Source organism: the organism of the source record quoted next, unplaced genomic scaffold (assembly GCF_019419815.1).
Source record: "Pyrus x bretschneideri cultivar Hongxiangsu unplaced genomic scaffold, Pyrus_bretschneideri_v1 Contig16, whole genome shotgun sequence".
Lineage (NCBI taxonomy): Eukaryota > Viridiplantae > Streptophyta > Magnoliopsida > Rosales > Rosaceae > Pyrus > Pyrus x bretschneideri.
The window spans coordinates 6019332-6163510 of NW_025999457.1; the positions used below are offsets into that span (position 1 = coordinate 6019332).

The 144179-nt window shown below is 37.2% G+C and overlaps 7 protein-coding genes and 1 pseudogene across 13 annotated transcripts; 3 read left to right on the forward strand and 5 right to left on the reverse strand.

Moving 5' to 3' along the window:
* Positions 1 to 593: 593 nt before the first annotated feature.
* LOC108868683 (cysteine-rich repeat secretory protein 38-like) lies at positions 594 to 1622 on the reverse strand. Its single transcript, XM_018652302.2, has one exon. The coding sequence runs from the start codon at positions 1583 to 1585 to the stop codon at positions 857 to 859; it is 729 nt and encodes a 242-aa protein (XP_018507818.1). The 5' UTR covers positions 1586 to 1622; the 3' UTR covers positions 594 to 856.
* A 16280-nt stretch (positions 1623 to 17902) lies between these two features.
* Positions 17903 to 22676, forward strand: LOC103966925 (SH3 domain-containing protein 2). Of its 4 annotated transcripts, none has more exons than XR_007257177.1 (11): positions 17903 to 18118; positions 19378 to 19500; positions 19583 to 19652; positions 19746 to 19897; positions 20831 to 20932; positions 21113 to 21313; positions 21465 to 21527; positions 21638 to 21790; positions 21893 to 21967; positions 22139 to 22246; positions 22401 to 22500. XR_007257177.1 is itself a non-coding variant. In XM_048581076.1 (11 exons), the coding sequence occupies exons 1-11, from the start codon at positions 18059 to 18061 to the stop codon at positions 22515 to 22517; spliced, it is 1164 nt and encodes a 387-aa protein (XP_048437033.1). In that variant the 5' UTR covers positions 17903 to 18058; the 3' UTR covers positions 22518 to 22676. The 4 variants fall into 4 exon arrangements, 3 of the variants coding, with proteins under 3 accessions (XP_048437033.1, XP_009378424.2, XP_018507829.2); XM_048581076.1 differs by having other exon boundaries at positions 22199 to 22246; positions 22401 to 22676; XM_009380149.2 differs by lacking the exon at positions 22139 to 22246 and having other exon boundaries at positions 22401 to 22676.
* Positions 22677 to 24798: 2122 nt separating this feature from the next.
* On the forward strand, positions 24799 to 27441 carry LOC103966924 (39S ribosomal protein L46, mitochondrial). The gene is made up of 6 exons (XM_009380148.3): positions 24799 to 25042; positions 25533 to 25598; positions 26183 to 26257; positions 26530 to 26656; positions 26767 to 26871; positions 26996 to 27441. The coding sequence occupies exons 1-6, from the start codon at positions 24876 to 24878 to the stop codon at positions 27137 to 27139; spliced, it is 684 nt and encodes a 227-aa protein (XP_009378423.2). The 5' UTR covers positions 24799 to 24875; the 3' UTR covers positions 27140 to 27441.
* Positions 27442 to 40582: 13141 nt separating this feature from the next.
* LOC108868684 lies at positions 40583 to 66377 on the reverse strand. 4 transcript variants are annotated; one of them, XR_007257178.1, is made up of 5 exons: positions 65872 to 66376; positions 64871 to 65235; positions 64232 to 64407; positions 62855 to 63054; positions 40583 to 41227 (listed from the first exon to the last, which is right to left on the reverse strand). XR_007257178.1 is itself a non-coding variant. In XM_048581078.1 (4 exons), the coding sequence occupies exons 2-4, from the start codon at positions 65193 to 65195 to the stop codon at positions 63007 to 63009; spliced, it is 549 nt and encodes a 182-aa protein (XP_048437035.1). In that variant the 5' UTR covers positions 65196 to 65235; positions 65872 to 66377; the 3' UTR covers positions 58812 to 63006. The 4 variants fall into 4 exon arrangements, 2 of the variants coding, with proteins under 2 accessions (XP_048437035.1, XP_048437036.1); XR_007257179.1 differs by having other exon boundaries at positions 62855 to 62988; positions 65872 to 66358; XM_048581078.1 differs by lacking the exon at positions 40583 to 41227 and having other exon boundaries at positions 58812 to 63054; positions 65872 to 66377.
* LOC125475768 lies at positions 50427 to 52437 on the reverse strand. Its single transcript, XM_048581077.1, has 2 exons — positions 52174 to 52437; positions 50427 to 52089 (listed from the first exon to the last, which is right to left on the reverse strand). Exon 2 carries the CDS (start codon positions 52030 to 52032, stop codon positions 51286 to 51288), a length of 747 nt encoding a protein of 248 aa, XP_048437034.1. The 5' UTR covers positions 52033 to 52089; positions 52174 to 52437; the 3' UTR covers positions 50427 to 51285.
* Positions 66378 to 70599: 4222 nt separating the features above from the next.
* LOC103966922 (squalene synthase 2) lies at positions 70600 to 77334 on the reverse strand. The gene is made up of 14 exons (XM_009380145.3): positions 77043 to 77334; positions 76636 to 76678; positions 76337 to 76426; positions 75985 to 76060; positions 74811 to 74880; positions 74028 to 74171; positions 73819 to 73923; positions 73483 to 73629; positions 72827 to 72902; positions 72193 to 72281; positions 71375 to 71466; positions 71237 to 71276; positions 71062 to 71128; positions 70600 to 70980 (listed from the first exon to the last, which is right to left on the reverse strand). The coding sequence occupies exons 1-13, from the start codon at positions 77235 to 77237 to the stop codon at positions 71063 to 71065; spliced, it is 1233 nt and encodes a 410-aa protein (XP_009378420.2). The 5' UTR covers positions 77238 to 77334; the 3' UTR covers positions 70600 to 70980; position 71062.
* Positions 77335 to 111991: 34657 nt separating this feature from the next.
* LOC125475769 lies at positions 111992 to 117772 on the reverse strand (annotated as a pseudogene).
* Positions 117773 to 129175: 11403 nt separating this feature from the next.
* On the forward strand, positions 129176 to 135257 carry LOC103962077 (protein DETOXIFICATION 46, chloroplastic). Its single transcript, XM_009374741.3, has 14 exons — positions 129176 to 129658; positions 129750 to 129844; positions 130623 to 130731; positions 130891 to 130946; positions 131105 to 131160; positions 131626 to 131764; positions 131904 to 132041; positions 132622 to 132690; positions 132781 to 132891; positions 133085 to 133213; positions 133788 to 133865; positions 134632 to 134703; positions 134796 to 134858; positions 134942 to 135257. Exons 1-14 carry the CDS (start codon positions 129202 to 129204, stop codon positions 135041 to 135043), a joined length of 1674 nt encoding a protein of 557 aa, XP_009373016.2. The 5' UTR covers positions 129176 to 129201; the 3' UTR covers positions 135044 to 135257.
* Positions 135258 to 144179: the final 8922 nt, after the last annotated feature.

A 144179-nucleotide genomic window follows, 5' to 3' on the forward strand; every position in this document is an offset into this window, starting at 1 on the left:
AAGAGATATTTGTTTTTTCGGATAGCTAAGAGTTTAATCCTTACATAAGATCCATTTTTCATCAAAACCTAGTGTAAGATTAAATATTGAATTTGGTCCTTTCACTTTAAATACAACTTAGCAATTTTTCTTATATTGCACAATTTTCCTTGTTTTATAGATAAAAAAACCTCTTTTTCCGATCCTTCTCTCTTTCCCTATGGCTTCCTCATCTTCTTCATCCTCTTCCAACCTCCGGCCTATATATTAAATTGGATCGCTCCAATCACCCCACATGCCTTGCTTAATTACATCCTTAAGGGGTAAGAGGTACAAATTAACCACAGAGGACGTTGGAGAGAAGATAGATGAAACATATGGACTGATGTGGCTTGTGAAAATGATTTTGCACAACCAGAAAATTGGTAGCAGCTGGTGTTCAAAAATAGAGTAATGCTAGGGAAACTAAATGAAATAGAAGTTGACTATTGAATTATTACTTAAGTGTTGATTAACGTGCTTATTTCTTATTAGTTACACATCATTTAGTTTGCAAATTTAGCCTTCCTAACATTACCCTCAAAATTATTTAAGGTTTTAGTACAAAATCAGAATAATCTCACAATATTCGTGTACTTTATTCTTCTTCATAGATAGATATTTGCAGGAGAACAAAATACAACGCTGACTCAAAACAGTAAATCAATAGTACGTAATTGTACAAGCAACCACAGAATTACATGGACAAGAAAACCTAGATCTTATTACAATATCATTTGGACCTTCTTATTACAATATCACTTGGACCTCATTTATTAGCAAACATAACAAGACGTCGATCATTTTATATAGTATGCATACTGTACAGATAATGCTCTTAAGTACTGACAATGGGATACAGTTCAAATCGAACATTACAGCTCCCACCTACAGCACGCCCACCTCGTTTTGCATTGCAGCAGTTTGGGAGTTCGCCTATTGCACTATCAAGACACTTCTTACAATCAACGCCAGAGAGGTCCCTTGTGCATTGAGCAAGACCGTATAAGGTTGTGAACGTATCGAGTTGTACCTCACCTGTAGCATAGAACTTTTGATTATCTTCAGAAGCTTCATTAGATAACCCACTTAACAATTCCTTGACTTTCTCATTGAATACTGTTCCATTCTCTACTTCTTGGACGTTATACAAATAGAACCTGTTGTTCGTATCAATTTGCCCAAAAAAGCTCACATCTGAGTACTTTAAAAGGCAGTGATCATACCAAATTATGGCTCCTTTACGAGAAGGGCAGCGCTCGCGTAAATCTTTGCTCGCATCAACCACGCAAGTATTGCAATCTTTGCTTGAGACGTCACCGCGACAAAGGGCCAAGCCATTCACTTTGTTTTTGGCATGGCCAGTTGAACCAAGGCCAAAGCCCGTAGGAGGAACTTTGGTGTATAAAAGATTGAACAATAAGTTCAAGTTGGCACCATATGGACTATTAGCAGGGTAGTTTTCTGGGCTGAAACAAATATAGTGAAGGGGGGAGGCACCAATTGCAGAATGGTGGAAAAGGCAAACCACTAAGAGCCCCAGAGGGATTGATTTGAAGAAGAACATGTTGAATTTATGAGATATATCCAAGAACACAGTCAGTATATACATATATAAGAAGTTTCTAAGATTTTGGTTGTCGGTGAAGTCGAAATTGTTGACACTTTTTATTTCAACCTAGTCAAAAGTCTTACCAGCCCAATATAATAAACCTTGATATTACTTGTGGGATATATAGTGACCTAGTTCTCGAGAAAATGAACTTCCACGAATGATGTTGAAAGACAAATTCAAGCTAGCTACAGGAAAAAGTCAAATGTCTAAAACATCGTATACATTTTCAAAGCATTCTACTGGTCGCTCTTTGAAAATTACAAATGGATTGTGAATTTTTATGTCCTGGTGCTACTTTTCAGTGGAAGATTAGGTCACATTGTACTCTATAATCTATATGATATGGTCATAAACCTTGGGATCAAGCTCACGATTAGACTTAATGGGACTCAGGAGTTTTTGGTAAACTACCTCCATATTCTTACCGCTGTTCTTTTTTGTTTTGGTCAGTCTACTAGTTATTTAAAGATTATATATAAGAGTAGACTGTCGATTTGGTTAAGTTCCTAATTTTTTTTTAAATAAGTTTTTAAACTTATTAAAAATTTGAAAGGGCTATTTGATAACTATTTCATTTTTAGTTTCACTTTTTTTAAATCTAAAAACTGAAATCTTGAGTTTACAAAATTTGGCCTCAAGTTTTCACTCTTTGGTTTTCAGTTTTCATATTTTTTGAAAGCTGAAAACTAAAAGTATATAGTTACTGAACAAAGATTTTAGTTTTCAGTTTTAAGAAAAGTGATAACTGAAACCAACAATTAAAAATTGAAAACGAAATTGTTATCTAATCACCCTGAAGTTATTCTGTCCAATCTCTCATCAATTTAAGTCACATAAATTGCACATGACAGATTTTAGGGATAATATTGTCATTCACTCACCCATAAACCCTTAATATCACATACAGTTATCGAATTTAACTGTCAATTTATTCTCTAAAATAAACTCAACCCACTTTTTTTTTACAGAAAAATAAGCTTTGAAACTCATTAAAAACTAGCAAATCTACCTTCTAAAGTGTATGAGATGCAAGTCAAGTAACTGAAAGCGATGGAAAATTGAATCATATAACTTCGAATCTTATAGCTGAGATGAAATTACTTGTTTTTTTTAATGATTTTAACAACTTATTTTTCTGAAAAAAATGGTTTATAGGGACTTTAACTTTAGAATCCATATACGTTAGCAAAGGAAATTCTTGAAGCTTTTTGCTTTCGTCAGAAGTGAAATGGTGAGTCAATTGTTCATATGCATCTTTAATTATTAATCGTTAGCATTGTCATATATGACTTCTTATATTTTTCATTGTTTTCCTTTTTATTTCTAGAATATGAGGATCTTCTACGACATGGGGCTTTATCGTTTATTTTTGCTATAATATAATATGATTTCTACTAAGACCTACTCTAACTTACATTTTAGATTCTAAACTTATCTCAATTTCTTTAACACTTGGGATAATATATGAGTTTAACCCAAAACTAATTTCTAGGACCAATTAGCTTAGAATTCTCCCTGGGTTAGTGGAGTTGGCTCACTATATATGTACATTTTTTTTAGTTTAATATTTATAAATTCATTGAATCCAACAACTAAAATCTAATATGATCAAATCTAATAGTAAAAAATAAAAATAAAAAAATTAAATTAAATTAAAAAATAAAAATCTAATGGTCCAAATTTAAATCTGACGGCTAAAGTAATTTAAAAAAAAAATTATTTTATGTGTTTTATATTCTTTCATAATGTTCCACGAGTTTTATGGTGTCGGTTTAGAAATTTTTCAATATTCATCGGAATCTAAATATTTTTAGGTTAAAATGATCATAAAATTAAATTAGGATAGTCTACGAATTTTTTTTTAAGGTTACTTTAAGAAAAAAAATTATCCTAAATTCATTTTTTAATATTCTCGGACTAGAAATTTAACCCATAAGGGTTGGAAGAGAAAAACTGTTTCTAGGATAAAACCTAAATTTTCAGGGTTAAAAATTTGTGCGATCAATATTGCACATCAAGTTCCTCAAATTATGTTGTGGTATAAATAAATAAATATTGCGACATGAGTAAATTGATAACATGAAAAATGCTATGGAGACATTGTTAAAGTGAGATTTTTATGGACTCTCTGTCATTCTACAATTTAACATTAATTCTTGTACCAATATTATAAAATATTGTGTCAAAAATATAAAGTGGCAAAGAGTTCCACTTCCAGAGAGTTTCATTAGCATTTCGCTTAATAACGAAACATGCAGTGTTAGATCCCACATCGCCCAGGGGGTGGATCCTCTATGCCTTATATGTATACGCCCACCTCCATACAGCACGAGGCCGTTTGGGAGCTCACTGGCTTTAGAGTTCATCAGAACTTCACAGTTAAGCGAGTTCGCACGAGAATATCGTGTTACGGCCGAATCAAGCTCGGAATATGGTGGAGTCCGAGTCGGAATGTCACATGCAGCCTTGCAGTATTAGAGTCAAACAGGGCTGAAATAATTATTGTGGTGGGATGTGTATGCTGGAATTAATTATTGTCTCAAATGGAAATATTATCTTAATGCTCGTTGGACAATTTGTTTATATAAATCCTTCATGGTTGACGATAAATTTCCACTTGTTCATTTGAAGAGAAGTATCCTTCAAAGACGTAATTGATTTTCCTTGACATCTACCGTAATGCACAAAAGGATCTTTGAAGAACATAGGATGGCGGTTGGAAAATCATTAACGAAGACTTCTTCTATTTTTATCGGATATTTTTTAGAAAATAATAAGCACATATCTTTTTTAGCCTCTTGTACATTCTTGTTTAATTTTGATAGTTGGTTCTATTTGATATATTTAATTCAATGGTTAGAAATAAAGAGAAATGTGTGAGAAACTACAACGGAATGTGACAATGACTTCCCTTTTTTCCATAGAAATGTCTTGGCTCAAAAGAAATACCAAAAGAGTTTAATCGAAAATGAGAAGATTGATTACAAAGAAAAAGAAAAATGGATTTGTACAAGTACAAGACAACCTTTCATCCTTGATTGCCAATTAAATCTAGTCATTAAGCTAGTGTTATCCAGAAATTGCTAACGCGCATATTTGAGTTTTAGTTAAAATAAATTCACTATTCATATCCAAATATACAATACACATGCATGATGCGTTAATAATTTCTGCAAAGTGATTGTACAGAAACAAAAATATTTATTTGAGTTGCCACTACAGATCAACTCAAGAATTTTGCAGAAATTTTATATTTCTTAGGATGAGATGGCAAAGCAATAAGACAACTGAGACAAGGGGTAAATACATATTGAAAAGTTAGCAATTTGATGTACTTCATGTTAGAGTATTTTTAGTATTTTATATAGTAGGATGTGTTAATAAGACATGAATATGTTTGGACCTAATTTTGCACCATCGTCCTATATAATGGAGACCGTTGAATTTTAATATTTTTCTTAGATATACATATATATATTTTAAGAAGAAGAAACGATAGCTGATTTTATTCATAATATCAAGAAAGAGTACAATCTTGTAAGAGTGCATCCCGGAGCAGATCCGGAGACTCATCAAACCAACAACTAGAAAAGTTAGAAATTAAGACCAATTTGACCATTCTATATATGTGCCAAACAATTAGCGGATCAACGAACATGTTGAACTCTAGTAGAGTCAAAACCCCAAAGACTACTTAATTTCCTCAAACAATAAACCATGGGCAGAGGAATCATAAGTGAGGCTTCCAATAGCCTGCACAACCTGCAATGCATCACATTCCACAATGATTTGGGTCCAACTAAATTGAGATGCCAGCCGAAGGCCGTCACGAGCAACATGAGAGACAGAAGAAACATAACCTGTGAAGAAACACAGTTCATCACAACATCAATCCAACTAGCAGCGAAGCCAAGTTTAACCATCATTGGGCGTAAAAAACTCCCCTTCACTTTGTCATAAGCCTTACTCATGTCTAACTTCAGGCAAGATATCCCCGCTTCCCTCGTCGTAGGTTATGAAGATAAGAGCCCACCTCGGAAGCAATCAACGAATTATCAGAGATCATTCGTCCCGGAACAAAAACCCCTTGTTGAGTGGAGAGATGAGCTGGTCCAAAATACCTTTCAAGCGGTTAACGATCAGCACCAATTTTGCAAATCACATTACACAACGCAATCGGCCTTAGTTGAGTCATATCCTGAGGCTCAGCCACTTTAGGCATCACAGAAATCAGAGTGTAATTGACCTGCTTTAAAATAATGGCCCACGACAGGCCAGAAGCGTTGGAAAAATAATGGGGACATTCCGTCTGGTCCCGGAGCCGTATGAGGATTCATTTGAAACACAGCATCCTTAATCTCAATATCAGAATAGTCTGCCAATAATAAATCATTCATCTTCGGTGTTACACGACTTTGGATAGAGTCCAGGATCTCCTGAGACGGACCACCACCAATAGTTTGGACCAACCAGCGGCAACAACCTGTTCACATCTCTCACGCTGAAGCCAAGATTCCTCGAAAAAAAATTGTTTATGTTTACGTTTTGGGGTTTCAGGGCTTTGACAAATTGTGAGGAGAATAGGCACATGATCGGAAGTGAAGGGGGTAAATGAGTGACTTTCGAATGGCTGAATAAAGCACACTATCCAGGATTAGCAACACAGCGATCAAGCCTGCACTTCGTAGTTGAGATAGCCCAAGTGAACTTGTCTCCATTAAAACCCAATTCTTTCAGCAAACATTGATCGAGAACATCTCGAAAGCCTTGCATTTACACTGTGCTGCGTATTCTGCCATTTTCGTTTTCGGAAACTAAAAGAACCTCATTAAAATCGCCAAACAAAACCCAAGGGTGTGAAGCATACCCATTAAGCGACTGAACGAGATCCCACGATTTGTTACGATCTGAAGTAGAAGCAAAGCCATAAAAGCCAGTGAAGACAATCACCAATACCACTAATTTCTGCATCAATGTGATGAGCAGAGGAGCTCAAAATTCGCAGGTGCACATCCTCCACCCAAAATAGAGCAAGACCTCCCGATCGACCATCACTCGAAACTGAAAAAGAATTAATAAATCCCAGTTCACGTTGAACAAATGAAACTTTCTTCCTATTACATTTGGTTTCACAAAGGAAGAGGATTTGGGGAACTTGTTGGAAATTAAGAATTTCCAAAGCTTGAACTACCTAGAGGTTCCCAAGCCCTGGCAGTTCTAAGCTACATAATTCATGGTGTTCGAAGGGGCTGCTCAATTGCAACAGCCACCAATACGTACAAATCAGAGGTGCAGGATGACGAAGAACGGGGGCATTTCGCCGAAGTGGAATTGATCTCCAGGGGGAGCCTCCATGTCGTTTCTTATTTAGCTCGACGTGAATAGGTGCCGAGCCGTCGAGAAAATGGCTCGGATTCAAAACGACCTGTGCGGGGTTCTTCAACGGGAACAGCTTCATTCATAACCTGACGAATAATGAACCAAGATCAAAAGGATCTGAGTCGGTTGATGGGCTGGTAGGCACACTCACAACCGGGCCCAATTGACAGATTGCAATGGAAAATTAGGCCGGGAAGGCCCACTAGAAGAGTGATCCAACTCCACGTCACACTCACCGGGAAGGACCGGGTCCGGCGAGTGCTCTGAAGTCAACACGAAGAGAGAGTAGGGTATTCCACACGAACGACCACCATCGGTTAACCATGCAGCGAAACCCTGGTGCAGTCTCGACAGCTACGAAAGAGAGAGAGAAAACTAGAGCCTCACACGAAAGGAATCAATATTTTTCTTAGATATTACTGTTAGATTATCGTAGTAATTATCTTGTGGAAATATTTTATGAACTTGAAGATGAGGATAAAACCGAAAGAGTTTGTCCAATAATAAGATAGACGTTGGCCTCATAATGATTTGTAGAGGAGGATAATGATATATCATTATCTAGTAGTCAGTAGAAAGAATTAATATCAAGAAAAAAAAAAAGGTGGAAATGATTGTTATGATATATTTTATATCCTAGAGTCCAATTGGATGAAAGGATTATCATGCATGCAAGTGGTCTCCATTAGCAAAGAGATTGGCTCACCAAGAGTCAGAACTTGGTGGTGATGCTAAATATTAGCTAGTGGTGGCAGTGGTAGAATTGTAATTGGACTCAACTAATGGATAAAAGATGGTACAATCCATTTGTGATATTATCATTTTGGCCAATTTCATAATATTATTCCTAATAGCACGTTTAGTGTTAATTAGGATGAAGATGGTTTTGGTTTATTATCAAAAGGTGATTAGTAGTCACGATATGGACTCTCAACATGTTCAAGAGTATTAGTCCTATAAATACAAAGAAATAGTGCAACGGAAAGGGACCTTTAACTCAACACACAAATGCTCTACGCAAATTCTCGCTCTACGCAAAGTCCCCTTAAAACACTAATTCTCTAACTTCATCAATACACCTTCAGTTTGGATTAACATCATTGTGTTGACAATCGGCGATATTTTCAATTTGGATTAACAACACTGGAGTTGCAGAATCAGGCGATTAAGGAGCATCTTTAGTTTGGAGTAACAACATTGCTTCAAGTTCAGCTAATTACTCATCCAAGTCTCTTCGGCGAGGAGTCTTCGGCCTTTTCACCAGAAGATGTCATCTTATTAGCCTTAGGTATTACCAAGTTACTCAGTGTTCAGGACATTGACAGTCAAGCCTTATTTGAACTTCGCAGAAACTAGCTACCTTATTTTTAGGCTCTAAACCTAGAGGTTGAGACATGTTCCTTACTTGGTTGTGATTGCTTAGATACAAAAGTTAGAAACGTATTCCAAAACACTACCACATTCATTCTACTCACCAACCGAGTTTGATGGCTAGTTGGCACACCCGCATTCACCAAAATGACAAGTTAGCTCATTAGCTATTCAGTCCGCGCGCCACATAGGCTAAGTAGTTTCTAGGGCCAAAATTTTGGCATGCTCAATAGGACTTAATGCTAAAATACAAAGTTAATATGATATTTCATATTCTAATCCAGCTCAATTCAGTTGATTGGACGAGATCTGAACGCAACTGGAGAAACCCATTCAACAATGTGAGAAAAATAAAAGAGCATGGAAATCAAAAAAAAATTCTTAATGCCCATAAAGAGATACGAAAATAAATTTCATTAAAAATATAGTTGGGGCAAAAGGCCGACAATTTTTCACTTCAACCTCAATCAAACATCGACCTAAGAGAATTATCAATTTGGCCAAGGAAAAAGTTAAACCACCTATTATTTCATTTGGAAAGGAAATATGGTCGGCCTAGAAGAAAAAGTTTAAATTCTTTTTAGCCAAATACTAAAATTGACTCAAAGAATGATTCGAGTTTTGCACCTGCAGCTCACTACACTTCCACCATTCATAGAGATGCCTATCAGCCAAGCTCTTCCACCCTAAATGGCGATCAACACCTGTTTCTCGGCAAGTCGCAGATTTGACGAGTGCCGTCACACAATAAATGACCTTGGTGATTGAACTCTTGGAACATATTGAGACACAGCAAGCCCAAAGTGAAGTGTCCTAAAGGAAGACAATGGCAGATGTTCATGACTCTTTCTAGCGACATCATGGCAAGTAGCCACTCGACCAGCCATAAACCATGGGTTTTGGCAGCTTATACTCCCGACTTAGCCCTCGAGTCAGCGTACATTCATGGTTGTGTCCACACTTCGACGAGCATTATAGACATTCCAGGTGAAACGTCCACTCACGGCTAGGCTCATAAGGAATTCCTCTTATTAAGCATCGGAGTAGGCAACACGACAGATAGAGGGAAACACAAGAGCAGTCCGGCTCAAGTTCATCTGGCAGACCAAAACATACATGATAGTGAGCAACACCGCTCACCAACAAGAAACAAATTACGTGCAACGCCACCACAACATAGACAAGCAGGACAAGCAAAAGGGCAGCAAAAACCATCAGGTTAATGTCAAGGGCAGTTGGAAATTCTACTGGAAAGGAAAATCCAAAATGAAGTACAAAGGCTCCTAGCCGAGTAGCCGCACAAATTTAGGTGCATCAAGACCATTGATAAAGCATTCTAAAAAAAGACACAACCCGTATGAGCAACTTACCTTTTATTAACAAGATCAAGCAAACAAAACCAACCCACACACACTGGCAAATGCAAAGATTACTTATGCTGCGACGAACGCAGCAACTCAGCCTAATGGCCCGTAGAGGGCAAACAAGTACCAGAAGAACACATCAGCCCAACCTATAGGACAATCTCTCTAACCATCAAGGACCAGGGGTAAGTCTTGCTCTCATCACACCAGACACTTCAACACTTAGGGAGAACATCGCTAATGGCAGAGCATCGCGGACCTAGTGCATAAACTCCTCTTACTGCGCATAACTTTACCTAAGCAAGTCCCATGTTCCACACTCTGCAGCTGCTGGCCATCCTTAGTCTTACACAACTTACTCCCAGCTATGCCAATCTTACCCTGTAGCTTCCCAGTCATGCCAACCTATTATAGGTGACTCTTAGTCGCATCAATCAGGCTCGTGACATTAAGCTTCAAAAGCATCCAACGATGAAGCTGAACACGAGGCTTTAACTAGTAGTCCCTTGCTAGTGAAAGATTTATCCGTGAAGAAGCTTGCAATCCATTCAGATTCTCAATTAATCACTAACCAAGGCTCAAGAAAGCACACAACAAAATATCCAATAAGTGCAGAATACTTGGAGAATGTCTGAGAGCAGCTTAATGTGATCCCCACTTACATTCTTATGCGGATTCCACAAGTAGTTCGAAGTCTAAGTAAATTGCCAAACAAGACCTTAGGGGCTGAGGATTATTTTAGTTGTCTAACAGTCCAACTTTCCTCACCTGCATTCACAACGACTTTCATGCTTTCCAGTGTCAGAGGGTAAACCAAACCCTGACACTTATCTGGGTATGTTGACACACCCCGACCCTAAAATATCCACTTGGACTCCGAATCAAGCTTGTACTGGCCGACACCTAGAAGGTGACGAAGCCATAAAGTGTAGTGTAGGAATATGTGAATAAGTCTAAACCTAAAAGTGCCTAATTTTAAGAGTGCGTTGGTGAGCAGGAATGAACCCATTTCACACGTGATGTTAGAGCAAAAGTAAAGTACAGTAAAGTAGAGTGAGAATTATACCATTGAAGGTAATCTCATATATCAATATTTGTCAAGAATCCTCATCGATACGAAAGCTCAGCTACTAAAACTTGGAGGGGCAAAAAATAAGGTGAGTGGGCCTCAAAATAAAGTTTTGTTAAACCATTTCAAAAACATAATAACCCTCACCGTAAAACAAGTATAGTTTCCAAAATATACATACTACGTATAGTAAGAAAATACCTACCGTAGTCTGCAAAATCTCAAGAGCTTAATACGGTACAATATTTCGTAAACAAGTGCATGACGTCCGTAATCGTATAATCTCACATAAGCAAACATATCGTAGCAAGTGCGCATCAACACATGCTGACACACAAGTTCATGAAGAGTTATTCTGACATGAACAGGATTAGGTGTAACGATGATATACGCTCTAGTACTACAACCACATGAAGATTGGCGCTATGCGCAGCACATACGAGTCCTAATTGCCTATAACAATCTAGGACATGACTGGCACTTACAATGGATCCAAAGTGTGCGTATGGTGCGATGTGCACATACACGTGCAAGATTGGCCCTGGCCCTGGCCCGGGCGAGTACTCACATTAGTGTAACAAACGATAAGTAGTTAACACAACTATAATCATGCCATAGTAATTTAGCAATTCTAGTCGATATAACATTATTCATGACCATAAATATAATTAAGGCATCATTATATAGTAAGTTTACATGTGCATCCCGTTGGATTATTTCATAATTTCCCAACAATAAAGCATTTCTTATAAATGTTAATTTAATCATGGTAATCACATAGAGGATTTATTAATATATATATATATATATGGAAACTAACCAATATATATATATATATTTATCAAAGAAAATACCCACTCATAAATCATGTCGTCGAGTCGAACCCGCCTCGTAGCGTTGAGAGTCCTTGCGATGCATTTCGCCTAGAAATGAAACCATTTATGTAAATACGTAACGTACTAACCATTTATGTAATCGAATTTCGGAAAACGAAGGGCAGATTCGGGTCCGACATGTCGAGGAACCTAAGGAAGGACCTTGGGTTCCCCCACGCGCCGCCACACACACCACCAATCTGTGGCTTCCCACATGCCTATAAGTACAACAGTACTCGCCTTCCTCATGAAGGCCTGCGTTTGCAGGTTCAACTTCCCGAGCTCCAAACAAGCTTATTTCTTAACCAAATTCGATGATACAAAAACTAACTTCAAGGTAGAAATGTAAGAAATCGACTATACCTATTGGAAGCCCAATCGTGGTCGAGATTGGCTGAGAATTTGGCCTAAAAGTGGTTAGATGGCCATGGTTCTTAGTTTTCCAGAAATTTGGGAAAATTTTCCCACGTTACTTCCTGCATTAAATCATCATCCAACCACCATTTTAAGATTAACAACACTATAAACACTTCGAAACAAGAAGGATTTATGGTTTTTGAGGTTCACCATGGTAGGAAAAGGGAATGAATAGCGATAGAACTGATGTACTACGCATGTTCCATGGCTGGTTTGAGTTCGCAGCTTCAAGTCCTAGTTCCTTGTCCGGAAGGATGATGAAATCCATTGATGTGGCTAGTTGGAGCAGTCATGGTGGTGGTCTCAGCTTCTTGGCCGTCCATAGTTGCAGAGAGAAAGAGAAAAAATGATTAAGGAAATGGAGTTGGTGAGGTTGCAAAGGTGAGGGAGTTCAAGCCCTCTTGAATTTGAGTTTTGGGAAGGATGACAGGTAGTGGCAACTAGGTAGCGATTCAATGAAGCTCGCCGGAGTTGTGGTGGTGATGGTAGGTCTCTATATTTACAGAGGGAAAAAGAAAGTGAAGAGAGAGTTAGATGGGAAAGAGTGATGAGTCTTTGACAAAAAATGATAGAGAAAGATCCGGGAGTTAGGGAAGAAAGGACACGGGGACAAGGGTGATAGGAGACCCATGTGGGTGGGTCCCATCATGCAAAAAATCCACACATAAAAATTAATAAAATAATGAAGGGTGTTTATCTTGAATAATGAATTTACCAAAATGCCCTTGAACTTTGTAAGTCCATAAAATCTTCGTGGTAGCTCCAAATTCAATTCCGTATGCACCCACACGTTCATAGTGATGAGCACTACGAGGATACACTAAAAGAATGTTTCATACGTCTCACGACTCGTTGGTCAACTAAAGTCAACATCCTCGCCTATAAAGGCATTTTCGTAAATTCACTTTTTTAAAATTAATAAAATTGTAAAACTAGGGACAGGTCGTCACATATGTTATCTAGTGCGAGAGGGTAAACCAATCCCTCAACACCCATCTAGGTTTACTCTTCAATGCGAGAGTGTAAACTAAGTCCCCAACACTTATCTAGTATGCTCTCCAACGCGAGAGGATAAACTAATTCCACGACACCCACTTGGGTCTGCTTTCCAATGTGACAAGATAAACTAATTCCCAACATCCATATGGGTCTACTCTCTAGCATAAGAGGATAAACTAATTCCCCCACACCCATATGCGTATGCTCTCCAACCGAGAGGATAAATTAATTCCCAACACCTATCTGGGTCAGTTCTCTAGCGCAAAAGGTTAAACTAATTTCCCGACACCCATCTGGTTTACTCTCTAATGCGAGATGATAAGCTAATCCCTAAACGCCCATCTGGGTTTGCTTTTCAGTGCGATTAGGTAAACTAATTCTCTGACACCCATATGGGTTTGCTCTCCAACACGAGAAGGTATACTAATTCTCCGACACCCATCTGGGTTTGCTCTCTAATGCGAGAGTGTAAACTAATTCCTCGACATCCATGAATTTTTACACAGCTACACACTTTTAATGTGATTAGTTAATGATTTTAATGTCCCACAGATTTTTATCATGTTGTGATGTAGGCTACTCAGCTTAAAGGAACGAAGATTCAAAAACAGATTAACCAACACGGCAATGGCCAATAAGTCATGACATGCTCAACAGCTCGACACCTCAAGAAGCCAAGGGTCACAGCCATAGTGACTACGTGGGATCGTCTATTTTTTCAAAGCAGTGTGCCCAACCGACGGTCCTATGGCTAAAAGTTTTGCAAGACGTGTCAAGTAAGCAAAGTTTCAAGAAAAACGATGATGGAGTAAAACAAAGAAAGCAGTCTATTAAATTTCTAGCAAGTCAATAAACTTGCACGAAGGTTGCCAAAATCTAACATAAGCTACACAAAGCAGATTGCTTATTCGCAGCTTGGATGATCTTTGGTTTTTAGTAGCCATCATGCCTTTAGCAGCCACTTTAACAGTTTGCTCATCCAACACTTCATATTCAGCAACTCTGATCTTGACAACTTCATCCTTAACTGCTTCATCTTTGGTAGCTGAGAAAACTTAAGCAATTCCTTCTTTTTGGCAACCAACATAGACGTGGCAACAGTAGAAGGAGTAGGCTTTGACGCATCTTTAACGGCCAATTCCACGTTTCCAAGTGAAAAACTTTCTCCCCACTTCTTGTAGCGGCTAGCCATTCAGAAACTGATCCACACTTAGCTAGAGATGGATACTTCACTCTATCTCTGGATTCGGACGTTGGAAACAGGTTAATGTCAAGCTTTCCAGAAGTAGCAAAACCTCACGAACAACAAAAAAACTTTTTCCCAACTGAAGATCCAACAAGAAGGCTAACGGCCGCGCTAGCTTAAGCTTCGCGCCCTAGCACGCCATTTTCCTCGGCCAGAGCTAAGGCGAGTTCTTGCTCCACGCCAGCCAGCCACGCCACACAATTTGCAATAGCTCCTTGTGCTGCCTACTTGCACAGCAGCCCTGTGGCTTTCCTGACACCATCCTTGGCCCCTTTGAGCCATTTCAACGAGCCCTAAGGCTCCAAAAAATCAATAAAAAAGAAAATTTAATTTTTCTTACCTTGGTACAAAGGCACGGAGAAGAAAAACAATGACGACGATCAATTCTTCGCAGGGCAAGCAAAGAAGAAAACAAAGGGAAATGTTTGCTATATCCTCTAGCCTTTTCTTTTTTTTATTTTTTTTATTTTTTATTTTTTATAGGGATGAAAATTTTCTCTCTTTCTTGTAGGGATAAATAAGTCTTGGTGGCTATTGGCTTCCCTTTTCCATGAAGACTCTGTTTTCAAAACGAAGTGGAAAATCTACATCAAATTGGGAAACAACTCTATGCATGCCTAAACAGCTTGGAAGCTCTACACCTACTGCCTTTTGCTGCTTATAGTCCAGCAGGTGTGCGGGCATTTGTGGAGCCAGAAATAATTCCAAAAATCTAGAAGACGACATGTTGACTTTTCCTTAAGACAAGATTGCCCTCACCAAATGGGCATGCTTCTCAGATACTTTTATGCACAACTCAACATCCTTGAAGGTCTAAGCAGTTGACTGCTCATGGCATGGAAAAGTCAAGGTATTAAAGATAAAGTTAATTACTGAATCATATCTTTAATACATTTTTAATTGAAGGTCAACTCAATCAAGTAATAAATCTCTATCACAATTAATTAGGGATACTCCCACCATTATCCCAAGATATTTTCTCCTAATTAATATCTTGGGGAATATTCTTTACTCATTATCCAACATATGACACACCTTGACCAATAGGATTCTGTCATGTGTACAGCGAAACTCTAACCCCATGGCCAGCCACCTCCTCCTCTATATACCTCATCTTCACCAAATTTTGGTAAGGTTTTTGCTATGCATATAGGCTCTAAACACTCACTCTTCTCAGAGAAACTAACTTAGGCATCGGAGATCCATTGGCCAACCCCTCTCCCCTACCCCACTCCACTTGAGTGTATGAGGCTTTAGACTTTGATCAAATGTGTTGATTGTTTTGTAGTTACATTTTCGTCAAGATCGAAGACACAGAAAATTAGCTACCATAACAATCACAATCTCAATGATCAAATGACGATCATGTTTTTTTTTTTTTTTTTTTCTTTGAACAAACGATGTTGATAGGTGCATTATTTATCATATTTTCATGTTAATTATCCCTAAATTTTGTTCAGGAATTGATTATAAAAAAGCCTTATTACTTTCCTTTCCTTAATTTTGGCCAATCTGCACACTTAGAACATTTTTGGTGATAATTCGACTTTCCAAAAGAGTTTTGGTGCAATGCCAATTGGAGAAGGAAGCTAAGAGGCTGAAGCTCGTTATATCCAAATTTCATAATTTGCCTATGGAGACATTCATTCCAGTTTTACAAATCAATCCCATAAAAGTTGTTTTTCCGTCAGAACTGCGCAGCTGTAGGAGAATGATGATTTAAAGGCTTTCCCGATTTTTCCTAGTGGCGTACGCTATACACTTGGAAAGTTAAGAGATAAAGATACGTTTCTCATATTTTTATGGAATTTTCCAGAAGATAAATTCACTTCAATGTGGCGCACAAGACATATGATGTATTCCCAAGCTAAGAAAGATTATTTCCTAGTTAGTGTCATTAATTGTTTAGGAGTTTGTTTTATTTAGGAGAGTTTTTCCCAGACCTTTTAGGGTTTTTCTAGTATAAATAAGGTGTCCTAAGCTCTCTCTAGAGCAACATCTCGACATCATCCCACATCCATACTACCGTTCACCATCTCTGCAATTTGTGAAGAAGTGCTTAGGGATGTACTTTGCCACGGACTCCTGATTCTATCTTTCTTTTATTTTTATTTCTATGTGTAATTAAGTTATTTTCTAAGGTTTATGATGAAACCATGATAAGAATATTTGCGAAGTACTTTGTTAATTATTATCCGAGTATATGCCATGTTATATTCTTAAACTTTGTGTGTAATTTATTCTAGATTCGGATTTCTAATGACTGATCAACTTTAGGAATTTTGCATCCAAATATTTAGATAAATCTATGCGGATGACCAATCAATTAGGTTTATTGCAATTAAGATTAAGAAGAGTAGACAAACTAATGAGGAAAACTAGTATCAAGCTAGTCCTACTTGGTTGACACGATTCTTCTATGGGTAATGGGTTTTTATGTGTTTAATTGTATGCCTAACTAATAGGATAGAATTATCGTGTAGAGATACATGAGTTGTTGTCTGATCACGGATTGATCCATACCTTAGAAAGAACAACCTTTTACATTGACATGGTAATTGGATAGTAGTTGACTCTAGGAAAAGTAAATAGGATTGTTATTGGTGAATTCATAACCTTATGTTATCTTGTGTCGTGTGTTTATTTTAATTAATTATTTTTCTTATTCTTGTTAAGTATAGTTTTTACTCAATTATTCAACTCAATTTATCCTTTGTTTGTTTAAGAAAGTGTAGCGTGATAAATCAGTTAAATTGGTATTAAAACAATTGGAATCGACCTCATATTTGCATATATTATTACAATTGATTCGTGAACTTGTGAGTTTGATTAGTTTAAATTAATCTATTATTTAGGTTAGTTCAAATACACATAAGATGTTATCTACATTGAGGGGACTAACCATAATGTGGTTCAAATTTATTTTTGACAAGAATCACACCTAAGACCTATTACTTACGAATAAAGAAAATTACCATCAGATCTAGTCCTAAATGGAAAAATGGCAAATGATGATCATGTTAATTACAAAGTTAATTTCATTCTATTTTTGTCATTTGGATTCCATCTATGTAAACAACACATTCAAAAGATTAAAAAACTAAGAGGGTGTATTCAATTGGGAATTTGAGAGATTTTATTGGAGTTTAACTGATTTCTAGAGTTTCCATGTAAAATTTTGATTCAATTATCTCGAAATCTTATGGGAAGATGTGAGATTTGCAGATGCTTAAAATACACTACAAAATCTCTATAATTCCCTTTAATTCTTCAACTCTTCCAAATTATTCAAATTCAAATTCTAATTGAATACACCTGAAATGTTATAAACTTCTTTAAAATTCTAATTGAATACATCATAATTTTTAAGGATTTTAATAAATTATCTTAAAATTCTGATTGAATACACATTGAATTTCAAAGTCACTTAAAATCCCAACTGAGTACCCCTAAATTCATTAAAAGAAGTAAAATTTCTCAAAATCCCGAATAAGCCCCTGAAATATAAAACAAATCTGAGTTCAAATAGGTGAAATGTCTGCAGGCACTCGACCAAAAGCTCAAACAGCTCCATCAAAGCAATTCCCTACCATTTTATTTGAAACCGAAGCCGGCCTGCCTGCCTTCATCTCTCTCTCTCTCTCTCTTACAAATTCAGTTGGTGGAGACCTCAAACACTCGCCAGATTTGGCCCTTCAGTTTTGAATGGAAGCTATCAGAAAGCAAGCCACCCGGCTTCGCGAACAGGTCGCCAGGCAGCAACAGGTACCCTCAACCCACAATCCTAATTCCCACCAGATCCATTTTTATTTCAATCTCTTTCAATCTCTAAATCCCTGTCCTGAATCCATATTTGATGCCTCATTTGTTACCAAATTTTAATTCCCCGCTGTGTTAGCTCAATTTTTCATTTTTCCAAGTCTTTTCTTTTTCTCTTTCTTCTTTCTTGGTGAAATTTGCAATCTTGTTCTGCTGGCAATGCTTTTATCTCAGTTGGGTTTGAGATTCTTGATTCACTTCGCATGGTGTGATGCAACGCAATGCATTTGCTTTTCAAAGTCTTGATCTTTTATGAATTTTGTTGATTGAGATTCGATATGCAACCGAAATTTAGTGTAATGTGTAATGAGAATAGGCGATGCATTGCTCCGATAACCTTCTTGGAATCTGATGGTTTATTTTGGGATTTTCATTTGGTGAATTGAGAAATGATGTGTGGAGGATTGCAAAAAGAAGATATGGGTAGAACAATTTACTGCAGTTCTTGGTCCATGCCCCTTAAAAAATTATAGCCTAGAGTTTGTGTTATGGGATGCAGGTCAAGCTTGTTCATCCAATGAAACGTAATGTTGTTAGTATGTTTTACGCCTCAATGTGTTGCTCCATTAACATCTTTGGAATCTGATGGTTGATCTTGGAAGCTTCATTGGTGAACTGAGAAATGTGTCTGTTGAGGATTGCAAGCAGAAGATTTCGGTAGAATATTTTAATACGTTTATTATTCCATATCTCGGATAATTGTAGCCTAGAAGTGTGTTTTATGGGATGCAGGTCATGATAAGTAAATGTGTTCTTCTTATGTTTTACATGGCAATGTGCCCTTAAAGAAATTGGGTGGCAATGTGTTTTAATCATGGGCACATTACAGATGGTCATGGCAACACACTGATTACCTTGGTGTCTAAAGTGCAGCTGAAAAACTATTAACCATTTAAGAAAGTTGTGCTAACGATGTGTTAAGGGATTTCAGTTTATGTTGTAATTTTATTTTTCATGTCACGTTTTCTGTTCATGTGGTCATATTCCTACACATGTACCAAAAAAGTACGTGGTGTATCTTCAACGACTATCTATCAATTTGAAGCTCCCGTATATTTCCATCCTTCTCTGTTATTAACGATGTTTTTAAGTGAACAAATAACGTGGCTAAACTTGAGTGTATGTTTGTTGTAACAAAGGTTTACTTACATTTCATTTTCATTTAAGTGTAACAGAAAATCTGATTACTTTTCGTTTTATTTTAGGCTGTCCTCAAGCAGTTTGGAGCTGGAGGATACGGAGGTTCAGATAATTTAGTAACTGATGAGGCAGAACTCGTGCAGCATCAGAAACTTGAAAAGCTTTACATATCAACACGTGCCGGCAAGGTGGCCTACTTCCTTTCTTGCCTCCTCTAATTTCAGTTAATGTTTTTACCTCTACTTATAGAAATTTTAATTCATGTTGTAGCATTATCAAAGGGATATTGTTCGTGGTGTGGAGGGATATATTGTCACCGGGTCCAAACAAGTTGAAATAGGTGAGTTCGTAACTTATGTCACTTGTCAAGCTCAAAGCTGATTTCACAAGGCCTAATATTCATATTAAAACCATAACCTTAATTATTGGATAGGAACGAAGTTGTCAGAAGATAGTAGGAAATATGGTGCTGAAAATACGTGTACTAGTGGAAGTACATTATCAAGAGCTTCCTTAAGCTATGGGCGAGCTCGTGCTCAAATGGAGAAGGAGAGGGGGAATCTGTTGAAAGCTCTTGGTACACAGGTGTGACAAAATTTTCTTCACTTAGATGCATAATTCTATAGATACGACTTTTGCATATGTTTCTGAAATGGTGGAATGAGTAATACATTTTCATACTGATTTTATAATTTATTTGCGTGATAATTGTAATGCATTATTTCTTTTTGGCCGTAGGGGGTTGGACTATACAGTTGCTCAGAAAACTTTAAATTTAATTATCCCAGGTTTAATGTTAGAATCCGTTTATTAGACAAGTGAAGAGGGTGTGGATTCAGATACAAAATTCTACCTCTTCTTCTGTATACAACTTTGTGACAATAGTGAACCCAAGTTGTTGCATCAAGAGCTTTCCATGCATAAACTTATGTAGAATGAAGCACTCAAATTGGCAGCTCTGTTATGTTTAGTTGTTTACTTTAGTTACACTAGATATGACAAAACAAGTTATTTTTCTCTTCTGAGATATTTTCTGACTAAATGTGCCAAGGAAATTCTTATGGCAACTTTGTACAGGGATACTGCATTAATAAATTGTTGCATTCCACCATGTTCCTGCCATTCACAATATTTCTGGTACAACTTCATGAGATGCAGTCTCTAGTATTTTCTTTTGGTTGTTGTGTTCCAATTTCTTTAACCTGAAAGCCATACCTTACTGGTGGGTAGAACAGAGGATGTTATTGACGTCGATATCTTGTTTAGATTCTGTTCTCCTAGTTTAATCTTTACCGCATTCCACCTCCAAAATTAAATTTCCAAAAGGCATCATCCAAGCTCATTTTGCACATCCAACATTGATTATATGCTTAAAGTACATTTTGTTCTTCTTGACATTTTATTTCGGTCATCCTTTACTTTGTAAATACCTTTGTATGATTTAATTTGAAATCGTTCATTCCTTATTACTGCTATCAGAGGTTAAGTTTGTGACACGGTGTTTAAAAATACTATTAGGTGGCAGAGCCATTAAGAGCAATGGTAATGGGGGCTCCATTGGAGGATGCTCGGCATCTTGCTCAACGTTATGATAGAATGCGACAAGAAGCTGAAGCTCAGGTATCTTTAATCTGTGTTTACCAGAGACTTTCTGCGTTTTCTTCCCACAACAATATTTTATACTGGAATCAGTGTGGGTCAACTGATGCACCTTCTATTCATGCAAATTGGTGAAAGCTAATTCATCTGGTGGATTTCTTGTACAAGTATGTCATTGTGCGTTCTTTTGAACCTAGACAGGCTATTGAAGTTTCCAAACGCCAAGCAAAAGTGCGGGAAACACCAGGAAATTCAGAAAATGTTATGAAACTGGAAGCTGCAGAGTCGAAGCTGCAAGATCTGAAGTCAAATATGGCAATATTAGGGAAGGAAGCTGCTGCAGCAATGGCAGCTGTTGAGGCTCAACAACAGAGGTTGACACTCCAGCGACTCATTGCCATGGTAGTACAAGTTTTGTGAATATATACTTTGAGTTAAATATGTTAAGCCTAAGTAAATGTTTACGTGTTATTTATTGGGAATTAATGTTTAAACTTTCTTCTTGTTCTTATCAAAATGTCTTTCTTCTTGTCAATTTTGTTCTGGAATGAAGGTTGAGGCAGAGCGTACTTATCATCAGAGGATCCTTCAGATACTTGATCAACTTGAAGGAGAGGTTGCACCCCCCTCCCTAATAAACTAATTTTCTCAACTATGCAAAATCCCATTTTTTATTTCTGTGTCAATTGATGATTTTCGGTAATGTTTTTTTTCTGATATTGATAGATGGTATCAGAACGACAACGGATTGAAGCACCTCCTAGCCCTACTGTTGAAACCACCATGCCTCCACCTCCATCTTATGAAGAAGTTAACGGCATGTATGCTTCTCAAACACATAATGGATCGTCGGACAGCATGGATTACTTCTTAGGGGAGGTTAGTAATCAATGAAATTTCTGAATTCTAATTGCTTGTATGATGCAACCGCTGCACTTGAAGGCTGTTCATTTGTGTTGTTTATTTGTCAATTTATTGCAGGTTATGTTTACATATCAAGCTGTGTCTGACATAGAGCTCAGTTTGTCAGTTGGTGATTATGTTGTTGTGCGAAAGGTTTACAACTTACTTAGATGTTATACTTCAACTACCTTGATCCTTAACTTCTGAATTCGGGTTGGCCCAGGGCTTGGATTGGACCAACCTAAGATAATCTAAATGGAAAAATGAGCACGATCTATCGTTTTAATTGTGATAACTAATACATACCAACTGGATCCACGTTAGGTTGGGTTGAGAACAATTAAACCTTGCAACAATAAGGCTTAATCCGGTTGGTTTTTGCTGATTTCAGATGCCTGTCATCTGAGGCAAGTCAGTGAATCCAGGTTGCAGGTTGCAGTTCTTGTTACTTTATTTGCACACGTGTCTGCTGCTTGTGTTGAATAAATAAAACAATCAAACGAGAAGGAAGGCGTATGCCTAAATTATGTAGTGCATTATTGTTGATGCGAGTTTCTGGGTTGATTATGTTTTGTTCTTTCTACAGGTGACAAACAACGGTTGGGCAGAAGGCGAATGCAAAGGCAGAGCAGGTTGGTTCCCGTTTGGATACATCGAAAGAAGGGAACGAGTTCTCGCAAGCAAGGTGGCCGAAGTGTTCTAGGGTTTGTGCATGGGACAGAGCGTTTTTCGATTCATTTTGTTTCCTCTAAATGTGTATTTTTGTTATTTAATGTACTTAATGATGGAGAATACGTTGGTTCAAATAGAATAACAGTGTATCGTAGTGATTGATACAAGTATCGTTTCTTTACTGATTTCATATCTGCCTCGCAACACTGAACAACTTGGTGCATTTGTATTTTTCCCTACTTTTGTCCGTTTTATATCCAACAGCTAGATTTCTCAGTTATCTTACATATTTTCTCTACTGCGCAATGGTTCGTGTGCGCATGGGTTGTGCATGACCCGGTTGGGTTTAATGATGTCATAGCGACACTCCAACAACAACCATGTACAACACCACAACGATGCTAGTGATACTTCAACAATCCAACGACATTGTTACGACAACGCCATTGGTTGTGCATGGCCGGATTTTGACCTGTTTCTGTTGTTGTTGGAGTGTCGTCATGGTGACATTAGACTCAATTGGGTCATGTGCAAGCCATACGCACAAAATCCGTATGCATGAGAGAAAATCTGTACAGAGTTATATTGACGTAGATTTGGTATTATTCTTGATTTGAGGTTTTACATGCAGCTTTTACTGAGCAAGATTTTAACAATGCCACATATACGCAACCCCATCATTGTTATCCTCTTTTTTGTCAATGAAAGAAGGTGCGGCTCTAAGAAGGGGGTGGAGGGTTTGAACTCGAGATGTAGTGGGTTGAAGAAGAAGGCACTAATCACCATGGGTGACAAAACAACAATTTGCAATGCAGGTTATTCCTTGATAAAAAGAAATGAGTAGTTATTTGTTAATTTTTAGGCTTTTTATCCAAAATGGTCATTAAGATTTGCATAACTCCTCACTTTGGTCCTTGAGATTTGAAATCAACAGAATTGGTCCCTGAGTTTGTCCATCATCAATTATTTTGGTGATTCATTGAAAAATTTCCATTAAATAAGAATAGAATGATCAAAATATCCTTAATTTTTGTCAAATTATTTTGGTTCATTGTTTATTAATTGAGGGTATATTTGTCGTTTTGATCATTATTTAACATAATTTTGCATGGAATGACCAAAATGATTGATGGTGGACAACCACGTCTATTGATTTCAAATCTTAGGGACCAAATGATGTGTTATGTGTTATGCAAATCTTAGTGACCATTTTGGTTAAAAGCCTAATTTTTATTTTAACTGTGTTAGTTTTTGCTAATCATAGAATTTGGTGAACAAATACAAATGTAGATGATGCTTTACCGTAGTGACGGAACGCAATTATGCCTATGTACTTTGGTACAAGTTCGATCAACACGAATGCTGTTGTTTGTCCCAAAAAATAAAATACAAATGAAAAGAAATGAGGTAAATTTTTACGAATATTTTTTGTTGATACTTATCCCCTTCAACGGAGACTGAAGGAGTCCGAATAACCTCACGAGTCCAAAAACCCTACGTAAGGTAAGAGAGAAACAAGTCCAATTACGCTAGCCCGCAAGGCAGCCCATATTTGTGGCACTTGGCCACAAATAGCCTTTCTAGTGTATATTTAAGTCGCACATTTGAACAAATATCGTTATTTTAAATTGTTTGACTTAACGAAATGAAAGTTGAATAGGCCTTACTCAAATGTGTAATTTAAATGTGCACTATGTGTGTCAGAAAAATTCACTTGGCCACGTACCGCAGTCAAAAGACCTATATGAGCATTAATCAAACAAAGAGTTTGTATATGATTTCCACATTCCACAATTATCGAATACTCCCAATTTTTTTAACTGTTAGATCTTTGCTAAAAAACACAAAAATCAAGATCTAATGGTTAAAAAGTTAAAATATCTTACACTCCATAGCAACATATATTTTTTGTTCCGAGATAGGGTAAAAGCGTATAACATAAGTGTTCGAAAGTACCTTCTTCTCTTGAAGGTGGAGGGTTTCAGGTCTTTATTATGGTGTTTGTGTTCATGAGTGCATGTTCGTTATTTACTAAGCATTTTAAAATGATTAAAAACGGTTTTAGTTAAAATAATTTTAGGTTCCAGAAACACTTAAAATGTTTTCTGCAACAAACATTAGTTAAAAGAAACACTTCAAATATTTTTTTTCAAGATTCCAAAAATATTTCATCAAAACAATTTTAAGTCATTTTAAAAGCACGAGCCCAACATCGCATGCAGTGCACTTTCGCCCCTAGTATATAAATTATTATTTATCTTTATAATGGCTATTTTTTGTAATTTTCAGCAGTAGCAGGCCCTTTTTCATTGTTTATTATGGCTACTGAGAATTTAGGGTTTTAGAAAGAGCTTTTCCTGAAAATCTCCGGTTGATATTCTGATTCAGGATGCAGCGGACGATCACAATATTGCGCGGTCCTCTGGGCAGAGGCCGAGCGTTTACATCCACCTCTTCGTCTTCCTCCGACAAAATCGTTGCGTCCGTGCTCTTCGAGAGGCTGCCCGTTGTTATTCCCAAAATTGACCCCGTCGTTTATGCGTATCAGGAATTCGCGTAAGTCTGCTTCTTAATCTCTCTCTTTTATGTTTTTCTTGTTTACTTTCTGTTTGGTTGCTCAGAAAATGCGAGAAAGTTAACTAGATAAAGAGGGTTGGTAGGGCTTAGTTGCTCAGAAAGTTGTGGAAAGGACTGAAAATGTTGATTAATTTACTGTACAAATAGGTGGCCTTGCTGAATTGAGCTGGATTGAGCTCAGCTTTACATTTACATAACATTGGGGACAATACATTCTTGTGTATGCATGTAAATCAGATTCAGTTTGCCTTTTGTCCTGAATTGCTCTGTTTGGGCGATTTTTACTTTTCTTAGCCGCGATGGTGGGTTCTGGGCAAGTGACTGAAGGCTTCAATATTGGTGTTTTGGGTGATGAATGTGATATGGTTATTGATATTGACTAGGGTACCTAAATTTGTAAAAATGTGGTTTATTCTGTTGATTATATATGTAAATTTGTGTTATGAGTGGCTCATGTTGGGCTTTTTAGGTTCCGGTGGCGACAGCAATATCGGCGCATATATCCTGATGAGCTTTTAGACAAGTCTAATGCTAGGTAAGGTTTGTTTCAAAGGTTATCGTTGTTCTCGTTTAATCGCAATATTGGCACATATATCTAGGTTTATGTTGTTATATACTCATTTAATCACAACTATATCACATGTTCGTATTTAAAGAACTAACTACATTCCGTATAAATGTCGGTGCTTCTTTTTCTTGTACTGTCTGTAGCAAACACATCATGGGCGTTCTGTTGTTCTAATCACTAAGCTCTAAACATTAGAACTTCTTAATTGAACTAATCATCCAAATATTAGGTCTGTTTGATTGGAATGTCTTTAGTTTTCAAAAGGTTATTATTGGTTGAAAGTTCTTTGAAATGACGATACATTCTGTAGTGGATTCTGTTTCATGGGTCTCAGAGTAATGAACAGGGATAATGTTGATATTAATTCCAGGAAATGTGTTTGGCATCACCATCCAATTCATTTATTCTGTTCTAATTTTATGGGTAGAACTGGAAGTATAGTTTATAAGCAACTTTTTGGTTTGTTGTGTAAGCATTACTCACACTTGATGCCCACAAGACATGCAAATACAAGTTTTCACTCTAGCATGACACTTACTATTGGTGAACAGGGGAAAAGGTGACTACCAGATAGATTATGAACCTGCTCCGCGGATCACTGAAGCTGACAAAAAGAATGATAAAAAGTATGCAGTACAATTTTGATGATGTTTTACACGAATCTGTTTTTCTTGCTTTTTTTTAAATTTATATTTTTCAGTTTTTGTTTGAAGTTAAGGAGCTCATAAAAAGTTCTTACTGCTTGTAATGTTGCGAGATCTTCTTGTAAAACCTTTTCTACACCCCTGTTGGGAGCTAGAAGACATACAATTGTCCTTTACTGCCAGCTTTAGGACATTTCAGTGATTTTTATTGGTAGTTAGGCCTTGAATGTTAAAAGTTGATTCTTTTTCTTTAGGTCATTGCAGAGAGCCCTTGACAGAAGACTATATCTTCTTCTCTACGGAACCACTGATGGATCTGCTGGAAAATCAGTCTGGCATTTTCCAGAAAAAGTTTACCAGTCTGAAGAGACACTGCGGAAGGTGATGGTTGCTATAAGATGCCATATACTTACCGTCTTCTTATCCTCCTAAAATCCCATGTAGTTTCTTCGTTTTTATTTCTCGGTTACATAAATCCAGTTTATTTTCAGTGCGCAGAATCTGCATTAAAATCAGTCTTGGGAGATCTGTCACACACGTACTTTGTTGGAAATGCTCCCATGGGCCATATGGAACAGACAGCAGAGAATATTAAGGTTTGTTGTTTTAAATTATGTCCGTTCTTACATGGGATTGGCTTCGGCCAATAAATGATAAAGTACATATTGGTGTTGCTGTCAATCCTGTATATTAATCAGAATTTCATTTTCCCCGATTCAGCAATTCTTTTTCAAGTCTCAAGTGATTGCAGCGAACAAGTTGAACATTGGGAAGTGCGAGGATTTTGTCTGGGTGACCAAGGATGAATTGATGGAGTACTTTCCTGAGCAGGCTGATTTCCTTAGCAAGATGATCATTAGCTGAATTCCAACAACTGTGTTCTGTTCTTGCATAAGGTTTTTGCAATTCAGTTGAAAAATGAGCATGGACTCTTGGCGGAAGATTAAAGCTGACATGGAATTGTAGGCTACAATGCCGAAATTGAAATTTGCCCGTGTTCATGCTTTTAGTAGCTGAAGCTAGCTCAGCGCTTGAATTTTTTGAATAGTTTCTTTTGAGTTATGTTGTTGAATCGGAGCTGTTCCGTGTGGCCTTCTCATTTGGATCAGTGCTGTTTGTCAATGTAATTTTCCCGCTTTCTTCTAATAATTTGTTGCTGCAATTCATGCCGTTGGGTTGTCGATTCACAACTAGTTTTCTTAGCAAAGCTTCATATGCAGATATATACTGTCAGTACTGTACCTTGAGGCCTTTGGATGTTCACAAGTAGTTTTCTTCATTTTTCCGGATATTTTTTCCCTTTTAACTGATGACACACCACCCAAATCCAAACCCCCGGACTAAGGTCTCTCTCTCCTTTCATCTTTTCCCTTTAATTGACAACTGGAGACGATCGACTGCGGTGAGTTTCTGGCGGCGACGGTGCACTTGAACAAGCTGGATAGGGAGGAAAATCTGTCGTCGTTCGACAACGACGGAAGCAGGTTCATCACCATTTATGAGCTAAGGCAATCCTGCAGAGACTTTGGATTGGCGAAGCTGCATATGAGAAACAATTAAGGAAAACTAATGGAAACACTCATACAAAACTTTCATTTAACCTTAAGGAGAAATAATTTCAAAAATGGCAATGTTGCCCTTGAAAACCTTCTGACAGAAAAAACCAAAATTATCCTAATCTCCAACATCTATCAGAAGTCACATGTTCTTCTTTAAAGCAAATATAAAAATTCCAGGAGACAAGCAAGTTCACATGCAATGCAAAAGGAGACAAGCAAATTCACATGCATTTTATCAAACAAAGCAAAAGTCAGACACATTTTCAGCAACAGTAGAAGCAAAGTGACAAATACCAAGGAGATGTCCACACCATCCATTTGTAAATTTTTGTACCGTTGTATTCTCATTCAGTATATATAAGTGGAGTTCTATTCATTGTAAAGATACCTCAGCATCTCAACACCTGAACACCCTACTCTCACCATATACTCACATCATCTTCATACTCTCAAGCATCTGTAGTCTTCATAGCATCCTTGTAAACACTTTATTGTAAACAACTATCTTTGTAAACATTTTATATATCAATAAAAGTTCAAGTGTACATATTCAAGCAATCTCCAAGTCTTAAGTAAGTTTCTTTTCTTTCTTTAGTGTGTTTGTTTAATTAGACTTCTAGTCCAAAACAGGGAAACACTATTGTAGTTATATTATTAACTTGCTAAATTGACGATCATACTTTGTTCGAGCACTCTGTTATAGTTGAATGTTTGCCATACAAATAACTGGACATTAACCAGGGTACCTCTGACTTCTTCGTACGTCTGACTTCAGCCGTTAAGGCCTTATACCTGTACTGTGAGTGGCCGTCATGCTGAAACATGTTGAGTTTCATATGCAAAGTTTTATGTCTAGTTGTTATAATGACCATCCGACTATTTAACTGGGCCTGCTGTGCAAATCTGGTATTAGAGCCAAGTTTAGCATTTTAATAGTATAATTATAATAGTAAAGTACCTTGAGGATGTCATTGATACAACTGATATCATACTTGTTTATTTGTATGAACAACAAATATTATTGTCCTTGTAGACCTTGTCAATCACAACCACCAGGTATTTATTATCCCAGACACCCCACTATAAATAGCATAAAGAGAAGATTAGCATATATATCCAAAAGAATTAGCAGTACTTTGAAAAAATAAAAGTTTTATCTTAGTTATCTTGAACATCCTTCATTTATTCGTAAACATAATAGCACAGAAGTGTAGCATAAAGTTTTAGAAGCAAAAAGAGCAACATATCAAACTTTAAGAAGGAGAGTTTCTAAGAAGCCAGTTAGCTGTAACTCTAGAGAAATGTAGACTGTAGTTTATGATAGATTATCTTAATTTAGAAATTAGTGAACCTCAAAAAAGAAAAATAATCTTAGACCAAAATCATTTAGTTTGTTATTTTCCATTGAGAAAACATAATCATATTTTGCATAGAGAAGAAAATTCACTAGCTAATAGTATTGTAGATCTTATTATTAGTCAAGCAGAAAATATAAAATTAGAAAATAATAAGCATAATCATTTGTGAAACCAGTTGTTATAGTATTTTCAGAAAAATTCCATAAAAACAATTAGACAAAATTTAGACTATATTACATCTCAGTTAGAAGATAATAATAAAAATATTCAAAAGTTTCCTAACAAAAGAAAGATAAAAGAGTCTGTTGACCTCATATATAGTAAGCCAAAGTAAGTAGAACTTAGATCATTAGAAGTAGTTGAGCAGTTAAAATTAGAAGTCCAAAAAGAGTTAAGTGAACAAGTAGATAAGTTGCACAATAAAATAGATAAATTGTTAGTTTAATTATTAATTTAATGATCGATTCTAGAACTAGCAGAAAATATATCCAAACTTTGAAAGAAATTAGTAAGTTAGACAAAGAACCAGTAGGTTTAACAAATTTTTCAACACAAGTAGCTAGTAGTAATATTCCCATTAGGCAAAATAATTTAATTATTCAATTAGTTTTAAGTTTGGCTGAAAAATTATATCAAGTTGAAGAACAAATAGCAAAAATAAACCAAATTTTACATAACGCATCTTCATCACTTCCACCATCTTTGCTAGATAAATTAGAAAATTTAACTTTAAGCGCAAATAATAATATTAGAAGACCTAAACTAAATTCTTTTGATAATAGAAAATGCTACTCTTTAGGAAAAAAGGAAAAGAAGTAGTTAGAGCTGAAGATATTTATCCAAATGAAGAAGCACAAGAATTTATTCGAAGAGGTTTTGAGAGAACACAGAAAAATAAATATAATTTATATCAATTAGGTTTATTTGAAAACAGAAGTAGAATTGTAAGTAGCATCAGTCAACATGAAGTTAGCCGTATTGATAAAGAAGTTACATCTAATTTATTTAGTAAAGAAGCAGTTATGCATTTGAGAAAATCACATTTCAATCATATTCATATAGGAACGATATTAATTGGAATAGCAGGATTAACCAGAGCACAAGTAGGCACAAAAGCATTAGTATACATATATGACGATAGATGGGATAATCACCAACAAGCAGCAATAGCAACAACTGAAGTAGATTTAAGTTCAAACTTCGCTGTTATAGGTTGTATTCCAAATTATGTTATGACAATTAATGAATTTAGTAAATATATTAAAGTAAGCATAAGAACAAAAAATTATAATATGAAAGGAGAATATAAAAATTTATGAATTAGCTTAATGTATATTGATAAAGTGTCTGATAAATACAATTATAAGTTTAATTTAGAATTTCAAAATTTAGTTCAAACATTTGGTAGTAAACATGTAAATATGATAGAAGCAAAACCCCGTAGATAATAGTTTTTTAGAAGGAACTCAGTAGACATTACCTAATTTACAAGTAGCAAGAAATAGACAACCAGATAAAGTACAAATATATGAAACTAGTACAGGTCAAGCAACAATTAGGTTTAGTAATTACAAGCAACTAGAAAAAATAAAAGAGGATGGAAGTGAAATCGAAAATGAGAGTATACATATGGCTTTTGATAATTTAGATATTAATTTAGTTGAGCAAAATTTTGATCATATTGTAGATAAGCTTATAGAAGATATTAATCATTTAGATGAAGAATAGTACTTAAAAAAATATAGGACATATGATTTAGAACTACATAGAATTTCAGATGAAGATATGAAAAAATTAATTTTAGAAATAGGAGTAGAACATATTTTAGGATCAAAATAATATAATAATTTATTAGAATTGAACGAAGAATGTAATCCTGCAAAAGAAAGTAGTACATCAGAAGTAGAAAATCCAGGACACGCAAGTAGAACTGATCAACAATTTTTGAGACCAACAAATGAACAATATAACGAAAAAGCAAAAGTAGATTACATAGAAGAAAGTATGATAAAATCACCTAGAAAAAATAGGATTCCATATTTGAGAGGGTTAGAACAAATTAATATAGATGACAATATATTAAATTTAGATAGATCCACAAGATTGGGAAAAAAACGATTGAGAGATGGGAAAAGGGTTGCGTACATACAGTATTAATGTTAGATTTTAGTAATTCACAAAATATGTTAGATTACTTTGAGCATACTTTGGATGGTTTAGTTTTTGATTATTTCCAGTCATGGAAAATCCAAAATCCAGAACAGTATTACAGCTAAAACACATTTTAATATAAATGGTTTTGTTACTTTGATTAAACAAGAATTTTTAGATCATAATAGGTTAAATGGCAGAAGTGAACAAGAACAAATAAGGGCAATTAGAAATTTAGAACAATTGCAAATTTGTGATTTACAGTATATAGCTGAGTATACTACAAATTTCTTTAAATATTTAGGAAGAACAGGTAGAATTAGCGATATTAATTTATTAGATACTTATATGACAAAAATAAAAGAACCAATAGGTGAAAAGATTTGGAATGAATGGCAAAAGCATCCAAAGAAAAATGATATTGCAATAGGACCTAGAATTCAACATGTATATGATATACTTGTACAAGAATGTAGTCAAATAAAAGCTAAGAGACAAATTAGGAAATAATTTTACATGAGCTGTAAAAATATAGATTTACCACAACAATATAGTTGTCATAAGAAAAATAAGCATAAGAAAATATACAAAAAGAAATATAAATCATATAAGTCATACAACATATGAATTTCAGCATAAAACCTTTAACAACATATAGGATGAGAAAATATATTCCAAAACAATTTAGAAAAAGAAGTGGAAGACCTTGGATTAAAAAATATAAAACACCAAAAAATAAGAGTAGTTTTAAATGTTATTCATGTGGAGAAGTTGGACATATTAGACCTAAATGTCCAAAATTAGGAAAATAGCCCAGAGAAAAAGTAAATTTAATGGAGTTGTTTAAGTTAGAAGAAGATGAAGATATACAGTCAATATATAGCTTAGATGATTTAAGTGATAATGAGAGTATTTATAGTATAGAAAGTATAAATATGATAGATTCAGACTCGGAAGATTCAAGTAACCCAAATAGTGATTTAGAAGAGTATATGTGTGCATTCATAAAAGAGCAACAAGAAGAAGAATATAAATGTATTAATTTAGGTTGGCCAGAAAAATGTCACAAGAGTAGTAAGTTAGTTGTAAATAAGTACTATAACACATATTCAATATTATGTGAAAAGTATAAGAAAACACTGAAATATTAGGAAATATTGTTCATAGTATAGAAAAGCCAAAAAATAGTTCTTTAATTATCATAAATTGTGAAATATAATTACCAAAAGAACATAAAATACAAACAACAACTATGATAAATACAGGGAGTACAAAGAGTGTCATAAGAGAAGAATTAGTATCAGAAAAATATAGACAAAAATTAGCAAAACCAGTAAGAATAACACAATTTGATGAAAAACCAGTTTACTTAATACATTGCATTAACAAGGAGTTTATTAAAGTATAAAAACAACAATTTAATTTACCATTAACATTTGTTTCACCAATAGGATCATACCTATTCATTTTAGGTTTAATTTTTTTTTAAAAGTTTACAAAGTTTTTATTTATGAATCCTAACATAACATTTTTGAAAAGAGGTATTACAATAACTGATCAAAATAATACTGTAGAAGCATACAAAAGCATAAGTATAGAAGAATCTAGTAGTCAAGATATTATTATTTGGAAAACTCAAAAGAAAATGATGAACATGATAACATAGAAGAGTTTGATGAAGAAATATTTTGGAAAACTCAAAAGAAAATGATGAACATGATAACATAGAAGAGTTTGATGAAGAAATATTTTGAACATGAATATCCGATTTTAGAAGAAGGAACCCGTATAGAAATATTACAGTTAGATAGACCAAAAAGTTTGGAAGAATTGTTACAATTAGCAGAATAAACTAGGATTATAGGAGAACACCCACAATTACATTGGAGTAAATATAATTAACCCAGATTTAACCATAAAAATAGCTGATATGCCTTGTAATTTATTAGGCAAACAAGAGTTTGACCAGCAAATAAAAGAATTGTTAAATTTAAAAGTAATTAGACCCTCTAAGTCTAGCCATATATCATCAGCATTTATAGTGAGAAAACATTCAGAGCTTAAGAGTGGTAAGGTTAGAATAGTTTATAATTACAAGAGATTAAATGATAATACATATGAGGATAGTTATATGTTACCAAATAAAGATGAGCTTATAAATAAAATTCAAGAGAGTAAATATTTTAGTAAATTTGATTGTAAATCAGGATTTTGGCAAATACGATTAGCAAAAGAATCAATTGAGTGGACAACTTTTACTTGTCCAGAAGGACATTTTGAGTGCCTTGTTATGTCATTTGAACTTAAAAATGCTCCATCGATCTTTCAAAGAAAGATGGACCAAATTTTCAAGAAATATGATAATTTTTGTTGTGTTTATATGGACGATATCTTGGTACATAGTAAAAATAGAAATGAACATAGGAAGCACTTAGAGATAGTTTTACAAGAGTTTATCAATAATGAAATTGTGATTAGCAAAAATAAAATAGCATTAGAAAGCAAGACATAGAATTTTTAGGAATGTATATCAAGTCAGATACGATACAATTATAAGATCATATAGTTAAAAAGGTCTTAGAATTTCTAGATAAGTTAGAAGATAAGAAACAATTACAAATATTTTTAGGATTGTTAAATCATGCAAGAAATTTTATCCCTGATTTAGGAAGAAAAATAGCAATATTACATAATAAAACTAGCAAAACATGACAAAAATATTTTAATAGTGAATATATTAAATTAGTCCAAAATATAAAGGAAGAAATTACTAAACTTAAGCCGTTAACATTACCATTAGATGATAGTTATGAAGTAATCGAAATAGATGCTTCATCATTAGGATGGGCAAGTATATTATACCAGAAAAAGCATAAGAAGTCACCAAAGTCTAATGAACAAGTTTGTAGATATTCATCAAGAAAATTTAGTGATGTACAGTCAAAATTACCATCAATAGATTTAGAAATTTCAGGGATAATTAATTCACTTGAAGCATTTTCTTTATTTTTACATAATGAAGTATTTACGATTAGAACAGTTTGTCAAAATATAGTTTCTCATTATAACAAGATACATGCTAATAAACAGGCAGCTCGAAGATGGGTTAATTTTGTTGATTCAATTACAAGAAATGGTTTTAAACCAATTTTTTAACATATAAAAGGTAATGACAATACATTAGCTGATATCTTATCAAAATTAATTTGTTGAACATGCATGGAATATCATGGACCATCATACTCAACTAGCACAAGACCACAAGGCAGAAGAGCACTTTTCAGTAGCATAATGATGCATCATGGACCTCCACCGTTCAATGGATTTCAAAATAGCAGACCAGTATCACCACCAGTACGTACTTTCAACTTTAATGGCAATATTGTTGAAGGAATCAGAAATCCAACTATGAGATATAGGCCAAGAGTTTGATAGTTGTAATTTTAATTTCCATCAAAGCCAACAACATATTCATTCTCTTGAACACAACCTTCAAGTCATCTCTAGGGACCATGAGTCATTACTTAGTAAGTTTACCAAAATGAACCAAGAACTCCAATATCTTAGAATGCAACAGAAGGCAAGTGACACCCTGAAAAGAGAATTGAAAATAGGTTTGGAAACTGATCAGCAAAAGAATAAAGGAAAATCAGTTATTGAACCCATAGAACAAAAGGCTAATGAGCCCATAGAAGAAATTAAGATTGAGCTCTTAGAAGAAGACATTGAAATGGAACAATATCAAAATAATGAGCAGCATCAACTTCTGAGTGACAAAGTAAAACAAGAAATATATGAAAGTTTTATTAGGAATATATCGTTAGACTTAATAATAGATGATATTTTATTAGAAGAAATTTCAAAAGCAAAATTAAGAACAATGCCACTAGATATGCAACATGAAATCCTGAGCAGAGCATCACAGTCCATGAAAAAGTTGTAATTACAATTAATGTGCTTTGTATCAGTCCATCTTTGATTCAAAACCAGGGATGAATATTATTACAAAGATGTATCCACCATGTCTTTGAGATATTACAGAAAATTGTATTTGTAAACCAGATGTTAGCATAGTTGTAGCCAGGATTAACATGAGAGATTATAGACCATGGCATTTTAGTTATGAGTATCAGGAAAAGCATAATGTGGTATAAGTTACCCCAGCCTTACTATTAGAGTGTGGCTATCTTGGTAAAATATTTATCAACCATGTCTCCCAACTAGAATTATTTCCTGAAAAACTTTTGAAAGTAGCAGAAAATTATCTGAAAGGATGGAAAGAAATTTGCATAAGTTTTATTAGTAGTCCTTCAGATTAGTATGTACATATGCATAAGGAAAAAGTTAGGCATATAGCCATGATTAATGAAGAGTCATTTAGACTATCCCCTATCTCCTCGCATAGGTGGACTCCTTAATACAAAAATAATCTAAAATTCTGAGGGATCCAAATGCTAGCCTTAAATGATTTTAAAGATTTTAGGTATGATATGGTAATAGTAGTAGAACAAGAAGAAATGTATATTTATAGCAAGACAATGATCAGTCATCAGCCTTATTGGAATCCTCAAAATTTCAAAAAAAGAAACAGTAGAAACGTACTACAAGGTGAAAAAAGATAAAGAAAGAGATACAGAGCTTGTAGAAGGTGATGAACAATGCTGGAACAATTTGACAGAAGAAGAGCTGCATAACATCAACAACATGATGGAAGCATGAGGAGTTGGTAGCAAATTAGCATAAGTTGAATAGCATCATGTAAAATAATGCATTTCTAGACGGAAATGTCAACATCATTGTGGACCTCGCTATAATAATAAAAATGGCATAAGAGTAAATAAAGAAAAGAGTTTGATCAATTAAAGACTTTTCATATACAAAATGTCATTTTGATTAAGAATGAATAGTGCCAAGCCCTTTTCATTAAAACTCCCAAAAAATTATGCCCAAGGAATTTTATGTTGGAAATTGAAAGATTGAGTCACGACCGTTTGATCTTTAGTGAATGGCTAGGATCAATTGATCTCTAGGGTCCTCACAAAAAGAATCCGGAAAGGATCATTAATCGACATAATCGGAAAAGGAAATTACGGGAAAGGGAAATGCAAAGTAGAAGAAATTAGAGTAAATTCATATCATTTCATTCAAAGTCCCTCTACATCATAAAAGAGGTTTAAATACATATAAGTAGACCTGTAAACGGGTCGAGTTTATTGGGTTTAGGTTGGGTTGAACCTGACCCGTTAAGTTAACTGGTCATCCGAACCCAACTTGTTAAGCTTAATGGGTCACCCGAACCCAACCTGTTAAGCTAACGGGTCACCTGTTTCAACCAGTTTCACTCGTTAACCTTTTTTATTATTTTATTATTTTTTACACATTTCATCCAAATCAATTACACCCGTTCTTAGCATCCTAGTGCTTGTGCTAGCCACCTCCTTCCTTCATTCGGTTTGTGTGCATATGCAAGTCATGGAGTGATTTGATGAACACCTGGAGCTTTATTACGAATTTACGATGCACAAGAATACAAGATTGGGAATGTCACAAAACATGTTTATGTCTGTCATGTCTACTTTACCTCAAGAACTAAATGAAACAACTACAACCACGACCCATGGTTGCAACGAGCATTGTTGATCAATAAACCATTGCCACTGCCTCAACGAACTAAATGAAACACTACTATACTCAAAGAGAGCAGAAAACTTCATGGCTTAAATACCATTGCCACTGCCAGTTCTCGATCCACAATCACGAGACAGTGCAAAATATAAAGTATGACTTCAAATTAATTACTAAAGTTCAATGTAATAGAGGAAAACCATAAACATCCAACCCAAACTCCAGAGTCTCAAGTCTAGGTAATTCACTACAGAGTCTCAAGTCTCAATCAAATTAATTACTAAGTAGTAAGCACCTATGAATATAAGAAGCACCTAAAAGGGAAACATTTCGAAGGCCAGGAGAAAAATAGAAGGAAATATATAAGTATGAGCAGGATGCCTACACAGGGAGGATATAGAAACTTACTGAGCAGTAACTTATGTTGTTCGTATCAATTTCAGTAAAACCAAATAACAACAACAACCCAATTCCAATCCAAAAACCAACCAAAACAAAGCAAACTCAATACTTTTAACTTCATGAGCCTCGGAATTGCAAAACATGAGCCTTAACGAATTACACACCTTGGCATTAACGAATCGCAAAATATTTCTTCTTTCGTCATCCATTACTTTTAATCGATGTGAAGAAATAGGTAAATTAACAGCTCCAAATTACCCAAAAATGGAAATTTTAATTGGAGAATATACAAATGAACAAATTTTACACAAAACCCATGAACAAAAAGCAAAACCCATTATCCAAAACATAACCAAAAAATTAAAAAAAAAAAAGAAAAGAACAAGAAAACCAAAGGTGGAAGGAAAGGAGCACAACCCATGAACAAATTTCAGTATGTATATTGTTATGCATGAAAGAAGAGGTGGAAGGGAATTAGAGCTTACCTACAGAGAGATAGAGTGGTGGAGTCGGAAGGGAAGGAGCATAGCGATGGCCGATGAGCGATCTCTCAGTCTCAGAGAGCAAAGCCGTGCGACAATGCAACTGTGCGAGAGAGAGAGACATGAGGAACTTAAGCCCTAAGGGTTTCTAATTAGGACGGTTGAAATTAGACAAAAGTCCTCAATAACGAGTCTTAATGCGTGGTTAACAGGTTTCGCGGGTTCATCCAAAATGACCCATTATTTAACGCGTGATTAACAGGTTGACCCGTTAACCACCTGACCCGTTTATCACCCACTTGAATACTAATTTTAACGGGTGGGGTGAAAAATGCCAGGTCTACATATAAGGATACTTAGGGTTTAAAATGTACATGAGTCTTATGATATTACCTATATAATGGACCTAATAGGTAGCAATAACAATAGGTAGTCTAATTGGTCCTAACAGAAACCCAACAGCCTACAATCGCATCAGTCCAGCTTGAACATTACGAGATAGGGCAAGGGCAGCATTTTCCATCAATGTTGTGAAATTATTAAGAATATTTGTGAAGCTGTAACATCATATAGTTTTTATGTTCATGCGTGACTCTAACCATATGAAATATATGATAAGTTGACCATCAAAACAATGTATTTAGACACAAGATGAGCAATTTTGGAATTTTCGGAGCAGCTATATATTAAGAAACTGGTTACAATTGTAACAAAGACAAATGTTTCAAAAATTTGCAATCATAAGAAGTTAGATATTGGAGGAAACTAATACTTTATTTGCCTTTTGCTTCCTTTTTTTGTCATGGAGCTTTTTGGCTAATCCTACTAAAGTTTCTCGCAATGACAAAGCCATCATTATTCATGAGGAACGGGTTCGAAAAACCGAACACTGAACCAATGTCCAATAAAACGAATTTGAATTAGGCAAACCAAACCAATCTAGTTGATTCGGTGGTTCGGTTTCAATTGCTAGGGTTCAAACACCGAACAGAACCGAACTGATTCTAAAACCAATTAAAACGACATCGGTTTATGTCTCTTGTCAACCCTAATTCTATTGAGCATTGTAGTGTGAACTTTGCTACATTGCTGCTCTCAGTCTCTATGACATGGTTTCCTTTTTCTTTGTTTCTTAGTTTACTGGTTTAGGTTAGATTATCTTTCATAATTTAAATTACGACGCTTTGGGTTGTGAGCTGTAAAAAAATGGTTGGTTTGATCGCGTTGGCATCTTATCTAATCTCGTTTTCTTTTCTAGTTTAACTTTGTTTTTGTTTTTTTTTTTTTTTTTAATTTTATAATAATATTTTCTTGAAGGAAAAATGCAATGGCAGTGTTTAATAAGTTATTGGAATTTTTGGTGATAAAATCCAAATTTGTCAAACCCCAGAAGCTCACATCAATTGGATTTTCTGACGCTGGAGTCGCCAATCAGCACCAACCTTGAACAGATAGTCGTAGTCATCGCCAGCCCTGTATACCATAGCTGCCCTCCTCCCTCACAAATTACAAATTTGACTTGGTGGTTGGGTTGGTTCTGGTTTTCCAGGTTGAATCCAAATTGGGTCGCCAATTTATTCAATTGGAAGAGCGACTCGGACTCGGAGACATGGAACAAAGGGAAGAGGGACTCTGTGAAAAGGGGAAGGACAGCGACTTTATGAGTTTTCTGCTAGGAGTGATAAAATGATGGGCTAACGGCCTTTTCAGCCTGAATTATATTTTTCTCATTAAAATTTTAAATTAAATTTTGCGAGTCGTTTTTAGTCTGATTGAAATAAGGATGGTACACCACGTGTCATTATACTAATAGTGAAATATGTGTGCTAAAAAGTTAATAATTTAAAAAATATAATTTCCCACCACTTATATAAAAACATATGGTGTACGACCCATGTTCCCATCAGAATGAAAATTTTCTCCAAATTTGCAAACCAAATAATGTGTGACTTATAAAAAACATGTGATTTTAACGATGGATGAGTTTGGCCATGGTGGTTGAGTTATATTTATTTATTTATTTTTTTGGGAAAAACAGGGAATAGCATTCCAAGGCCGAGAAGCTGAAAGGAAAGAATTGGAAAAAAGGTAAGATGAGTTGCAACATGAATAGGTACACGGGAAATATGTCTTGGTGCAAGAAAGGAGAATATATGTCTCTTGGGTCGATGGGTTGTTATAGAATTAGGCTATTGTCATGGACAATGCACTAATGGGTTCGGACTTTGGTGCTCCCAAGCATGCCAAAGTCTCCATTATTGAAGAGTTTTCATGAGCCTTGTAGAACCATGTAACATTTCACACCTCAACCCCTTTAGTAAGCCCCTGTAAAACCACGTGTCTTGGATCATGTGAGCTTAGTAAGTGTCGAGTTTAAATGAATGTGCCGAACGTGGTGCAATATATTTTTTTGTTTGATATGGCATGATAATTAATTAAAACTTGTGTAAAACCTTGCTTCACCTTTAATTTTTCCAATACTAAAACAACACAGGTATTGAAATTATTCCAATTTTCAAGTCCTGACATCCAATGTTTATTGATGCACTCGGACATTAAAGAAATAGGTGAATTCCACATTAATATTTATAGTCAAATACCTAAAAAATCATGAATTAATCGATCCAGTAACCGTCTTTCCCTCCTCCGATTTATGACTTCTCCCATTCCAAGTAAACATGTCACTAGTGTAAAAATTGAGCTTCATGACCTTTTCAGGCACAACTAGGAGATTCAATGCACTTTTCGATTTCACTCATATAAATAAATAAATAAAATAATGATCATCTTAGTCCTACAGATATATCTTGATTTTGATTGCTTGAGACGCAAGGAAACAAAAGAGTTGCAAAATACGATCAGGCTTTGTCTCCATAAACTCATCTACTTCTCTGTTCAAGGTTTGGTTGTATTCTTAAACTGAATTTTGAATGTTGGTCTGCAAAAACATGAGCAAATCCCTCCCATTTTCTTTCTCTAAACAGGCACAAGCATCCACAAAGTACGAAAACTCTGACCCGTACATATGCACCGCGCATGCTGCTTTGTAAGTTAAGAGCTGCAACTCAGCCGTTGCAATCTCCGAGGTTAGCGTCTGGTGGCTGAAATGACGTGTACGCCACCATCTGCAGTGAAATCTCCAACTCTCTCCAGATTTTCCCTCTATAGACATTTTGGGGGTCCTATTGAAACAAACGGCGTAGCGCTCTTTATGTCCACCTTCATTTCCATTCAGACACACGGACATTCGGTCCTCGTCATATTGAGAAAGCTTCAGGAAACATAAAGCAAATTCTCTCCAGGTGTTGTAGTCTGCATAGGTTGCATCTAAATGCAAAGCTATCATTTCCAGTAGACTCTCGGGACTATATTCATCTGCAAAATATCAGAAGAAAGCAATAGAAACCGTTAATAATTTATAAAAATCAAAATTTCAGTTCAAGTTCTTGTTATCAAGGACTTCCAAATTTTAGCTGCTTCTACAACTATTCAAGTTTTGAAAATATTAAGATTTGAAACAATAGTTTCTCTTAAATTATAAAACGTTCATATAAAATATTTTGTTCGTGAGTGTCAATATTGTAGACATTAAAATTTCGGTGAAATGAATGTTGATCAATAATTAAAATTTCAACGCTCACATGTCACATAAAGTTTACATGTAGCGTGTGACTCAACGAAAAATCGAAATAAATTGGAAAAGTCATCAAATAGGACACGTGTCAATACCTGGCAGAAATGATTTATTTCATCTGATTATTTAAATCCAAAAATCAAGTTTTGGAATTCTATAAATAGGAAGCCAAGGCATTCATTTTGGGGAGGAGAATTTACATCACACCAAAACCTTGAAGCCTTGAAACTCTAAAGCTCTCAAGCAAATCCGGAAGGATCAAGAAAGCACTCTTCGTTCTTCGTCAAATCCTCCTTCAAGATCAAGCCCAACGGCCCTTGAAGAACTCCCACCAACTCAAGATCAAGCCCCGACGGCCCTTGAAGAGAAGTGTTCATCATTCATCATCCGTTCATCCTAAGATCAAGCCCCAACGGCCCTTTGGATCAACAATCTCAACAAACCTATACACCCATTCTTCAAGATCAAGCTCAACGCCCCTTGAAGATTCATTCATCAACTGTTCATCCCTAGATCAAGCCCCGACGGCCCTTTGGATCAGCAGCTCATCCACAAACCTACACCCTACGAAGATAGAATCAGAGGATCCAATTACAAAGAGATTGTAACCCTAAAAATCATTAATACTACAAATATATTTTGTACACGTTATTCTTGATTCTTGTTTCAGGAATTTTTCGTGTTTACAAACTTGGCACGCCCAGTGGGACATCTCTACCTCTCATCTCTATCCTCAAATCATCGAAAAACGCAAATGGCATCAAGAAAGGATCAAGTTGTTCCTGCAATCAAAGCAAAGAACAAGAACATCATCGCCGCAAGTGGTGATATTTCGGGCATCATAACCCGAAGTAAGGCAAGAGATCTTTTTGCCGCGGCTTCCGCCCCTGCATTAACTCTGTCAAAGGAATAAGAGCACCTGAGGTACGAGTCTGTGATCACCCTAGCCTCGCTAAGGGCATCAAGGGGGGAAAGCCCGAGGAAATACTCAGAGTCCCTACTCTCCGACGCTGATTCGAGCGGCAGTACAACCATGCAAGTCATGACCACTGGAGCAACTTTAATCGAGGAGCAGCTAGCTCCGATGAATGAAGCAATCGCAAAGCTCACACGGACTATGGAAGAGAACGACTTGCAGATTGCCGCACTTGTCAACCAACTAGATGCGCTGCCCGACGTGAAAGTCGACCCAAATGTTGGCCTATTAAAGAAAGAAGTCGACGAAGAAGAGGAGCCACCAGCGGAGAAAGTTGAAGAGAAGCCGAAGCTAGACCAAGCAACGACATTCATGGGATCTCTCTCTATCCAGCAGCTACAGGAGATGATCGCAAGCACTATCAAGACACAGTACGAAGGAAGCTCGCATGACTCCATACTGTACTCAAAGCCTTACTCCAAGAAGATTGATGCTTTGAAGATGCCAAGAGGTTATCAGCCCCCAAAATTCATGCAGTTCGATGGAAAAGGCAACCCGAAGCAACATGTCGCCCATTTCATTGAAACTTGCAACAATGTTGGGACAGAGGGAGACTACCTCGTCAAACAGTTCGTGCGTTCGCTGAAAAGTAACGCTTTTGACTGGTACACTAACCTCGAACCTGAGTCTATCAACAGTTGGGACCAGCTAGAAAGGGAATTCCTCAACCGTTTCTACAGCACTCGTCATACTGTAAGCATGCTAGAGCTGACCAGTACGAAACAGTGGAGAGATGAACCTGTCGTAGACTACATAAATAAATGGCGCTCCTTAAGTCTGGATTGCAAAGATCGGCTTTCTGAAACCTCTGCCATTGAGATGTGTGTTCAAGGCATGCACTGGGAGTTACATTACATCCTCCAAGGCATAAAACCAAGAACATTCGAAGAGCTAGTAACTCGCTCCCACGACATGGAGCTGAGTATCGCTAATCACGGGAAAAAGGAGCCGATTACTAACTTCAATAAGGATAAAGTATTCGCCCCAAATGTAGACAAGACCGGGAAGAAGCCCACTAAGGAAGCTTTCACCGTCAACACTACCCCCATCAAGACCTCCTCAGCGCCCATCAAGATCTCCTCCAAGAAGAAAGCGAAGGAGATAAAGACAAGTGAGCCTTCTCGCACCCAAGACAGATACAAGAGCACCTTGAGAGAGTTGGAACAGAAAACGTACCCTTTTCCTGACTCTGACATGGCTGCCATGTTAGATGACTTGCTGGAAAAAAAGGTGATTGAGCTACCCGAATGCAAGTGTCCTGAAGAAATGAATCGCACAAACGATCCTAGGTACTGCAAGTACCATCGTATTGTGAGCCATCCTGTTGGCAAGTGCTTCGTTCTTAAAGAACTCATCATGAAGCTAGCACAACAAGGGCAAATTGAGCTCGACCTTGAGGACACGGCCGCAACGCATACCACTACAATTGCGTTTGGATCGTTTAATCCTGTGCCTCTCCAAACGACACCTGACTGTTCCCGTGAATGCTCAAGTTGCACGGCACCTCCTACACAACCATCACTGGAGAGAAGCGACCAAGATGCACATGCTGATGATGAAGAAAGATGGATATTGGTAACCTACAAAAAGACAAGGAAACCAAGACCACGAGTCATACAGCCAAAGGTGGAACAAAGAAGAAATCACCACGGCCGCAACAATGCGAAGCCTAAAAGAAACATAAAGCATGATAAGACAACATATGCTGGGGAACCTACGGAGCAGGAGCCACGCATTCCCGTTTCCTTGCATGAATACTTCCCGAATGACTTTTTCCAACAGTGCACTACTGTGGCCTGTCACATGGTTGAAGTAGAAATAGAAAAACCCTCAAAAGGCAAAGCTATCGCCACTGAGGTAGAAAAGACCCTCACACCCGAAGAAGGTCTACCAACACACTTTAGCATCGAGGAAGCGCTACCATTGCCAAAAAAGATACGAAAAGCACTAGCAGCAGTCCTGGCAGGTCCCGGCGACCACGAAGTGCGAGAAAGTAACGACGAAGGCTCGAAGCTTCAGCCACATGAATGTGCCACATGTTGTGCCACCCATGACGCAATTAACTTCACTGATGAAGGCCTACTGCTGGGATCAAAGCCTCACAACCGTCCTTTCTTCGTCTCAGGGTACGTAAGGGAATACAAAGTCAACCGCATGCTTGTGGATGGTGGGTCGGCCATAAACATCATGCCAAAATCAACAATGACCATAATCGGCATCAAGGTGAATGAACTATCCCTGAGCCGTCTGCTGATCCAGGGTTTTAACCAAGGAGGACAAAGGGCGATGGACATGATCCGAGTAGAGATGACCATTGGTGAGCTCAAATCAAGCACGATATTCCACATGATTGATGCAAGAACTTCCTACAGCTTGCTCTTAGGAAGACCTTGGATCCACGCAAATGGGGTAGTGCCGTCCACCCTTCACCAATGCCTAAAATTTTACCGAGAAGGAGTGAAGGTGATCCAAGGTGATACCAAGTCATTCACCGAAGCCGAATCACACTTTGCAGACGCCAAGTTCTACATGGATGAAGACATGGTACCCGAAACCCTTCCAGAAGATATCAGATCCACGGGCAAAGCAGCACCTAAAAAGCAGGAGTGGCAAGTCATGCCTAAAAAGCAAAAAGAGCAAACTGTGCCATCTTCAAGCAAAGACGATGACGAGTTTGCTAAACCTGCAACAACCAAAGGGAGTAGGATGCCGTCAGAAGGACCGAACGCACCCATATTTCGATATATCCTGATGTCAAGAAGAAAGAATGGTCAATCTCTATTCGAAACTGGAACAAGAAAAGCCGACACACAGTGGCACGCGGATAATGTGAAGTTGCTCAAGACAAATGCAGTTTTACCTTTGACACAGCTAGGGGGTGCTAAGGTCGCAAGATTACCACAAGGTTTCATAAAAGCTCTACCAAAGAAGGTAGAATCAAGCTTTCTTCCAACCAAGAGGACCGAGGAAGGTTTCGACCCTAACGCCTACAAACTCATGTCAAAGGCTGGGTACGACTTCGCTTCTTCTACGGTGGCTGGAAAGAAGGTTTCAAACACTGTCAATGACGAAGAACGTAACCTCACCAAAACTCATAAGAAGTTGAAGGAGCATGGTTACGGAGTTGACAACAACAAAGCCGGACTTGGTTTCACACCAAATGCACCTGTGATGATTTCAAACAAAGCGAAAAACACTAGCGCTCAACACATCAGCGTGAGCATTGAACAAGACCAAGAAGAGCCTAAACCCTACCCTCGGACGTCGGTCTTCGATAGGATGAGCCATTCAAGCTCCAGAACTTCAGTGCTTAATTGCATTGGTGGTCAAGACCGAACCTCTGTCTTCAAGAGGCTTAACGCGCCAACATCCCAAAGCTCTGTTTTTGAAAGGTTGTTAAAGCTTAAGAAACAAAGCAACACAGTTATCTCTCCTCTGCGACGATCAGCTTCAGAAAGATTTGAAGATAATGAGAAGCCTTTTGGAAAGAGGAAGACAACACCAAAGGAAGAAAAGCTCGATGGGTTAGGAGAAAAAGACGACGTTCGAAGCTTGATTCCTTCAAGGATGAAGCGCCAAGCAATCCTAGAGGTCGACACAAAGGGACCACTGAAAGTAAGAAGGCGTACTATCATCCACACCAGACAATCCTTATGCCAACAAGCTCGAGAAGACAGCACTGAAGAGGAGGTCCAAGATGTTTTCCATATCACGGTTCAAGAAGGTAAAGAAGACGAAATCCCCGAGGAAGATGTCACTGCTGCACCACCACAGTTCGAAGATGGGGGGCAAGCCACAGTCGATGATCTCAAGGAACTCAACTTAGGTATAAGCAAGGAACCAAAGCCTATCTTCGTAAGTGCATTATTAAGTACAGATGAGATAGAGGAGTATTATCAGCTGTTGTTAGAGTACAAAAACGTCTTTGCCTGGACCTACAAAGAAATGCCCGGCCTGGACCCTATCGTCGCTATTCATCATCTTGCGGTCAAGCCTGGAACACGACCGATAAAGCAAACTCAAAGACGCTATCGATCTGAGCTTATCCCACAAATCGAGGTCGAGATCGACAAGCTAATCGAAGCAGGCTTTATTCGAGAAGTGCAATATCCCAAGTGGATCTCTAACATCGTCATTGTCCTTAAGAAATCAGGACAAATACGTGTTTGCGTAGACTTCCGGGACCTCAACGATGCTTGCCCAAAGGACGACTTCCCCTTGCCAATCATTGAAATCATGGTGGATGCAACCACTGGCCATGAGGCATTATCATTCATGGATGGCTCTTCTGGGTACAATCAAATTCGCATGGCCCTCGAAGACGAGGAACTAACAACCTTTCGTACTCCAAAAGGTATCTATTGCTACAAGGTGATGCCCTTTGGTCTAAAGAACGCTGGAGCTACGTATCAACGCGCAATGCAGAAAATCTTCAATGACATGCTACACAAGAACGTAGAATATTACGTAGATAATGTGGTGGTTAAGACGAAGAAAAGATCAGACCACTTGAAGGATCTGCGAATAGTGTTCGAAAGGCTGCGAAAATACAACCTCAAGATGAATCCGTTAAAGTGTGCGTTTGGCGTCACCTCTGGAAAATTCCTCGGCTTCATCGTCAAGCACCGTGGTATTGAAGTAGACCAATCAAAGATCAAGGCCATTCAAAGCATGCCCGAGCCAAGAAACCTGCACGAGCTGAAAAGTCTACAAGGACGGCTAGCTTTCATCAGACGCTTCATCTCCAACCTCGCAGGGCGTTGTCAACTGTTTAGTCGCCTTATGAAGAAAGATGTTCCATTCGTATGGGACAAAGCATGCCATAATGCTTTCGAAAGCATAAAAAATTATTTGTCAAGTCCACCTGTCCTGGGCGCACCTGTGCCCGGGAAACCGCTCATATTGTATATTGCTGCTCAGGAAAGTTCAATCGGAGCACTCTTGGCGCAAGAGAATGAATCCCAAAAAGAATGAGCACTTTACTACCTCAGTCGAACTCTCACCAGCGCTGAGTTGAACTATTCCCCAATAGAAAAAATGTGCCTCGCTTTGGTGTTTGCCATTCAGAAACTCAGACATTACATGCATGCTTACACCATCCACTTGGTTGCTAAAGCCGACCCTGTCAAATACGTTATGTCTAAGCCAGTCTTGACAGGGCGACTCGCTAAATGGGATTTGCTTCTTAATCAATATGAGATCATCTACGTCCCAGCTAAAGCCGTCAAGGGACAAGCACTAGCAGACTTCCTTGCCGATCATCCAATCCCGGCTGATTGGAAAATCTCAGACGACTTGCCTGACGAAGAGGTGTTCTACATCGATATTTTCCCGACATGGACGATGTTCTTCGATGGATCCGCACGAGCAGACGGAGCGGGGGCAGGAGTAGTATTCATGTCGCCACAAAGGCAAATACTACCTTACTCCTTCCAACTGAATGAGCTATGCTCCAACAATGTTGCTGAGTACCAAGCATTGATCATCGGGCTCCAAATGGCGATCAACATGGAAATCACAGCTCTTGAGGTATATGGCGATTCCAAGCTCATAATCAATCAACTCTTAACTGAATATGAGGTGAGGAAAGATGATCCCGTCCCATACTTTCGGCTAGCGACCCAACTGCTACAAAAGTTCGAAGCTGTGACCCTAGAACATGTGCCAAGAAAGGAAAATCAAATGGCAGACGCTCTCGCCAATCTAGCCTCGAGTATGACACTAGGAAAAGATGAAGTTACAGACGTGCCAGTTTGCCAAAGATGGGTGATTCCGCTTGTTAATGAAATGTCACTAGATGATACAAATGTCATCTCAGTACTTCCAGTCGATGCTGAAGAGTGGAGACAGCCGCTGATCGACTACTTAGAGCACGGAAAGCTTCCAGATGATCTTAGACACCGTTCCGAAATACGTCGACGAGCACCTCGCTTCCTTTACTACAAAGGAACACTTTACCGACGCTCTTTTGAAGGAGTGCTCCTGAGATGCCTAGGTGAGGAAGAAGTTAATCAAGCCATGGAAGAAGCACATTCAGGTGTGTGTGGGGCACATCAGTCTGGACCAAAGCTACATTTCCGGCTTAAAAGAATGGGTTACTACTGGCCGAGCATGGTGAAGGACTGCCTGGAACATGCCAAAAGGTGCCAAGCCTGCCAATTCCACGCCAACTTCATACATCAACCGCCTGAACCATTACACCCTACAGTTGCTTCATGGCCGTTCGACGCATGAGGATTGGACGTTGTAGGACCAATTACGCCAAAGTCATCTGCAGGGGAAGCTTACATCCTAGCTGCAACAGATTACTTCTCCAAGTGGGCTGAAGCCATACCTTTAAGGGAAGTAAAAAAGGAAACTGTTGTTCGTTTCATCAAGGAGCATATCATCCACCGATATGGGGTGCCTTGCTACATTATCACTGACAACGGAAAGCAGTTCTCCAATCGACTCGTGGACGAGCTTTGCGACAAATACAAGTTCAAGCAGCACAAGTCTTCCATGTATCATGCTCCGGCCAACGGCCTCGCGGAAGCATTCAACAAGACGCTGTGCAACCTCCTGAAAAAGGTAATCAGCCGAACAAAGAGAGACTGACATGAAAGAATAAGTGAAGCACTTTGGGCATATAGGACTACACATAGGACTTCTACCCAAGCTACACCTTATTCTCTCGTATATGGCGTAGAAGCTGTTCTACCGCTCGAAAGTCAAATCCCCTCACTAAGGATGGCTATACAAGAAGGCTTGACTGATGAAGAAAATTAACAACATATTGTGTGTGCGTGTTTGTAGTACACATCTGTTACTTTTACTAACAATTAACAAATCACTGTTTCCATTCACTCTGTCTTTTCTTAGGTGTTTATTAACTTCCTAAGTATATTTTTGTTCTATTCATTATTGTGATATATACCTGATTTATCATTCATTATTTCAGAGGGCTTGGAATCTCTGTTACTTCCCATACGATTGCCAGAATCTACAGATAGGGAGGATTTCATGAATTCACAGACGACAATTTTTAATGACAGTTTTAGGAATGCAGTGAAGTATTTAAGGCTTGCTCTTCACTCCACGCCCCCAGTATTGCAGGCCTTGCTTCCTTTGGTACAGGTAAAAATTTGTTCTAGTGAAGTAATAACATTATCTTAATATGATTTTTATAAAATTGTAGGTGCTAATGTTATGGCAACCCTATTATAATTTTTTGTCACTGGGATGAAGTTGAATGAAATAACAATGACAGCACCGGAAGAGAATGATTGATTGCAAGAAATTGAAAATAAAATCAAGGAGCTTTACAAAAATCAAGGGCAGAAATGTCTCTTTGTCTAGGAATAAGGCACACTTTATTTGGAAAACAGCATTTACAATCTCAAAATAATGTTGTCTTCAAAGAAGAAAAACAGAGTAAGCATACTTATTCGACTGCAGACTCGTTTCCTGGTCTTTGTCGGTTAGTTGGGTAATGGTTTTCTAAGTTAAGACACTGGCGGCAAGCTGGTTCAGAGTTAGGCTGGTCAGACAAGTCGGGTAGGTCTGGTTTTCTGAACAGCGCTAAAAGGTCAATATTGGCTTCACTACAGCAGCTTTGGTAGAAAGTAGATCCTAGGAATTCCTTCTTCAAAAGTCTGACAATTACTAACAGTTGACAGTTGTGTTGTTTAAGTGATGGCTTTTCTGGTGATGCGTGTTTTTTTTTTTTTTTCCCTCCTGCTATGAGACATTGTATTAATATGTTATCATTTAGGTAATCTCGTTCTTGAGCATTATAACTTATCTTGAATTTTGGTTAGATTAGTTGAAACAAAATATGCTGTCTGCGGACAGCAGTTGTAAAACAAATGACCATGTATTAGAGTCTGAACTTTCAGGACTTCTGATTTTTTTTTTTGTGTGCAATTTTTACCATTCAACATTTTGATAGTTCTGCATGTGAAAGTTCCTATATTGGACCATCATTGGTGAAGTTGGATCTCATTTTGTCAATAACTAATGACTTAAGGTAGTGTATGGTTGTTGAACCGAACTTTGAATGGATGGAATCACGATTACAAGAAAGACATCGGTATTTACCATCCTTTTGATGGAGTGACATTGTATAGGAATGCTCATTTGTTGTTTTGGTTTTGGTCAACCAAACCTGGAGTATTCCTATGGAATATGGATGCGTATTCTATTCCAAGGTTCATTCCAATAATTCAAATACTACCTCATTTCTAAATATTTGCTTAACTTTTTGTTGCTTTAGTTCTGTTTGTGAGATATGGATTTATTTTCTCATGCTAGTTATTGCTCTATGGTCTTGTCACCAATCACACAACAGTAAAGATTTAATGTGTACACGTTGGGCAGATTAAGGGCTACACTTTTGGAGCAATTTGATTGTTACAACAGCGCCCTTCTTTCTACCTGTTTTGAGGATGTCTTAGAGAACGATCCAACCTGTTACGATTCATTGGCAAAACTTGTTCAACTGCATCAAAATGGTACGTGATTTTTCTCAGCTTGGTCATATATGCCCATTATTCTTGCAAACAGACAGAACACTAACATTACATGCTGATCATATAATTACCATATATATTTCACATTCTTGTCATTAGAAAAGATATATCATATAAGGAGCGAGCTTATAAATTCATGGGTTCTCTCTAGCTCAGTTAACGGAGCATATCGAGAATTCTTCCATTCTCTTAAGTCAGACAATTCGCTTAAAGAAATAAACCTAAAGAATAAAATCTCTCAAGATGCAAAACCCCTTATCGGGTGTTTAGAAATTTTTGAAGTTACTTTGAGGATTAACATGACTACATCTCCTTAGCTAGAACTTTTTCTTTTTACTAGTAAAAGGTTTTTGTAGAACATAGCCATGTCTTTCTCTTGTTCTAGGCGTGAAATCTCCTTTTGGCATTGAGAAAGTGTAGCTCCCTGCTCCCCGAGAACACTTTCAAGTTTTGATGCCTCGATGCCCAGCTGTTCTTGTTCTCGCATCAACGTATCTAGACGTACCCGGACGGAAGCTAAAGAAGTCTCTGTAGATTGATAATCTCCTGAAGCAGCTTGCTGAGAAGACCGGGCTTGGGTTAGTGACAAGTCTATTGCAGCAAGTTGGTGAGCTCTAACATCTGGACTCAACTTCTTCGAGGAAATAACACGTAAGGAAGAATACTCAGTTGAGGCGGCCATAAGTTCGGCAATCTTGATCTTCAAGGATGAAGAATCAATGTTAAGATTGTCAATTGCAGAAATAAGTTTCGACAAGTCCTCCTTAAGCAACGCAAGGTCCTTCGACGGGCATTTTGAAATCCTCCCCTCAATATGGCTCTTGATATCCATTGCCGCACGAAGATTGATGCGATGAATAAGCTGCTCAGTACCACTAAGGTTTGGCCCTCTCAGAGAGATCTCAGAGCTAGCTGGCAAAGGTATAGAACGCATGACAGAATCTTGCATGCCTCCACCTACGCACGGCAAACTTGGGAAACTTGACGATCTTGGGATAAGCTCTGTACCAGGTGGATCCCCAATCTCCTCGCCTGTAGGTAGGTCGCCTCCAAATAGCATCTCCGTATAAGAATAAATACCTGTGGTCGCCAAGTCAAAAGAACAAGAAGGCCCAACCTAAAGAAAACAAAGAAAGCTGTTAGAAACAAAAGCTAGAACAATGAAAGCAGAAGAAGTCATAAGAGAGAAGAAGATGCATACGTCTTTCTCAAACAACACACTGCCATCGAGTTGAGGGAGCCTAAACACTTCTTTCTTCTTATGACGAAAATTGACATCGCTATCGGCCTGAGCGCCTTCAAGACGTCCCTTGTTTAAAACTTGTTGACCCTGCCGCAAAACAAGTCCATCTTCGTGCGAATCAACTTCATCACCAGCCTCTTCAGATACATCCAGATGTTGAGAAGACAAGCGTGGGCATTGAGGGACTAAAACCACTGGTCTATCTTGCAAAGTAGCAGCACTCGCGCAATTTCAAAGATATCAGCTGTGTAGGAACCACAGAACACCCCTCCTTCAATACATTAAGGTGTGAATGAGAAGAATTGGTACCACTTGCCATCCCCAAATTCTCATAATATACCTTTGACCACCAACTTACGTAAGCACGGGTTACTGGACTACTCTTGAACTCGTCTTTGGCCGGCAGGGTGATAGAAGCATTTGTACACGCACGGGTACAAGACTCCGAATGCATATACACGGCTTGCAAGGAGTCTAATTGGTTTTTTTCCTTCAGCTTGCCTGGCACATGTTGGACAAAACCAAATTGCCTGCTGAAACGGTGAGGACTATACGGCTGAACAATGCATCGATCTTCTTGTCGCAAAGAAACATACCCTGAGCGAAGACTTATAAGGTAAGATAAGTCTAAGAAGCGAAGATGCGAATCGTCCATGATGCCTCGCCGCACCGAGCCAACTCTCGCCAGATAGTCCATCTTCAAGCCTTCGTAGCTTCTAAACAGTGCTTGCGCCTGGGAATCATCGAGGCTCTTCGAAGAAAGCACGCCAGAATACTTCGTCATCAAAGGCCCTGACTTGTTTAGAGTTGAAGAAAAAAAATGAGTGCCGAAGTACTCACCCAACTAACCATACACATAGTAGTAGGGAAGAACCGCAACACGATTTTCAGTGTTTGCCGAGTTCGAAACAACACTCAAGCCGTTATAAATATTGGCCAAAACCGGGATAGCAAGACTAAAAGATTCACCTGCAGCCATCTTGCTAGCAACTTTGAAAACCCCAGGACGAACAAAGTTGACGTCGCCGATTGGAAAAACAAACTTACAAAGCCAACAAGCTAAGAAAGCAGCTAGGTAAGATTCTTCCACATGCTCTGATGCTATGCCAAGGTTCTCAAACGCTCTCAACTCGGCAGGGGAACGACGCCTAGCTGAACCAATGGCACCAGACAGATATGGGTCTCCCTTTGGCTTAGTGGTTTTGTTGCAACTTCTTCTCTTCGAGGACTTCTTGCACCTTGTGTCCTCCCAATACCAAAAGCGGATCCATGAAGAAATCTTCACGCCTGATTTACCTCGAACATCTTGGGAAAGCTTGTGATATGCCCAAAATAAACAGCGACAACTCGCAGGCAATCCTCGGTTATTGCAGAGAGAAAGTTCCTCCACACTAGGAACGACCTCGTCATAAAACTTACCTTGGATTGGCAATCCCCTTATCTTGTGGAGATCCCAAAGTGAAATTGACATCTCTCCTTGAGCTGTATGAAGCGTGTTAGTCGCTGAACATCAATGCTCGAAGAACGCATGAAGGACAGAATAATGGAGATCATAACTAAACAAAGATGCGTACACGGCATGGTAAAGGCCCATGCTAGTAAGCACATGTTTAGATCGGCCCAAGACATCTTCAAGCCACTCCCAATAAGACTCAGCAAAAACAACTTCTCCGGTAGTCGACAAGACATCATTCCAAGCCATAGCTCTGCTGCGGATGTGATTTTCGAGAAGCTTAAACGAAGCCGGATGATTGTCACAAGCATGGTGCGAAGGGTTCAAGATAAGAATCCTCAGTGTGCACGCCTTCTTCTCCGTATTTGATCGAACAAAGTCTGCCACCTTCCAAGATACTTCAGAAGACCACGACTTAATATGCATGGAGTTGTCTTTTGTAGGAAGAGCAAGCGCTTAAGGCCAGTCAGTGAGGCGTAAATCTTCAGCGTTGTTCCCCTATCTTGCGAATCACTTTCCTTCGCGAGAATGGTGATGGTGTTGCTCTTAAAACATTTGAAAAATATCATGACCGCAACAAAGCAAAATTAGCCACAAAACTTGGCACTACACAGCATAAACTCGCTGCAGTCTTTTGCACAACCCCACACGGTAAAAGTGACGACTGCAACAAGCTCCAAGCAGCGGTAAGAGGCACGACAACGTCACCACCGAGGAAAATTATGATCAAAAGGCACTACACAGCATAAACTCGCTGCAGTCTTTTGCATAACCCCACACGGTAAAAGTGATGCACTGCAACAAGCTCCAAGCAGCGGCAAGAGGCACGGCAACGTCACTACCAAGGGAAAACTGTGACCAAAAGGCATTACACAGCAAAATCCCTTTGCAATCTTTGCACAACACCACTCTTTCTACACCACCAATTTATGCGCTCCAACCATTATGACCTCAGATAATCAGCTAAGGAAGATGACAAGACGGTGCAAGACAACGCAGCTGTTGTCTCATGAGTTCCAAGCCACCTTCCGCATGTGCCATCAATAGAAGTTTTGTAGCAATTTGAGGCCCGTGGAGACCGAGTAAAGCAAAGCAGACTTTCGATGCGTTCTTGAGTTCTTCGTCGGTTTAGCAGCCTCAGCCTTGCAGATCACCATATAAAAGAAAAAAAAATGATGGAATCTTGGTGGACAACACCATGCAAAAAAAAAATAATAAAATAAAATAAAAAGGAATGATGGTGGACGGCACCATGTAAAAAAAATAATAAAAAAAATTATCAAGTCTTTCATGGTGAACGACATCAAGTGAAAAAAAAAAATATATATATATATATATAATTATAAAGGCTTCAGGCATCATGTGAAGGGAAAGAATAAAAAAAGAGGTAGCAATGATGATGTTGGGAAGCATCTTTCAAAGACAAGCACCATGCAAGAAAAAAAATAATAAAATAAAATAAAAGGGAATGATGGTGGACGGCATCAGGTGAAAAAAAAATATATATATATATAATTATAAAGGCTTCAGGCACTATGTGAAGGTAAAAAATAAAAAAAAGAAGTAGCAATGATGATGTTGAGAAGCATCTTTCAAAGACAGCACCAACTGCCAATTGTTTAAATTAGCAAATTGGAAGATGTAAGGCAGTGAGCAAATGCAGTGGCCATGCAGTGCCCTATATGTGTGTGTGTGTACAAGTTGTGGAATTAAAAGTAAAGAAAGTAATGAAGACCATCATTCATGTGTGGACATATTTGTTATATACAAGTTGTAATTTTGTAGAGTTTGAAACTCACATGGTGCCAGGCGCACCGAGAGCAAGTATGATTAAAAAAAAAAAGGAGGGCGACATAATTGTTGCAAAGAAGAAAATAAGGAAAAGATGGTGCCCACTTGTAAAAGTGTGTTTAAAAAAAAAAAAATAAAGAGGGAAATAACACATCTTGGTGATATATATACACTGAATAAAATAAAGCATGTTCATTGATCTCCGAGAAATTACAAGTGCGTACAAAAAAAAAAAAAAAAAAAAAAAAAAGAGATGGAGCTTTCACAAATGTTGTTCACGTGAAGCCCCACTATTTGGCAAAACTCCAGGAGCGGGAGGCATCGAAGATAGATTATTCGAGGCCTCAATACTTAGTGGAACGCTAGATAACGCAGGAAAAAGGTGACTCTGGAAGAAAGCCGCGAGCCTTTGACGGTCACTTTGAATTCGACCTTCAGATTCTTGCAGCTGATAAAGCTTCATTTTCATGCTCGTCGAATAATTATTTGTAAGCACGTGCAAACCTCTATTCTCTTACTTAAGCTGTTTGATCTCTTGTTTAAGATTTTCCACCTCCGCCATCAATGATTCAACTTGACGGGATCGAGCAAGTAGGCGTTGGCCCATGTTGGACACAGAGCCCGCACACTGAACACTGAGAGCTAGGGACTCTTGAACGGCTAACTCATCGGACCGTCCTGAAAGCAGCCTACTATCTCTAGGAGTGAGGAGGTTCCTAGCTACTATTGTAGCTGTTGTTGCATCCATCAAAACGAAGTCTTCACCTGTAAGAGAGCCACTAGAAGATAAGAAAGACGGGCGCCATACATTACCCTTACGCGGCGCACCCGTATCACTGCTGAGACTCAAATCTAAGCAAATGTTAGATGGGTTAGCCATTTTCAAAGGTGTTAAAAGAGAAGGGTTGGATGAAGTAAAATCTCAAAGGGCCGTTAAAACAAAATACACCGGAGACGATGTTCACGAGTGAGCAATCTTCAAAGTGTGCATGTTGGAGGTGATCAATACTTCTATAAAAGGAGAGGCGACACAACCACCGATTCAAAAAATTGAAGAGACACCACTCTTCAAATCTTAAAAGCCGGATTTTCCTGCGTAAAGTTCGGCAACGCTCTTCAGACACAATCTCAGGCTTTTCAGATAACACGTGCAATTATGTCAAAGATCTCTGACAAAGTTGAAAACTCGTGGAGGTCATTATCCCAACTACCACACTTTCGCCAACCTCAAAAGCTGGGCCGCTTATTCAAGGATCAAAGAGTCATCACTCTTTGAATTTCAAAAAAAAACCGGATTTGCTGGATCAAAACTTGTCAGTACCTTTCACATGTAACCTCAACTTTGCAGACATTACAAGCAACTTTGTCAAAGATTTCTGACAAAGTTGAGAACGCGTGAATCTTACTGTTTCAATTACCCAACAATTGTCGACAATGGTAAAGGAACAGTACCACCACTTGCTATTGGGAAATCTTTATATATGTCGACCTTCATCTTTTATGGCAAGGCAGACCTGCAAAAAAATGCCCAATATCTTTTATGGCAAGGAAATCCCTATATATGTCGACCTTTATCCTTTATGGCTAACCCATCTAACATTTGCTTAGATTTGAGTCTCAGCAGTGATACGGGTGCGCCGTGTCAGGGTAATGTATGACGCCCGTCTTCTTATCTTCTAGTGGCCCTCTTACAGGTGAAGACTCCGTGATGAAGGATGCAACAACAGCTACAATAGTAGCTAGGAACCTCGTCACTCTAGAGATAGTAGGCTGCTTTCAGGACGATCCGATGAGTTAGCCGTTCAAGAGTCCCTAGCTCTCAGTGTTCAGTGTGCAGGCTCCGTGTCCAACATGAGCCAACGCCTACTTGCTCGATCCCGTCAAGTTGAATCATTGATGGCGGAGGTGGAAAATCTTAAACAAGAAATCAAACAGCTTAAGTACGAGAATAGAGGTTTGCACGTGCTTGCAAATAATTATTCGACGAGCATGAAGATGAAGCTTGATCAGCTGCAAGAATCTGAAGGATCGAATTCAAAGTGACCGTCAAAGGCTCGCGGCTTTCTTCCAGATGCACCTTTTTCCTGTGTCATCTAGCGTTCCACTAAGTATTGAGGCCTCGAATAATCTATCCTCGATGCCTCCCGCTCCTGGAGTTTTGCCAAGTAGTGGGGCTTCACGTGAACAACCTTTGTGAAAGCTCCATCTCTTTTTTTTTTTTTTTTTTTTTTGTACGCACTTGTAATTTCTCAGATATCAATGGACATGCTTTATTTTATTCAGTGTATATATATTACCAAGATGTGTTATTTCTCTCTTTTTTTTTTTTTTTTTTTAAACACACTTTTGCAAGTGGGCACCATTCTTCCCTTATTTTCTTCTTTGCAACAATTATGTCGCCCTTCTTTTTTTTTTTTTTTTTTTTTTTTCAATGATACTTGCTCTCGGTGCGCCTGGCACCGTGTGAGTTTCAAACTCTACAAAATTACAACTTGTATATAACAAATATGTCCACACATGAATGATGGCATTCATTACTTTCTTTACTTTTAATTCCACAGCTTGTACACACACACACACGCATATAGGGCACTGCATGGCCACCGCATTTGCTCACTGCCTTGCATCTTCCAATTTGCTAATTTAAACAATTGGCAGCTGGTGCTGTCTTTGAAAGATGCTTCCCAACATCATCATTGCTACTTCTTTTTTTTATTCTTTACCTTCACATGGTGCCTGAAGCCTTTATAATTATATATATATATATATATATATTTTTTTTTTCACTTGATGCAGTCCACCATGAAAGACTTGATAATTTTTTTATTATTTTTTTTACATGGTGCCGTCCACCATCATTCCCTTTTATTTTATTTTATTATTTTTTTTTTCGCATGGTGCTGTCTTTGAAAGATGCTTCCCAACATCATCATTGCTACCTCTTTTTTTTATTCTTTACCTTCACATGGTGCCTGAAGCCTTTATAATTATATATATATATATATATATATATTTTTTTTTTTTTACATGGTGCCGTCCACCATGAAAGACTTGATAATTTTTTTTATTATTTTTTTTACATGGTGCCGTCCACCATGAAAGACTTGATAATTTTTTTTATTATTTTTTTTATATAGTGCTGTCAACCATGAAAGACTTGATAATTTTTTTATTTTTTTTTTTACATGGTGCCGTCCACCATCATTCCCTTTTTTTTTATTTTTATTTTATTTTTTTGCATGGTGCTGTCTTTGAAAGATGCTTCCCAACATCATCATTGCTACCTCTTTTTTTATTCTTTACCTTCACATGGTGCCTGAAGCCTTTATAATTATATATATATATATATATATATATATTTTTTTTTTTTTCACTTGATGCCGTCCACCATGAAAGACTTGATAATTTTTTTTATTATTTTTTTTACATGGTGCCGTCCACCATCATTCCCTTTTATTTTATTTTATTATTTTTTTTTTTGCATGGTGCTGTCCATCAAGATTCCATCATTTTTTTTTCTTTTATATGGTGATCTGCAAGGCTGAGATTGCCAAACCGACGAAGAACCTAGGAACGCATTGAAAGTCTGCTTTGCTTGACTCGGTCTCCACGGGCCTCAAATTGCTACAAAACTTGCATTGATGGCACATGCGGAAGGTGGCTTGGAACTCATGGGACAACAGCTGCGTTGTCTTGCACCGTCTTGTCATCTTCCTCAGCTGATTATCTGAGGTCATAATAGTTGGAGCGCATAAATTGGTGGTGTAGAAAGAGTGGTGTTGTGCAAAGATTGCAAAGGGATTTTGCTGTGTAATGCCTTTTGGTCACAGTTTTCCCTTGATAGTGACGTTGCCGTGCCTCTTGCCGCTGCTTGGAGCTTGTTGCAGTGCGTCACTTTTACCGTGTGGGGTTATGCAAAAGACTACAGCGAGTTTATGCTGTGTAGTGCCTTTTGATCATAAGTTTCCTCGGTGGTGACGTTGTCGTGCCTCTTACCGCTGCTTGGAGCTTGTTACAGTCGTCACTTATACCGTGTGGGGTTGTGCAAAAGACTGCAGCGAATTTATGTTGTGTAGTGCCAAATTTTGTGGCTGATTTTGCTTTGTTGCGGTCATGGTATTTTTCAAATGTTTTAAGAGCAACACCATCACCATTCTCGCGAAGGAAAATGATTCGCAAGATAGGGGAACAACGCTGAAGATTTACGCCCCACTGACTGGCCTTAAGGCGCTTGCTCTTCCTACAAAAGACAACTCTATGCATATTAAGTCGTGATCTTCTGAAGTATCTTGGAAGGTGGCAGACTTTGTTCGATCAAATACGGAGAAGAAGGCGTGCACACTGAGGATTCTTATCTTGAACCCTTCGCACCATGCTTGTGACAATCATCCGGCTTCGTTTAAGTTTCTCGGAGATCACATCCGCAGCAGAGCTATGGCTTGGAATGATGTCTTGTCGACTATCGGAGAAGCTGTTTTTGCTGAGTCTTATTGGGAGTGGCTTGAAGATATCTTGGGCCGATCTAAACATGTGCTTACTAGCATGGGCCTTACCATGCCGTGTACGCATCTTTGTTTAGTTATGATCTCCATCATTCTGTCCTTCATGCGTTCTTCGAGCATTGGTGTTCAGCGACTAACACGCTTCATACAGCTCAAGGAGAGATGTCAATTTCACTTTGGGATCTCCACAAGATAAGGGGATTGCCAATCCAAGGTAAGTTTTATGACGAGGTCGTTCCTAGTGCGGAGGAACTTTCTCTCTGCAATAACCGAGGATTGCCTGCGAGTTGTCGCTGTTTATTTTGGGCATATCACAAGCTTTCCCAAGATGCTCGAGGTAAATCAGGCGTGAAGATTTCTTCATGGATCCGCTTCTGGTATTGGGAGGACACAAGGTACAAGAAGTCCTCGAAGAGAAGAAGTTGCAACAAAACCACTAAGCCAAAGGGAGACCCATATCCGTCTGGTGCCATTGGTTCAGCTAGGCGCCGTTCCCCTGCCGCGTTGAGAGCGTTTGAGGACCTTGGCATAGCATCAGAGCATGTGGAAGAATCTTACCTAGCTGCTTTCTTAGCTTGTTGGCTTTGTAAGTTTGTTTTTCCAATCGGCGACGTCAACTTTGTTCGTCCTGGGGTTTTCAAAGTTGCTAGCAAGATGGCTGCAGGTGAATCTTTCAGTCTTGCTATCTCGGTTTTGGCCAATATTTATAACGGCTTGAGTGTTGTTTCGAACTCGGCAAACACTGAAGATCGTGCTGCGGTTCTTCCCTACCACTATGTGTATGGTTGGTTGGGTGAGTACTTCGGCACTCGTTTTTTTTCTTCAACTCTAAACAAGTCAGGGCCTTTGATGACGAAGTATCCTGGCGTGCTTTCTTCAAAGAGCCTCGATGATTCCCAGGCGCAAGCATTGTTTAGAAGCTGCGAAGGCTTGAAGATAGACTATCTGGCGAGAGTTGGCTCGGTGCGGCGAGGCATCATGGACGATTCTCATCTTCGCTTCTCAGACTTATCTTACCTTATAAGTCTTCGCTCAGGGTATGTTTCTTTGCGGCAAGAAGATCGATGCATTGTTTAGCCGTATAGTCCTCACCGTTTCAGCAGGCAATTTGGTTTTGTCCAACATGTGCCAGGCAAGCTGAAGGAAAAAAACCAATTAGACTCCTTGCAAGCCGTGTATATGCATTCGGAGTCTTGTACCCGTGCGTGTACAAATGCTTTTATCACCCTGCCGGCCAAAGACGAGTTCAAGAGTAGTCCAGTAACCCGTGCTTACGTAAGTTGGTGGTCAAAGGTATATTATGAGAATTTAGGGATGGCAAGTGGTACCAATTCTTCTCATTCACACCTTAATGTATTGAAGGAGGGGTGTTCTGTGGTTCCTACACAACTGATATCTTTTGATTGCGCGAGTGCTGCTACTTTGCAAGATAGACCAGTGGTTTTAGTCCCTCAATGCCCACGCTTGTCTTCTCAACATCTAGGATGTATCTGAAGAGGCTGGTGATGAAGTTGATTCGCACGAAGATGGACTTGTTTTGCGGCAGGGTCAACAAGTTTTAAACAAGCGACGTCTTGAAGGCGCTCAGGCGATAGCGATGTCAATTTTCGTCATAAGAAGAAAGAAGTGTTTAGGCTCCCTCAACTCGATGGCAGTGTGTTGTTTGAGAAAGACGTATGCATCTTCTTCTCTCTTATGACTTCTTCTGCTTTCATTGTTCTAGCTTTTGTTTCTAACAGCTTTCTTTGTTTTCTTTAGGTTGGGCCTTCTTGTTCTTTTGACTTGGCGACCACAGGTATTTATTCTTATATGGAGATGCTATTTGGAGGCGACCTACCTACAGGCGAGGAGATTGGGGATCCACCTGGTACAGAGCTTATCCCAAGTTCGTCAAGTTTCCCAAGTTTGCCGTGTGTAGGTGGAGGCATGCAAGATCCCGTCATGCGTTCTATACCTTTGCCAGCTAGCTCTGAGATCTCTCTGAGAGGGCCAAACCTTAGTGGTACTGAGCAGCTTATTCATCGCATCAATCTTCGTGCGGCAATGGATATCAAGAGCCATATTGAGGAGAGGATTTCAAAATGCCCGTCGAAGGACCTTGCGTTGCTTAAGGAGGACTTGTCGAAACTTATTTCTGCAATTGACAATCTTAACATTGATTCTTCATCCTTGAAGATCAAGATTGCCGAACTTATGGCCGCCTCAACTGAGTATTCTTCCTTGCGTGTTATTTCCTCGAAGAAGTTGAGTCCAGATGTTAGAGCTCACCAACTTGCTGCAATAGACTTGTCACTAACCCAAGCCCGGTCTTCTCAGCAAGCTGCTTCGGGAGATTATCAATCTACAGAGACTTCTTTAGCTTCCGTCCGGGTACGTCTAGATACGTTGATGCGAGAACAAGAACAGCTGGGCATCGAGGCATCAAAACTTGAAAGTGTTCTCGGGGAGCAGGGAGCTACACTTTCTCAATGCCAAGAGGAGATTTCACGCCTAGAACAAGAGAAAGACATGGCTATGTTCTACAAAAACCTTTTACTAGTAAAAAGAAAAAGTTCTAGCTAAGGAGATGTAGTCATGTCAATCCTCAAAGTAACTTCAAAAATTTCTAAACACTCGATAAGGGGTTTTGCATCTTGAGAGATTTTATTCTTTAGGTTTATTTCTTTAAGCGAATTGTCTGACTTAAGAGAATGGAAGAATTCTCGATATGCTCCGTTAACTGAGCTAGAGAGAACCCATGAATTTATAAGCTCGCTCCTCATATGATATATCTTTTCTAATGACAAGAATGTGAAATATATATGGTAATTATATGATCAGCATGTAATGTTAGTGTTCTGTCTGTTTGCAAGAATAATGGGCATATATGACCAAGCTGAGAAAAATCACGTACCATTTTGATGCAGTTGAACAAGTTTTGCCAATGAATCGTAACAGGTTGGATCGTTCTCTAAGACATCCTCAAAACAGGTAGAAAGAAGGGCGCTGTTGTAACAATCAAATTGCTCCAAAAGTGTAGCCCTTAATCTGCCCAACGTGTACACATTAAATCTTTACTGTTGTGTGATTGGTGACAAGACCATAGAGCAATAACTAGCATGAGAAAATAAATCCATATCTCACAAACAGAACTAAAGCAACAAAAAGTTAAGCAAATATTTAGAAATGAGGTAGTATTTGAATTATTGGAATGAACTTTGGAATAGAATACGCATCCATATTCCATAGGAATACTCCAGGTTTGGTTGACCAAAACCAAAACAACAAATGAGCATTCCTATACAATGTCACTCCATCAAAAGGATGGTAAATACCGATGTCTTTCTTGTAATCGTGATTCCATCCATTCAAAGTTCGGTTCAACAACCATACACTACCTTAAGTCATTAGTTATTGACAAAATGAGATCCAACTTCACCAATGATGGTCCAATATAGGAACTTTCACATGCAGAACTATCAAAATGTTGAATGGTAAAAATTGCACACAAAAAAAAAAATCAGAAGTCCTAAAAGTTCAGACTCTAATACATGGTCATTTGTTTTACAACTGCTGTCCGCAGATAGCATATTTTGTTTCAACTAATCTAACCAAAATTCAAGATAAGTTATAATGCTCAAGAACGAGATTACCTAAATGATAACATATTAATACAATGTCTCATAGCAGGAGGGAAAAAAAAAAAAAAAACACGCATCACCAGAAAAGCCATCACTTTAACAACACAACTGTCAACTGTTAGTAATTGTCAGACTTTTGAAGAAGGAATTCCTAGGATCTACTTTCTACCAAAGCTGCTGTAGTGAAGCCAATATTGACCTTTTAGCGCTGTTCAGAAAACCAGACCTACCCGACTTGTCTGACCAGCCTAACTCTGAACCAGCTTGCTGCCAGTGTCTTAACTTAGAAAACCATTACCCAACTAACCGACAAAGACCAGGAAACCAGTCTGGAGTCGAATAAGTATGCTTACTCTGTTTTTCTTCTTTGAAGACAACATTATTTTGAGATTGTAAATGCTGTTTTCCAAATAAAGTGTGCCTTATTCCTAGACAAAGAGACATTTCTGCCCTTGATTTTTGTAAAGCTCCTTGATTTTATTTTCAATTTCTTGCAATCAATCATTCTCTTCCGGTGCTGTCATTGTTATTTCATTCAACTTCATCCCAGTGACAAAAAATTATAATAGGGTTGCCATAACATTAGCAACTACAATTTTATAAAAATCATATTAAGATAATGTTATTACTTCACTAGAACAAATTTTTACCTGTACCAAAGGAAGCAAGGCCTGCAATACTGGGGGCGTGGAGTGAAGAGCAAGCCTTAAATACTTCACTGCATTCCTAAAACTGTCATTAAAAATTGTCGTCTGTGAATTCATGAAATCCTCCCTATCTGTAGATTCTGGCAATCGTATGGGAAGTAACAGAGATTCCAAGCCCTCTGAAATAATGAATGATAAATCAGGTATATATCACAATAATGAATAGAACAAAAATATACTTAGGAAGTTAATAAACACCTAAGAAAAGACAGAGTGAATGGAAACAGTGATTTGTTAATTGTTAGTAAAAGTAACAGATGTGTACTACAAACACGCACACACAATATGTTGAGTAATCGACGCATTCTGGTTACAACCAGTATCTGGTAATTGTAGTCAAGACTAACAGACTAAACAGCGCATCTACTATTTTGAACTGTGCTAATTTATATCAGCTGGAACTAGATTATAAAACTTATACGTTCCCCCTTTATAGCAACTGCATTTACAGAAACTCTTCATCATGAATATGGATGAGAAAAGGGACAATGTTTATATTTCCTTATACAAAGAAAGAAATTCAATGATTGAAAGCCTAACACATAACATCAATTGGGAGAATGCAGGAAACTATTTACTCACCAAGGGCATAAAAAACGGGAGCATACTGCATTTCACCATCATTTTCATTTTCTGTATCTTCATCAGGGTCCGCATAAAAACTTTGGGTCCCAAAGTTTGGTTGAGAATTTTCTATCTCCATGTCATCAACCCCCATAGATACATCTCTATGTATGCCACCATCAGCACCAATATATGATACTTTATCATTCATTACAGAGGTCTCTGAACCACATTGAATGCCAGTACCAGTAGCAGTGTAAAACTGGTCGGACTCCCTCCATTTCATTTCATTTGGAAGATTGGAATACCAGAGTTGCTGGTATGCCAATCCTACAATCATCATTAACAGTGGTCCATTTCCAAACTCCTTTAATTGCGTGAGACTGGAAAAAAACAAACATGATTGATTAGGTGATGTCTTGCATATCGTATCTCTTAAAAGCCGCCATATTTGCAGCCTAAGTCAGATAAAAAAAAAAAGGAAAAGGTAATTCAAAACTAATACGGAAAATTGAAGACTCATTTCTGCTATCCAACAAGCCAATTTTGTCTTTCGTTTGTTAAAGTCTGTACTTAGCCAAATAAAAGTGGCAGAGAAAGTACACCTATAACAAATATCAAGGATATAAAAACTGCATGAAAATGAATTACAGGCGTGAGATGCAAAGAGACACAACACAGACATAGGAAAATAAAATTCTAGAAATAGAGCATGACATAGCAGGGACACAAAAAAAAGTATACATTTCCCTACTTACATAACAAGTTCAAATCCAATCAAATTATTCGAAGGGCTATTTCGCCCTCGATAAAAACACTTCAAATTCAATACCTAAGAACTCAATTAGAACGTGACAAGTGGATAAATGACGGATTTCTTCTTCTTCTTTTTTTCTAATTGCGCTTTCAAAGTGTTTTTCGATAAAACTTATAATTATCAGAGTGTTTCTTCTAATTTACTACTATTCAATATCAAACACCAATTAAGCCTAGAAAGCTTCAAACTTTAATCTCATTACCCAATACTTGAACCGGTTGTTCGCCGGCGACCTTTCTTTCTGGCTGCCTTCCAACAACACGCTTAGGACTCCACTGGCTTCGACCCAGTTGCGCTGCTTGACGAGCTTCCGCATGAGCTTGGTGAGCCGGGCGCGGTGCTCGGCTCAGGGTCTCGTGGAGCCAACGCCGAGGAGATAGGAGGGCTTGCTCAGGGACAAAACAATTCGTTTGAGGAGTTTTTGAACTTGGGGAGGCACTACGGGGTGAGCTTTGCCGTCGTCGTTGGACTTTCTTTTGCGGCTGTTCAGTTTGCTTGGACTGTTTGGAGTGTTTTGGTGCGGTTGTGGTGAGTAGAGTTCGGGTTCCGGTGAGAGAGCGTCGGCCATGGCGGCAACGCCGCAGAGTCAAAAAAAAAAAACAGAGGATTTAAGTCGGGAGGGTTTTGGGGTTTTCAGAATTGGGCTGCTTGGAGTTTTGTTGGGCTCTTTTGAATAATTAATGCATTTGATCTTGGGATTTCATCTGGTGAATGAGAACCACCTCAAAATGAATTTTAAATATTTTTAATTTTCTCCAATACCTTAACACAACTACTAATTAATAAAACACTCATTATTAATTAAATCTTTATAAAACTCTATTAATTAATAAAATACTTATTGTTAACCAAAATCTTATAAAATTATCAGTTTAACCCTCTAATTAAAATAGAACATGAATAAGAAATGTAAGGCATAAATGTAATTTCACACAGCCAAATTTTACTTTTTTTTTCAAAACTTACATACATGTAATCTTAACATATCTCTAATTAAAAATTAAAAAAATTAAAAAAAAAAAAATCCACTCTCACATTCTCTATCTCTCTTCCTCTCTCCTTCTATTTCAAAAACAAAAATAAAAAATTTTCTCACACACTTTGCCCATATGCTAGTATGTACAAACAGAATTGAAATCGAACCAAACCGTCAAAACTGAACCGAAACAAAGCGAAAGAAAAACCGAATTGAACTGAATAGTAACTTTCGTTTGGTTTTCAATTTCGGTAAAATAACAAACCGAAAGGAACTAAACCCACCCTACGTTAATGGGACATAGATGTTTGATAAAGAATTCAATAGTGGGTGGATTGGAAATTTGGAAGCCATTAATGCCTGAGGGTGCATGAATGCCTCACATTTGCAGTAAATATTCATTTAGCCATTACGTTCTACATAAAGACCTTTATATCCTCAAAAGTAGAAACTTTTTTAGGCGTCTTGTAAGGCCATCTCCAACCGAGGGCTGGCCAGAGGGCTCGTTTCAGCCCTCTGGCCCTCCAAGATATTAATATTTTAATGAACAGTACATGGCCATATTTGCCTCCGTCTCCAACTGAGGGCCATAGGGCTTGTGTTAGCCCTATCACAAAAAACCGTCTCCAACCAAGGGTCATAGGGCCAAACATAATTTATTATTTAAAAACTAAAACTTAAATTCAAATCCAACGGCTAAGTGACATTAGCTAGCCGTTGGTAGATGACATCATGCTGACATCAGCTAGTCGTTGGATTTGAATTTTTTTTTTGCTATAAATAAGGTGGATATTGAGTTATAATTCACACAATTTTGAATTCAATCTATTTCAATTCAATCTCTTTCAATTCAAGTTTGCAATGAATTCCAACTTTGGATCCTCTTCGGATTCCAACTAGGGTCCTCATCCAATTCCAAATTGGAAGCAAAATGGGCGCAAATGAGATGAGAAGATGAGGAGTCTAATGAAGAAGTTCAAGTAAGGCGCAACAAACAAAACAAAGCAGCAGCCATGGTGTGTTAGCCAACTAAGGAACAACCTCAATGAGGTGGCTCTGTTGCTAGTCGCTCTTACAAACCACGAAACAAAGCGATGGCGCATGCCAATCTGATGAACAACTACTTCAAGCCCAACTCGGTGTACACAGAATAGGATTTCAGACATCGCTTTCCGGATGAGGCGTCATGTCTTCGAGCGTTTACTTCATAATGTTCAGCAGGTCAATCCATACTTTCCACAGAAACGGGACAGAGCAGGCCTCCCTGGTTTCTCACCTCATCAGAAGGTTATTGTTACACTCTGAATGAAAGCATATGACTCCCCAGCTGATTTGATGGATGAAACCCATGGTATGTCTGAGTCTACATGCCTTGATACTCTTGAACAATTCTGTGACACAATTGTTCAGGTTTTTAAAGACGAGCACCTCCGTGAGCCAAATCAAGAAGATTTGAATCGGCTCCTTCGCAAAGCTGAAGACCGTGGGTTTCCAAGCATGATAGGGTCATTAGATTGCATGCATTGGGATTGGAAGAACTGTCTTACCGGATGGAAATGAGGCTTTAGCGGAAGGTCGAGAAAGCTAATTGTTGTGTTAGAGGCGGTTGCCTCATATGACATGTGGATCTAGCATGCTTTCTTTGGAGTCCCTAGATCCCAAAATGACATTACAGTTCTTGGGCGTTCACCCCTCTTCAACAACACGACGGAAGGTAAAGCACCTCAACTTGACTACTACATCAACAACCGTCAATGCAATATGGGGTATTACTTGGCAGATGGCATCTACCCAAGATAGGCGATACTTGTCCAAGCAATTCCAAACCCTAGGAATGACGCAGAAAAGTTGTTTACCATACACCAAGAGGCATACCGCAAAGATGTTAAGAAAGCTTTCGGTATTCTACAAGCACAGTGGAAGATCATCAACGAATCGGCAAAAGGGTGGAGTCGAGAAAATTTGGACTCCATCATGATGTCTTGCATCATATTACACAATATGATAGTGGAGGATGAGCGAGATAGGTATATTGATGGAGAGTCCGATGACGACCAAGAAGATCCAAATAGGTTAAAAAGCGCTCGTGCAAAAATATATGATGGGCCTAATTTGCCTTTCAATCCAAGAACTTGTAGTATCTCTATAAATGAGTACATGAGGCACTATAGAATGATACGTTCTCATGCCACAAACAAGTACCTACAATAGGATCGTGTTGCACATCTTTGGGCCAAAAGAAGCATGAAGTAGGCGTTTAAGTTCTATATTGTTAAATATTTTTAAAAATGTTGCTTAAGTTTCATGTTGTTAAATGTTTTTTTTTATGTTGTATAATTTGTATGTTGGTTAATGTTATTTAATGTTGTTTCATATTGTTTAATGTTGTTTCATGTTACTTAATTTAATTTAATGTGGTATAATGGCTTAGGAAGTTATAGGAAAAAAATATAATTTAAAAAAAATATGAAACAAATTTTGTGAAATAGAAGTTATAGGAAAAAAAAAATTAAAATAAAATGAAACAAATTTTGTGAAATAGAAGTTATAGGAAAAAATGGAATTTAAAAAAAATATGAAACAAATTTTGTAAAATAAAAGTTATAGGAAAAAAATAGAATTTAAAAAAAAAAAAGAAAAATAGAATTTATAGGAAAAATTTTGTACAATAAAAAATAATAATAAAACTGCATAAAAAAAATTTAAATGCAACAGCTAGCTGACGTTAGCTAGCCGTTGCATTTGAATTTTAGCTTAAGCATTCATGTCGGTTATAACCGATAGGATTAATGTTTTTTTTTGCCAGCCCCAGGCTGGCTGGCTGGTTGTATGCAGCCAGCCCTCCAGCCCTTTGGCCCTTTCAAATTCCGTGGAACCCTCTCAAATTCCATGAGCCCTCTGGCTTAGCCCTCGGTTGGAGATGGTTTTCTGGCTATTTTCGACCCTCTGGCCCTTTACACCATTTGGTTGGAGATGGCCTAACTGGTTGGTTACAGTTCTTGAGACACACACGTACTTTAGTGGCAAGCTTCAATTTTTACATTGCTCCTTCATGTTTCTTTTTTAACTAATTTGAGCTATACTTATTGTCTTGCTTATGTGAATTAATTTGGTAGTAACTTAGATTAATGCTTTCTTATTTTTCCGTATAGTCCTCAAATTCAAATAAAAAGTGCATATTGCTTCATTGGATGGGTTCTGGAGAAGTGAATGGTGAAGGTTGGTGGTCGTAAGTGATCCGAACGCTCTTGTTCGTTTTGTGCCAATTGGACCACTTGCAATGAGGGTGTGGGTGGATGTTGTTAAAAAGCATCCGACTCACTTGTTCGTTTTGTGCCAATTACACCCACATAAAATACATGCGGTCAGTTGTGTTTATAATCCTTTTTACCCACTATTGAATTTACTGCTCTATCTCTTTTTTGTTTCAGTTTATATTGTGAAATTGAATGTTGCATACATATTAACAGGTAATGAGATATATATCTATATAGATGGATAAAGGTTGGATACATATTAATAGGTAATTAGATATACATGCCCTTTAGGGAAGGAATTTCCATTTTATTCAAAACATGGGGATTAGTTGTGGGATTCACTTCACACCGTATTTTAACGATCTAAACCGTCTATTTTGTATATCTCGATTCATAGATCATCCTTGCAAAAATTCAATTCAATCTGAAACTATTTATCTATTTAATTATCACGATGAAATTCAATGTTTTCTTATAATAAATGCTCGTCGATTTCTTTATACTCAATTAGATACCTCAAATATTTCCGATTTGGTTAATATTTTGCAAAGCTGATCTACAAGGTGCAACTTACAAAATAGATGATTTAGATGGTTAAAGTTCGATGTGGTGTGAGCCTTAAAAGCCTCCATGAGATATAAAGGTTGCTTCTACATCATAGTTATTTTGTGTCGTTTCATGTCAAGCTAACAAGTCGTGCAAGAAATTACTAGGTATATATCTATGAATTTAATTTCGGACAAATCAGACAGAATACCATACAAGCATTGCCATTATTGTATGCACGCATAAAATACTACATTACTTTCATATAAACAAGGTACTCTTTTCTTAAGTAGAACAATCACATATGAACTCCAGAGAAAAAAAAAGAGAGGCTCGATTGTTTGGCAACCGTAACTATGCTAAACGGCGTCGAAGGCAACGGCAATAATTTAGGGCAACTTCATACTGAGTACACAACGGCAGCAGCAGCAGTTCCGTTATTGCATACAAATACAAGAAACTAATGTAGTCAACGAGGCATGTACTTTTGTAACCAGCCATTTATGTTGAATTCATATAAGAAATGCAAACCCTGCACAACCAAGAAGAAAATTGGTGTAAGAAATTAACACTATGAAATCAGTTATCGATTGATCAACTCGACGACACTTACATTAAATTCTTGGGCTAGCAGAGAGATAAGCGTAAACGATCGCCAATATAATAAACAACGCCACAATCTGCATTCAGAATGTAGACTAATCAGTATGTGTATTCTGCAATGATTCTAGTTTTCTGAGTTTTTTTTTTTTTTTTTTTTTTTTTTTTTCATCTAAGATGAAACTCACCAGAGTTGAATTTTGTTCGTTGTTGATGATGTAAGATTTCCTGGTGTGGTCCATAGATACTTGTCAGATAATCAGTAAATAACTAAATATGAATGTTCAATATTCAGGAAGAAGAACTAGAAACTATGAAATGCATACCTTTTGCTCAAAGCTCCAGAGTCTCTACATAATTTCTGTCCCGCTTCCACTCTGCTCAATGTTTTTGTGGCATGAGGATCATTCTTGTCAACCTGCAGCCAATATTAAATCTTTAATGAATCTGATTGGTTTATAAAACCATAGATAAATCCATACTGGGAAAACTAGACAAATTGCCGCATCCAAAAGAGTTTATTCTAAAAGTGCAAATAGTCAGTTTAGGCGGGCTAGAAGTCTACTCATATTTACCCAATTTATAGAGTTGATAGGAATACACACAAACTACGGATAATGTTCCCCTGCCAGACTTCTGTTGCTACTTGCTAGAGAGAGTTTATATTGTCAGACTCTGATATGGACAAGACATCAGCCAACCAGATCAATGGTCCAGATTCATAGTCTACACAAGATAGTCTGACAAGAGAACATTTCCAATAAAATACATTCATACCATAATTCCTAGGCCTGCTTGGGTTAAAAATTATTTACCGTGTTTGCTTGACTTTTAATTCAGGTTTAAGATGAGTGCTGTCATTGGCACTCCAAAAAACTCATTGGGCAGTCCTCATACTTGTATTTTTCTTTCTAAATAAAGAAATCTTGGAGTGCACAACGACATTTTTGGAGTGCCAATAACAGTACCCCTAAAGATATATGTATAAAGATGTTTGCTCAACTTATCAAATTCCCAGGTTGCCCACAACTCGCCAAATTTGGGTTGGTTGGGTTCATCAAACCCAACTCTCACCTAAGTTTAGTATGCAGTAAAGCTATCTTGCAACGAGATAATACATATCTAGTTTCGTGAAGCATCTTACCTTGGACTTTATAACGGAAGCAAAATCAAAGAAAGCACCATAGACATCATCCATTGATTTTGTTCGGTCAATAACTTTTGCTGTAAGACCTAGAAAATACAGCAAAGAATTGAATACTTTCAGTAAAGAGTTATGACAAATCATGTGACCAAAACTACACAACATGACAAGTATTCTATCCAAACCATCGCAAACCCCAATAGAATGAGAGAGGAATTCAAATAATTAACCAGTAGTGCATGAAGGGTTCAGAGGTGGAAGGCATAATCAACCAGTCGTCGCAGTACTTTCATTTTTCTAACAAATAATTTTTATCATGACGTAGCATTTCCCTAGTAAATATATAAAAGTACTTGTAGTTACTAAAATGTGCTAGTCTATAGAGTAGTCTCCAACAGTGTAAGCTTCCAAAATCTCTGATAAAATCACTATACTAAGAAAACAATGTTGCTAGGATTTGTGGAATTCTTATAGATGTATCTACCAAATGACCATCTCACGGCACATGCATACCACCGTTTTTGACAAAGCTATTCTTTATTAAATACAAGATGCAATTATTTTTGTTTTGATTATATCAAAATGTGTCAGTTATAATTGAAAGGAATACCGTGTTCATAGATTAAAATCTTACCTCTCCTCATTTTGACTACACCTTTGAAGACCTCAATGTTGTTGTAGCACAATGCTAGGGTGCCAATTGCCATGATCTAGTAAAGGCAGCACAAATCACATGAGATTACGTGAAGATGATCTTGATTGAATAATTAAACAGCAGACTATGAAGTCACAAAACGTTATATTGAATTTTGCTGAAAGGGAAAGATAAACGCAATCTTAAGAGTTCCTGATCAAATGAAGAGTTCCAATGGGAATTCCAAAGGTTTGAAAATAAAAACAATCCAGATCTAGACCACCAAGGAGGAAACAAAAGCACATCCAGAAATACTGTTGAGCCAAGACATTTTGGAAGCACTTGGATCAATTTCATTCCACTGGTCCAACTTCCAATCAAGTTTCAAGTCAAATGGATCTCTTATGACTTGTACATGGGACAAGAGGGTCATTTTGGAAGCAACTAATCAATCCTGATGGTCTAACAGTGTAAACTTCTCTTATGGGAATGAATATCAAGATTACACCATAATACATTTGAAAATACTGTTAAAATCACTCAATTCATCCTAATAATGTTTTTATTTGTTCTATAAATCCGTAACATACACATGTCAGATTATGACACACACCACAAAAGACTAACTTTTGTGATAAAGGTGAGGAATAATCTACCTGAGGGATGGCACAAAACTTGAATATAGCAGGATCTCTTAATGCAGCCATGTACTTCAAGCAATCTTCCATATGTATCAAAGCATCAGTTACCATGTCGTTCAAGCATTGCACTGCCTTCTCTGAGTTTTCCTCAGATTTCAAGTCCTGTGTTGCAATATCAAAAAATTTTATTCAGACAAAAATTCCAACTGTGTGGTGATGCATAAATCCTTACATCACCACCCCACTTCCATAGGTTTCCACTAGACTAGAAAGAAAATAAGTGACTAAAAAGGTGAACTGGTAGGAATAGCATAGGAAGCTGTTACAATTATACAAGTAAAGAAGAAGCACCTCAAGTTTATTGACATATTTACTCCAGATTTCACGTGGCCAAAACATGCGTGACTTTGGTATCTCATTAATATCCTCCAAATAATCCCGAATGATGTTTGTTTTCTGTTGTTTATCAGATCCAGACATTGTAGAATCAGAATCAAGCCATGAATCACATTTGATACTGAGAACAGATAGCATTTCTAGCTTTAATTTTATTGTTATACCTGAAGAAATAAGCCCATTGAATTTGAGAGAGAGTCTGAGGCCAAATCTTCCTTTCCAGAAGCATGGAAGAGCTTGGACAAACCTAAACCAACAAGTCCTGCCACATAATGGCAGTATTCATCATAGTCATCAATGGTTTCTACCTGCAAGATGAGGCAAAATACATCCAAGTCGCATAAGAAATACATCTCTCCTTTCTGCACATAGTGCAAAACGTACACTGATAATAAGACTTGGAATATTGTAAATGGAAATCATCCAATGAAGAATAATTCAAACTTTATTTATGCTTAACAACTTCGTTGCAGAATCTGATTTCCCATAGTGTAAAAACATTAAGTAAGCTAATGTGCCTGCTTATATGCACAAATTATGGTCTGTAGACGCTTATAAATTGTGGAAACCAGTTGACTGCAGAACATCTTTTTTTCTATAGTTTTAAGCTTTTAACTTTTAAATTACTTAAGAAAATCCTGGTTTAAAACAGATGCCAAAATTCTTTCTATGGTTGATGTACTTTTAGTCTTTATTTTCTTTCAATTAGCATTCAAAATAACTACATCCATAATAGCATTTACAGATCAAAATGATTATATACATATTTGTGAATATGTGAAAAAATTGGAATATATTTCACAACTATCATAAATATATGTCAATAAACAATGCAAACAATGTCAGAAAGGTTTTGAAAGGAGTTTATTTTAATTGAAGCATGAGAAACATGAAACAATAGGCATATCCACTCTTTCTTCCCACAACATATATCATGCATCACAAACCTCCTTCAAGATAAATTTTGCCATTCCGTCACCCATTCTTCTGGTAATATCCTCAATTGCCTCCTGATAACTGCAAGATTACAACCAATCGCTTATCTAAATATTGTACAATGAAACTTCCAATCATATATGACTATTCCATAAAAGAAAAGAAGTGTATGCAGAGAGTCGTTACAACATGAAGATGAAGAATGTTTTAAAGAAACAATTCCAACAAGCCAACCGCAAAGCATGCACTCATTGAAAAGAACAAGAATTAACTTAATTTTCCAAGGGCAAAACTTACTCCGAGAACCTGGATTATCCAACACAGTTAGTTGGGTTGGACATCACCACTCATTTCAGGTGTTTTAATTAAAAAAAATATATGAAGCACTAGAATTACCCAGTTATCAATCATCATGTACTACATGATCGACATATTAGAAAAAGACACTGCCCTAAATGATGAGATGTCTTATGCTAAGTAATTTGGTCAAAGTTTTCATGCATATAGCCAAAATGTTGGGGAAATTTTTGTCCCATGCACTTTCTCTTATAATCACCAAGAACACTAGGATGTGGAGCTATCATTATTAACAGAAGTGTAGACGCATTACTTAGTTGAATTTCTTGGGAAACTCTCCGACATCATAAAGGAAGGACAAGGATATTGTGCTGGAACATGCAAGAGAATTCAGTCAATATCAACGTCATGAAATCCATAGAGAGTAGAACACATTTCAAGAATCCTATGTAAGAATCTTCAATAGAATGGGAAAATTGATGCTTATATCTGTTGAAGGTATTTAAAGCTCGACGTCTGAAATCAGTTTTTACATTCACTAGATAAATATAATTCATGACTAGGATTTGTATGTGTGTGTGGGGTAAGTCTCTGCATATGTTCCTGCAGGTGTGTTAGCACTTAGCAGTAACTGGTGTGAACCATCAAATTCATCAACCATGCTTATCACCTATGAATTGTTTATAAGCTACATGTAATAACTGAGTGGCGCTCCTTTTGGATGAACCCTCATAACAGTAACACGTATGAAATGACTAAGAGAAAGAACCAAAAACTAGATTTCCAATCAGTCCATTGATAGAGAAGCTGCACCATAAATTATTATGAATGAACAGAAAAGATCTTTCAAATAATTGAGCAATGAAATATACAAGGATAAGAAATTACCCTTTCCCGAGTTCCAAAAAAGCAGTTGAAACATGATGGAACTCGTCCATGAGAACTTTGTAGTTATTTGTACCACCTAAAGACAAGGACGAAGGTAATTGAGCAAGCAGACAAGTCTCATCAACATAGTAACGTAAGAGTGTGCATGTATTATACCTACCAAGGATCAACAACAAACTTACCCTTTCTCTAGGTTCATCTATATTATACATACATACATATATATATATATATGTGTGTGTGTGTATGAATCATTTTTTATAACAATAAGTTATATATCTTAATCTCTTCCGCAGGATACAGGACAACAGCAAACATTCAGAATGTAGTTTTGGAATGCTAAACCACTCACATGCAAAATGCCACTCGGGATCATATATGTGTTCATGAAATGCTAACAAGATAGGGACTTTGACGTCCGTTGCAACGCTTGTATCATCCTCTGTACATGTCCACCAGAACAAATTATATCAATGAAACGGTGAGTTAATAAATTAGCATCATAAGTGCCACACTGAAGAAAAGTTAGATTACAATATTGTGTCACTTGTAACAATCACGCAGGTAATCCACAGGAACAAGACTACAAGAGGCATGTACAATTGATGGGAAAGTAAATAGGAAGACAAAAACTAGATAATAGAAACACACCGACAGTGTCTAGAGCTCTAAGAACCAGATAAAATATACAGACCTGCAAAACCGCAAAAAGTCAAACATTAGAAAATCTCAACAAAACGAACAAAAGATGGAAAGTCAATGAAAAAAAAGGCCTCCCTTTTTTTCTCGTAAGCAATAAAACTCTTATGTGAACCATTACCATCATCCTTCAGTAAAAATCGAGAATAAGAACACTAATAAAATTTTCAATTCTACTAAGAACAATAAATCTAATCAACAGTCAAGGCCATAACCAAGAAAATTCCTCAAAACCCAGAAATCACCACTTGGAAAAACAAAAAACAAAAATAAAATCAGATACAGAAACTAACACTTCCGTACATATACATATATATATATATATGCATATATGTGTATATAATATTATATTAACTTACAGCGTTGCGAAGCTCTGTACCGAGCTGTTGAATAACGAGAGCGAAACTACGAGAGACCTTCTGGAGCATGGTGTAGCAGAAAGCCCAATGGGGCTCTGCCGGGATCTGCTTCTCGACGTGCCTCGATGCAATTTTGAGCTTCAGAAGCGGGTAAATGTCGTCGGGGTGTTTGATCATGGTCGACAAGGCACCCATTTTTCGATCTGGACACGAGACCAAAACCCAAATCACAGAATTTGGAATCCGGAAGAGAGGTTGGATTTGGAAGGTGGGAATTTTGATTCGATGATATTTTCGGAAGTGTGTTTTTGTAGTTGTAAGGGTCTGGTGACAGGAGGCTTGGTCCAAGCTGGCGTCCTCAACTTTTAGAAGTTCTTAAAGAAATAGGATTTGGAGCCAAAAGAGGGTGGTCACTTGTGTCACCGTCTTATTCTTTTTCTTGTTTGTTTCTACTTGCAGGTCACTCCGTGTGTCACCGTGTTATTCTTTTTCTTGGTTGTTTCTACTTGTATTATTTATTTTTTTTCTTTTTCTTTTCTTTGAAAGCTTGTGCTGTAAAAACAAAGAGACAACTTTCCACTCTAAAAAATTTGCATCGTCTCTCAAAATATTTCTTAAGAATATAACTTGAAAATATTTTTTTTTAACTCAAAAACTTGTTTAGTATAAAATTTAAAATTATTTTAAATTTAAATTGAAAAAAAAAATTCATAGAGATGTGGTCGTATAAGGGTTATAAAGAGAAGAGATGAGAAAAGAAACACTAAAAGAGAAAATCGGAAAGAGAGAGATGAGGAGAGAGAAAGAAGAAAAAAAGAGAGAGAGTGAGAGAGGAGGAGATGGAAAAAAAAATGGGCTTTAAGTTTAAAAATTTTTGAAACTCACTTGTGGTAATTTAGAAAATCAATTATTTTCTTAAGTTAATATTGAGTTCAGTTTTTAAAAATAATTTTACCAAACAAGTTTTTAAGATCTAAAACTTAAAAATTAAAAAAATTGGATTCAAGTAAAGTATCAAACAACCCATTGTTATCTAAAAAGAAAAAAAAAAGATCTGTTTGGTATTCTACTCAAAAGAATTTATCTTTTTCTAAAATTTTCTTAAGACTATTTCTTGAGAACAACTTTTAATAAGATTCAAAAACTTATTTCATATAAAATTGTAAGATTATCTTTCAAAGTATTCACAATTAAAAATTAAAATCAACTCCTGGTGGAGCTGGAGATAAAAAAAGGATGGTGGATGGGAGAGAGAAGAGGGAGGAGACAGGAGAGCGGGAGAGAGATAAAAAAGTGATGAGGGATAGGATAAGAGAGAGAAAGTGGAGAGTGAATTGATTTGAAAATTTTAAAAACTGACATTTTGTGTTTCTAATTTATAAGCTATTTTTTCAAGTTGGCTTGAGTTTAATTTCTCAAAATAGTTTTATCAAATAATAATTTTTAACTTGAATCTGAGTTAAAAAATTGAATTCAAGTTCAATACTAAACAGATTCTTAGTTTTTCACATATTTTTACTTTCTACGCATTTTTCTTACTTTTTCCACACATCTTTCTATTCTTTATTATTAAATCGAATGAACTAAAAATTATTAAAAAACAAAAATTGACAGAAAATGTGTATAAAGTAAAAAGATAAGTGGGAAAAGCATTATTCTTAATTTTTAATAGAATTTAGGTATAGAAGGTGAGGTCATTTCAAACATGCCAAACACGAAATGCAGGTTATTATTTAGGGCTCACCCGTTTCATTAGGTATTTTATTTTCTAATTCCTTAAGTCACTTTCCACGTAACCATCAAATTTGATTTGTTTATATTTTTAGGGTCGGTTTTGTCAATGTTCAGTCATATTTGTACAACTCTTATCATATTTGTTTACAGCAAATAAAGGATTGTTTATTTTTCAGTGTCTTAATTGTTTCGTTTTTTTATTTTTTATTTTTTAACAAATGATATTATTTAATAAATAGTTGAATAATACTTGTATTTCTCTTCGAGGAAATGAGCTCATACCTCAAAAAAGGAATGTAAGCATTATTTTTTAGTGATTCTATTTGGTGCATGTGTTGATTTCACGATTGTTCAATTGTCTACAGTTAAAAAAGTATTTCTATTTTTAATGAAGTAACGCATACTGAGGTTAGACAACAAGCACGAACATTTGAAACGATTAACCTTCTGTATTTTACCCTTTCTTCCTCATATTACACAAATTGTTATCATTGATACCTCAAGAAATTATTGAGTACGTGGAAATACGGTAAAATAGTAAAAATAATATAAATTTTGTAAGTCACAAATAGAGCGTGTAATTATAAAGAAAACTGATAGAGAGACCAAACATTTAAACTATTTTTTGTAGACCACATGATGTGGCAGTTGATGATTGAACTTTTTTTTAATGATTTGAAAAACGAGTCTAATCATCAACGCTACATAATATTGTCTACAAACAATGATTTATAGATTTAGAATCTCTAGTATCGTTCGACAAAAATTGTGTCTTGCGTACTAGTAGAAAAGAAAGTGAAAATAATAATTTGGAGAGCAATGACAGGAATGAGGATCTTCTCCGGATCCTCTTTGTGAAGATCTTGGAAATCCTTCAATCATATATGTTTATCGTACATCGTGCGGTCAGTTTTCATTAGGTATTGTTTATATTCGATTTTAAATAAAAAAATTTACAATGATTTCTGACTGTACGATATACGATGAACGAATGTGAGTGCAAGATATCTGGATTCTTCACAAAGAGATCCCAATCCTCTCTCCAATGAAGGGGACTGAAGGGTGAGTTTTAATTGGTGGGAGTTAATTCTCTTTTACAATATTCATCGGGCAATAAACAATTATATTATTTTTTATTTTATTTTGGGTGAGCCTAGGGCCTCATTTGTTTGACTAGGAGAGTGGATATGCCATAAATGCGAACTACCGAAGTGTGGGCTTCCAAAAAATTTGAACACTTACGTTGAAATTTTTTAATGTCAACTTTAAGGGGTTGCTTGGGTTAGGCATATATCATGCTAAGTGTGAAATTGCATTAGCTTTAGTGAAGAGTTCGGTTGTCACTTAGTATTATAGTTTAGTGATATTCATTCTCATTTATAAGTGAGAGATCTAGGTTTATTTCTCGCCAAAATCAATTTCAAATCAAATTATTATGACACTCACTCTCTAGCCGTTAGTGTAGATAATATGATATGTATTAAAAAAAATTAAAAAATGGTGAAATTTTCGGTTGATAATTATTTTATTTTTAACTTTTTGAAAGTTAAAAGTATATAAAAATTTAAAAACAAGATAGTTGTTAAACAGACTCTAAATTTATTTCCTTTTTTTTTTGGGTTATTACAAAATAGTCCCTGAGATTTGCATGATCAATAAAATGGTCCCTGAGATTGAAAATCAATACAACCATCCATGATTTTGGTCATTCCGTTAAAAACTCTTTGGGCAATTTTCAAAGCTTCGTAACTCAATCGATTCTTAACCAAATTCGACCCATAATATATCAAAATGAAGATAAGAAAGTGTAGAACAAGATTATACTTATTTGGAAGCCCAATGATTGCCGGAGATGGCCGGAAAATAACCTGAAAGATGACTGGTCTGCGGGAAAACTGGAAAACTCGCCGGAAACTGGGTAAACTTTAAACATTCATAACTTCTTCAATACTCAACGAAATCGAGTGATTCAAAAATAAAAATCATACTTCTCTATAAGAAGAAGAGAATGGTATCTTTCTTTACTGCTAACTAGCCGTGGTTTGACCGGAAAACTGCTCGAAAGTGGCTAACTTGAAAATGGTTAGCCAATTTCGAGCCGTTGTCCGACCAAACCACAGCGAGTTAGCCTTTGCAAAAGGTACCATTCTCTTCATCTTGTCAAGAAGTATTATTTTCATTTTTAAATCACTCGATTTGGTTGAGTATTGAAGAAGTTATGAACGTTTAAAATTTACCCAGTTTCCAGCGAGTTTTTCAGTTTTCCAGCGGACCAGTCACCTTTTAGGCTATTTTTCAGCCATCTCTGGCAGCCATTGGGCTTCTGAATAGGTATAATATTATTCTATACTGTCCTATCTTCATTTTGATATATTATGGGTCGAATTTGGTTAAGAAACGATTGAGTTACAAAACTTTGAAAATTGCCCAAAATTGTTTTTAACGGAAGGACCAAAATCATGGATGGTGGACAATCTCAGGGGCCATTCTCAGGGACCATTTCTATTGATCATGCAAATCTCAATGACCATTTTGTATAATAACCCTTTTTTTTTTATAATCATTTCAACCTTGAACTTGGCCATTACAATTTAGCCATCCCCTTCTCCCTAGGGTAAAAAAATTTAATGCAAAAGAACTCAGAGAGCACTTCTAATTCCCTTGGCATCAAAAGGACTTGAAAATTAGAGTACAGGCGAATGAAGAAATGGAACATCAGTTCGCGAATAATACTTTATTAATTGAAACAGAATAAAACTCTACAAATTCGTTAGGACGATTACATAACCTAGAAGACTACATTTCTACTAACTTACTTCTAATCGAGTTACAAAGCACTCTATTTACGGAGACTAACCATAAACCTAAATAGACAAAAGAATCTAAAACTTAACGTGTAACAACCCGGCCCGAATTTTTCAGAACGGAAGGGTATTGTGGTAATTTCCTTTGGGTTAGGGGATATTTGTTTAAAATATTGTTTTTGGGTTTTATAGGTGTGCCCATGAGGGGCCCACCCTTGTTTTGTTCCCCGGCCCAAAACATTCAACTTATCTCTCTCTCCTTCTATCTCTCTCAGACTTCTTCTTCTTCTCTAACGAACCGAGGCCCAAGACCCCCTTCACAATTTGTCATTCCCTTCGGCGAGCACCACAAGCCACCATCATCTATGGGCTTTCTCTCATTCTCCCTATTATGACTCTTCTTCCCGAGCCTCACTGTCTCTCTCTCTCTCTCTCTCGTCGGGAAGCACATACACTGAACCTAGCATACCTACCATGCCTATGAATGTTCCCTTTTTTTTCTTTCTAACTAGGTAAGCCTCAGGCTTTCCTTCCTCTGTTTCAAGTTTGGTGTTTGAGTTAAATTGTTAAGTTGTTTACCGTTGTTGTGAAGGATTAACACGATTCCAACTCGGGGACTCCTCCCCAGATTTCGGTAGAAAACTCACGAGTTTTGCAGGCATTTTCTGGCACTTGCCTGCCACGGCTGGCCACAAAATTGGTATGAATCAAATCCTTGTCTCCTAGCTTCATTTTGGTATATTAGATGTTAGGGATAGTTGTGAAATAGAGCTCGATTGGAGCTTGACAATTCCCCGGTCGATTTTCGGCCTTCTCTTTCTTTAGGGTCCGGTGACCCACGAACCTAGGCCCAATTAAGTACCCCGGCTTAAATATAAACTCGGCCTAAACCCAAAGCACAATTTATTAACCTACTTTAACCCAGCCCAAAACCCTTAGGACCCAAAACCCAGGCCCTTGGGCCATGGAACCCGACCCAAGCCCAATTCTCGCAACCTTGAAATCCCAGATCTCAGCCTAGACCTTTTGGGCAGGGCTACCAAGCCCACTAAGCCCAACCCAAATATAAACCCTGGGCCCAAAAAACTAAGCCCAAACCCTAAACCCTACTACCCGACCCAACCCATTTGACCCAAATAAACCGGGTCAACCCACTAACTGTTGACCCGACCGTTGACTTTGACCATTGACTTTTTTCAGGTTTTGTCCGAGACTCTTCCTAGGTTAAGTTCGATGTCCTGAATCCAATTCCCATATCTGTTTTCCAAATTCAATCACTTGAAAAGAGTTTTATTAATTGGACCATTTATGTGCTTAGGTGCATTTATTGTGGTGTTTTTGTCTTCGCTAGTTTGTGTGGCTCTTTGACGGTGAAGTATCTGTGAGTGGACCCCTTCTAAAGTGCATGTTTTAATAGTAGAAATGCATACATGAAAAACATGATTTAATGGTTACGTTTTATGAGTAAATTAGATTTACACTTTATGATTATTATGTTTTACTGAGAATATTTTGGAATACCATACTTCATCGAATTTATGTTCCTTGTAGTATATATGATGGATGACTATATACTATTTATGAACATGTTTTTACACTCTTTGTAGTATATATGATGGATGACTATATACTATGAAGATGTTTTGAGATATATGTACTTATGTTGGAAAGATTATATTCAACGTTTTGTGCTTATCTAGTGATCACTGTTCTACCTACAAGCGATAATATATATTTGGCCTACGTGTCGGGTGATGTAGTGGCCTACGGGTCAGAAGATATTCATATATTTGGCCTACGGGTCGACGGGTGATGTAGTGGCCTAGGGTTGGAAGATATATTATATTTGGCCTATGAGTCAGGTGATGTAGTGGCTTCGGTTGATTATGATACCACTATTTAGCACACTATATACGATATATGTTTTACGAAGGTTTTATGGCATGCTAGGGTTCGGAAAACCTACTACATACTATAGTATTGAGTTTTCATAAACTTTGGGGGGTAGTACATTATTGAATAATTATGTTAGTATTATTTATATATCAACTGGGTCCACTCATGTTTGTTTTGCCCCCCTCAAGATTTAGAATCAAGGCGTACAACCCCCGCGTCAAGGCACTTCCGCATCAGCATCTTCGAGTCCTATCGGTGTAGGATCCACTCCTTCGTTCATTAAGTTTTATATTATTCTTTTTAGTATTTTAAGATTAGTTGTGTGCTCTAAACACGTTCCATAGTTGCATACTCATTGTATTTAAATTTATAAGTATTGTTTATATTTATTATTTCTCATGCATCCTAATATGATTTCGTCATCATTTGGGTGTCGGCTAGCACGTGTCTACCTTGATGTTTGATGGCTATCAGGGTCAGGCGTGTCATAGCGGGTAAGGGATCCTAATTCTTGTCCCATAAGAAAACAAATAAAATAACAAAACTTATTTTCCAACAAAAGGATCTCAATGGCATCTCATTTATTTTAATTTTGTTTGCCAATAGCATCTCTTTTATTAAGCAATGCTGTGTTTAATTTTGTTATCAAGTACTACACAGCCACATGCTTACTTGGCCCACGTCAGAAAACTTGCGAAGTTTAGGTTTAATTTAATTTTCTAAAACTAACTATCAATAAAAAGGGAGTTAATTCGAATTTGATGCTTCTTTCCATAACCACATGCTTGACAATAATTCGATTTGATGCTTCTTTCGATAACTAGATGCTTGACAATATTTTTGAAAGAGACTAAGGCGGGGTAGGGATGCTAAAGGCAAGTAATCATAGTATTAAGAAGTGTTCTCATGTTATGTCATTGAGAATTGACAATTGATATTTTCAGACAAATATCTTAAACATCTATTATTAAATACTAACGTGTCAATCTGTTACATATTTTTTTCACAATCTTTTATATTATAAGGCAACAAATTGCAATCCTTTCTAATTGCTTGATGTGACCGTTGAATTGCAAAAGTCTTTTAAAACCTAAAATATTTTGACTAATTAATATTTTAGGCTATCTCCAACCGAAAGCTGGTCAGATGGCTAGTTTTAGCCCTTTGGTCCTTTAAGAAATTAATATTTTAATGAACAGTGCATGGCCATATTTCTTACCATCTCCAACCGAGGCCCAAAGGGCCATATGGCTCATTTTAGCCCTGTCATAAAGAATACTCTCCAACCGAGGGCCAAACATATTATTTAGGATAAATTACATAGAACTACCTCAACTATTAGGTCATTAACAGTTTCATACCTCGTCTTTAAAAAGTTTCAATGTCAGACCTCATCTACGAATTTGTTACAATTTCATACCTTCCGTCATTGTCTGTCAATTCATCCAGTTAAAATGCTGACATGGCATGAGGCGGGGCCCACTTTATATTAAAATAAATAAATATCAGTGTTGTTGGAGTGGACCCATGGCCCGTCTACCTGAAATTTAAGATGGTATAAGAGTCAGGGGATGGGCCCGTACTGCCATGTGAACGGGTGGGTCCCCCTTGACCCCACGCGAATGGGTGATCCCCGACTTGGCTCCACATAGGCAAGATATGCCACGTGCATTGGCCCAGCACGAACAGGTGAGCCTCGGCTTGGCTCCACGTGGTTGTCGATGTGTGGAACTCCACGTGTAACCCATAAAATAGGGTCTCACGTGTTAGAATTCCTCTGTCCCACATTGGCCACAAAGCTTGAGAACAAGCCCTTTAAATAGAATCACCCCACTCTAACTAACACCGATGCCTTTTGTATTAAAACCCTACACCTGACGGATTGAGCAGGTGGCCAAGTAAGGACAGTATCGGTGTTGTTGAAGTGGGCCCATGGCCCGTCTACCTGAAATTTAAGTTGGTATCAGAGTCAGGGGACGGGCCTGTACATCTACGTGAACAGGTGGGTCCCCTTTGACCCCATGCGAATGGGTGAGCCCCAACTTGGCTCCACGTAGGCCAAGAAACGCCATGTGAATGGGTGGGTCCCCATTGGCCCCGCGCGAATAGGTATTGTCATCAAAATATAAATCGTGCTCATGTTATTGTCATTTTTTTTTTGGTTCAAACTCATGTTATTGTCATTGAGAATTCACAATTGATATTTTCAGACAACATGTGTTAATTGGTTTCATTTTTTTTTCTGCTCTCTCCCCTAACCTCTATTTCTTCTCTCCCAACCCTATCTTTCTTCTCTCCCCACGTCTTGTCTTCTCTCTCTCTCTCTCCTCAGCCTTTGTCTTATCTCTCTCTCATCACCAGGGTCGGCCCTAAGGGGGTGCAAAGTGTGCAACCGTACAGGGCCCTGATTTTTTGGGGCCTCCAAATTCTAAAAACCTTTATATATATATAAAGGTTTTTAGATCACAATGCTTTCTTGGTAGAGTTGTCAACCAACGGTATTGTCATTTACTTGTTCACAGGTTCGACTCCACACTTGCTCATGTTTATTAATTTTGATTTCTTTCCTATTGGGCATTGTCTGGGTAACCATTTTGGGCCTTTTTTAAGGAAAATTAATAAAAAAGGCTTGAAAATTTTGAGTTTTAATGATAAAGACAAAATAAAAAGTAAAGTGAATAGTACTAGGATTGACTTTTTGGCGTAAAAATGTGGTTTTGCGTTAAAGTGAACAGTACCGGGAGCTTTTTGTTAAAGTTCCCTTTTTTAGAGCTAGACTATTTGTTTCTTTTTTGGAATATTTGTAGTTTAATTTCTTTCATTGTTTGTTCAAAAAAATAAAAAAATAAAAAAATAAAACTTTCTTTCATTATATAACATAACTTTTGCGAATAAATCTGGAATTAGTATTATCATAATAAATTAAAATTCTTAAAAGTATAAAAATATAATATTAAAAGCCCCTTCCTTATATGACACCATTTAATAGAATACATGTAATAAAAATCGTTTATTTTTTTATCACCGTTTAAAAGTTATCAAATTATAAGTTTCATCCATTTGAAGACTTTAGTCATCTATATGTCAAGGGAAGTGTTATTGGCACTCCAAAAATCTTATTCTACACTCCTCACAAGTGTATTTTTTTGTTCAAATATAGAAAGTTTAGAGTGTAGAATGAGATTTTTGGAGTGCCAATAACAATTCCCTATATCAAAAGAAAATTATAATACAACTTTGCTCATACCTACTGTTAGAGACACAAATCTTGAATCTCGAATTTTCAACTAACCCAACAACAACCAACTGAGCGGTGAGGGGGGAGGGGGTGGAGAGAATAATCCTTGCTTTAGAGCGTGAGCAAAAATGCAATAAAAAATAACATTTCATTGTAAGATGCTATCAATATCATAACCAGTGATTCGTTTAACACAAATTTTTCATGAGATGAACTCTAGATGCTAATAAAGATCATTAATGGATATGATTATGGTATTTGTACAGTGATACGATAACTACATAGTCATTACTCCATGCTTTTTGTATTTAAAAATTAAGGAGTTTCGAACAAAAAAAAAACATAGGATTTCAGATAGGTGCATACCACCACATTATGCTTCATGTTGTTTTTTCATTTATATCAATTTAATCCACAATTAAAAAATATATAAACTATAAAAGAAAATGTAGCAATCAAAATTTTAAACCATGCAAGGCCCCCGTTTGAGTCTCACACAGGGCCTCCAAAATCTCAAGACTAGCTCTGCTCATCACCTTCTCTTTCTTCTCACTCCTCACCTTCTCATATTACTGTATCGTATTTTTCTGCTCTCTCCTTCACATCCTCGCCCTCTCCTGGTCTTTCTCTCTCTTCACCACTTTCTCTTTATCGATCATTTCTCCTCCAATTTCTGCTCAAGGTAGTTTGAATTCGAACTAAGAAAATTTATTGCCACTCAGTACTACGGTCTGGTGATATTCCTCTTCACTTGGAAGTGAGAGATATTAGATTCGAATCTCGTGGATGGGAAATTCGATACCAAATTAGGCTACCCATTGTTTGGCTTAACCGAACTCCTCCTCCCCTTAGTGTAAAAAAAATATCAATGTGCTCAAAAAAAAAAAATCTAAAAAAACTTATTTTTAAAAATTCAACCAAAGAGGTTTTTGAATTTTGAGATTAAAAGAAAACTATTCTTAAGTGATGTTTTTTGAAAAATGTTATAGGAACAATCAAAGTTTTTTAGTAGAATACCAAATGAGCCTAAGATATTTTGCTTAACCTTTTACCCCAACCAAGCACGAACACTTGAAAGGAATAACCTTCTGTATTTTACCCTTTCTTCCTCATAGTACGCAAATTGTTATTATTGATACCTTAAGAAATTATTGAGTCTGTGGAAATATGTAAAAATATCAAAAATAAAATAAAATGTTGTAAGCCACACATAGAGCGTGTGCTTAAAAAGAAAAAAAAAATGATAGGTAGACCAAACGTTTAAATCATTTTTTGTAGACCACATAATGTGATTGTTGATGACTGGACTTCTTTTTCATGATATGAAAAAGGAGTCTAGTCATCAACGCTACATCATAGTCTACAAACAATGATTTAAAAATTGGTCTTTCTAGTATCACCTGATTAAAAAATGTATCTCGCATAGTAGTACAAAAGAAAGTGAGGAAATGATATTTTGGAGAGCAATGAAAGGGGGACCCCCGGGGGGGGGGGTGATTTTTTTTTTTTTTTTTTTAACAAAAGATATTATCTATGCTAAGAGGGAGGGGTGGACTTAGGCCATCTCTAATTGACCCGGCCACAGGGCCATATGCCAAAATATAAACTATTTTGACACGAAAATCGTCTCTAACCAAGGGTTGGGCCAAAAGGCTTGTGGGCCCCACTGAGCCATAAACCAACAACTAGGCCAACAGGCTAGCCAAAAGAAGCCAGTCAGCTAGCCCAATCTAGGTAGCCCACTCCAAGCCTAATGGTAACCTGACATCAGTAGGACTCCAGCTAGCAATGGCTAGCTGACGTTAGGTTACCGTTGGAATTTGAATTTTTTTTTTTTAGACGAAATTTAAAAGAAAAAAATTCTAATATTTTTTTTTCTATAAATACCTAAGCAATTTCTACACCGTTCTCACATCATTTTTCACCATTCCATACTATGACACACCTCGACCTGGATTGTCTACTAGGACTCCGAATCGAGTTGTGCTGGCCGATACCTGGAAGGTGATGAAGCTATAAAGTTTGGTGTAGTGGAAAAGGTGAATAAATTTAAACTTAAAATGCCTAATCAAAAGAATGCGCTGGTAAGTAGGATTGAACCCATTTCACATATGACGTCAGAGCATAAGAACAGCACAGTAAATAGGGTGAGGGTTATACAATTGAAGATAACCATCAATTGAGATTTGCCAGAGTCCTCATTTATACGTAGGCACATCTACTAAACCTGGAAGGGTGAAAAACAGAAAGGTGAGTGGGCACAAAAATAAAGGTTTATAAAATCATTTGTTTTCTAAACATACTGACCCTTCGCTGTAAAACAAGTATAGTTTCCTGAAAATCATATTATGTATAAGTATGAAATCAAATGCATGCCAACAATAAATCCAAAAATATGCCATAACAGAATATCTCAATGACAATATGAATATAATCATGTGCTTAACAATCTATACTAGCACGCAAGTCGGAGTCACCTAATGTGACTTCTATAATTGCGCCTATTGCTCATCCATCTATGCTAACATCCGAGTTGGAGTCAGCCTAATGTGACCTGTACAACAGGGCTAGGTGTAATAATATACGCTCTAGTACTACGATCATGTAAAGGCTAGCGCTATGCGCGTCACCTACAAGTCGGAGTCGTCTAATGCGACCTGTACGACGAGGCTAGCACCTACTTGGATCCAAGGCGAGCGTGCAGTGCGAGGAGAACATCACGTGAAGGACTGGCCCTTGCTCGGAGCAGGAGCACTAACACCCGGTGTAGCAATGATGAGTCACTACATGAAAATGAGCATGCCATAATGATGCAAAAATTTCAAACCACATAATAAACTTACCTGACCTTACTTGCGCATCCCGTAGGGCTACTTTAGCATTCACAACAGTACAATATTTATGAGCAAGGAAAATGCGTATGCATATGCCATGATAGTATATAAATCTCAACCACATAACAACATTTTTAAAATTAATAAATCATGGCATATCACACGGTGAGTTTGTAAATCCAGACACCTATAACCTTTATGTTGAAGGCTATACCCAAGAAATACACACAAAGTACTTTTGCCATCTAAATTTGAAGGCACATATGGTTTTGGTTAATGAAAATAAGTACAACAAAGAAACCTTCAATTTTGAATAATCTGGTGAAGTTTAAAAAAAACAATTCCTAGGGTGAGTGAACTAGAGATTGGTAATTGATTGATCAAATAGATGGTAGTTAAGGATACCTCAACCCACTATTGGTGAGGGACTTGAGAAGCAACTAACAGAGTTCAAGTAGTCTCAACCAAGTGCTTATGTTTCCTTTCTGCACAACCGTTTTGCTCAAGTTATGGAGGCATCTAAACTAATGAAGTATGCCATGAGATTTAAGAAAAGCTTGAAAAGAATAAGTAGTAAATTCATCCCCTGAATCAGATCTCAAAGCCTTTATTTTATTACCAATCAGTGTTTCTGCATAACTTTCGAAAGTAATAAAGGTAGAGTACACTTCAGATTTAAACTGCAATGGAAAGAACCAACAATACTTGCTAAAGTCATCAACAATTAACAAGTAATATCTATAACTACTCACAGATATAGTTGGTAAGGGACCCTAAACATCACATTGAAGAAGTTGTAAACTTGCAGAAGTTCTAGACATTGTCCTTTGAAATGGTAGTTTGTGATTCTTGGCAATAGCACAGTCATTACAAAAGAATCCACAGAAGCTTTACCATGTAGTGCAAGTCGATTACCAGTTATTAGTCTTCTAAAGATAGAGAGGAGGGATGTCTTAGATGTTTGTGCCATACCCGAGCTAAAGTTTTGACACTTATTAATGCAGAAAGAGAGATTGCAGGAACCTTTGACACTTGGGATGAACATTGGAGATGATAAAAGCCATTCTAACTTATCCCCACAAAAGCGTCTTCCCTGTAGAACAATCCTTAACATGATATCAAAATATCATTGGTGATATGGAGCAGAAGACTAACTATTCGAAATATCATTGGTGATATGGGAGGTTGGACCATAATCCAGAAGCCAAGATGTAGGTGGCTTAGAAGTATAATGCGCACACATGACAGCCAATTTAGTAGTGGTATCTTGCAAAAAATATCTGGATTCATCCTATCAAAACAGTCTATAGCTTTAACTTATGGAGCCACAAATTTGACAAGACTTTAGTGCCAGAAAATGATGAGTTTCGAATATTCTGATAATTGCCCCAAGAATTATTGCCATGATTGCCATGATTTGCACGATTACTGTTATAATCTCGATTATTCTTTCCTCGGTTGGAATTGTACCTGAATGAAGACTGCAAGGGTTGATTGTTGTGAGCAGAAAACACCTGAGGAGGTGGTGTAGGAAGAATTGGTGCTTGAGATTGAACAGAGATGGCATGAAACGGTTCATGTGCACTTGAATGTGCAATTTTCTTGCGACGAGACATTGATAGTTCTTTGGTGAGCAATAAACCATGCAATTCATCAAGAAAGGTAGATGAGAAACGAATCATGATGGAATTGATGAAGGACTCATATTCTTTAAGGACACCATCAAGAATGGCTGCAATTAGGTCACGATTGGAAATTGTAGCACGAGCAGGAATGAGATAATTTGAAATTTCTTTGATCTGTTACAAGTAATCAGAGATAGATTGAGTGCCTTTTTGAAGTGACTAGAGACGCGATTGAAATTGATGAATTTGTGCATCAGAAACACCACCGAAGCGTTGTTTAAGCTTAATCCAGAGATCGTGTCAGGAAGATACACCAACAGTGAAATGGATGATTGCTTCAGAGAGTGTAGAATTCAGCCAAATCAAAAGATTTTGATCCTTTTATCGATCAGGAAGCAGCGGTGGAGGACAAGGTTCTGAGCCATCAATGATACCAAGAAGCTATTAGCGTTTGAAAATTAGAGCAAACAGCGCTCGCCATGGAAGGTAATTAGACCTTTTGAGCTTAATTGGAACCATACTTCTAATGTTTTGGATGGTGAGATAAGGGTAGGAATTTGACAGATTTAGGGAATTAGGGTTTAAGAGTTGCACTGACTCAATCGAAGTCAAAGACATAGAGTGAGAAGCCATTGCGAAGATACAAATGAAGATCAGAGAAGTACCAAAGCAAGACTGAGTTGCAGAGAAAGGTGATCGAAGATGCACCGACCATCAAGAAGTCACTAGGCGATCATAGAAGGGCAGAAGCAAGGATGATCAAAGAGGCGATTAAGCAGTAGGCGAGAGATACCATAAAGAATCTCAAATATATTCTTCTGTAAGAAATCTTACTTTCATTAACTAAATGATAATTACAACAGTAATTGATATATTTACATTTGTGACCTGATGGACATTTACAGAATTGTCCCTAACTCTTCTAACTAATTACAATAAAGACAATGACATATACATTACACATTTTAATTAACTCTCTTTACGATACAATCTTGATTAACCCGTTTTATATAAGTTGTTGTTCTAAACAAATTAGGTTTTTTTTTTTTTTCTAATTTAGTGAGGACAGCCAGAGAGTTTATTATGAGAAAAAAATCTGGTCAATAAAGCAATATTTTTATTTTTATGGAGAGAATTGATATAAATACTTTTTGTGGAGCAAAGAAACCAAACATCTGCATATTCACGATGATCCGAAGGAAATAATCTAAGCTAGGGTATGTAGAATTGATTTCATAAGCTCTCAGTTAATGATGAGTGAGGTCTTGGCTTCATTTATATAGAGATTACATGGATATGTTTATTACTGATAATCAAGTATTAAGAGAAGTGTGTAGAAAGAAAAAAAATTCATTTCATTCCTATATGCAAGATCTAACTATAGAACTTGATTATTAGAAAAAGCAATTATTTTTTTTTCTCCAATGAAGCTGAAATCATTGTTTGCTCATAATTTCCTTGGCTCCCAAACCAGGTCATATCTGTCATTATTGTTCCAATGCAAGGAGCCTAATACAATTGTGAAACGAATTAAACTACGCGCCAACACATCCAACTTCTAACCAAATTATTTAGTGTTGATGCCTCAAAAGGACAGTGTCCCTTTCTCATAATTTTTTTTTTTCTACTAATGCCAATAAAACTTTAGGATAAACTTCAAAGTTGTATGTGTGGAAGCAAATTTTTGCTGTCTACTTCCTTGACGAAAATGCACCTGCAAAATAATAACACCTAAGATTAAGGCCAAAAGCCTCATGTGGGGGGGGGCCTTTGGCCAAAGAATCTCCAATGCCAAAGTTAGAATTTAAGAGAGAAAGTGTTTAAGAATTTTTGGGGAGAGAATGAATTAGCTTTTTAGTGGGATAATAGGGCTATTTATAGGGTAGTGGCCGACCCTTAGGGTGGAGAATGGGCAGCCATATATGGTGGTATTTGGATATTATGTGAAATAATATCTTGCAATTAACATGACAATTATTCCTAAATTAAATAGGAAGTTTTGGGAGTTCTTTTGAATAAAATAAAAAAGGATTGATGAGGAGTGATGAGAGGGATTTAAATAAATAACATATTGATCACCTTTGACTCTTCCTTAATTGAGCCGTTATTGTTCGTTGCATGCGCATGAGAATTCCGGTGTGCCTCGAGAGTAATTTTGTCTCAAAAGTCCACGTGTCACCTTCATAATTTTCTTGATTATTTTTGGCTCTACAGTATACACAATGTGCTAGGCGTGCCACTGTTGACTCATGCCAACATATACTTACATAGTTACTTGTAATCAAGAAGCTGTGACACGAGTGGGGTATTGAACAGTCTTTATGCCTTGTAAGCTACGAGCTTAGTATATTTCTTAGTGAATTACCAATAATCCAAATATTAATTGAATAAATAAACTGGTTTCGATCGATTCATTCTTGTTTATATACATAGAGAGTGAAAGAAATCTGCAAATGAACTTTATATTGCTTAAAATTGTACATAACATGACCACATTAACATTATGAAGCAGTGATCGAAACAATTAAGTCTTTAAACTATGTTCAAAACATACGAACTCTAATCGGCAGAAAACCCTAAGACTCGTGAAGGTATGGACACTTACTTGCAAGAGTGGACCTCGTAATGATGTCGGGGATTAATCTTATTTTCCTTTAGATTCTTTTGTGTTCTTGCTTTCAATAGGACAAGCACCAAGAATGAATGATAATAATCCAAGAAGAGTTGTGTCGATGCAAATTTTAGTCCGTCTTCAGTTTTGACGAAAATGCACTTGCAAAACAATCAACGTATTTGATCAAGGACCAAAGCCTCATGCGCCCAAGAGGTTGTTGGGGGGGGGGGGGGGGTGTGGTGTTGGGAGGGGGTGTTAGGCCAATGGATCTTTGAAGCCTAAGTTAGTTTTTCTGAGAAGAGTAAAGTGTTTAGGGCTTTTAGAGGACACGACGAACGAACAATCAAAACATAAAATCACAATTAGTATTTTATTAATTGAAACGAAATAGAACACTACTAATTCACCAAGACGGCTACATAAATGGCAAGACTATATTGTGACTTACTTCTACTTAAGTTAGAAAACGCTCTATTTGTACAAAGCTAACCACAAACCCAAATAGACAAGAAATTTAAAACTTAACTGGTAAGGAATCTTAATTCTTAACCCACAAGAACATAAATAAAATTTATTCCAACAAAAGGATCTCAATGGCATCTGTTTTATTTTTTTATTTTTTTGCCAACGGCATCCCTTTTATTAAGAAATACTTGTTTAATTTTGTTAACAAGTAATACATAGCCACATGTTTACTTTACTCCTCGTCAGAAAACTTGTGAAGTTTAAATTTAGTTCAATTTTCTAAAACTAATACCAATAAAAGGGAGTTAATTCGAATTTGGAGCTCCTTTTCTTGACTAGATGCTTGACAATACGTTGGAAGGAGACTAGGGTAAGTCCAGTTGGGTAGGTAAAGGATGCTCATCAAAATATAAATGGTGCTCATGTTATTGTCATTGAGAATTGACAATTGATATTTTCAGACAGCATGTGTTATTAAATAGTAACGTGTCAATCTGTTGCTTTTCTTATCACAAATCTTTTATTTTATAAGGCAACAACTTGCAACTTTCGTGACACTTCCTAGTAAATTTCCCTTCTGATTGCTTTATGTGACCATTGAATTGCAAATGTCTTTGAAAACCTAAAACATTTTGCTTAACCTTTTACCCTAAACTTAAAAATTTGAGAGATTATAATCACACACCCAAATTACTTTTTTTTTACACTTTTTTATTTTTATATATTTTTTAGTACTTTTTGATATTCTACACACTACTAACACTTGATAGAAAAATTAATGTTCCAATATGTTCGAATATGCTCTCTCCTTTTAATTTTGAGTGGTGAATGAGGTAGGTTTTATAACCAAATTCAATCGAAATCTAGCATTTTATTACCCATGTATTTATCTAAGTTTAGCTAGGTAGCATGCCTATTGAGATCAAGGTTGGTGATGCACATTGGGATCAAGGTTGTCCCAAGACTACTTGGAATCCGAAAAATGTGAAGGTCTTCTGATGGCTCGTATGTAGACCTGACATTCGTGTCGTGTTTCTCGTGTTCGTGTCGTTTTCGTGTCATACCCGATAGCTTAACAGGTCGTGTCGTGTAATACCTGTTAAAGTAAACGGGTAATATGACCCGACCCGAAATCAACCCGTTAATATTTTTAGGTAATATGACCCGATCCGTTACCCGTTAAGAAAAATATATTTTAAATCAATAAAATGAAAATGAAAAACATAATTTGACCCCAAAAAAATGTAAAACATAATACTAAATTAGTATATACATACTAAATTTCGGAGTTGACTCCTTAATGAAACTTATAAAGCTTTTCATTACGAGTGATTACATTTTTCACACTTCTACAATAATTATTATTAATTTTATTAATTTTTCACTCAAATAAATAACATTGTTCATGAGATTTGGAGGGTTGTAAAAATCTAAACGACCATGTAACCTTACCAATGGAACTCAAAGCTTACATGTTATTCATTTTACAAAATCCTCAATTTTCATAGATCATCATGATATAAGATTTTGTGGTATCCACTTCTGTAAATATTTTAAATTGACGATCAAATTAGTTCATTGTATTCATATAGGATCAAGGAGTGTAGCTGTAAAAAAATCATCAAAATCAGAGTTAAAATAACCGTTAAATCATGATTTTTCGTTTATAATCGTCGAAAAGTTTTGTCTCGTTACTTGATCTCTAAATGTTTGTTTTTTGCAATTTTTGGCGTATGCGATCTCAAAGCATATATAAACAAGTTTGACGGTTGGATCATTGAAATTAGTTTCATAGGATGAGTATCCCATCAAAATGATACATTAACTAACACTTGTTTGTTTATACTTTCATTAAGTATAACATAAGATTTTTTAGTATCCACTAGTGTAAATATTTTAACTTAAAGATCGAATTCATTCATTGTATTCATATAAGGTCAAGGAGTGTAGCTGTAAAAAATCATCAAAATCAGAGTTAAAATAACCGTTAAATCGTGATTTTTCGTTTATAACCGTCAAAAAGTTTTGTCTCATTACTTGATCTCTGAATGTTTGTTTTTTGCAATTTTTGGTGTGTGTGATCTCGAAGTATATATAAACAAGTTTGATGGTTGGATCGTTGAAATTAGTTTCGTAGGATGCGTATCCCATCAAAACGATAGATTCACTAACACTTAAGAGTTTATTTATACTTTCATCAAGTATAACATAAGATTTTGTGGTATCCACTAGTGTAAATATTTTAAATTGAAGATCGAATTCATTCATTGTATTCATATAGGGTCAAGGAGTGTAGTTGTAAAAAATCATCAAAATCGGAGTTAAAATAACCGTTAAATCGTGATTTTTCGTTTATAGCCGTCGAAAAGTTTTGTCTCGTTACTTGATCTTTGAATGTTTGTTTTTTGCAATTTTTAGCGTATGCGATCTCAAAGCATATATAAACAAGTTTGATGGTTAGATCGTTGAATTTAGTTTCGTAGGATGCGTATCCCATTAAAACGATAGATTCACTAACACTTAAGAGTTTATTTATACTTTCATCAAGTATAACATAAGATTTTGTGGTATTCACTAGTGTAAATATTTTAAATTGAAGATCAAATTCATTTATTGTATTGATATAAGGTCAAGGAGTGTAGCTGTAAAAAATCATCAAAATCGGAGTTAAAATAACCGTTAAATCGTGAGTTTTCGTTTATAACCATCAAAAAGTTTTGTCTCATTACTTGATCTCTGAACGTTTGTTTTTTGCAATTTTTGGTGTATGTGATCTCGAAGTATATATAAACAAGTTTGATGGTTGGATCATTGAAATTAGTTTCGTAGGATGCGTATCCCATCAAAACGATAGATTCACTAACACTTAAGAGTTTATTTATACTTTCATCAAGTATAACATAAGATTTTGTGGTATTCACTAGTGTAAATATTTTAAATTGAAGATCGAATTCATTCATTGTATTCATATAAGGTCAAGGAGTGTAGCTGTAAAAAATCATCAAAATCGGAGTTAAAATAACCGTTAAATCGTGATTTTTCGTTTATAACCGTCGAAAAGTTTTGTCTCATTACTTGATCTCTGAATGTTTGTTTTTTGCAATTTTTGGTGTATGTGATCTTGAAGTATATATAAACAAGTTTGATGGTTGGATCATTGAAATTAGTTTCGTAGGATGCCTATCCCATCAAAACGATAGATTTACTAACACTTAAAGAGTTTATTTATACTTTCATCAAGTATAACATAAGATTTTGTGGTATCCACTAGTGTAAATATTTAAATTGAAGATCGAATTCATTCATTGTATTTATATAGGGTCAAGGAGTGTAGCTGTAAAAAATCATCAAAATCGGAGTTAAAATAACCGTTAAATCGTGATTTTTCGTTTATAACCATCGAAAAGTTTTGTCTCGTTACTTGATCTTTGAATGTTTGTTTTTTTGCAATTTTTAGCGTATGCGATCTCGAAGCATATATAAACAAGTTTGATGGTTAGATCGTTGAAATTAGTTTCGTAGGATGCGTATCCCATCAAAATGATAGATTCACTAACACTTAAGAGTTTATTTATACTTTCATCAAGAATAACATAAGATTTTGTGGCATCCACTAGTGTAAATATTTTAAATTGAAGATCGAATTCATTCATTGTATTCATATAGGGTTAAGGAGTGTAGCTGTAAAAAATCTTCAAAATTAGAGTTAAAATAACCGTTAAATCGTGATTTTTCGTTTATAACCGTCGAAAAGTTTTGTCTTGTTACTTGATCTCTGAATGTTTGTTTTTTGTAAATTTTGGCGTATGCGATCTTGAAGCATATATAAACAAGTTTGACGGTTTGATCATTGAAATTAGATTCACAGGATGAGTATCCCATCAAAACGATACATTAACTAACACTTAGAGTTTCTTTGGGTTAAATATTAGGCGGGAAATGGATGGATATAGGCTGCAAAATTTCCCAAACATTAGGCGGAAAGTGGATGAAACTCTTGAAATATTAGGCGGGAAATTAATTATTATAATTTTTTTTATGTGTTTGGTATTTTAAAATTATTTGATATTTTTATTTTTAATGTGTTTTATGATTTTTATTCTCAATCTTTACCTATAATATACTATAAAAATAAATAAATAAATAAAACTTAAATTTTAAAATTTATATAGGATAATAATAGAATAATAATTAATAAACAATATATACATATTCATTATATCTATATTGCATTTTATAGTAAGTTTTTTTTAGTAGTTTAAAAAATTAAAATCATCAAAATAGCATTTTTCTTATCGTGTCGAAACAGGTTACCCGCGTGTCACTCTCGTGTAAACCTGTTAAGGACCCGTTATTAACGGGTTATTATCGTGTGACCCGATAATGACCCGATTAGTTATCGTGTTGACCCGAAACCCGTTATTTTCGTGTCGTTTACGTGTCGTGTTAACGGGTCGTGTAAGAAATTGCCAGGTCTACTCGTATGGGATTCTTTTTTCATTTTTTTTTTTTTTTTGCCCACCAAGTATTTGATGTAATGCATGCTAGGCGTCAGCACTTGGCTGGTTGCGTTGAGAGCACTTGACAAATTATTTCGGTAACACTCGTCATATTGTTTCAGTATATGTTGATATCTATTGACATGTGCGCAACATGATTTGACTGACAACAATAAGCTCACCAAGTATTTGATGAAATTTTCGACAAAAAAAAAAGTATTCGACAAAATCCCTTAGTGAATAACTAAATTTCTTTGCGCGCTTTGTGCTCTGTTCTATAAAAAAAAAAAAAAAAAAAAAAACTTAGACCTTTAACACTAGGATCTCCAAATGTTCAAATCCTGAATTCACCATTGGCTCCACCTATTATAGAGGAAGTTGCTGTCAGTTCTAAGAGTTGGTTATCAGCTCTTAATTTCAAAATGAGTTCACTTAAGTTTTCACTCGAAAACTAGTTAGGGTTTAGGGGTTGTGCACTAATTATTACAAGTCTAATAATACAATTAATTCTATATATTTGTTATTGACATACTCAACTTGATTTTGATCTTACTCACAATGGGAAAACCTCTTACACAACAAATTAAAACATACATTTAAATGTTAAACAAGGACGAATGAATCACTTTGGGAAGCAATCGGGTTGGAAGTGATGTAGAACAAATGGAAGATTTATTTTGTCAAATAATAGATTTTATTAGATTAGATGTTAAATTAGCCACCAACGAAGTTTGAACCCTTGCCGTCATGCAAGAGTTCAACACCTTTCCACCATTGTGATAAAGAGTCACTTGCTAGAACAAATGGAAGATTGGATTGAAGAGGGAATGGACTATCGGTAGACAAAAGGATGTTGGGGGAATTTGCAGATTTGGCATCTGAGCTCTGACTTGGGCCCGTGATATCTTTTCGAAAAGGGAACGACGCCACGAGATCAACCCACTACTTTGTTGTGACAGACAATGAATTTTGGCCATCTGATTAATGCTTAATTAATGTTGTTTTAATTCCTAAAAGTCTTTTGAGTTGTTCCAAACGTCTGTAATCTTTATTTAAGTCATTGGAAGGAACATTTGTAATCATTCAAGAATTAATCAAACATAACCCTTTGAGATTTCTCTAAACTTTCAGGTGAATTCCAGACTTTGTTGTATAAGGAATTATGTTGGTAACCCTTTACTTGCTTCGTGCTATGAAGAAAGAGTGTACTAAGCTCGTCGGGTCGAGTTATTTCTAGTGTTAAATTCCTTGATGGAACAAAGAAAGTGATTTCTCAAACACTTGAATGCTAATTGCGTTAGTAGTCATATCGATCATGCTTACTAGTCTATCAGGAAGCATCACCGGCTGAAAACTCTTGCTGCGCAGATCAAAAGACGGGATGCAATAGCGATGTGGAGAGAAGTCCTCAACAATCCCATACACAACTCCATTCAAGCATGCACATTGAAACCAAACCGTAGTGTAGGAAATGGTTTGGTTTCGGTTTTGACTTTTGAAAACCGCAACAAAACCAAAACCGGACCTCAAATAAAATGCCATGTTTAGGTTGTTTGTTAAAGTCCATACATTTAGTATGGCCTCAACCACACTAGAATGTCATCCCCTTCCACCCCTATTAGACAGACTGTCATCCCCTTCCACCATTTTCTTGCTGTGATCAAATGTACATGAGAGAGTGGGGAGACCAATAAAGAAAAGAATTCTCATGTGGGTTGGTTAATTAATGTATTGTGTGGAAAATGAGACCGTCTCATGCGTAAATAGGTGTAAATTTTAAATTGTACATTTTTTCTTAAAAAAAACTGAAACCATTTGAAACCACACCGAACCAAACCAAACAGTTTGGTTTCATTTCGGTTTTGGCTTCAAAACTGCACCGAACGGCACCGCACCATAATAAAAGTTTCAGATGCGATTTCACTCAAAACCATACCGAATCGAACCAAGTCCACCCCTACCAAAAACCAAGGGAAAATAACCTGACAAATCTCAAATTAAAAGTCCCACCGCAAGACTCGCTTAGCAAGACCAACCGTATTCCTTTTCACTGTAAGGAGGCTGCTAAAGAACCCGAATAAAAGGAGCTTTACATAAAACTCAAACGAGATCCAAAACAAAATTATAATTTGTTTGTTCAGTACACCACGAATATGACAGGAAAAACGAAATAGCCAAAGTAGACCAGAAGCTGCGAAAGAGAAAGGGGTTGTTACGAAACTTTACTACGCATCTTCCAAATGGCCATTAACAGGAAAAACCGACAACCAGCGTCAACGTTATGAAATCATGAAGAAAATCGCTTCTGTCTGAGCCAGAACTAGCTAGACGAACAATAGTGCCAAACTCAATAGCAAGCCAAAGTCACACACGTTAAGCAAACTCACTGCTAAAAAAGTAAGGGAGCAGTGGCTTCAGAATTGCTATAACATAATTGGCATACTGTAACCCGAAAATACTTATTCGTTCTAGTTGATCCTTCTCCGTGTACAATCATTAATACTAGAGACAAAGTTATAATCTGTTTAGGTAAGGAAATTTAAGATTACTAAGAAATTTTAAAATGACGGAAACAGAAATGACAAAATTTTATTATCTAGAATATATAAATTTTCTTGTTTGGTTACCTAAAAGAACAATAAAATTTTGAATACATAATTTCTTATTTTTAAACGCTCACTCATAGAAATTTTGAAATGACACCTATTTATATAGAATTTAAACTTGCGAATTTGAGGTCGCAAATTCCTTTTTTTTTCCCACGTGGAAATTCTTTGTCTCTGAATCCAAACAAGGGAATTGGTTCATGTCAATTTATAAATTCTGACTTTTGTCAAAATTTCTCCAAACATTGAGTTAAATCGTAAGAACTAACATAGTATTATAATCATGAAGATGCATATTACTTAGGGGTCCATTTTAACACGATCACAATCCGTTAGTTAACGGGTCCATTTGTTTAAAATGATCAATTAGGTGTTAACCAAATTATTGAATTTTTCATATCGTTTCATGTCGCTTATGAATATGATTTTGTCATGTCTAATGTATATGCATTATGTAAAGAAGAATGCTAGCAACTTTTTCACTTGAATCTTCTAGTTATCCCTAATTGGCTTTCCTTCTCATCATACAATGTTGTTTGTTGATTGGAATCGTCTACTTTCTAAATCACGATTTAAAGATTATCTATGCAAAATATTAACTAAATTTGAAACTGTTGAGTCGTTTTATAAATAAACGAACCCTATTTTTCATTTAGGAAAGTGATTTTTACACATAATTTTTATCTTCTCATGCACTCCTCTTTATTTATAGACATTGAATTAAATACAGTCCCCGTGTCTCTACAATTTTGTTTGTTTGTTTAGAAGAGAAAAACAAAGATTACATTTCAGGATTCTACTCTCGGCTACTTACGATCCAACTGAGTCTCAGCGAACAAAGAATTCCAATCATACCAAGTCAAATACAAATAATATAAACAGATGGATGGGAAAAATCGACATTTGTGCTCTCGTATATTTTGCTTCTCCGACATCTTACGGAGTTTCCCCCTATAACGAACACGTCCTAAGAAAGACGAAGGCTGTCAAAATTTATATTGAAACAAACAACATGGATAAATCCATTTCACTTACCTAGTTCTCTAGAATAAGGCCACAATCATCCTCCAGATTACGAGCCAAGGGTGTCGGTGGAAAGAATTCTTCATCTGGATAAATCCTATGGAAAATCTGTTAATAAGTACAAGCATCAAAACCAAATTTTACTTATCAGATTATGAAAACCATAAAAAAAAACATAAAAAAAAAATATTTGAGACTTTCTCTATAAAACCTACTTATTTTTTACAATTTTTGCCCCTTTTCATTCCAATTTTTTCGTGCGAAGCCGTCATATTTCAGACGCTCACAGCTGGCAAGACATTTAAACACCCTCTTTTGGTCCAACACCAGTATTTCCCAAAGGTAGGGGAGGGGGATCCCAGGGAGCGCCATAAAACAAAGGAATAAAGCGTGATCCTACCATAGAGGTCAACGATCCCAGCAAACACAAATTACAATTTTCATCGTATTATGTTCTCCACAGAGGGGGTGTAGGAATAAGGGCCAACATCAGGCGATTCTGGCAACATGCCAACAAGTAACAATTAAACTGTATTTCTAAATATATTCATTTAGTGTTAGAAATGTTACATTTGGTATATTTATATTCATGGCTAAACTTTGCATCATATATTTCTATTTTTAGTTTGTATCAATTTTCAACTTGCAAGCCTCTTTTTAAAATGTACCTTTTTTTATGTAAAATGTATCCATTTAATTTATATAAAACGTGCCCATTCTTTTGTATAAAATGTACCAATTTTCTGTATGATGTAACCACATTTTTATATAAATATACCAATTTTTATATGTAAAATATACTCAAATTTATTATAAATTATATAAATGTATTCATATTTTATAAGAAATAAAGAAAGTGAATTCTTTTTTATAATCTAGAATGCACCCATAAGCAATTTTCAATGAGTAAATTGGTAGTGTAAATGAAAGCAAAATAACGGTTTGAGTCTTTATTTGTATTATTGTATTTCTTTTATTATTATGTCATTTATGTGGCATGAGAAGGACTCCAATCTAAAACCTAAAATGCATAAGGTTTGAGTTTATAACAGTTAGGGATCAGGACCACAACTAAACTATCCCTAAAAATAGGGGTGTGCTATCCACACACCCCTTTTTACTTTTCACACATCCCTTGTTAATTTTTGTCCATTGATCTTCTTCAATTCATCTGATCTAACGGCCAAAAATTAAAAGGGTGTGGGAAAAGTAAAAAAGGGTGTGTGGATATCACACCCCTAAAAATATATACCTCTGCAGTTGTATCGATCAGATCATTGTAGTTCAGGTTTCCATCTGCAATGGTAGTTGGGATGAAAAATTCATGTTGATCCTTAAATCAAAGTGAATAAAAATATTCATGCAGGTCACACCTCTATCAAGATTATACAAAATCCACGGCCACATTTCAACAAGAAGATATGGTTATTTAATGTCTTTGATCTACTACATTCCTTGTTTCTCATTTTGACCCTGAATCATGGTGTCTCTGTGGGCGTATCACTATAGGAGTGCATCATCGCCATGCAAGCAGAACTAATGAGAAAATAGTGCAGGCGTAGAAATTCAAGATGATCGGCATACTATGATCAGCTCCTGAATATACAACGTTCTCCATACTAAGGTTAGTTTTACTTCTGCGTCTTCAATGTGAACAGTGGAACCATGACGAAGATCATTCGAGAATCTGGATTAATGGGGAAGATGCCCAAGAAGCCGGTGCTACTCGAAGCTCATTCGAGAATCTGGATTCGTCAGTTGGAAGCACTCAGCCGGCCACGGACATCCACTCGCATGGCCGAGACCAACGCAACGGTAACAAAAGATTTTCAACCCCTTCGTATTTCAGTCGGATTATTCTGGACCCAACCTGTTGACAAGGGATGCGGCAGCAAGTAACAACAGGTTTCCAAGCATCAAAGTCCACCCGTACTCGCAGAAAACCTCGAAACCCAGTTTCCAGAGGATCTTCCCCTTCGAGGACCGCACCACTCCTCTCTCCAAGGCATCGAGCATTCTTTAGCGTGCAAAAATGTCCTGGTACTCCACGAGCCTAGATCCAATAGATAGCCCTATTTGGCTCGATGTCATCAAGAGAGTGAAATGATGGCCAGAGTTTCACAGAAGATGTGTAGTCCTAGATAAACCAAGATTACCCTCAAGAAGACGCCTCGCCACAGCTTCCTCTCCAACGGAAATAGTAAAAACATTAGGTTTGGCCTACAGAACTTTGACCACACCCATTTTGTTCCAAGCATTCCGTAAGACCACCTTCACAACATGCTCCGAGGGTTCAATATCAGCAATCAGCCGGCCCACCGAGTGGATTTGGTTCCATTGAAAGACCTTTGATTATTTAGAGTTCCTCAGGATTAGGGTTTCTTGGTATTATCTAGGTAATATGTTAGTTATACCCTTAAGCTATATATTAGGACTGACTCAATATCAACCTAACCACTAACCTGTGGAAGACATCGTCTCAGGAACTAGGGCAAGGAACTGAAGTTCTTCTACAACTCTGCACTAACAGAAAGCAAGGCTCACTCAATGGGGCTAGAGTATTTCTATAAACTTGCGTGTTTAATGAGAATGCAGGGACCTCAGTTATATACCATATGCGATGGTCTTTGATTAGGAGTCCTCCCATCAAGAAAATCTCATCAAAGATAAACCTTATCACCGAAAATCACTTATGCATAAATCAGCTAGAAGAGTTCTAGTTTATCTAAGAACGTTTCTACCACATGTGCTAATCCTAATCTCCTTATCGTCCCAAAAGACTTTGTACAAATCACAAAGTGTTTGCTCTCAAATAGAACTTACATTCTCCCACTAGAGTAAATACTTTGTAAAGTTGTTTAATCATACTTGAGTTGGGAAGAATCTGTATTGGCCATGAGACTAGCATTCGACACTTTTTAGTTTTCCAGTCTTTATCATTGTTAAGCTTTTATGTGAACTATAAGGCAACACACTCATTTCACTAATGAGTACCGTCCCCATAATAACTTACAGTAAAGCTTATCAACACATAAGACTCCAACAAGATATATGACATGTAAGACACAGCTGAATGTGTATTAAATATGACATGTAAGACACAGCTGAATGTGTATTAAATATGTCAAACATTTGGTCCCTTTCAGAATAGAAAACGATTCATGTGCTTCTATATGAAGCCCTTAGGTTGTCTAACACTTTATAATGAGTAAAAACATAAAACATCATGCAAAACATATACTCATGCATTATCATAGCTAGTAGCTGAACACTTTAAGGGAACTTGAACAACCTTTCAGCATTGTTCTTTATTAGCTAAGAAAACTTCATCATTAGTACTCAAAACTTATCCTCCATAAACTACTACTGAAACTGAAAATAACATAAAATTAAACCTGTTGTGTGGCTCCACTAATTCGCTGCATCAAAATTAGCCAAGACTCCCATGCTTGTGACTTGCTTGTTGAAAACAATGGTGGGAACTGCTTTATTTAACGGATCAGTAATCATGGATCCAGTCTCCAAATAATCTATAAAGGTCTCAATATAGAATCCACGACATGAAGTTCAAGTATGAAGTTCTTCAACCAAATAGCTTGATTCACTGTTTCACAGACTGATAAATACTCTGCAACCATTGTTGATGCTGCCACAGTTCCTTGTTTCACACTTTTCCAGGAAACCACACCACATGCCATTAAGAAAACATAACCTATAGTCAATTTCATATCATCTGGACATCCTGCAAAATCTAAATCACTGTATCATTCCAAAACCAAACTCTCGGTTCTTCTATACACCAACATATGATACTTGGTTCTCTGGAGGTATCTTAAAACCCTTTTGGCAGCATTCAAGTGAGCTTCTCCAGCATTGGATTGAAACCTCCCAAGTACAGAAATGGTGAAGGCCAAGTTAGGCCTTGTGCACACCTGTGCATACATTAAACTTCCCACCAACGATGTGTATGGTTTGTCATCTATAACCTTCCTCTCTACGTCTATTTGTGGGCACTACAGTTTACTCAATTTATCACCCTTTGATATAGGCATTTCAGTAGTTCCACACGATGACATGTTAAACCTTTTTAACATTTTCTCTATATATGCTCTATGTGACAATCCCAGTAAACATCTCCTTCTATCCCTTTTAATCTCAATGACCAAAACATAAGTCGCTTCTCTCAGGTCCTTCATTTCAACATGCATCTGCAAAAATGTTTTTGTGTCATCCAACAAACTGTGACTATTCGTGGCAAGCAATATATCATCCACATAGAGAACTAAGATGATAAAGTTTCTCCCACTAAACCTTAGACAGATGCAATTGTCTGAAGGGTTCTTGGTGAAGCCATGTTCTTTCATGGTTCTATGAAATTTCAAGTACCATTGTCGTGATGTTTGCTTCAGACCATATATGGATTTGTTGAGTTTGCACACTAGGTTTCTTTCTTCTCCCTCCTTAAAACCTTCTAGTTGTCATATGTAAATACACTAAGTCCCCTTTTCAAGAATGTCATTTTTACATTCATTTGATGTAAAATTAAATCAAAATGAGCCACCATAGACATGATAACCTTAAAGGCATCCTTTGTTGATACAAGACTGAATGTTTCTTTGTAGTCGACACCTTCATTCTGCGTGAAACCTTTTGCAACGAGCCTGGCTTTGTGCCTCTCTATGTTTCCATTTGAATCCTTTTCGTTTTAAAGACCCACTTACATCCTATGGGTTTTGTGTCTTCTATTTGTTCCACTAATTCCTATACTTGGTTATTCACCATCGAACTCAATTCGTTCTTCATCGCCTCTATCCATTTGTCAGCATTTGGTCCTACAACTGCTTCTTTGTAACTCAATGGATCATTAAACTCTGAAAGGTCAGTGAGTCTTTAAGATCAAACACAAAACAGATGGTTCAATTGAAAAGTACAAGGCTCAGCTAGTAGCTAAGGGGTTTCATCAACAAGAAGGAATTGATTGTTCTCAGACATTCAGTCTTGTTGCAAAACCTATAACTATAAGTATTCTATTATCCATAGCTGTCAATTATGACTGGTTTGTTCATCAGCTAGATATGATAATGCTTTCATGTGTGGTACATTGAAAGAAGCTGTCTATATGGTCTAGCCACCTGGCTTTGTGGATTCTGCTTAGCCATATCATGCCTGTAAACTTAAGAAGTCACTATATGGCCTTAAACATACACCTAGTGCCTGGTATGATGCTTTCTACATTGCTATTTTATCATTGGGTTTCTCTCCATCCTTCTCTGATACTAGCCTATTCATCAAAAGGATTCATTCAGTACTTTCATCCTGGTTTATGTGGATGACATAATAATAACTGGCAGCTCTAGTTCGGTTTGTCAATCTCTCACTTCTCAATTGCAGACTATGTTTCATGTCAAAGGTTTAGGTGACATTCATTATTTTCTGGGCATAAAAGTTTACAGGTCTGCCAAACGATTGTTTCTGAATCACTCCAACTATGCATTGGATCTTCTTACCAAAATTGATATGGTTGGTGTTAAACCATGTTCTACACTAGTTAATATTGCAAAGTTAGATCACTCGAGCACATTGTTATATGATCCTACCTTCTACAGATCAAATGTAGCTGCACTCCAATATTTGACATGGACAAGACCTGATTTAGCATATGTTGGCAATCAAGTTTGTTAATACATGCATGCAACAAGGACCATTTATTTGCAGACAGTCAAAAGGATCCTTAGATACTTAAAGGGTTCACTTAATTCAAGATTATGGTTTACTAAAGGTCTTTGGTACCTAACTGCTTGGTCTAATGCAGATTGGGCAAGGTGCCCTGTTGACAGAAGGTCCACCATTGGATATTGTGTTTTCTTGGTACAAATATCATATCTTGGAGTGCAAAGAAGCAAAACACAGTTGCTAGGTCATCTACAGAGGCAGAATATAGATCCCTAGCAAACACAATTACAGAAATTACTTGGGTGTGAAATTCTACGGGACATTTCTTTGCTGAAAACTCCTGCTATTTTCTATGATAACAAGACTGCTATTGCCTTAACATTCAATCAAGTTTTCATGCTAGGACCAAACACGTAGAGATAGACTACCACTACATCCTTGAAAAGGTTCTCTATGGTCATGCAAGTGCGCATCATGTTGCTTGTCTACATCAAATTGCAGATATCTTCACCAAATCCTTAGCTGCTGATAGATTTGCAGATTTGACTTACAAGCTTGCAGTTAGATCACCTACCTTAGCTTGAAGGGGAGTGTTAAGGACAAAGAAGGTCCACCATCTAATCATGGATGTATAGCACCAGATTAAATCTTAGATTAGCTGTTAAGATAAGTTTGTTAGTTGTTATGATGACTCAGCCAATATTGTATTTATACATTTGTACTCACTCATTCGATGTAACGAAAGATACAACTTTAATTACTCTATCTCTCTGTACAAGTTCCCTCTCTCTCTCTACCTTCAATATTCTCCCAGAATCATGAGTTTCTACAAGTTTTTCACTGTGAAACACAAAAGTTCTTCATTTCTTTTTGTACAATTTGTTATATTTTGCAGTATTGCACATTATAATTGCTGCTTAAGTGGGATAATGATATTGCATTTGACAATTGATTGTCACTGGTTTCTATTTGTCGTTCAATACAATACATAACTCCGAGCTACTTATGCACGAGTAAAGTTGATCCCATAAGTAAATTGGCAAGCATCCTAGCTCTTGTTTGGAGAATAATGAATATTGCATTAGTAATCTTCTCTCTGTGTTTATGCGAGAGGAATATATTTATCTTTTTCGTTCTGATTTCAAATATTGCTTATGATTTCGAGTATTTGCTTATGATTCATTCTTTCTTTCTGTCAAGCAGATGCACAAAGTATCGTTTCTATTGTTCCTCGGGTTCTCTCTGATGCCCTGTACTCACACCCTGGAGGGAACATTGCTGGTATGGTCGATAATCCAATCAGATCCTTTTGTTTTTTTCCTGTGTAAGATGAATAATAGTTGAATATGAGCTTAGCTCTACGCAGCGCCCTTGTATCGCAGCATCAAAACATGTTTTCTTGTGCAGGCTCGACGGGAATTCAAATTCATCTTATTTTTGATGAGCAGTTCTTTCCCTTTGAGTGCTCTTCTACTGCTGGTAGAGATCTACATATTTTTACCTTCAAGTTGTCCAGTCAACGATGAGTGCCAGAGTCGTTACCCTCCGTTGCTAATTGAAAACTGATGCTGAAATTGTGCCTTGGTTAACCCACCAGAAAAGGGCAAAAAGTTTAAGAGGAAATAAGCAATTGGCAAGGAATGAATTAGCAATGAACATTAATTTGTTTCAGCCGTTGATGAGTGTTGGATCCACTGTGATTCCCATGGTGTTACTCAGCTGGTAATGAGTGTAGGACTCACTGTGAGTCCAAACACACATCAATGGCTGAAGAAGCGTCACACACAATTGACGCTAGCCTTTTCCTCAGCATTAACAACCGCTTGTATTTCTCTTGACCAATTTATGAGCAGTAGAGGGTATGGTTTGGCAGGCTGGTGGTTGGGATGGGCATTGGTGGCTTTTCAACGTGGAATATGAATCTAAATATGTAAGAGTTTCATATGCATTAAGATGTCATTTCAGATTTACACAATGTATTCCAATTCCATTCCAAAAAATATTTGGAATGAGACGCATACATCAAGGCCGAAAGAGAACCATAACTCAGCTGAGTAAAACTAGACTCTCCCAATACGCGTTAATGTACCTGCTCAAGCCATAGAAACTCAGTTTGATTCCAGTTTCCTTAATCTGTTGTGATTTAGGATCATATAAAACCAACTCTCGGGACTGCAAATTTTCAATTCTTGCAGCATGATGAACTTTATCCTTCGTCGTAATGCCTAATGGCATGCCACGCAATCTCTCTACTTTCCGGAAGAAGAATTGTGCGAATCAGTTTCCAAGTATCCCTTTCCACAACAAATATGTTACAATACCGGTCTTTCACGTCTTGTCTTAGATGGAACAAAGAAAGTGATTTCTCAAACACTTGAATACTAATTGCATTACTAGTCATATTGATCGCATTTACTAGTCTATCAGGAAGCATCACCATCTGAAAACTCTCACTGCGCAGATCAAAAGACAAGATCCAATAGAACCGCGGAGAGAAATCCTCATTCAAGCATGCACATTTATCCTGCAAATAGGCATGGTGTGAAACCAGGGGAACTTATGACCTGATTCTTCTCCAGGAATCCAACCTAAGGCTGTAAACCTCAGCTTCAAAGATACTCTCCGCCCGCATCCAGACCTCATTGTCACAACTTTATAATCGTTTTCTCCAATATCAAAGCCAAATCCGAGTCTTGTGAGAGCGAATTGCATGCAACAAACAAATGAGGCATTTGGGCAGTCTTTATTTTTATGATTGACGGGTTCCATAGATACGTACAACTATCAGTTGTAGCATCAGATAGGTAAACCAAACCATTGCTTGAACCGAAAACATAGAAACCAGAACTGATCACGTCCCTAGGAAGCTCAAAATCGAAACACTTGACATATGTTTCAGCACACAAGAGTGAGAAGCACTTTGCATTGCTAGTGCTAATAAGTAAATAATCACAAGCACTTTTCCTGGCATTCCAGTCAAGATGCGCGTTTAAGAAACTTGGGCTGCTGATTAAAGCGTTCCAAGATTTGCAAACGCATCTCAACTGCAACAGTGATTTCCCAGACAGTCGTGCAAAGATTTCGAAAAAGAGTTCAAGGGGTCTGCGTTTGAACATGTTGTAAACAAAAATGTGTACAAAACTCAAGTGCTTGCAATTCTTTCAGAAGTTAGAAGAAATACCTCATTGATTTGAATTTATGGAAGCAAGAGGCAACGGGGAAAGAAGAGGTGAGGAAGGATATGAATAGTACTTGGCAAAAGAACTAGGAATTGTTATTGGTACTCCAAAAATCTAATTCTACACTCCTTATAAGTGTATTTTTCTTTCCAAATATAAAAAGTTTGGAGTGTAGAATAAGATTTTTGGAGTGCCAATAATAATTTCTAAGAACTAACATGGTATATAATCACGAAGATGCATGTTACTTACAGGTCCATTTTAACACAATCACAATCTATTAGTTAACGGGTCCATTTGTTATAAATATGATCAGGTGTTAACCAAAATATTAAATTTTTCATATCGTATTGTGTCACGTATAAATATAATTTGTCATGTCTAACGTGTATACATTATGTATTGAAGAATGCTAGCAATCTTTTCACTTGAATCTTCTCGTTATTCCTTCTTGGCTTTCCTTCTCATCATGCAACCTTGTTTGATGATTGAAACCGTTTACTTTCTAAATCACCCTTTAAGATTATCTTATGCAAAAAATTAACTAAATTTGAAATCGTTGAGTTATTTAATAAATAAACAAACCAGTACTTTTCACTTAGAGAAGTAATTTTCACACACCATTTTTAGCTTCTCATGCACTCCCACTTTATTTATGAAAATTGAATCAAATACAGTGTCCAATTTTGTTTGTTTAGAAGAGAAAAGCAAAGATTACGCTTCAGGATTCTACTCTCGGCTACTTTCGATCCAATTCAGTCAGTAAACAAAGAATTTGTGATCTTTTATGTTTCGCTTCTCCGACATCTTAAGGAGTTTCTCCCTCATCTTTTTGCTAAAACCCGCTCATAGATATCAATAACGAACACGTACTACGAAAGATGAGGGCTGTGCAAAATTTATATTGAAATATACATTTGGGAACTATTTATTTTATAAAAGATCAAAAGTAAAAAAGATAATACGGTAAAGTACTGCACAGTAATACATGGATCGATCCAATTCACTTGCCAAACGAGCCCTAGTTCTCTAGAACAACGCCACAATCATCCTCCAGACTACGAGCCGAGGATGTCAGTGGAAAGAATTCTTCATCTGGATAAATCCTATGGAAAATCTGTCAAGTACAAGCATCAAAACCGAAGTTTACATATCAGATTATGAAAGATAAACGAACAAAAAAATTGACAGATACTCTATAAAACCTCCTTTTTTTTCATTTTTTGCCCCCTTTCATTCCCATTTTTTTGTGGGAAGCTGTCATCTTTCAGACACAACTGGCGAGACGTTTAAACACCCTCTTCTGGTCCAACACCAGTATTTCACAAAGGTGGGGGATGGGATCCCAGGGAGCGCCATAAAACAAAGGAATAAAGCGTAATTCTACCATAGAGGTCCACGATAGACAGTAACGCCCTCCCCCAGCGGGAACACAACTTACAATTTTCATCGTATTTTGTTCTCCAAAGAGAGGGTGTAGGGAATAACCAAATAAGGGTCAACATCAGGCGATTATGGCAACAAGAAATTATGCATAATGAAACACGGGTTGTTAATAAAAAGATATACCTCTGCAGTTGAATCGATCAGATAATTGTAGTTCAGGTTTCCATCTGGCATGGGAGTTGAGATGAAATATTCATGTCGATCCTGAAATCAAAGCGAATCAAAAAATTCATGACAGGTCAAACCTATATCAAGATTATACAAAGTCCACAGCCACATTTCAACAAGAAGCTCCCTATATATGAATGTAATTGCAGACTCCTCGGATAGATATGGTATTCAGATGTCTTTAATCTACATTATATGCGTTCCTCGTTTTTCATTTTGACCCTAAATCATGGTGTCTCTATGTGCGGGTGGGGGCGTATCACTATTGAAGTGCATCATCGCCATGCGAGCAGAACTAATGAGAAAATAGTGCAAACTTATGAAGGTCAAGATGATTGGCATACCATGATCAGCTCCTGAATATACAACGTGCTCCATACTAAGGTTGGTTTTATTTCTGCATCTTCACTGTGAACAGTGGAATCACGACGATTTCCAGAGACAGGAAGTGTAAGAAGAGCATTCATGGCGGCATGTAGTGATCTTTTTCCTTGTTCAGCGTCATCACATAAAGCAGAAAAGTACAACACAAACCTGAACAAGAGAAGATAACAATGAAAAATTTAACAGATTCCTCAAAAGAATGAAGGCAGCATACATATGTATATCTAATCAAATACGTAAGCAATATGTATACACAATGGTAGAGACCTGGTAAACGTTCAAAATCTCTATTTATGTGAACAATCCCAAAAGGGAGATAGAGTAATATCCCTGACTGCGTAAGAGTTATATTCATTTATAACAGTTAGCCACCCAATTTCGCTCACTTAAAGTCCTTAGTGCCAAGTACTTAGCAATCCATATCAAGACTACAGAAACAAAGACCAATTTCATTTCAGCTGCGTTATTGTCTATAAAACATTTGGCATAAACTTACATGCCCTTTGGACAAACCTCAGCCGAACTGCCAGCTATCTGGATAGCCCGGATTGAAGTACGTTGTTCAGGGTACAAAGCTAGCGAAGGAAAGAAAGAAAAAAAAAGGCGATGGATTATGTTTGTTATTTTGAAGAATATCATAGTAACATGACCAATATAAAGTCTTACATCCAGGAGGATATACAAGAAAACAATTTGATATATCTGGCTTCATGGAACTGGTTGTAATACATATTCCCCTAGCCACCTTTCCTTTATTATCTTTTAGACTTGTGCTCAGATCAGGTGGAGATGAAGCTGGTGGCAATGGGAACTTGAAGGTTGGGTCCAAAACCAGATGATGACTAAACAAATCCTGACCTGTAGATAATCTAACACCTTTATATTGCTCACTGTGCTGCAAAAGTCTCAACCAGTTACAAATATGAATTAGTTTGCAACTTTCAGGTACCAAAGATTCAAACATAACTATTCTCAATTTCATACCTTGTCCATAAGTACCGAAACTGGAACTCGTTCAGCCTGCATGGTAGATGTCTTAGGCATAAGTATGACCTAGTGCATATGAACATAACTTCAAGGGCACATTGGGTGCCCAAGATTGGAATGGACTGGTAACTCATAAAACGGTATATTGAAGGTGGACCTATAATTTTGTTTTGAAGGGGCGATTAGCAATTCGTCTTCTAACTTCAAGTTGGCCACAATCTATCATTTATTCCTTAATACAGTGGGTTATCCATTCCAATTCAAATCCGAAACATTAAGGTAGCCCAATCAAGTACTTTTATAAATACATGATACACAACTTTGGGAAATATAGAGACATGCAAAATTTCAAGACAGCAAAGAGCAAGTACTGAAAAAGACTAGATGTATTGGCACAAAAATAATAAATAAATAAGCGTGCACATAAACGAAGAAGTATGTACAGACCAATAATGGTGTAGGATACTTTTTCCTTGAAAAATAAGTAACAGATACTTCCACTTGAACTTACATAAACGCAACCTTTAACAGCAGCACGGCGGCAAATGGCGTATGACAAGTCCCCATGACCATACTTTGGATAAATCATAGCCTCAGGTGCATTAGTCAACCTAATAAGAAGAAGAACCCCTAGAGAACTTATTTAGGGCATACGAATGTACCTAGCTTCTTATAAATATATACGCGCTGTAAGTATTGAGATAAGATCCATACTGAAACCATTAGTTGAAGTATGAAACATAACACATCAAAGAAAAAAAAAGTTCTCTTTTCAGATTTTATTTCAATGAATTTGATGGGACTCCACCTATTTAAACTTCCTACTTGTTTCCCCTTCTACAGAGATGAGCTTATCTTTCAAATCATTAAGTTGACCATTCAACAGTGTAAAATTTCTTCAGTTTTCTATTGTTATGCAAAGCTCTCCAGTATCTACAAACAGATCAAAGTTTATCTAAAACGGAACACATTTGATGGTATCAATACTATATAGAACCAGGTTAAGAATCAATAGAATAATACTACCTAAAATTTAAAAATCCTATGATAGCTGGTGAGTACAAAATAGAAGGGACATAACTAACCTCGATTTCTGGTAGAGTGCTAAGCGCTCTATCCCTTCTCTTGTTTTAAGTATGCTTTTACAAAATTCCAAGTTGTCTTGATCATAGTCTACCATGGCAATGGCATATAGAATAATCCTACACACGAAAAGATGACACAAATTCTCAGCATATTGAAGATAAAAAAGTATTCCAGAAGGACTACAAACTATAATGAATAATTAATCAGACAAACTGATGCGGTGAATTTTAAAATTGCCTACCCATAAATGTCATACGTAGAAAGAACATAAAGTTGTTACATTCCTTCCTAGAGAAACGAGATGAATGAAAAAAAAAAACAAAAAAAAAAAACGAATATTTTGTTCTGGTGTAGAGCATAAAGGCAAACAATTATTTGTAGAAAAACACAAAACAGAGTTCATAAATCAACTCTTTAAAAAACTGAAAAAAAAAACAGTGCAGAGTGGTAAGGGTATCATATGAATGCTTACACTGCAAATAACAAACACTCAATGGTAAAAAGTTAAAAACTAAAATATCTAGAAAATTAAGAGCACTTCTACTGAGGCAATTAGGAACATAAACATTCTAATGAAAAAAATATTAGAATCATAGAATTCATAATAAAAAATAGAGGCAGGGTTTGTGATCTATACGATTTTATTTTGTGTGGCAACTGCATTCTCTTTAAGAAGTCAACAAAGGGGCTCTCCAAATCTTCATCCAAAATTTTGGAACTCTCACTATTTTGACTCCCTTCATCACCACCATCAGAGGCTGTCAAGTGCTGCCAAACAAGCTTAAGAACTTCATTAACTTGTTCTTCTCTATAAGGCTAAGGCTCTTGTCTTTAAATATTGCTCCTCGAGAATCCGGAACATTCCATAACTGCCCTTTCCCATCAAAAATGAAGTTCGCATCAATGCTCTTGACTTTGTGATATACACCCGATTTCAGAATAAGGTCAATGGCTTTGTCAGCACAAAAGAAAACCCTAGGCCCGCCAAGATCAATGGTGAATCTTTTGGGGTGATGTTTTGCAAGGATTTCAGGGGCATAGGTGGCAATCTCGATGTTGGAGTATAACAACCGGGGGTTGAGGTCCAAAACGGTGTAGTCATGGTCAATACTTGTAGGGGTGATATTGCTGCTGGCAGTAGAGGATGGGGTAGCATGGGAATGTATGAAGGAGGTGAAATCATTGAGATGAAGAGAGGCAAAGTGACTGCCATAAGAGTTGTAAGGGTCAAGCTGGAGGACAGTTTTTCCAGCAGCAGAAGCTGCGGCAGCAATTACTGATCCAGGGAGACCCGTTCCAATAATAATAAGGTCAAATGTAGCGGGTTCGATGGGATCATCAGAAGAAAATGTTGTCATGGCTGTGTGAAAACGTTTCAAACTTGCAAGAGTCAACTAAAAGTCCCGCCTTTGCAAGGACTAACAGCAGGAGTGTCTCAGCACACTAAAATGCACAGTATAAGCAAACCACCTATAAAAAATAAAAAATAAAAATAATTATTATAGACCAAATAAAAAGAACGCTCAATGCTAATAATACTGTTGGAGAACAAGCACATATATTTTTGAAAGGTACAAAAGCGAGCCTTGGAGCAACGGAAAGGTTGCTCTTTTGTGACCAAAAGGTCACGGGTTTGAGTCGTGAAAACAGCCTCTTTGCAAAGCAAGGGTAAGGTTGCATACAATAGAGGTCCCCCGGTGACCCTTGCAAAGCGGGAAGCCTTGTTGGCTTGATCGCCCTTTTACTTTCGGGTACTAATCAGGCACGTCTTGACTCTCGGGATTTGAAAATGGGGTGGCTGAACTTTTAAGCCAATTTTCCCAAGTAGAAAGTTTGCTTTTATGACATTTTCCAAATTGTCCCAGTTCATAAAATTTCAGTAACACAACCAAAAAGCTGCAATCTGTAACCAAGATCAATCTAGTAACACTACTAAAAACCCGAAATCTGCCCACAAAATAGATGATGACAGCATCTACGACTACGGGAATCGTCATTAAGCGTCATCAATTGCCTTTCCTCAAAGCCAACACAATAACATGACTTTTTCGATAATCCAATATCCTATCATATTTCATCACAGCTGAACTGAATGAACAAAACTTTCAGTTTACAGACCCCTTCAAACATTCGATTAAACACCATGATATTATACACTCTACGTAAATTTCACAAACCTTAATGCTAGAGTAAACATCAGCTAAAACCCTAATTCCTAAATCAGTATTTAAGAAATCTCAGAAATTATTGCAAGAAAAAAAAAAAATAAGAGTAGAAGAAGAGGAGGAAAAGGAAAGAGGAAGAAAGAAAATAGAGAGAGGGCGCAGAAGAAGATGACTTACATATGGAAGGGTCGGACTGAATAGAAGAAATTCAGCAAATCAATCTCAGAAAGCAGAATCCTCGATTCTTACCAAAAATCATACAACGGCGGGAAAGAAAAGAAGAAAGATGGAGGGAATAAAAAGGAGGGTATAGTACAAAAAACTACCTCAATTATTAGCCTCACGATATTTTTATACTTTATCTTTTAAAATTGACAATGTCATACCTCATCTTTATAATTTGGTCCAATGTTATACCTTCGTTAGCTTATTCGTGAATTGGCCTGTTAAATGCTGACATAGCATGATCTGGGGCCCAGTTCCTTGCCTAAATGGATTCCACGTGGCACCACACCCAATATTTTCCCGCCAAATGTCATCTAGCTAGATTCCTAATACATGTGGCTTTCTCACAGGACGACACGTGGATATTCCATTAAAATTAAAATTAAAATTTTTAAAATTTAAAAAAAGTAAGGGAACGTTGTAAAGTGTGCCTATTGAATTGGTTTCCCTCCCCTCGATACCCAAATCTTGTCGATCTAATTCCCCATTCCCATTTCCAGAATATCAAGAACCCTAACCCTAGTTCTCGCGGCTCCAAATCTCGATCAGAAATTCAACGAAAAACCCAAATCATCTTGTCGACTCGCTTCCCTGACTTCATTAGTGTTGGAAGGGGCTTTCATCTGGGTTCCATTGGCTTCGAAGGAAAATCGAAGGATTCGCCATGGGGTGGTATGTGCGCAAAGATCCCGACGAAACGACTCCTACCTATTGTAAGTTTTTTGTGCTTTTGATGATTCCAAATGTATAGTGGACTTATTATTTGTTTATTCTTGTTTGAAAATGTGGGTTCATACTTTGTGAATTCGAAATGGTACCTAAGGTGTTGGAATGGGTTGAATGTGGGTATTGTTTATTCTTCTAGCATTGTTTATTCTTGTTTGAAAAGGTGGATTTATGTTTTGTTAATTCGAAATGGTTCCTACGGTGTGTTCGAATAGGTTGAATGTGGGTTTTGTTTATTCTTTTAGCATTGTTTATTCTTGTTTGAAAATGTGGTTTATGCTTTCTTAATTCGAAATGGTTATTGAGTTGTTGGATAATGGGTTGGTTGCTTTGTTGCTTTGTTTATTGTTGTGAAGATAAGGTGGTTGGATAGTGGGTTTGTTGCTTTGTTTATTCTTGTGAAGATAAGGTGGTTTGTTGCTTGGTTTGTTGTTGTTGAGAAATGGTTAATGTGCATTGCTTGTTTGCATATAGTTGTGGTTTGTTGCAATTGCATATAGTTGCATATAAAATGTTGTGCATTGATTTCTATTGTTGGCTTTTAAAATGCAATTAGTTGCATATAGAATGTTGTGCATTAGTTGCATATAGAATGATTTGTTAGGTTAAAATGCAATTGCTTATGTTTGTTGTTGGCTTTTAATTAGGGTTTGTTGTTGTGAATTTTAGTTTTTCCAGATCTATTCTCTATTGAATTGCATCATGGTGGGGAGATAAGTTATGACATGTACGTTGGGGGAAAAGTGACATATATAGATAACTGTGATAAAGACCTCATGTCACTCCCGGTGATAGATGATATGGTGGAGGCAATTGGATACATTGAGCGGTTCATGAACTATTATTTCAAGATTCCCAACATGGACCTTTCCAATGGTTTGAAGCAAATTCAAAGTGATTCCGATGTTCAGTCCATGTGCAATTTTGTTCCAAAAGATAAAGTGATTGAGATGTATATCGAAGAATTGACGACAGAAGAAGCCGTAACCCAAGAGCAACAATTTCTGAAGTCCATGGAAGTGACAGGTCCAAGTAAAGTGGTTATTGAAGAGATAAGTAGTTCAGAAGATGATGTTGGGCCAGCAGCACTTAAACCAATAAGATATAAGGGCTTGCTAGCTATTGAAGGGCCAGAAGTGGATGATTGTTGCACATCTCAAGTAGTGCAAACATGTGTGACTAAGGTAGGAGAGATAAATGCTGAAGAAGGGAATGGTCAGAAAGAGAAAAATTGTGAAAGGCCAGAGAAGAGTAAAGGGAAATCTGTGGCTGAGGTAGGCAAGGGAGATGTAGGAGAGGGGGATGTAAGCGAGGGGGATACTGAAGTATTCTTTGATGTACCTATTAGTTTGGAGGGGAATGTTGAAGAAGAGAATGAAGAAACTACTGAAGAAGATGATTGTGACTTTGAAGAGAGTGAATATGGGAGTGATGCTGATAACCCAGTGTTTTCCAAGTTTGATGAAAGGGATTCTGAGCAAAGAAGTGCAAGGCAATCTGAGTAAAGCCGAGAAAGAGAATAAGAGAAAAGGGAAGAATAAATTGATACTGCAAATGTGGAACAAAATGTGGTTGATGATCCAGACTATAACTCTAATGCTCTTGAGAGTGTACACTCTTCGGATGATGAAGGAGGCAAAAAACATGAGCGATTTCCAGAGTTCAATGAGAAAACTGATATGAGGAATCCCACTCTTAGACTCGGGCTTGTTTTCAAGGATCATGACCAATTCAAGCGAGCTGTTATCATGTACTCCCTAGTGAATGGATATGGAGAAATCCATTTTCCTAGGAATGAGAAATTCAAAGTCGTAGCACAATGTGCAAAAGGGTGCCCTTGGAAGTGTTGTGCTGGAAAAATGTATGGTTCGAACAGCATACAGATCAAGACCATACTTGATGAACACACATGTGGGAGAACTTGGGCAAACAAGAACATGAAGTCCCATTTGCTGACTAATTTGTACATGGACAGGATAAAACTAAATCCCACATGGCCTGTGGATTCCTTTTTGGCAACTGTCGAATCAAAGTGGAATCACGGTTGTACAAAGAGGAAGGCTTATAGGGCTTTAGATAGGCCCTTAAAGATCATTGAAGGAAAACATGCAGAGCAGTACACAAAGTTGTGGGACTTTGCTAAGGAAGTGAAGAAGACTAACCCTGGAAGCACAGTGAAGGTGAAGTTGGATAGGGGGAGGTTCCAAAGGATATATATGTGCTTGGGGGCTTGTAAAGAGGGGTTTAAGTCAAGGTGTAGACCATTGATAGGATTAGATGGGTGTCATTTAAAGAGTGTATATGGAGGTCAGCTACTTTGTGCTGTTGGCATTGACCCAAATGATGAAACATGGGTTATAGCGTATGCAGTTGTAGAAATGGAGAATAAGTCCAATTAGATTTGGTTCTTAGAGTTATTAGCCGTTGATGTTGGGATTGTCAATCAAGGGGGATGGACATTTATCAGTGATCAGCAAAAAGGGTTAATTCCGGCCTTTAAAAAAGTCCTCCCTAACTCCCACCACAGATTTTGTATGAGACATCTGTATACCAACTTCAAAAATCTGTTCAAAGGAAAAACATTGAAGGATGCTTTGTGGTCAGTAGCCAGAACAACAACAGTTCCCTACTTCAAAAAAGCAATGGAGGATCTGAAGAAGCTCGATGAAAAGGCCTACGATTGGTTGGCGAAGTTGCCTGCACATCATTGGAGCAAGTCCCATTTTGAAACACATCCGAAGTGTGACATGTTGCTGAACAATCTCTGTGAAAGTTTCAATGCTGTCATACTTATACCGAGACAAAAACATATTGTCACCATGTTGCTCCTTATTCATACACTCTTGATGAAGAGAATTCAGATGAGAAGGGATATAATGGCGAACAAAGTTGGAGATCTCTGTCCTAAAATCAAGAAAAAGTTGGAGGAAGCCAAAATTCAGAGTGGCAGGTGCATTGCACAATGGTCAGGGGGCTCTAAATTTCAAGTTGATGCTGGATGGGGGGAGCAATATGTGGTTGACTTGGTTGAGAAGACCTGTTCTTGCAGAAAGTATGCCTTGACAGGAATCCCATGCAACCATGCAATATCGGCCATAAATTTCAAGAGGGAAAAACCGGAGGACTATGTCGATGCTTATTATTCGAAGGCGCGATACTTGGAGCTGTATTCTCATTTAGTAATGCCGATGAATGGGATGTTTATGTGGAAGGAAACTGATAAACCACCAATATTGCCTCCTACATGTACAAGGCAACCTGGAAGGCCGAGGAAGAAGAGGAACAAGGAAGCTGCTAAGAGGGACAATGAGGGTGAACAAACTTCCACAAACCCAACCAATAATCCTCAAGGTTCTCCTCAACCACTTAAGTTAGGAAGGAAAGGCCAAGGCACTTTGAAATGTACCGTATGCAAAAAGGAAGGTCATAATGCAAGAACTCATCATAGACATCTTCCTCCAAGGGACAAACAGGTAACATTTTCTACTTTATATGGTTTTTTAAATCCCTTAACATCATATTACACTCTTAATCCTTTAACATCATTTTCTACTTTGTAGGCATCCACATCTGCTCAAGGACAAACTGCACCTAAAAAGAAGACAAGGAAAACAAAGGTAAAAACTTAACCATTTTCTTAGTTGTAAAACATTTGGATTTAGTTAAAAAGCTTGCTTGGTCTCTAAATGAACTTTGGATTTAGGCATTACAATCAGTAGCTGAATCACCTAGAAGCACCAAGCAGAGAAAGACCAAGCAATCCACTAATTGAATCATCCAAAGGCACCAAGCACAGAAATACCAACCAACCCAGCCACAGCCAAGTTTTTTGCATAGATGGTTGTTTTTTGTAAAGGAATTGTAAAGTTTGAACAGGTTTTATGCATCCAATAGGTCTTTTGTGAATTGAATGGATGATGTAGTAGGTTTTATGAATTCAGTAGGTTTTGTAATGTTGGTTGGAGATGCTAGATGAATTCTATTAGTTTTTTGAACAGGTTTAACAATTTATGGATAATTAAGCAGGTTTTATGCTTAATTTGGTCTATTTCATATTTTTCTTGCAAATGATGAGTAGTTTGTGCTTGAATACACTTGTTTTGCTGTTGTTGTGGTTATATCCATTATTTTTGGATAAGATTTTTCAAATTTGAGGTCAAGGATGATATAATATGTGTTTAAGGATGATAATCTGTGCTTAAAATGGTATATATCATAGGTTTTTTTTTTTTGGTGGGAAAATTCAAAATTCAAATTACCAAAAAAAAAAAAAACCAAATATATTTTCTGACGTGGATGACATTTGGCGGGAAAACCTTAGGTGTGGTGCCACGTGGAATCCATCTAGGCAAGGAACCGGGCCCCGGATCATGCCATGTCAGCATTTAACAGACCAATTCACGGACAAGCTAACGAAGATATAACATTGGACCAAATTATAAAGATGAAGTATGACATTGTCGTTTTTAAAAGATGAGGTATGAAAGTGTCGTGAGGCCAATAGTTGAGGTAGTTTTTTGTACTTTACCCTAAAAAGGGAAATTGGGTTCAGGCCCGTAAGGGCACAGTTTGATTCAATGCGATTTTGAGGAAAGCTGAAACTGAAATTGAAATTTTTTACGGTTTGATTCGGTACAATTTTGAAGTTAATATTGAAATAAAATCAAATCATTTGGTTTGGTTCGATTCGGTACGATTTTAAACGGTTTCGATTCGATTCCAAATCATTTATATACACAATGAAAAAAAAAAATCTATTTACTTTCCTCTCTCCCCCCTGAATAACATTAGTATTATTAAGAAAAAATATACAATTCAAACTTATTTGAAAACCATTTTCAATAATTTTCTGGATGCAAAAGTCAAGGTGCATATTCAAGCCTTCAAAGGACATCGCACCCCAGTAAGGCAGCAAATGCCATCTCATTTTGATAATATTATTACTCAAAGGCAATAAATACCTGCAGTGCAGCATATAAAATGCCATCTCATTTTGATAATATTACTCAAAACTAAACTTATAAAAAATAAATAAAATAAATAAAAATAAAAATAAAAACAAGATTGGGCCCTCAATTTGGTGTGGGTCCCCCTACTTTTTGGGACTAAATGTAACCTAATTTTTTTACTACCAAAGGATTGAAGTTGTTATGTCACATCCCGGCCCGGGTGGGACCACTTCCCGGGCCCGCTCCACCACCGTAGCACGATATTGTCCGCTTTGGGCTTACCATTCCCTCACGGTTTTGTTTTTGGGAACTCACGAGCAACTTCCCAGAGGGTCACACATCCTGGGATTGCTCTAGCCTCCTTCTCGCTTAACTTCGGAGTTCCTACGGAACCCGAAGCCAGTGAGCTCCCAAAAGGCCTCGTGCTAGGTAGGGATGGGAATATACATTTAAGGATCGCATCCTTGGGCGATGTGGGATGTCACATGTTAGTCCCTGTGGTGAATGTAGCCGAATTTTCCAGTCTATTGGGGATGAAATTTTTCATTAAAACTACAAATGTGGTAGCCTCAAGGAGGATAAAGCCCTCATTGGAGATGCTCTTAAGGCCTAGTTTGGTAGTGTTGTGCTTTCAAAAAAATTGTTATTGTGTTGTGAGAATAAACAGTTGTAAAATAAAGGTGTTAAGTATTTAGTAAACTTATTTTTGTAAAAGTTCTTTTAACAAAAAAAATAGTGTCCGAGTGTTTGGTAAAACTTTTATTTAAAATTATTGTGAATATGTTAAATGCCTAAAAAAGAAATGGTATTGGATGTGATATAATAATTATCAAAGAGACTCATGTAGGGGTAACGATTGTAAGTTTGTAAAATATGCAAGGGTATACTTACCACTTGAAAATTTATTAAATGGCCACTATTCACTATTCTTTAAAAAAAAAAACATTTTTTTCAAAGTATGGTAGATTATGCTTCTACTTTTCTATGCGTTTCAACTGTCATTGGCAACAATTTTTAAAAAACCTTTTTTTTTTTTTTTTTTTTTTTTTTTTTTAACCAAACACATTTGATTTTCTAGATTTTTTTCCCTCCTATTACCATCCCCTTTGTGACAACCCATCCTTAATTTTATGATTTTATAAATTTTAAAAGTGTGAATTGACCAAAATGCCCATTGAAGTGAATTGTTGACTATTATTGACCATTATTTCGTGACATGTACGAGCCACTATTTTATCGTATTCTCGATGTACTCGACTGTAGGAACACGTAGGTGCAAGTGGAAATGAATTTGGAGCTACGATAAAGATTTTACGAAACTACGAAACATGAAGGGTGATTTGGTAATTTCATATTTAGAGATATTTTTGTGTCTTGTTTTGTGAGCCAGATGGGGCCCACACTCCACCATTCCCTTACTCACATGTCCCCTTTCAAACCTTGGGACCTATCCCACACTGCCACCTCACTTTGTCCCTTTCTTCCCTTAAACTCTCTCATTTTCTCATCCTTTCCAGTTCTCCCACGGCGTGAGATTGCAACCACCGACATCGAGGCCAACGACCACCTAACCCTCACCAGTTCTCCCTCTTCTCTTCATCTCAAACCTTGAGACTTTCTCTCTCTCTCTCTCTCTCTCTCTCTTTTCCCTACGTTTACTGCACAGATGCAGTCAAACCATCCACTACAGGCGTCGACGAGATGTCGCAAATTTTGGGTGAAGGTGAGTCGGAAAATACCTTGGGATGAATATCTCTAGTTGCTTAATGTAAATCTAAGTGTGATAAGTGATTTTGGGTAGGTTTTGTAACAGAAATAATTTGGGAAAACTATTTCCCCAAAATTTTCTTGCGGACCCGTGTGTTACAGGCCATTTTCAGCCACTTTTCGATCATGATTGTGAACCAAAATGGTATAACTCGAATCCCTACCATCCTAGCTTCATTTTGATGTTTAAATGGTGGATTTAGGTTGAGTTTTGAAGTTGATCCAAGCCGTGAAAGTTTCTTGACCATATTTTTCCAGAAACCGACGATTGGACCCATGATTAGGGCTAGGTCAACCCGATTCATTTAAAAAAAAATAGAAAGGGCTTAAGCCCAAACTCGGCCCAAATCATAAGCCCCAACCTTTAGGCCACAACCCCAGCCTGGCCCATTTTTGAAATGGGCTCATAATATTTTAGGAATATTCTTCAGAATATTCTTGGAATATTCCTTATGTTGACTTGTTCGAAATTTCTCGAAAACCCTCCTAGGCTAATTTCGACGTCCCAAGTCCATTTTTGACAACCATTTAGTGAAATTCTAAAGTTTTAACATAGTTGACCACTAGTGCGTCTCGATTGACTTTTTAAGGTTGACCGTTGACTTTTTACGAAACCTGCCCGTTGACTAATTCCAAATCCGCCTTCCGTTTCTCCAAATTCAAATGTTTTAAGTGAGTTTTATTAATGGGTCTCAATATTACGCTTACGTGCGATTATTATCGGAGACTTCGGCTAGCCTAGTTCGAATGGCTGCGACCTCACAAGTAATTGTGAGTGGGTCTTTGCTTTTAAGTATTATATATTTATTTAGTTTCCATTTATACATTTGAAAAAGGATTTCCTACGTATGCCTAGATTAGACTAATGTTTATAAGAATTAGCGAAATAACGGAAATTATGAAATTATCCTAAGTCCTACGGGATGCACATGTATGCGTACTTTTATGGGATTTTAATTATAGCCATGATTAATATTTTATTTATTACTATTATGTCGATGTGAATTATCAATTTACTGTTGCATGATTGTATTTACGTTATTTGCTCATTGTTGTTGCACCGGTGTTAGTACTCGTTCCGGTCAATGCCAGTCTTTCACGTGTATGTGCACATTGCACCGTACGCTCACTTTGGATCCATTGTAGGTGCCAGTCCTATCCTAGATTGCTATAGGCAATTAGGACTTGTATGTGCCGCGCATAGCGCCAGTCTTCACGTGATCGTAGTACTAAAACATATATCATTGTTACACCCAATCATGTTCATGTCAAAATATTTTTGCATGAACTCGTGTGTCAGCATGTGTCAATAAGCACTCGATATGATTTGTTTGCTTATGCGAGATTTTATGATTATGGACATCATGGTTTATTTACGAAATATTGTGCCGTATTGAATTTTTGAGATATGGCAGGCTATGGTAAGTATTTTCTTACTATACGTAGTATGTATATTTTGAAAAGTATACTTGTTTTACGGCGAGGGGTTATAATGTTTTCAAAAAGGTTTTTATAAAGCTTTGTTTTTAGGCCCACTCACCCTTATTTTTCGCCCTTCTAGGTTTTAGTGCTGAGCTTTCGTGTCAATGAGGATTCTTGACAAATCTCGGTATAGGTGGCTACCTTTGATGGTATAATTCTTATCCTACCTTACTGTATTTTACTTATACTTTGACATCACGTGTGAAATGGGTTCATTCCCGCTCACAAGCACACTCTTATATTTAGGCACTTTTAGGTTTAAATTTATTCACATTTTCCACTTCACTACACTTTATGGTTTCGTCACCCTCTTGGTATCAGCCAACACAGCTCGATTCGGAGTCCAGGTGGACATTCTGAGTCGGGATGTGTCACCATTCCCGCTCTCCTCTCATATTGTCCTTTTTTTCTTGTTCTCCATAAAAAAATATTTAAAATAAGATATTGACATGACTTAATGGTAACCACTTAAATAAGAGGTGATGAAAGAGGAGAGAGATTGAAAGGGAGAGAATGAGAGAGATTAAAGGGAGAGAAAATCTTACTCTTTTTTTAAAAGCACCACCAAAGTTTCTAATATCTTTACTTTTTTTAATCAAAATATCACATTTGATGTTCCGTCAAAGGTGTCGTTAACTGATAACGTGGGGCCCCGTGGATAATGACTAGGCACCACATGTTAATATGGCCCCATTTTAAATTTCAAAAATTAAAAACCTAACGGCTACAAATCTTGGATTTGGATCCCATCCGAAACCAAATTATGGGGATCCTAGGGATCCTCACATGTTAGTCGTTCATCGTAAATCGTGTGACCATAATTCATTTTTTAAAATTTAAAATTAAAATAAATAGTGTCTAACGAAAACTGACCACACAATGTACGATGAACAACTATGATATGAGGATCGCTAGGATCTCCATAAAAAGGATCTGGAGAGGATCCTCATCCACAAATCCTGCCATATGGTTTAGTCTTGTAGTTTATAGGTTTTTCAATTTAAATTTTTGGGTAAGGCACAAAAAACTATCTCAACTATTGGTGTCACGACATTTTCATACCTCATCTTTTAAAGTTGACAATGTCATACCTCATTTTTAGAATTTGGTTCAATGTTATACCTTCCGTTACTTGGCCGTTTAGTTTTCAGTTAAATGCTGATGTGACTTGATTCAGAACCCATTTTCTATTAAAAAATTATTAAAAACTAAAAAAAAAATCCAACCCAACCCGCATGTTCGTTCTTTCCCAACCTCTCTCTCTCCCCATCTTCATCTTCATCCCTTCTTAATCTTCAACCAAAAAAAAAAAAATTTGAAAACCCATCAAACCCCCCACCCACCACCCCCCCTCCCGGGGGAAGAAGAAGAAGAAGGAGGAGAAGGAGAAGGAGGAAGAAGAAGAAGAGGAAAAAAAGGAGAAGGGGGAAGAAGAAGAAGAGGAAGAAAAAAAAAAAAAACTCCAACCCAACCCAATTCGCGCCCCCCCCTCCCTCCCCCCCCCCCCCCCAACCCCTTGCAACCCAGAAAAAAAAAAGGAGGAAGAAGAAGAGGAAGAAAATAAAAAAAAACCCAACCCAACCCAATTCGTCTCCCACCCCAAACCCAACCCCCTGCCAACCCAAATCCACCACTCTCATCCATTCTCCACATCCTCTTCCACACCCATCCTCCACCTTCTCCGCACACCCGTCTTCCCGCCAACGAGATCTGGATTTTTTTTTTCTTTTTTTTTCTGGGTTGCAGGAGGGAGAAGAGGGTGGGTTAGATTTTTTTTTTTTTTTTTTTTTTTGGGGTTGTAAGTGGGGGGAGTTTTTAATAATATTTTAATGATTTTTCAATAGAAAGTAGGCCCTGAATCAAGCCACGTCAGCATTTAACTGAAAAGTAAACGGCCAAGTAACGGAAGGTATAACATTGGACCAAATTCTAAAGATGAGGTATAACATTGTCAATTTTAAAAGATGAGCTATGAAAGTGTCGTGACATCAATAGTTGAGGTAGTTTTTTGTACTTTACCCTAAATTTTTTAATATTCACGTGGGTCCAGATTGGCACGAGGCGTTCAGTCATTGTCTACATAGATGACACGTCACAGGTCAACGATGGTTTTGACGAAAAGCTTAACAAATGTATGAAAAGTGTCTTAGAATTCTCACATTAGATACGAGACTAAGATGAAAAAAACTTGATGTATGAAAGTCTAAAAACCATGAATCTTCATGAAAGTAGAGAGAATTACCCTAAAATATATACGTCAAATGTTATGACCCCAAAGACTTCATGGATTGTTTTCTTCTCTCCACCCAACCGTACCCACGGCTGCCCACCTAACCCATAATCACTGCTTAAGCCTCCCCCCAGCGGGAGCACCACCACCACAACCACCATGACCACCCAACCCAAGCCCTAGTTTTAAAAAAGGTGGCCAAATCGGATTAAGGTAATAGGTATTCGGGAGATAACCTTGTGGTAAAAAAGTTAAGAATTAAACCCTTGTGTTGGTAGTCTCCTCCAAGTTTCCTCCTCCGTTTTCTTTGCTCGAGCCAGAGATTTTCCTGCCCATTTTCCCGGAAAATAAAAAATGAAAATGCAAACCAAAACCCTGATAGCTCACCCTCCTCACTCTCCCCTCCTCCAAAACCCTACTCCCAACGCTCTTTCTCAACCTTCTCTCTCCTTCACCAGTCCATCTCTCTCATTCCCCCCACGCTTTCACCACACACCTGCACTTCGCCTCCCTTGGCTACGCTCGTCCACGCCTATACGGCGTCGTAATCGGTTCTCAACCGCCTGCAATGCCCAAACACCTGGAGTCCGCGGCTCAGACGATGGAGGGGACGATGATGCTTCGGTGTCTGCGGAGGGAGTTGTGGAGGTTAAGAAAGAAGTGCTGGAGAGTCAGAATCTGTGGAGTCGGATGAAGGAGATTGCAGTGTTTACAGGACCCGCCACTGGGCTTTGGCTGTGTGGCCCACTTATGAGTCTCATCGACACCGTCGTCATCGGTCAGGGAAGCTCCATTGAGCTTGCTGCCTTGGGTACTTAGCTCTAATTTACTTTGATTTGATTGTTAATTTATACTTTTGTAAATTGTAATTGTGCTACTCTGTTTTACTATTTTGTGTGCAGGCCCTGGAACTGTGATGTGTGATTATATGAGTTATGTGTTCATGTTCCTTTCAATTGCAACTTCAAACATGGTTGCCACTGCGCTCGCTAGGCGGGTTAGTTTCTCGTTCCATCTTGGATATAACAATTGAGTTTGCCATGAATATTTTTTATTTGGTATTTTTGTATCACATTGATTCACAGAATTCTTAGGCGAACAATGCAACTTGAAAGGAATTAGAATTATAATATCACTCATCGAATGTAAGAACTTGTTCCGGTTGCTGAACAAAATGAGATATTTTCCCCTGGATTAGGTTTTATGAGATCAATCATTAACTTGTTCTTTAAAAACATATGCTATGGAATTTTTGCTATTGTTTTTTATATTACTTTCATGCTGTAAAGAGAGGCCATCCTGGATTGAGGATAGCTTTCTCGTTGTCAAAATGATATGTCAAAGTGGGGCTTTCAGTGGTTGAATCATGCACGTTGGATGGGTAGTCTTTTGCTCAAACATGTATTTGGTTCTTTTTTGAAATGTCATTGCAGGGCTTCTTTACTTAAACACATACAATGATAGTTGATGACTTGCTTGTGAGAATGGGCATGCATGAGTTTTTGTTGTGTGTCTTGTTCATCTGTTACTTTTTATGTTCATGCACTGTCAGTATGTACATTTGTTAATTGTTATCACTCCATTGTAATAGACTACATTTATTGCTTTGGCATAAAACCATGTATTCTTTCTCTTTTCTTTCATCTTTATTTTTCCGAGAGAAAAAAATTCTATTCTGTATTCTTGGGGATGCTCTTGCCGGATTCATTTGCTACTTTAATCACTATTTTCCATGACTTTTACTGTTTTTTTTTGACTTCTTAGAATTGGTGCAGGATAAAAGTGAAGTGCAACATCAGATATCTATTTTGCTCTTTGTTGGATTGGCCAGTGGCTTCTTAATGCTTTTATTTACAAGATTCTTTGGTTCATGGGCACTAACTGGTAATAAGGACTGGTACATATTTTAAATATCGCTTGATTGTTTTTTCTTTTTAAGTACTGCATCTTAGAAAATAGTACATAGCAAGAGTTTTCTGAGTTTGTAAAACTAGCATAGAATCATAGACGATTATCGACTAATACAATTTCTGGCCTTTTTAGCTTTTACTGGATCAAAGAATGCGGATATTATTCATGCTGCAAATACATATGTTCAGGTTTATTTCCTTCTTCTTTTTTCTTTTAATCGTTTATTTCCTTCAATGGATGATAATTTAACATATCTTTCTACTTCATGTTCTTCTACAAGTAGAAGAATCCCCTGTTGAATTTCTTTAAATGTTTTGTAATCTAACAGAATATTTTCTGTTGGCAGATACGAGGATTGGCGTGGCCTGCACTTCTTGTTGGTTGGGTTGCTCAGAGTGCAAGGTTATTATATCTCTACCCATGGATTATCTACAGCAGATAACCGTTTATAGATATAGATGTAAATCTGTAATCATAGAAGCTCCAGTTGTCCTGTTTGTTCAAATAATTAGCAACTTCTCTATGTAATGGATATGTTAACAGCCTTAATATCTTTTTAACCTGGGTGATATTGATTTGATATGGTGAGTGCTGAGAAGAATTTACTGTCGGAGAAAGAAAATTGGCATGGTATAGGAATTGAAAAATCAAATTCTGCTAAGTTAATATAATTTAATTTATGAATTTACATATCAGAAACAAGTATGAGACGAGCATTCTCAATTTGACCTTTTACTTTGACTTGAATCACTTATTTTTTGCCTAAGGGATGGTCATCTCTGGCAGGAAATTTAGATGCCAAGGTTAATGAGCTTGTGAGCAGCTGTTAATTCATTCAATATCTGATATTCTGAATCTGTTTCCCAGTCTTGGCATGAAAGATTCCTGGGGTCCTTTGAAGGCATTGGCTGTAGCCAGTGCCGTAAATGGAGTTGGTGATGTACTCTTGTGCAGCTTTTTAGGCTATGGTATTGCTGGTGCAGCGTGGGCAACAATGGTGTCACAGGTTTGAATATTTTATCATATGTTCTTAACAAATTAATTTCCTTTTTCATTGCTATTGACCGGTATGGTTTCAATATTCCGATCATGGCCTTGTCAAAGCATTAACTTGCTTTCCACAACTATTCACTGGTTTATTTTAGGTTGTTGCAGGATATATGATGACTGAAGCTCTCAACAAGAAAGGATACAATGCCTATGCCATCTCTGTTCCCTCGTCCAAGGAACTTCTAACAGTACTTGGACTTGCTGCTCCCGTATTTATTACAATGATGTCAAAGGTTATAGTTTACTCAATTAGATTTCTTTATCTAGTTTCATGCGAATTTGTCATCATTTAGACTCTTGAACTCACCCTCAAATTGATAAGGGGCAATTTTGAACTGGAACTCCAAAATTCTTGGATGCCGATGCTCTCCTGAAGAACAACTAGAAATATTAGTCTGCTTTAACAACTTAGGCATCATGTGATACAACTAGATGGCATTATGTGTCTTCACAACTCAAAGACATCATAGAGACGTTTGTTCAGAAATATGACGACGTAGATATAACAAAGCGAAGTTTGTCGAAAAAATGAAACAAAATTCTCTTTTCTAGAAGGAGATTGGATCTCAAAGTGTCAAAATCAATGCGCTGATACCATGATGAGAAAGAAAGGAGAAAGTTGCTTTAATCACAGAAGGATTTAAAGAGAACACAACCTAAGCATAATAGTAATCTAAACAACCACCAAATCAGTTAATCCAGGAAAACACTAGTTCACACCCATAACCAGATTAGGCAACCAATATATTCCACCTAACTGTAACCTTCAACTAAATATGTTTTGTTCTCTAATAGAGGTACTGTGATATATAGGTGGCTTTCTACTCTCTCCTTGTGTATTTTGCGACATCTATGGGAACAAATACCATGGCTGCTCATCAGGTTGGTTTTGGTCAAATTTGTCTTGTTAGTTGGTCTTTCTTTTTGTATATAAGATGGTTATTTGCATTGATCCCTCACCATTTTCTCTAGGTCATGATTCAAACATTCTGCATGTGTACGGTGTGGGGTGAACCTCTCTCTCAAACTGCACAATCGTTTATGCCCGAGTTTATATATGGAGTAAATCGAAGTTTGGCAAAGGTTTGTCCTACTCAATTCTATTAATATGGTAACATCTAATTTTCAATCTTGGTTGTACTGGTTGAGATGCGAAAATTCTTCACGTGTATTTTGGTGTGACAAATAAACTAGATAGAATACTCCTCTTTCAATGAATATGCTGTATTAATCTTTATTTATTCATTGTCTCCTGAAATTTTTTGATATGAAACAGGCTCGAATGCTGCTCAAGTCACTTGTCATCATTGGAGCTATTCTTGGTTCAGTATTAGGGATTGTCGGAACATGTATTCCTTGGTTGTTTCCCAGTATCTTTACACCTGATCAGATGATCATTCAGGAGGTTGGTTCTTGCTTTCTTGAACTTGTTAATGTTGTCCTACTTCCTGTTTCTTGTTGCCATTAATTATAAGTGGTATTGTGGTATCTTAATCAAGGGGAGATCAAGTTGGGTTTTATTGCTCCATCACAAGTTATATCGATTATTCTACAATACTGTAGGAAATGATTCCTGCACGCCCCTTTTCTCTTTCTACATACCCTTTTTTTATTTCTCTCCCTTGATTTTCCATTGATTTATTTAATCCAAAGGCCATAAATATTTAGGGGTGTGCAAGGTGAGAAAAAGAGTGCGCAAATCACTGATCCATTTGTAGCTTCCACCAGATAACATGGTATAAGTGGGTTGTGAGTCGTGACAACTGCTTTTAAACTGAATCATCACCACTTACTCTTCCAATAACATCCAACTTTTGAGCTCCATATATATATATATGATTTTTGATTGAGGGTATCCGTTGAGGAAAAAAAGTTGGACTAACTGATGTTTGTTCCATAAGGTGGCTGGTCATGAAAAATGGTAATGACAGACAAAATGTGCCACAAATGTACTAATATTCTGGTATGTGTTAATGCAGATGCATAAAGTGCTGGTACCATATTTTCTTGCATTAATTGTGACGCCCCCCACTCACAGCCTTGAGGGAACATTGCTGGTATGTTTAATTTTATCTTTAGTGGTGATTTTTCTCACATTCTTATTATAAGCATTTTTGTTTGCACAAATTGTGCCTGTCGTTTTGACCCAAAATTGTTAAAAACTACAATACTGTGTTTCCCATGGAAATAATGAGCAGTTCATCCTGTTTTTGAATGTGGAATATATGCTTTCTTGGAAGGGTTTTAGGAAATCTGATGGTCATGTTAGATATTGAATGGGATTCTAATATCTTCATGGCATGGTATAACGTCTGATGAATGCTCTTGTAATTTGTGTTAACTTCATGAAATATGCATAGTAAGCTCAATTTTCTATCTCTATTATGAGTTTTAATATTAGTTTAACTGAAAAGTTTTGACCTAGGAATTTCGTATGTGCGTCCTAGTTGATGTTAGGTGTCTACATCCCCCTTCTGCCATGCTTCCCATTATCAGAATTAACACTTAAGAGAAATAAGGAAACACATAAGCCTCTCGAGATGTTAGGTTTTGGGAAATCATACTTCTGGAAGTAGCCTTTTCTTTTGTTTGTGAAATTTGAGTATCACAGGACAAACACGTATTCAACAAGATTGTTCTGCTGATTGTCATATTTTCTTGGTATCCACTATCCAAATTATAACTAAATACCCTCTCATGATTGAAATGTTTGGAGTTAAAATAAACTTCAACTTATTCGTTGATTTTAGATATTACTTTAGAGAGCTCTCTCCGATCATAGTTACAAACTTTTCTCCAGCATCAATATTTTGTTTCTTTCAGGCCGGACGAGATCTCAGATTTATTAGTCTGTCCATGAGCGGATGCTTTTCCTTAGGTGCACTGCTATTGCTGGTAAGATATTTTTCTGGTGTCTTCTTAAACTGTTGTCGGTTCTTTCTTTATACATACACTAACACTACCCTCCTTATTTTTTCTTCCACCAGCTTGTGAGCAGTAGAGGAGTTGGCTTAGCAGGCTGCTGGTGGGCACTGGCAGCATTCCAGTGGGTAAGCGCAATATCTCTCTGGTTCGGCCTGTTTTAAAGTATTTACCGATTTGAATTTGTCTGAATACCAGTCTTCATTCTCAGAGTCGGTTTTTCCTCTCTCTACAACGGCTGATTTCTCCCAACGGCATACTTTATTCTGAAGATATGACCCGCTTCGAATTGGGAAAACTCAAGGCTGTTTAGTCCAGGAATCAAAAGAACACAAGATACTACCACGATTAAATTCATGCTCACCATTTTAAGAGTAGTCAATTATACCAAAATTAGATGCGGTAATATCCTAGAAGCCAAAAATGAGTTTGGCACAATTCTTGTATCCATAAACGAAACGAGCAAGGTAGTCTACTTGAAGATCCGTAAAGCAGATGGAAGCCATGTTGGCTTTCTTTTCTAATCACTTTATGTGTCAGTATTATAGTATACTTTGCATGCTCATCACCAAATGACTACTCTAAACAATGAGAACTTCTTGTATGGCAAGAGTTCACCATCACAGTAGCGTCTCGTGCCAATAACACACAGACGTGAAAGAAAGGTAATACATGTTTTTGTATAATTGCCACTGGTACACCATGCCGGTGCTAAGTCCTTGCTGCATGCTTGTGTGGCAGGTGGAGAGAGTGAATAATTGGTGCCTGGGCTTGGTCTGGGAGAGTGCTACAACGCGCAGTGGGCCCCTTTCCAGGTTCTAGCATTGCTCTCTCTCTCTCTCTCTCTCTCTCTCTCTCTCTCTCTCTCTCCTTTCCAGGTCTGGGAGAGTGAATAATTTGGACTTGGAACAATGCTCGTACCTGGTGGTGCCACGGTGCTCATACCTCCAGCAACTAAAGAGGGAGAATTAAACAACTGTTATAAGTAGTGGATTGTCTTAGTGGTTAGGGTTTTAAATCTATGGTGTTAAGGTTTCAAACCCTCCTTCCTCTCCATTAGCGTAGGAGATCACTTGTAATGAAAATAAATAAACAATTGCCAATTTGTCATCATGCACCAGAAAGTGTAGGTTCTTTGAAGTGTAGGATTCCAAAGAACCTATTCTGTCATGACAAGAAAATCTTTAGCTTTGGGTTCAATATAGAAAAAGCTATGGCCGCATTGCTTGACAAAGCGGCGAAACAAGGATCGCAAGGATTTACATGGAACGGGTTCATCGTCACATGTTTCTTATCTAATAATGCACTATCATGTGCAAATTTTTCTTCATACAATATATTATTAGCTTGGGACGTGACGGTGGACCTGTTCCATATATATATAGAAGACGCATAGAAGACTAGAGGAGGAGGAGGGGAGGATTGAAATTTTATATTATTATTATTTTTTTCTTTTGTAGCTGACGCAGAGAGGTAAAGAAAATCCTAGGACCTAATTTGAAAACCTAAACCAATAATACTAGGTAGAAATATAATTCCTTGTAAACTTTTCTAGTTTAAGTATGATTGTGTAAATCCTAGATTAGATTTGATTATAATTATTCTTTCCTATATGGACTTGAATTCCTTGGGGATGAAGGATTTCTTCTCTCTCTTATTACTATAAATAAAGACATTACGTAAGAGGGAACAAAACACAGATTCCCCCACAATTATACAAACACATCTCTCTCTCTCTCTCTCTCTCTCTCTTTTCTCTCCTTGCCGCCGGCCCCTTTCCCTTTGTTAGATAAAATAGGCTGTAACACGTTATCAACACGCTCCTACTGCTGTGCTTAGGAATCTGACGTTGAAGCTTTTTCTGCATCAAACCAGTTCATCCATATCATTGCGCAATTAGGTTCTTCCAAAACAATGGTTTTTATCTCGATATTTTTGCAGCCTTGATAACATGAACATTCACCATAATGTATGACCCAAAATTACGCTTTTCGAATTTTAGATTCTACATAAATTGTGTATGCATTATATTCATAATTGTTGAATTATGTGAATTTAATATTGCCATGAACTGCATTAAATATATGTCCATGCATTAAATTATTAAATTATAAATGCAATTGAATTTTATAAATCTGGAATTGAAAAAAAATATAAAGGATTTTGTTTAGGGTTTCGTCGAAACCCACCTATGATGGGCCACCCCCGTTACCTTCCCAAGCCAAGAACCTAACCCTGGAGCCACGACTCCAGGCCCAAAACCTAGACTCGACGCTCAGAAGGTGTCGCCCCCATGAAACCGTTGAGTAGCATGGCTTGCAGCTATGCCCAACCACCTCTGGTTACCCCTTGACGACCTAAAGTCGTCCCTAACGAGTTCTTGTTTTTGAAATTCGATTAAAATTGAAAAATTCTAAGGTTTTACTATGTTGAGAGTTTTTCACTCTTCGTTCAATTTTAAGGGTTGACGTTGCACCCACGATCTTTGCTATCATTTTTGCACCAAGACACGACCGCCTGAAACGGCGGCGCCGGTTCTCTTCTCCTGTGATTTCACCTAGCTCGCACTGGGGTGTCTGTGTCACAGCAAATCCAAGCCCACTTGGGCTTGACCTATCCCTCGGCAATGCTTCAGCCCTTTGGGCCCATGCTTTGTGTTCCCGTATCCCCACCGCAGTGGAACCTCACTCCCGTAGAGCACCCGATGTTCCTTGCACCCGGTAGCACAGGATTCCTGCCCTTGCACGAGCTCTTCCTTTTTGGATCCAACCCACATTTTTGGGCCTGCTACTCGAGCCCATCTCCTTTACCCTTTTTTTTTCGCCTTGGGCCTACAGCCTACCCGAGATAATTCCAGCCTAATCTGGGCCTAGACCTCACGGTAGAGATTTGCTTAGCCCACCCAAGGGCTTTGGCCCATGTTTTTAGGCCCCGAGCTTAATTGTTTAATTTTTTTTAAGACAATTTGGGTTTTATATTTTTTCACCCATACTTTAAATTTGGCTCGAAGTCCAAATAATTAATTCAATTATAATTATAGACCTGAAGTTCTATTTACATATTTTCTTGTTGCATATTTCAGTATATATTTGCATTTGTTTGCAGGAACATATGAACCTGAAGTTCATAATTATTTCGAAACCTGAAGTTTCTATAAACATGCCTTGTTTGAAAACTTGAAGTTTTCCTTAAAAACATCACCCATGAAAACCTGAAGTTTTTTCATGCGAATTTTAACCAATACATGTCTATTAGAACCTAAATTTTCTACTCCTATGTAAATGGATTAATTTTTCTTTCTCCATTACACTAATCACATCTTGTCCTTTATTTTGTGATAGGAACATGTCGAATTTGAACAAACTCGACTTCACTGCTTTGGAGGTCTCTGGAAGGAACTACCTCAAGTAGGTCCAAGATGTGAAGCTCCACCTCATTACAAAGAATTTGCGTCCTTCCATTGAAGATGAGATGGACAACCCGGTTGGTGAAGTTGAGAAAGGCACTACCATGATCTTCGTATGAAGACATATTCATGACGCACTACAAACCAAGTACCTTGCTAATGAAGATCCATGAGTACTATGGGTCGATTTGGTTGATCGCTTTGATCACCAAAATGACATCTTCTTGCCTGAAGCAAGACATGACTGGTAGCATTTGTGCTTCCAAGACTTTAAGTTTATGAATGAATATAATTTTGAAGTTTGTCGAATCCGATCATTTCTCAAGTTTTGTAACGAAACTTTGACCAAATAGGATCTCCTGGAGAAGACCTATTCGACATTCTGTTCTACAAATATTGTCCTACTACAACAATATAGAGCACATAAGTTCACCAAGTTCTCGGATTTGATCTCTGTTTTACTTCTTGCCAAAAAGCAAAATCAACTGTTGATGAAGAATCATCAAGCTCGACCTACTGGAGCGACTGCTATGCCTGGATCACACTATAGCATAAACCAATGCCCAAAATGCCACAAAAGGCATGGTAGGGATGGCCAGAAGCCACCCCGTCAAGGTCAACAAAGCCAAGGCCCATCTAAGGGAGGAAACAAAGCCCAAACGAGCCTAAATCTCGCTCCTAAGACCCCAAACTTCAAGAATAAGGGCAAAGCACCTGAAACCATGGATGCAAATATGTGTTATCGCTGTGTTTCAAAGGACCATTGGTCCTGTGTTTGTCAAGCTCCCCAGAAGGTTGTAGTTGAATATCATTCTCATCGTAAAAAGTTTGAATCAAACTTTGTGCAAGTGGACGAACCAGAGAGTACCAAAATGGAGGTTTCTAACTTTCAAGAGACCGTTACCCCTATGGAAGATTAGAATCTTAGACATAAACTATTTTTTTTTAGTTAAAATAAGACAATGCAGCCGAATTCCGCATTAGTGGCCGAACCCTACCTTGTTTTTTGGTTAATTTTGAACAATTTTCCTTTATTTTTGGATTATTTGTTGGTGATTTGTTTTTGGATATTAAGTTTTTAATTAATTTCCGTCCTTGAATACTTAAAATTATTTTGAATGGATATTTGTTTTTAGAACTTTTATGTATGTGACTGATTCAAATTAATTTTTATTCTAGGAAGGACTTGTAGGAAAGTTAGTTGTCTGGCAGATAGTACAACCACGCACACCGTTTTGTGTGAACGCATCTATTTCACTAACTTCATACCTAAGAATGCACCTCTGACAACCCTCTCAGGCCCATCCAACATGATCGAAGGATATGGTAAGACGCGTATAATATTGTCCAATGGTACAATCTTGACCATTGATGAGGCACTTTATTCTCTGTGTTCCAAAAGAACATTGTTGAGTTTTAAGGACATTAGAGATAATAATTACCACGCTAAAACCTATGTAGAAAATGAAGTTGAATTTTTGTGCATAACCTTTCTACGAATATGGCCAGAAGCATATTCTAGAAAAGATGAAGCGTATCCCGAGTGGTTTGTATATTACGACCATACGTCCCATAGAGAGCCACTATGTGGCCGACCTTACCTTTGGGATCACGCACGAAATTACACTTTGGCACGATCGTTTGGGACATCCTGGACGAATAACGATGCGCGGTATCCTCAAATCATCACAAGGGCATCCATTAACCCCGAAGCTTAGGTTCGATTCAAGGAATTGCATGTTAAACATGTTCTATGGGAAAGCTTATTACTAAGCCTTCTTATGACAAGATTCGCTGAAATTTTCCCATTTTTCTACAAAGGATTCAGGGGGACATTTGCGGACCAATTCACCCTCAATGTAGACCATTTAGATATTTTATGGTTTTGGTTAACACTTCCACACGTTGGTCACACATGTGCTTGTTGTCCACAAAGAACGCTGCATTTTCCAAATTGTTGGCTCAGGTTATCAAGCTCAGGGCTCACCACCTTGATTATCCGATCAAATCTATTCGATCACACCTAGAACAGCCTGGCAGAGGCATTCATTAAGTGCTTACAAATGGTTGCTTGATCGTTGGTTATACTTACCAAGCCCCCGATCGCTGCTTAGGGCCATGCAATAATGCATGTAGCCATGTTAGTCCGCCTGAGGCGTGTTGTGACCCAACCATATAGCGCCCTTTAGTTGGTTACTGGATACGAACCGCGCATGTTGCATCTGCGCGTTTTTTGTTGTGCGGTCTATGTGCTGATTTTGTCATCCTTATGTACAAAAATAAGGCCTCAGTGAAGGATGAGAATCTATGTCGGATATGATTCTCCTTCGATCATTCGTTACTTAGAACCTTTGACAGGCAATCTATTTACCTTTCATTTTGCGAATTGTCACTTCTATGAGACAGTCTTCCTGTTATTAGGGGGAGATAAGAACATCAATGTTCCTGAAGAACGATGCAAATTATCGTGAAAAACTCCCACTTTGTCTCATTTAAATCCATGCACCGCTCAGTCTGAAACTGAAGTGCATCGTATATTAAATCTCCAGAGCATAGCTCAGAGCATGCCAGATGCTTTCATCGATCTAGCACTAGTGACAAGATCACATATTCCAGCTGCGAATGTGCCTGCAAAGATGGATGTACCAAATGTATGACGAACTTCCCTCTTGGAGGCCCGAGACACCAACTTTGGTGATCCACGTACATTAGCGGCTAGCCAATCATCTGCCCTACACAAAAGCATAGCAGACCTCTTGGTTCAAAGGATTCACACCCCAAGAAGAGGAAACCCACAACACAGGCATCTGAATAGCCTACCGTGAAACCAAATGAGGCTTACCCATTATATCTAACTCGTGAGGAAATTGTAGATTACGGAAGTGTCCTTGAAGAGACGAATCCACCTTCGAGAAGCGTGAGATTTCAGTCTATTATGCTAGCTTAGATGATGTGTGGTGTAGAAATAGGATGATCGTTGACGATGCATTAGCATATGCAGTAGCTACTGAGATCACATTGAGCGATGATATTGAACCCCGTTCTGTAGATGAATGTCGACATAGAACCGATTGGTCAAACTGGAAACAAGCAATCCAAGTTGAACTTGATTCGCTTGCGAAACGTAAGGTGTTTAGGCATGTAGCTCCTACTCCTCCACATGTGAAGCTCGTTGGCTACAAGTGGATTTTCGTTCAGAAGCGTAATGAGAAGAAGGAAATTGTGCATTACAAAACTCGTCTTGTTACGCAAGGCTTCTCACAACTCCTCGAGATTGACTATGACGAAACTTATTCACCCGTTATGGATGTGATTACTTTTTGTTACCTTATCAGTTTGGTAGTTTTCGAAAAACTGAGTATCCAGCTGATGGATGTAGTAACTACATATCTCTATAGGGATCTTGATACGGAAATTTATATGAAAGTTCTTGAAAGACTTACATTGACTGGATCAAATATTTCCAAACACCGAAAAACATTCTAAATTTGGCTGAGGCATTCACTCTACGGTTTAAAGCAATCCGGAAGAATGTGGTATAACCGTCTGAGTAAGTATTTGACTAGTCAGAGATATGTAAACAACGAGCTATGCCCTTATGTATTCATTAAGAAGTCACATTCCGATTTTGCGATAGTTGTAGTATATGTCAATGACAAGAACCTTATCGGAACTCTTGAAGAGCTCGCGAGAATTGTCGCGCACCTGAAGTTGGAATTTGAGATAAAAGATCTAGGAAATACTCGATACTGTCTCGATCTCGAGATAGAGCACTATTCGGATGGAATTTTAGTACATCAATCAAACTACACCCAGAAGGTGTTGTGCCTCTTTAACGAGGATAAAACGAAGCCTTTGAGTACTCCTATGGTCGTTCGATCACTAGATGCAGAATGAGATCCTTTCCATCCGAAGAAAGATTATGAAGAGATTTTGGAACCTGAAGTTCCTTAACTAAGTGCGATAGGCACTTTATTGTACTTAGCTCAATGCACTAGACTCGACATCTCCTTCGATGTTAATCTTTTGGCAAGACACAATAATGCACCAACACGCAGGCACTAGACTAGTGTTAAAGACATTTTCCGTTACCTTAAGGGCACTATGGATTTGGGCTTGTTCTATCCCTACGGATCCTCGAGTGACGCCGCACCCCCCGCTTCTCGAGTCGATTCTCGCCTTGTTGGTCATGCTGACGCATGACACTTATCTGATATGCACAAGACACGTTCTTAAATGGGTTATTTCTTTACCGTTGAAGGCACCGCAATCTCTTGGAGGTCAACTAAACAGACCTTAGTTGCCACTTCGTCTAACCATGCTGAAATTGTCGCCTTACATAAAGCAACTCAGGAATGCTTTTGGTTGAGAGCAGTTGTGGGCCATATTCGAAGCTCCTGCGATCTTTACCCCATCGTTGATGTCTCAACGACGATCTATAAAGACAACGCAGCATGCATCGAACAGCTCAAGAAGGGTCACATCAAAGGAGACAACACCAAGCATATTGCGTCGAAGTTCTTCTTCTCACATCAACAACAAGAGCATCAGAAAATTGAAGTCATGCAAATCCGTTCACAAGACAATCTGGCCGACCTCTTCACCAAATCATTATCGAATGTGACATTTCAGAAGCTTGTTCAAGGAATTGGTATGCGTAAACTTTCTGAGTTGTAACATTGCTAGTTCTCTTTGGAATTGTGTCAAACTCAGGGGGAGTATCCTGAAGAATACTTCCTTGATCTTAATGTACTCTTTTTCCCTACGATTAGGAGCATTTTTCTCACTGGGTTTTTGCCACCTAACTAGGTTTTAACGAGACACCCATCTTGGGTTGATCATATCCCTAATGACGTCCTATAGACATTTCATTTGACTTTGCATTACTCACGCATTTTTCCTTAGACTATGGATTTTGTCCTTACTCGGGTTTTTGCCATAGCCTTAGGGTTTTTAGTGAGACTTACTTCCTTATACGCAAGTTCCTACCTTATTGAGAATAACGTTGTTCCACGAATCAGTGCCGACGAATCGACTTCCTCAACTTCTACATGATGTTAAATCTACCTTGAGTATTTACACACTCAAGGGGGAGTGTTTTAAACTTTCCTAGTTTAAGTGTGATGTGTAAATCCTAGATTAGATTTGATTCTAGTTATTTTTTCCTATATGGAATTGTATTGCTTGGGGATGAAGGATTTCTTCTTCCTCTTATTACTATAAATAAAGACACTACGTAGGAGGGAATAACACACACATTTCCCTACAATTCTACAAACACATCTCTCTCTCTTTTTCTTCTTGCCGCTGACCCCCTTCCCTTTGTCAGATAAAATAGGCTACAACATTCCTTGATTAATTTGATAAAAAGTTTAAAAATACATTTAGGGTTCGACAAAACTTATGAGGAAGAAATCCAAAAATAATTATAATAAAAAGGTCATTCCTATAATTAGGGATAAAATTCCGAATTTGCTACATTCATTCTAACTTACATTTTGCCTTTTTTTACTTTAATATTATTTTATAGGATGAGAATTTGTGTGAAGACATGGATGCATGTATATTAATGAACAATCTTTTCTTGTTTTATTTTATTTTAGTTTGTTTGCAATTGATGCGCATACCACCTCTCCTCGAAGTCCAATTCCTCAAATGAAACATTAAATTCCTATTTCGTGTGGACACCACGACTATTTTGATTCCTTCATGCTTATTTGGTAAAATACTCCATAACCGCAATCCAATTCGATGTTTTCATTCCAATTACGAATTAGTAAAATTTTATTAAAGATAACTCGGGCTATAACCACATGTAGATCGCCATTTACGTCTCCAGAGGATGTAAAATCTGGGAAAGAATCCTCTCCGAATCCCCTCCAACCTCGCCATTTACGTCTCCAGAGGATGTAAAATCTGGGAAAGAATCCTCTCCGAATCCCCTCCAACCTAATCCTCTCCGGATCCCTTTCAATAGGATCCTCAGGATCCCAAAGACTGTCTGCAAGGCTTGCCTCCAACAGAGCCAAGAAGCCATCGCAGC

Bases quoted from the DNA above. Each gene is read 5' to 3' on its own strand.
- LOC108868683 (XM_018652302.2), bottom strand. From the start codon at position 1,585: ATGTTCTTCTTCAAATCAATCCCTCTGGGGCTCTTAGTGGTTTGCCTT.
- LOC103966925 (XM_048581076.1), top strand. From the start codon at position 18,059: ATGGAAGCTATCAGAAAGCAAGCCACCCGGCTTCGCGAACAGGTCGCC. The intron at 19,898-20,830 runs GTGTGACAAAAT...AAATACTATTAG, and splicing joins TGAAAGCTCTTGGTACACAG to GTGGCAGAGCCATTAAGAGC. The intron at 21,314-21,464 runs GTAGTACAAGTT...TCTGGAATGAAG, and splicing joins TCCAGCGACTCATTGCCATG to GTTGAGGCAGAGCGTACTTA.
- LOC103966924 (XM_009380148.3), top strand. From the start codon at position 24,876: ATGCAGCGGACGATCACAATATTGCGCGGTCCTCTGGGCAGAGGCCGA. The intron at 25,599-26,182 runs GTAAGGTTTGTT...ATTGGTGAACAG, and splicing joins TTAGACAAGTCTAATGCTAG to GGGAAAAGGTGACTACCAGA. The intron at 26,872-26,995 runs GTTTGTTGTTTT...TCCCCGATTCAG, and splicing joins AGACAGCAGAGAATATTAAG to CAATTCTTTTTCAAGTCTCA.
- LOC125475768 (XM_048581077.1), bottom strand. From the start codon at position 52,032: ATGCTATTTGGAGGCGACCTACCTACAGGCGAGGAGATTGGGGATCCA.
- LOC108868684 (XM_048581078.1), bottom strand. From the start codon at position 65,195: ATGATGATTGTAGGATTGGCATACCAGCAACTCTGGTATTCCAATCTT. The intron at 64,408-64,870 runs GTGAGTAAATAG...TCATTATTTCAG, and splicing joins TCCCGTTTTTTATGCCCTTG to AGGGCTTGGAATCTCTGTTA. The intron at 63,055-64,231 runs GTAAAAATTTGT...TTCTCATGCTAG, and splicing joins CCTTGCTTCCTTTGGTACAG to TTATTGCTCTATGGTCTTGT.
- LOC103966922 (XM_009380145.3), bottom strand. From the start codon at position 77,237: ATGGGTGCCTTGTCGACCATGATCAAACACCCCGACGACATTTACCCG. The intron at 74,881-75,984 runs GTAATTTCTTAT...GTAATCTTGCAG, and splicing joins TTTTTGGAACTCGGGAAAGG to TTATCAGGAGGCAATTGAGG. The intron at 73,924-74,027 runs GTATAACAATAA...GATAAACAACAG, and splicing joins CAATGGGCTTATTTCTTCAG to AAAACAAACATCATTCGGGA.
- LOC103962077 (XM_009374741.3), top strand. From the start codon at position 129,202: ATGAAAATGCAAACCAAAACCCTGATAGCTCACCCTCCTCACTCTCCC. The intron at 129,659-129,749 runs GTACTTAGCTCT...TTTTGTGTGCAG, and splicing joins CATTGAGCTTGCTGCCTTGG to GCCCTGGAACTGTGATGTGT. The intron at 134,704-134,795 runs GTAAGATATTTT...TTCTTCCACCAG, and splicing joins TAGGTGCACTGCTATTGCTG to CTTGTGAGCAGTAGAGGAGT.